The sequence below is a fragment of the Ovis canadensis genome, chromosome 13 (assembly GCF_042477335.2).
Source record: "Ovis canadensis isolate MfBH-ARS-UI-01 breed Bighorn chromosome 13, ARS-UI_OviCan_v2, whole genome shotgun sequence".
In the NCBI taxonomy this organism is placed as follows: domain Eukaryota; kingdom Metazoa; phylum Chordata; class Mammalia; order Artiodactyla; family Bovidae; genus Ovis; species Ovis canadensis.
In genome coordinates, this window is record NC_091257.1 from 58,909,700 (window position 1) to 59,053,878 (window position 144,179).

Here is a 144,179-nt window from a genome sequence, read left to right on the forward strand (position 1 = left end):
TATTTAAATTTGTTTTTTGCTTTTTAAATATTATCTTTAATGAAACTTTCAAAATGGATGAATCCTTTTTCCCTGAGAAATCACTTGAAAGAGAATTGTGGCAAATGACATTTGAAAATTTTGAATTATATCACACTGAAAGTCAGAATTTTTTTCCTAAATTACTTTAGGTAAAAGACAGACTTGTGGGATTTTAAGTAATTTACATCATTTAAATGTCATTTACATTTATAGACAGTGAAATCCACTCTTCTTTTGTGTATAGTTTTATACTGTCTGACAGATGTATAGAGTCGTGCAGTCATTATTGTAATCATGATACAAGAGTCCCCCTGGCCTCACTTAGATAAACCTCCTAGGAGTGACATTTGTAGTCAACCCTCTGCCCATGTGTCCCTATAACTGTATGTTTTCTAGAATGACACACAAGTAGAATCATGCAGAATGAAGCCTTTGGATATTTGGGGGGCGGGGTGTCACAATTTTCTTCAAGTTAATATCTTACTCCACAAAGTCAAACACAGAAGACTTAAAGTTAAAGAGAATTGTTTAGACACCCTTTGATATTATAGTTTCTATGTGTATTACATCTCTATCAATTGGACTCTCCCCAGACAAGGCTAGAATTTTTACTTTCCAAAGTCATACGTATTTTAAAGATTTAACCAGTAGAAAATACTCCTTTACTCTAACACAGATATTTACTATGTCTGTTGCTTTTCCTTCATTTCAAAACCATGAAGATTCCTCCTGAAGCTGTTTGCCTTCAGCCGATTTTCAGATTTTTTTAAAGAGCTCTTCTGCAGGAGATAAGCAGTGTTAGATATGTTCTACCTGAAACAGCATTCTGCCCAGGGGTCATCTGCATCGCATGCGTCACCTTTCCAATGTCTGACGCCACAGCAGGCTTTTCCCTTTGCATTCTCTTATGACAACATATCCAAACTTCCTCCTTGAGAGTCTTGTTCCATGGCTTTCTTTCCCTCATCTAAGTTCTAGTATCACACACATCAGTAATTCCTTTTGTTTTAACAATACATGTCTCTCAACCATAACTGTTCTTTTTCCTTCTAAATGACACTGCAAAATAAAAAAATCTAGAGGGTGTCTCTGCTTCCATTCTTGTGCCCTCTCAAATCTCTTAAACACACTAGCACCCCTATAATATTTAATTTGAAATTTACCTAAGCCTTCTCATTCTTAAAAACTTTCAAAGGCTCTGTCCTGACTACAGGATAAAATACAAAGCCTTAGCATGTATTTTATCACATCTTATAAATATATCATCATTCCATTGCCTTCACTAGGCAATATGTTTCTTGAAGTCATGGCTTGTATTTCATTTTACTTTTTGGGAATATCCTTCATCTAGTGGGCTTCCCAGATGGTGCAGGGGTAAACAATCTGCCTGCAAATGCAGAAGACACAGGAGATGTGAGTTTGATGCCTGGATCGGGAAGATCCCCTGTAGTAGGTAGTGGCAATCCACTCTGGTATTCTTGCCTAGAAAATCCCGTGGACAGAGGAGCAGGGCAAGGTATAGTCCATGGGGTCCCAAAGAGTTGGCCATGAATGAGGGACTGAACTCTGTACTGCATACTAACATCTAGCATAACGTAGATATTAGTATTTTCTGAGCTGAAAATCTTGTCTTTTTCCTAAGTTTTACCAATAATACAAGTACATCGCCTTACCGCAATCAATGCATCTTATTTTTTAACCCCACTGTTTTTGTCCACTTACATGTTTATATACCTTAATAAGCTCTAAGCTGTCTTAATACAGAAAGTTCCCCTTTATTTCACTGCACTTTGCCTAGTAGTTAGGGTCTTCCCTTGTAGCTAATTGATAACCAGTACATATCCTGTAATTGTATGATGAAATAAAAGGAAATATTCAATGGTAAATTTCTTTGGATATTATAAAGTTTCCTTCCTTATTTCATTCATGCTTATATTATTATATGAGATATTTCTACATGGAAAGTGTTTTCCTTGGTAGCATAATATGAGTGATTATCTTTTTCTTTTAAAATCACAATTAAAAAGGCCGCAATGGGACATATGTGACATATTCCGGACATATTCTCCAATCTGTTGGTTTTTCAAAGTCAAAAATCTATCTTTTAGATAACAAAGTGAAAAATCTTAAACTATACCTGTTGAAACATAACTAAGCAATCTCCAAGGCTATACATTCAACAGCTAACATCACAATCTTTAAATAAATAAATATGCCTTAACAGACATTCCCAGATTCTTTCTAATTATATTTTGTAAAAATAAAGTGATCTGAAAGTATATTTTTTGAAATATTATTAAATAAAGAAAAAGTCTGTAAGAACTTTAATTGTGCTTTGATTGAAGATTAATTTTCCTTTTTGATCTTTGATGTCTCTATTCATCTTGACACTCACTTTGTGTCAACATGTGGTTCGCCTCTGCCCAGGGACACAGTGCTTCCTGCCCTGAGGTCTTTCCTGGGTGCTCTGATTGCTGATGGAGCCTGGAGGGGAAGCAGAAGAAACAGAAAGCAAACAAGCACTTGGACCTCTGAGTGATCAAAGTACTCTCATTTCTCATTAGGCTCAAAGGAAGAGTTCAGCATCAGCCCAGTTTTGGCCAACAACTTAAAGATAAAGTAAAAGGGTGTGGCAGGAAGGGTTGACATTTCCAGGGGCCAGAGCAGGTGATTTACTATGAGAACCAAACATGAAAAAGCCAAGGGAACAAGAACTTCATTGAGCCAGAAATTGTTCTTTCCTTTTGTCCTTAATTTTCCCCAGATGTGTTGACTTGTCTTCTTTTTTCTCCTTTTGCGTCACGCTCTTACACTCACACACACACACACACACAATAAACACATTCATTTATTATCTTATTCTTGGCTGTGTTATTAGCGACAGCCCTGGAAGTATGTATTGGGTTGTCCAAAAAGTTTGTTCGGCAGTGAATACATAGCTCAATAATGTACTTGGTGAAAATGAAAAATATCTTTTATTTAAAATTGAATGAACTTCTTGGATAACCCAATGTATTAATTTTCTTCAACCCAAGGAAACAAAGTTAGATATTTTAGTTAAGTCATAAGCCAAAAAAACAGAATTGAGAAGTAGATATCCCAGCTCTTGTAAAGGATTTGAGTGTGTTATGCTATTTATTGTAGATATGAAATTATATAATCCCAGAGCGTCCTAAAGCTGCAGCTGTATAATTTCACACCTCCCGATGGTAGTCACTTCAGGGTCCCAGGGTGCTTCTTCAGAGAGGTGTCCCCAGAACTGACTCAAACAAAAGAGCTGGAAGGAGAGCAGCTTGACGCTCACCAAATGAGCTGGCAAACCGAGTCAATTAGCAGCCTCATTTAGGATCAGGTTTTCCACACTCCGTACAATGAGGAGCTCAGTTTTATAGGGCAGTCTGTGTGAACCATGGAATCGGTAGTCTGCTGAATTGATTGCACTCGTCCTGGGAAGCCAGAGGATAGGCATCTCATTTAGTGGACCTTGAACAGAGTCGGGGTGGCTCACATCCAGCTGGTACCGCTAATTGTGCTGACTGCCAAGGGACAGTGCCCTATCCTGTGTCAAGGGCCCCCACCCTCCAGGATCTAATGCCTGATGATCTGAGGTGGAGCTAATGTGATAATAACAGACATAAAGTGAACAATCAATGTACTGTTCTTGAATCGTCTCCAAACCGTCCCCCTATCACACTCTCCATGAATGGAAAAACTGTCTTCCACAATACCTGTCCCTGGTGCCAAAAAAGTTGGGGGCTGCTGCTGTATGTTCATCTTAACACCTTGGAATATTCATATTAAAATCTCCCTTCCACACTCTAACAACTTCAAGTATAAGCATATCCTTTAATTCTTTGGCTGTTTGTACTCTCACTTTCACACTCCTTCTTCCATTTTTAAGTTCTATTATAGAATGATGTTAAGAGAATTTTTGAAAAAATGATCGTATGATGATCAGAAAGAAGTACATTTATTTAAAGATACTGATGTCCCAGGCATTATGCGAACCCTGTGTATAATTTGGGACATTGTGTGAAGTGGGTGTTACTATTACCTGCATTTTAATAATGAGGAAATAGAGACATAAAATTATTCACTGGTCCAAGTTTTAAAAAACACAAAAGAGATAAACTGTTAACCAGGTCCTTTGTGATCTATCCCTGCTAAACTCTTCAGCCTTGTCTGGAATGGTCTCCCACCTACATTTTAACAGTATGACCTGCCATGATGCAAAAACAAATATATACTATGCAGGAAGGTCACTGAGATTATTCCATCAAGAGATGTCTAGGGGATATTAACTGTATGTCATTTAAAATGGGTCAAGGGCCTGCCCTGGTGGTCCAATGGTTAGGACTCCATGCTTCCAATGCCAGGAAGGAACTAAGATCCCTGGTCAAGGAACTAAGATCCCTCATGTCAGGCAGCTAGAAAGTTTAAAAAAATAAATAAATAAAATAAAAATTGGGTCTTTAAAAAAATTTTAAAAATTAAATGGGCCAAATGTCTTGGATATACTCTGATTTAGTCAATTATTTTATATTGATAAATGTAAGAGTATCACAAGAACTTTTGGTCTGTCACATGAGACCTTGGTCTTTTTGAGTCTCATTTGTATTTAAAGTCTCAAGCTCAGTAACTATCCACTGTCTTGTGTGTGTGTGTGTGTATACATGTGCTCAGTCGTGTCTGACTCTTTGTGACCCCATGGACTGTAGCCTGCCAGGCTCCACTGTCCATGGAGTTCTCCAGGCAAGGATACTGGAGTGGGTTGCCCTGCCTTTCTCCAGGGAAACTTCCTGATCCGGATATTGAACCCGTGTCTCTTATGTCTCCTGCATTGGCCGGTGGGTTCTTTATCACTAGCATCACCTGGGAAGCACTTACCAGGATTTTATTTGTTTTCCTGAGACTAATATCACTGTCTGTATGAACAACTATGCTTAGTATCTTTGCCTCCACTTTCCAATCCCACACCCTGTTCATTAAATGTTCACTTCGGATTCCAATTAGATTTGTCTTTTTTTTTTTTTTTAACAAATCTCTTTCACCACTAGAAAACACACAAGTGTAAAAACACATAACAAATTCAAAACAAAATAGAACAAAAGGAGTAGAATTGGAATTTGGACTCCTGTTATAGGATGTCAGATATCAAACTCACAATCCATAAACCATATAGCTAATTTTAAACCATATGGATTTGAAATAATTAAACTGCTAAAATGCCAGCAAGAAATAAGATTGTAGGCCTATGTTCAAGCCTCTATTAACAAAAGATCTAATTATTTAACAAATGCATGAAAATAAATAAGATAATAAATGAGATTTTTTCAGGATAATTAATGGACAAGTAATGACACATACATTATGTTCCCAAATTATGTAAAAAAATTTAAATGTGAAATATATGTTTTGTCTGCTTTAGACATTAATATATAGATAACTTCAGGACATATATCTTCAGGTCTTTCTGAATAGTGTAAAGCTACCTCCCGTGATAGAACAAAGTTGCTATTATGCATGTATATTTTATACACACACGCAACAAAATGTATAAATATGTATATTCAAAGCTGCTTGCTTTCTCTGGAGGATGCAGCAAAAGGCAACAAAGTCACGACGCCCTCCTGATTCTGAATTTCCCATCATTCCACAGTGCATCTGTCCATCTGACAATGAGCCAGCATTCCTGCTTCAGTGGCCAGGTGGGGCAGGGTTACCCGCAAAATTAGAGTACTAAACGGAAGGAAGTGACAGTAAGCATGATAGTAACTCAGATCCTTCTTAAGAGCATGAGGTTTCTCTCATCTTTGTTTCCTGTTAAATATGTGGTTTGGACATTTTGAGGAAGAGATCTAATTTCAAAGTTGTCTAAATATGTTTAGTGACAAATATTGTGTTGTTTGAAAGCTCATCACTCTGAGTGACATATGTCTTGTGCACTACTTACTGGTAAGCCCAGAGCTTTATTCTCTAACAATTTTCTTTCTGCAGGAAATATTTTGCTGTTTCTAAATAACTAAATAGCAAAGTTATATACTATGGAAGCTATGTACTAGAGAAATGGCATGTTCTAGAAACTATATCACAAGTTTTGGCTCTGAGAATTAATGCAAAGTTAATGACTGACATAAAACAGATAAGTAATAAGGATTAAAAAAATTTTTTTTTAATTTGTTTACTTAGTTTTGGTTCTGCTGTGTCTTGGAGAAGGCAATGGCAACCCACTCCAGTACTCTTGCCTGGAAAATTCCACGTGTGGAGGAGCCTGGTAGGCTGCAGTCCGTGGGGTTGTGAAGAGTCGGACACGACTGAGTGACTTCACTTTCACTTTTCACTTTCATGCATTGGAGAAGTAAATGGCAGCCCACTCCAGTGTTCTTGCCTGGAGAATCCCAGGGCCGGGGGAGCCTGGTAGCCTGCCATCTATGGGGTTGCACAGAGTCGGACACGACTGAAGCGATGCAGCAGCAGCAGCAGCTGCTGTGTCTTTGCTGTTGCAGATTCTCTCTAGTTGTAGCAAGTGGAGGCTACTCTCTAGTTGTGGTGCATGGGCTTCTCCTTGAGGTGGCTTCTCTTGTTGTGGAGCACGGGCTATGTGGGCTTCAGTAGATGCAGTATATGAGCTCAGTAGTTGCAGCTCGTGGGCTCTAAAATTTATGCTCAGTAGCTGAGGCATAAGTGCTTAGTTGCCCCTGGGGAATGTGGAATTTTCCTGGACCAGGGATTGAACCCGTGTCCCCTACATTGGCAGGCAGATTCTTAACCACTGGACTGCCAGGGAAGCCCAGTAACAAGGATTTACAGTGTAGCACAGGAAACTATATTCAATATCATGTAATAACCTATAATGAAAAATAATCTGAAAAAAGTATATCTAGTGAACTTCTATTGCCTTCTCCGAGTGAACCACTACATATAAGTAAATTATTTTCATGAATTTTGTAAGCATTTATAACCAAATCGGAGAAAGAATGGCAACCCACTCCAGTACTCTTGCCTGGAAAATCCCATGGACAGAGGAGCCTGGTGGGCTGCAGCCCATGGGGTCGCATAGAGTCAGACATGACTGAGTGACTTCACTTTCACTTTTCACTTTCATGCATTGGAGAAGGAAATGGCAACCCACTCCACTGTTCTTGCCTGGAGAATCCCAGGGACACGGGAGCCTGGTGGGCTGCTGTCTATGGAGTCACACAGAGCTGGACATGACTGAAGCGACTTAGCAACAGTAGCAGCATAACCAAATTACTGAATGTGAGGAAGGGGCTGTGGGGACCCATGGTCTGTAGCCAACTCAGAAGTGTGGGTACCTGGAGACCAGCATCTAAAGTGGGGACAACTTTATGGGCCCTTAATCAGTGAGGTCTGCACTGACTCTGGGTGGTCGGTGTCAGAAATGAATTAAAATGTAGGGACACACCACTGGTGTCTGCAGAGAATGGGAGCACTAGTTGAAGTGGAGAAGCCACACAATTGGTGACAGAAGTGTTGCAAGCAGAGAAAATTGTTCGTTATCAGAAAAGTGAATTTTCTAACCTTCGGTTGATACAGAGCTGCCCAGCAAGGCTGGTTAGACTCCTTAAGAGGAGCCGTTGTGGGACTTGACCCGGCAGCCTCACTGTGGCTCACAGGGGTCCCTACCTGGGCCTAGACTCTCTCTGCACCCCTAACTCAGCATCCTTCACACCCCACTGCCTTCTCTGCACCCCATCTAGACTGCCTGGACTCTCTGCTTTTCTTCCAAACCTACAGCCTTGGAGCCTCTGCCTGGAGTGCCCTCTGCCTGGAATTCTCCTCCCCTGGCCATGTCAGTGCTCATTCTATTGCTTCCTTCAGGGTTGGTGGAAACGCCACCTCCGTGGAGAACACTTGGCATCCATGGAGAACACTCTCCCTCCCTCTCGAACAGCTCCTCTGCCTCCCCTTTCAATTGCTGTCATCTTTCCCACTTCATTTTCCTCCACTGGACTTATGGAAACCTGAATGCACATTTTGTGTCTATTGTTTGCATAATTATTCCTCCTCTACCCCCCTCAACTTGCTACATGCATGATGCCTTGGAGGTCAGACATTCTGGGTTTGCAATGCTCTTTCTGTAGATCTCCTGCACATAGCCTGCCACCTTCTGGGCTCTCAAAACTATGTGTTAAAGGAGTAAACTGCAGGCAAGTAGAAAACTCAAAACACATCCATTGTGTGGTGTGTATTTTCCTAAAATATTTAAATGATCAACATCAGAAAACTTGGCAAACAGTGCTTCTGTCATTGCTTTTCTCATGGTGAGATGCTTATTTGAAGTCTGTGATGAGTACAGCAAGTCAACCCTTTGAGAACGTCAGTTGGTTTATTCTGGGTGTCTGTTGTCCTCAGTGATACTACGTTAAATTCAACCATGAATCTGAAAGAACATTAAGTCGTAGTCTATAACAGAGCATTCTGTTGTTGTTATATCTATTAAGATGATTTTTAAATTGAATCAGTCTATTATTGTTGTTCAGTAGCTAAGTCATGTCTGACTCTTTGCAACCCCATGGACTTCAGCACACCAGGCTTCCCTGTTCTTCAATATCTCCTGGAGTTTACTCAAACTCATGTCCACTGAGTTGGTGGTGCTATCCAACCATCTCATCTTCTTCTGCCTCCTTCTTCTTTTGCCTTCAATCTTCCCAAGCATCAGGGTCTTTTCCAGTGAGTCAGCTCTTGGCATCAGATGGCCAAAGTATTGCAGTTTCAGCTTCAGCATCAGTTCTTCCAATGAAGATTCAAGGTTTATTTCCTTTAGGATTGACTGGTTTGATCTCCTTGCAGTCCAAGTGACTCTAAAAAGAGTCTTCTCCCACACCACAATTCAAAAGCATCAATTCTTTGGCGCTTAGCCTTCCTTATTAGTATCAAAAATAAATTTTAATTCTTCCCCTGCTCTTCAAGACTGATTTTCCCTGTAATTTCAAAGTCTCTCAACCTGCTGTGTCATTTTTAGTCCTTCCCTCTAGTTGTCTTAACCATCAGAGGTTATTCTTCAATGGAAAACAGTCACTTGATAGAGATTTCTGTGAACTGTTTTTCAGCACACTATAAATAGTCACAGCTGACTGATTCTTTTGTTTTCCTACATTTTTTATGGAACTGTAAAAAAGATCTAACACACCTAGAGATGTTATTGCTTACATTAAAAGGATATAAAATGTCTTTATGGAATCCCAGGAAATCCTGAAACTAAAATTATACTATTGTATTCATTCATTTACTCAACAAATGTTTATTGTGTCTCTGACATGAGTCATGCACTGTGGTAAGTGATGATGCTTAAAGGTAGATGAGATGCAATCCAATCTATTACAAAGCAAACTATTGTCTTAATGTGGGTGGTGCTCTGTCCTAATTTTCCTTTTTTCCTGTAATGATGCAGGCAGAACAGGTTCAGAGACACAAGCCGACATTAAGTCTGCCCTTTCCTCTTTTTGAGAACCCCTCAAACAAGAGCTTACATCTCTCATATGGCCTTGCTGTAACTTTGGATTTTTTCTCTTTTTTTCCCCTGCTCATTACTGATATACACATTTTCAAAGCCCCCCAAGCCCTCATTTCAGCCATGTGTACTGAGTTGCACAAAGAAATCCAGTAACTCTTTCATGAGTTATTGGCCAAAGATGATTGTGTTGGATGGCTTTGACCATTAGGATAGACTTGCTACAGTACTGTGCTGAGCTCCAAGTGGTCCATTTTCATACTGGAAAATTGGAGGCTTCTAGAAGACTATCAAATAAAATAATTTCATATGAGAAGAGCGAGCCTCATCTTAAACACAGTTTGTCCCTCAACTCCATAGTTGTAATCTTTCTTTATGAACCAAAGAATTATATTCTCATTGAAAACCTGAGATAAATGGAAGGTATTGTCTTCCAAATAGTTATTCTTAAAGATACTGTCTAACAACCAACCTTCCCCCTACCCCATATCATATCCAAAATAGTGTCTTATCCTCTCTTCAAGTGAAAGTGAAGTCACTCAGTCATGTCTGACTCTTTGCTACCCCATGGACTGTAGCCTACCAGGCTCCTCCCTCCATGGGATTTTCCAGGCAAGAATACTGGAGTGGGTTGCCATTTCCTTCTCCAGGAGATCTTTCCCGACCCAGGGATTGAACCCTGGTGTTCCCTGGTGGCTCAGATGGCAAACAGTCTGCCTGCAATGTGGGCGACCCGGGTTTGATCCCTGGATCAGGAAGATATCGTGGAGAAGGAAATGGCAACCCACTCCAGTATTCTTGCTTGGAAAACCCATGGGTGGAGGAGCCTGGTAGGCTATAGTCCATGGGGTCGAAAAGAGTTGGACACAACTGAGCAACTTCACTAATGTCTTGTCTTCTCTTCAGAGCATCATATAAAGTCTCTTTTCAGTTTCCAAAAGGGAGAAAGGTTATGAGACTGAAGTGCAATAATAATAATAAGCAAAAACACAAAAGTACATAAGCAGTTTCCCATGCTAAGGCCAAATCCACATGGGGTAAATTAGAGATTAGAGCTTTCGGAAAGAATATTCATGGTTTCTTATTTTCAAAAGAAAGGTTGAATAGAAAGCTTAGTCTATAGGTGAGTGTATAGCTAGACTCTTAGAATAAGTGGGATGATCAGTCAAGGGCTGGGGTGGGTGGGGACACTAGAAAGCCCCACTGTGTTTCATCTTTACCATGTCCTCTGGTTGAGACGAAAATGTTTTTCTATACCCCCAGGAAGGCACGATGATGTAAGTACCCTTCATGCTTCAGTGTGAATTAAAGAGCTGATTAAAATTTTAACAAAGGAAGATTAGGTATAAGGACACAAGTTATTGTAGTCTAGCATATTCCTCATAAGAAAGGATTAAGACTATAACGATAAAGAAGGTCCAGGAAAAAACACTCTGGAAAGTTGCTTCAGATTCCTCTAGCATGTTTGAACAACAACTCAATGAATATATTAAACGGTGCATGATGCAATTCTAATGCCTTACTCAAACGGAAGCTAAGATGACCCACCTTTATATTCTCATATTGCATTATCAAAGCCAAAGAAATATTCTCCTTGTGTTGTCAAGATTTTAGTCCTTACGCTGAAAATGGGCTAATGCACAATGATTACTACCTTAACATAGATGATATACATTTTAGCATACATTATTCAGCTACAATGATTTTTAATCCTCAGGCACTCTGATGACTGTCTGATAAAAGTTTAATGGTACATTAGAGTAGATAGGTTAGATTTATTCCTGCAAATATCAAAGCGAGCCTTGGTTGAACCTGTCTGTCCATTATCTTTGGGGGACTTGTAAAGTTTTCCATTATTTATCTTATTATTTTTGTGGTGATCAGAGAAAAACAGTTTCTATTGGAATTTATTATTTTTGTTCTTGGCTTTAAAATGTTTTATTTATTCAAGAGGGTGTTGATGTTTAGTTGCTAAGTCTTGTCCACCTCTTCATGCCCCCATGCTCTGTCGCCTGCCCAGCTCCTCTGTCCATGGAGTTCTCCAGACAAGAAGAGTGGAGTGCATTGCTATTTCCTTCTCCAGGGGATCTTCCTGACACAGGGACTGAACCCATGTCTCCTGCATTGCACGCAGATTATTTACCGCTGAGCCACCAGGAAAGCCTTCACGTAGGGGACAGACAGATAAATGTTTGGCTGTTGAACTGTAATTGCTCACTAATTGTTCTAATAAAGGTTGACTGCTTGTATAAAAATGTCATTGCACTCACCATTGTTTAAACAAATGTAAAACAAACAATACTTTATACTCAGACATTTTCTTTCAGAAATCAGTCCAAAGCTGTATCTTTCTCAATACCTCATTATCCCCTTGACTGTTTTTACATCTTTCCTTTCCTAAAACAAATAATTTTAAATGTTTCCTAAAACAAATATTCTCAGATCTTCATTACAACGATGATCTAAATAACTGAAATAATGAAATTATCCCCTAATCACCATCTGACACTGAACAAGTCTAACTCACAGCAGCTATTATTTTATGACCTGCCCTGTGCTGACTTGGGAATTCCAACAATGTCAACATGGCCTGGCAGTGGGAGAAACTGCAGTCCATCTGGCAATTATGTTGGTTTTTTTAGTTGGGGTGGTTTCTGTGGATACACATGACAACAGGTTTTTTGAATCTTGAGTTTTTAAAAACCTTAATTCAAATAACCTATAAACCTTTCAACAGAGAGAATTAAATTTCTAAAGGAAAACCATACAAAAACCTAAGAGTTTTGAAATAGTTAGCAGCATATATTCACTTCACTTTAAAAAAATCCAACTTGGAAACAAAATAAGGAACTCCTAAATGTTTTAGGTGGATATTTTAGGGGAGAGATAGGTTCATAAATTAAGTGAAAATTCACATAGTAATTTTGATGCCTTCATGTCCTCATAAAAAACACTCTGGAGAACTGGTGTAGCTTAAGATATTTCTTCTTTTTCAAAGGTACAATGTTTTCTACAGGTAAATGTAAAACCCTTGGATCTGATTTTTACTTACACCTCTAGCATGTCCTCAAGACGCAATGAGCGATATGCTTTGACTTAAGAAGCAGCGGTAGTAACGGAGTGGGTGTGGGACTAAGGGGTGTTAGGAAGGAGGAGAGGGTGGGGGGTATTTAATACTTAATGAGGGCACATTTTCTCACAGTCCTTGTCATAAGTGCCAAGGCTGTACTAGCTAATTTAATCTTCTCTACAGTTGTGGGAGACAGGTATTTTTATTCCCAGTTCACAGATGAGGACACAATTTCATCAGGTCTTCCGCCTCGTTCACTGTGACCCAACCGGAACTCCAGTCTCTTAAAGGCTTTGTTTTCTTCTCTCTCTTTCTTTGCTGGTTGTTATATTGAAAAGATAAGGCAAATAATTTACCCTGAGGTAAATAGCTGATGGTGCTAATGGTAAAGAATCCACTTGCCAATGCAGGAGACACCAGAGATGTGGGTTTGATCCCTGGGTCAGGAAGATCCCCTGGGGGAGGAAATGGCTACCCACTCCAGTATTCTTGCCTAGAGTATCCCATGGACAGCGGAACCAAGTGGGCTCTAGTCCATGGGATTGCAAAGAATCAGACACATCTGAGTGGCTAAGCACACACACACAAACTATCTCAATCAGGTATGAGTTAAATTTGCTATGCCTCATTCTGGGTCAAATTTCTTTTCATCCCCAAAGCTATGAAACTAGAAAACAAATTATCTGTTTCCATAATACAATAATGGAGCAGGCACCAGACTGACATTCCTATTTCTAAAGGGATAAAATAGAGTTAATAAAGGGGTTACTGGTCTAGAGTAGGTTCTCAGGTCATCAGTACAAGTTCCATTAGGTTATAAGACTAATTGCCTGTGGCCTGATGCTCTGTCCTCTGAGTTCTCCAGAATAGTAGCTCTGCCTTCTCCGGACTTTGGGTCCACAGTTCTGCCTTTGGAGTGGTTTCATTTATTTCATCTCATTTCTGTCCCTCTCAGTCCAGGCTGGCTGTGTTTCTGCTCTTATAAAGTTCTCAAAAACATTGTGAGTTTCCCATGGAAGTCAAAGGGATCTTACAACTATGAACAAGGGCATTCTACACCAATTGTCCCTGGATCACTGATCTCTATTCCTGATGTCTGCTGAGAAGGTTGTTTGAATCCATGAGTCATGCATCTCGTCTCTTTAGCAAATGGTTTTCCAGTCACACCCTTGGCCCTAGTTCCAGAGCACATTATCTGCAAAGGCCGAGAATTTTCCAGATCATCAAATGCTGGTTCCTTTTTGCCTAACAGTTCATCGCTCAGTTGATGTCATTCTTCTAGCATTTTACTACAAGCAGCAAGGAGAAACAAGGTCACATCTTCCAGCCTCACTTGGAAATCTCAGCTAAATATCCAAGTGTATTCATTACAAGTTCTTCTTTTTCACCCATTGGTAGAAAACAATATGGCCAAGTTTTCTGCCACTTTTAAACAAGGTAGCCTTTCTTCCAGGGTCCAGTAATATATTCTCCATTTCCTCTGGAGACCTTTGTTTGCGTCTCTTGTTTCTATTTCCTCTTCCTTGGGGTGATTTGTTCCTATGCCGAACTTTTTAAAAATTCATCTTCAGTTACTCTTGTTCAATATATCCTGTGTTGTGGAATATCCAAACAATTTGATTTTTTAATTCTCATATCTGTTTAGTGCTTTATTTTATTATATTCCTCATTTTGCTTTTTTGCTGATTGTATACAATAATATAATTGATGTTGTATCTTTTTAAATTGAATTTTGAGTTTTAGTCATTGATTAGTAGATTCCCTAGAATACTTTGTGTAAACATTCATGTCATTTTCCCCACTGTCCTTCATTCCTCTCTGATGATTTAAATACCTCCCTTTTGTATCATTTTTCTTCAACCTGAGGAATTTACTTTAGCATTTTGTAAGTGCATGTCACTAATGAACATTGTCCTTATTTTCTTTTATCTGAGATTGTCTTTATTTCAGCTTTATTTTTGACACATATATTTGTTGGATGTAGAATTGTGGTTTGACAGTTTTTTTCTTTATCACTTTGTTATTTTGTTTATTTTCTTCTGACTTTCAAATTTTCTGATAAAAAATCAGAAGATATTTGAATCACTTTTGGCATATAGATAATGTGTCATATTCTCTGGTTTTAAAAAGATTTTTTTCCCTTTGGTTTTTAGCAGTTTGACTATGGCATGCTTACTCATTTTATGCACACCCACACTTGGGATTCACTGAGTCTTTTGATTCTGTAATTTGTATCTTTCAGCAAATTGAGAATTTATTATTCATTCTTTCATGTCTAGTTTTCTCTTTTCTCTGCTTCTGGGACCCCAGCTGTATATATGCTGGAAATTTAGATACTGTTTCACAAGTCCATAAGGCTTTGTTCACTTTAGCTTTTAAATTTTTTCTTGTTCTATTGATCTGTCTCCTTATTTAATGATTCCTTCCTTTGTCAATTCCATTCTGCTGTTAAACACATATGTGTTTCATATACTGAATTTTTCCTTCTTGAGTTACCATTTGAGACTTTTCATAGTTTCTGTTTTTTGATGAAATTTTTCGTATATTTATTTATTGAGAGCATATTTTTCTTTATGGCATTGAAAATAGTAAATAGAGTGAAAATAAAATCCTGTCTGCTTATTCCTATATACGTTCATTTAGGAATTGGTTTCCATTGATTGATTTTTTTCTTAAGAATGTGTTAAATTATCATCTTTATTACCTGTTGGGTGACTTTGTATTGTTTCCTGAATATTCTGAAGGTACAGAGACTCTAAATTCTATTGTATTCCTAAATAAAATGGTGATTTTCTAAATTTGGCAAGCAATTATCTTGGACTCAAAAAGATTATCTCTCTGGCACAATTCAAAGTTTGCTTTGAAATTTTGAGTTTGCCCTGTTTGTGCATGGCTCAAAATCAGCCAGTAAGTTGGCAAGTTCTTTACATAGGGATTCAAATCTGTACCTCTCTATCACTCTTTCTGAAATATATATGTATACATACACATATATATTTCATGCACAAGTCTTGATTTAGTGTGTAAAAACATTAAATTACACACACAATGATTTTTTTTTCTGTAAAGCTTAAATAGAATCTTAAAAAAAAAATCACTATACAAGGAACTGGAAAACAAGCTTTCAATAAAATATGGTGGCAATATTTACTCCATACGATGTCCTCTGGTTTTTTAGGTCAGAAAAATGAATTTTCCACCAATATTTTACTTACAGTGCTGATTTCAGCCTGTTCTTAGGCTTAAGTCATTAAAAAATAGGAAAATCACCGTCTACCATTTTGACTTCCAAATAGATTCTCTGCTTTAATCTTCCTTCTTTTGTTCACTCTGTGCTAATTCCAGGCAGTTAAAGAAAATCATTCAAGTTTATGACTTTTTTTGTGTGTGTGGGAAAATTGGTTTAGCAGGAGCTTCCCTGGCCACACCTAAAGTGGAACACATTCAAAGTGATTTTGCATTTTTCTTTTTTCCTTTTTTGCTGGAGCCACCAATAATTCATCTTTCCCAAATATATTTTCTCTTAATTTATCAGCATGAAATTTCCACAATGCTTTGATAATGTTAGTTTGGTCTCTATAATTGTGAAGTTCAAACTAGGATTTAATTTCTCACAAAAAGTATTTTTACTTTAAGTAAATGAGAGTCCCAAGCAGATGGCTTAGTTCCCTTGTAGTATTTCTGGTCATACGGGGGGCATGTTTCTAGCACTCTTATTATGAATAGTATTCTTTAAAGAGTCCCAACATTTGCAAGCATCTATTTGAAGTTTGCTTAAAATAAGACATTGACTATACTATCCTCTCCTCATATGGATGCTAAAATACCAACCACAATATACACTTTTGTTTTCATATCAAATAAACTATCTTACATACACTAGACATTCCCAATCTTTAAAAACTGAAAGTACTAGAAAACTGTTAATATAGTTATGCAGTTACCTTACACAAGAGACATCTTGATAACAAACAGAGAAAGATGGCCCCTGCCTGATGAAACCACTTAGAAAGTGATACAATGACCTATTTTCTGAGTATATCAGAACACACACGTTTCTGGATCCACTACAAAGACAAGCCTCAGTCACAAAGAGTTTATGGATCTTACAAAAATAGCAGGTCACGTACACTGCCAGAGTCACTACCCTGTGTACAAGTCACTTTCTGAGATAAGAGAAAGGGCCAGCCAGAATCATGGGAAAGTGATAATGTTACTTGTTACTTATTTTGATGTTGTTTAAAAAGAACTTAAATATAATTTTTGTGTAACAATGTAAAACATCAGTTGATATGAATTTGTTTGAAAAATCAAAATCCCTATAAGAAAGCACTGCAACATTAAGAAGAAAGTTATCCTAGGACAATGACTCATTTGAGTGCCATGTGCTTAAATGCTGAGAGCATTCCAAAGAAATCTTAGTGGTTTGGAACATTAGTTTTATTACAGGTTTAGCAATATTTTTGAAAATCCAAATATGTAATTAAAATGGCTAAAAGAAATATATTAAAATAAGCAGTTTGGGCCTTTGTTAGGAACAGGGTATATTTTGATAACAATGCCTAACAGTCTATTATCTGCCTACAAACTCTAGGCAATATTAACATTCATTTGTGATTCATGTTTTCCTGATAATAATGCATTCTTTATTGAGCTATACTCTGTGACCTGCAGAACAAAGATTTTACTCCTGGTTGTTATCTAAAAAATCAAGTAGGAAAATAAAATCTGTATACTCTAACTTGGAAAAATCCCTTAAACTATTTTAAATTTCATGGAAGTTCAAAAGATCAGATGACGTATTTATCATTAAAGTTATTTTCAAAACCAAAGCCTAATAAAAAGAAAAGTGAACTTTTTTTTTTTTTCTTTTGACTGCACTGAGAGGCTTGTGGAGTTTTAGCTCCCCAACTAAGAACTGAAGCCACGCCCTTGTTAGTGAAAGCATGGAGTCTTAACCACCTGGACCACCAGAGAATTCCCAACAGATATTTTTTTTTTTTTGAAGCCTGATTCTATTATTTGATAATTGTGTAACACTGGACATCTTGTTTAAGGTCTTCATTTTGTAATTTGTAAAATAAGATTTTTTTTCTATTCTTTGAAAGATTGTTGGAAGTAAAAAATTAAATGACATGTGAAAATTAATGCTAGGCACCATATCTAGAACATGGTAGTAGATGCTCTAGAGATGCTAGCTTTTTTTTTTTTTACCCTTTTCTTTTATATTCATACTTTACAAATTTAAATTTCATTGTGCTTTCCAAAGTAGACCATAGAATTTTGTAATACATCTGATTCTGCTTTAAATGGATTTTAACCACAAGGTTGTTTGAACTATGCAGTTTCTTCAGATCAATAATCATAATGAAGGATAACAAAATATGAGTTTGAAATATCATAGAAAAATGCACTAGCTAGGAATTCAAAGATACAAGGAGAATTTTACTGTGAGAAGTAACAAATTCAGCTCATTTGGTTTAAGTGATATCTGGAAGAAGAAGAGAATAGACTATACTTAGTTGCTCAGATTTATTCCGGAGGATAAATTATATGTTTACAATGAAACCAGGAGTGGTTTGCTTTGCCTGTAATCAATATAGAGATGACTACCAAACATGTAGCTTTCCCAAGGTTAAGAATGGAGCTTCTTGTTTTATTTCCAGAATAATGCATATGCTACTTAGTCAAATTAAGAGCTTAACATTTTAAGGCTATTTTCTCTAGGTTCTGATGAACTCAAGTAAGGGAATTATTTATTAATTTGAAAATATATGGCCACAGGATGTCAGGAGTGACAGAGTAAGAACTTCTGAAAATTCTCTATGTTATAAAATCAATGAGAATGTTAGCAGAAACGGTCAGAATAGACTTTCTCAGATCTCAGGAAATTAATCAAAGACAACAACCCAGGGTGTGTTAATTCAAGAAAAGCTACCTCATCTTGGGAAGAACAGCAAGTCTGTGGAGTCTTAACAGAACTTCTCTCATCTCTCTTCCTCCCCTCCCAGCTCCATGGTAACCTTGGAAACAACATACATCTTGGGGAAAACCAGCAGCCTGGCAGCCACTGATGGTCCAAGCCTAATTCCCAGGGAACTGTCATTATTTTAATTGTCTATGGTCCCCCTTCTCAGCTTTGTCTTTATTTGACCTGACGCAGAGTCCCTCAGAACAGCAGCCTTTTGGCAGGGTATTTGCTGAAAACAATCTGTAGCAATATTTTAATAATTCAGTGATGAGGAACAGGAGGGAAAACAACAGGCAAACCAAAAATGTGAAAAGGAAAAGTTGGGGGAAAAGATGCTTTGAGGGAGATTTCTAAAGCTATGACATATCTGAAAAAAAAGCTATGATATATCTGAGAGTCATGGAGCTGTGCAATGCCCAGGGCTGTGCTCATGCATAGAGGTAAGCCCTAAGCTATAAGCCATAAGCTCTCGCTTCTGGCTGACCTTGAAACTCTGCTCAAATAAAAGTAAGGGATAAGGCAGCATTTCCAAATGCCAGCTGAGTCTTGAACGAACACCTGCATACCAACACAGAACCCGACAATCAAGACGGGAACTCACTGCTTCCAGGCATTTAAGGAAATTTCTTTTGAATCACTAACTAACCAGTGAGCTAACAAAGAAGAGTCTTCAGTGCCATACATGACAAGGAAAGACCTCTAGTCTCATGGACTGGAAGACTCAATATTGATAACAAGATGCTTGGCTACCCAAATTGTTCTACATATTCAATACAATCTCTATCAATATGGCTTTCATTGCAAAAACTGGCATGCTGATACCAAAGTTCTGATGGACATGTAAGGAATGACGATAGCCAAAACAATCTTGAAAGGGAGAGCAAACTGCTTATCCTCAGTTTTAAAACTTTCCAAGCTATAATAATCAAGAATGTGTGGTACAGGCATAAGAGTAGACATAGAAATTAATAACAGAATTGGGGCTTTAGAAATAAACCTTGACGCACACACACACACACACATATATATAATGCCTAATACCTAGACAGCGTATTAAAAAGCAGAGACATCACTTCACTGAAAAAGGTCTGTGCAATCATATATGTATATATGAAGTGACAGTGAAAGCCACTCAGTTGTGTCCCCCTCTCTGTGACCCCAAGGAATTCTCCAGGCCAGAATACTGGAGTGGGTAGCCTTTCCCTTCTCCAGGGGATCCTCCCAACCCAGGGATTGAACCAAGGTGTCCTGCTTTGCAGGCTGATTCTTTACCAGCGGAGCCACCAAAAGCATGAGTAGTAAAAGAAAAATTAGATAAATTGGAATTTATCACAGTCAGAAATGATTGTGCACCAAAAGATACTATCAAGAGAGTGAAAGGACAGTCTACAGAATATGAGAAAATATTTGGAATATCCTAAAACATGGATGCATCTTGAAAACATTGTGCTAAGAAAAAGAAGCCAGAAATGTTAATATAAAATATTCAGAAAAGGAAAATCCATAGAGATAAAAACTATATTAGTGTTTTCCAGGGACTGAGGGGAAGGGGGAAGGAAAGTTAGGGCTAATGGGTATGCGATTTTTTTCTTTTTTTGGTTTGAAAATATTTGGGAAATACAGAGTGGTGATTGTGTATATGCTGAAAACTCCTAGAGTATACACTTTAAAAAATGTGAATTTCATGATATATTTTAATCTCATTTAAAAAAATGTATAAGAGAAAACATAGCCATGACAGGGCATCTGGTCCCATCACTTCATGGAAAATAGATGGAGAAAAAGTGGAAAAACAGTGACAGATTTTATTTTCTTGGGCTCTAAAATCACTGCTGACATTGACCAAAGCCATGGGATTAAAAGACACTTGCTCCTTGGAAGGAAAGCTATGACAAACCTAGATAGCATATTGAAAAGCAGAGACATCACTTTGCCAACAAAGGTCTGTACGGTCAAAGCTATAATTTTCCTGGTAGTCATGTATGGATGTGAGAGTTGGACCATAGGGAAGGCTGAGCACTGCAGAATCAATACTTTCAAACTGTGGTGCTGGAGAAGACTCTTGATAGTCCCTTGGACTGCAAGGAGATCAAACTAATCAATCCTAAAGGAAATCAACCCTGAATATTCATTATAAGGACTGATGCTGAAACTCCAATATTTTGGCCAGCTGATGCAAAGAGCCCACTCACTGGAAAAGACCCTGGTGCTGGGAAAGATTGAAGGCAAGAGGAGAAGAGGGCAGCAGAGAACAGATGGTTAGAGAGCATCACTGACTCAGTGGACATGAGTTTGAGCAAACTCCAGGAGACAGTGAAGTACAGGGAAACCTGGCATGCTGCTGTCCATGGGGTTACATAGAGTTGGACACAACTTAGTGACTGAACAAGAGCAACAATACAAACAGTGTTTATGGCTGGAAATGAACATATCTGGACATAGACTTTTTTTTAAATATACAGAAACACTACAAATACTCATTTCCTGTATTGTAAGCAACCTTAATTTTGTTACAAAACTCACAGTGACATTTATTATATAATCATTTAAAAGATACTGATTTAAATGAAGTCACTGTATCTTTAACACCCATTTATTTATGTGTTAGTCATGAAATCTCACCACAAAACTCTAAGCCTTATTCATAACAGGATTTGACATATTTGGGCATTTGTTAATATATGTTTCATATCACTTCATTTCAAACTTTTGGCATCCTTTTCATGTGGATTCAGGCTCTTTTGTTCTCCTCTTACATGTAAGGAACTCAAAAGAACACAGCAGTTAAAGGGCGTATTCAAGAATAAATAAATCATGGAGGCAGCACCAGCTTTCTGATTCCCATTCTTAAATTATTTCCAAAACACGTGGAAAGGAGAACTCACCCACAGAAAAGTCTCCACTAATTTAAACATTTGGTGAGAACATTTTTCCTACAGACTTTAAAAACAAAACAAAACTAAACAAGCCTCTGTATAGTTTCATCATTGTGAATGAGATATTCCTGCAGCTTTATCTTTAAAGCCATTCTTTTTTGAATGGCTTGAAGAACCTTTAGTAGTTATCAGTTCTACACCATGAAACAGAGTGTTCATAGCATCCTGTTACTCTTTAAAAAGACATTTCGAGTCTGGAGGGTTCACAGATTGAAATATGTTAACATGCAGGACATGAATCTGTGTACACAAAATACTAGGGCAGATGGTGAAGTCATTGTGAATAAAAATAGGTCTATTTCTCACACAAATTCCTTCGCAGAGGCATTCAGATATCAACAAGGAAGCTGAAAACACCCGGTGAAACCTGGCCCGGCACAGTGACACCCTGCCCTGCGGTGACACACAGGATAGTGACAGGCAAATCTGTTTCAGCCTGCAGCTCTATCTGCCGAGGACTCGCAATAATTTCTGTTATCTGTCATTTTTCTGTGCCACCTAGCTTACTTGGCTGTGTTGTTGGAATCTCTGAGTGGAGACTGAATGAAAGCAGCGTTTGTTTGCTGTGATTGGATCAGCTGTGATTGGATCAGTTACTCAGGGAGCCGAGCTATGCGAAGGGCCCGAAACCCACTCCACCCTGAGTCAGAGGTGGAGCATCCCTGGAGACCTGTTCTCATGACTCACCAGCTGCTATCTGCAAACAGCCTCTGGGGGAAATGCCAAGTAAGTGTTTACTCTCCACGGTTACTTCACCCTGCCACTCTTGCCTTGTTTTGGTTTGAACTGAAGAAACAACCACTAAAGTGAGAACAAAATGTGGTCAAGAATTTGTGCTTTCTCCTGATTATGAGGCTCTTTGGAGAGTCACATGTGACTTCCCTGGGCTGGTCTGGGGATTTGCCTTTAGAGGGAATATGACAATCCAGGAAACAAAGATACAAGTCATCAGTGTGAGGGAAGAGCTGGTTGGGATGGTGTGTGGGGTGGCTGATATACTTGTAGTATAAATCATGTTTATTGGTGCCATTCTTAAATAGAAGGCATTATAAATGAAGTCACATGATTTTATCTGTTTTTTTTTTTTTAATACTGCTTTTAGGTTAACTTTTCCTTAAAGATTTTTTTTTTCATAGCAGTTTTAGATTTGCAGAAAAATTGAGAGGAAGGTATAGAGATTTCCCATATTCCCTCTGTACTCCCCAAAGCCTCCCCATCAGTATCCCTACCAGATGGTCCCTGTGTTACAGCTAATGAACCTACATGGACACGTCATCATCACCCGGAGCCTATAGCTGACATGGATCACTCTTGGTGTTGTACGTTCTGTGGGTTTGGATAAAAATATAATGACATGTATCCACCATTACAGTGCTAAAAAGAGTAGTTTTACTTCCCTAAATATACTCTGTCTTCTTCCTTGTCCCCCCTTCCCCCCTCTCTAGCAATCCCTGATACTTTATATTCTCTACATAGTTCTGCCTTTTCCAGAATAGCATAGGGTTGGAATCGCATGTTTGTATAGTTTCACTCTACACACTCTTAGAGGGATGGACAGGTTAAATACCAGGCAAGTGTTAAATGAAAAACAAAAATGCTTAAGCTTGGAAATGACAAGTTCTTATTTATAAGTGTCACAAAATTTCATCCTATGTATTTTTGAATCGTATGTTCTACACATATATGGATTCATTTTAAAGCAATTATCCCAGGTTTTTAAAGCAGATTTAAGAATATGATATGGTATAAAAAAGTCTAGACTAAGTTTTAATAGTTGATGATGAAATCTCATAAAATAACACAACAACCGTTGAGGTTATTAATGCTTGATTTTCATGCCTCATGGTTCAGAATCTGCCATCAGGAAATACTGTGTAAGCCTGTTTGCTTTCAAATTAAATTTTTTCCCTTGTTTTCTTTTCAGTCTATTTGGTTCCCTAACTACCACTGTTGAGGCAGATATTTTAATTTGGTTATGGCCAAGGCAAGGCTGTGTTTATCACATTGCCCACATTTTTCCTTCAGACCAGCACATGTAACTGAATTCTATGGGTGCTATTGAAAGCATGTCTAAGAAAGGCATTGGGCCTCAGTGTCTTTTACTGACTGTAAATAAATTGGTTGTGAGACTGGAGATCTGAGGGCTTTATTATATCAAAGCTGGCTCTGGGAAAATGCTGAATTTCGTAAATAATAACAGCCAAAAGAAACTCAGATGTGCCAACTTCTGAAGCAAATTGGGACTTCGAATAACTTCCAAAGGAAGAAATGCTTTTACCAGCTGTAGAATTAAAATGCAGATGTTAGTCACACTTTGCGCTCTTCATTAAAATAAAACACTGACAAATGCAAAATCATTTGTAAAAGTATGTGTGTGTGTGAGTGCTGTGTCTATTCTGCATGTCCAGCTCTTTGTGACCGAATGGACTGTAGCCCACCAGGCTCCTCTGTCCATGGGGCTCTCCAGGCAAGAACAGTGAAGCGGGTAGCCATTCCCTTCTCCAGGGGATTTTCCCAACCTAGGGGTTGAACCCCCCCATCTCCTGCAGCTCCTGTATTGGCAGGTGGATTGTTTACAGTCTGAGCCACCACATACACACATATATATATACATACTGTGTACTCTTCATATAGAAAACTACATGTATATAAATATATACACAAACATAGACATGCATTTAAAAAGCATAGTACTAGGAAAAATAAGATATATACAAGTGTAGTAAGGTACATATGCAATATAAAAGTACACATGTAACATTAATATTATTAATACATATAGTGTTTTAACACATACAATGTAACATTGTTAATATTAATAGTGTACACTCAGTATATAGACTAATATATTTTAAAATATATTCTATATTAATGTATAATCTTCCAATGCACATTGTACTATATACTAGTATGTTTTTAAAAAACCGAAAGAAGCTTAGGTTCTCTGTGTGTCCCTACATGTGACATCCATATTTTTCCTGGTTTCTCTATCTGTGGTCACGGTATTCTTTATCTGAGAACACATTTCTCAGTGCAGTCTGAAGGTCACCAGGCTGGGGATCTCTGAGGAGAGGAAGGACCACAGGATTTTGTGATTTTGTAAACAATCTCCTTGGAGATTCCTACTAAGAGCGGATGAAGGATCACCAGGTACTTACTGAAGGTGAACAGTAGGGGGCAGAGGTGTCCACAATTCTGTTTTGCCGGCTCTGCTGCTCTGAGGCCAGGAACTTTGACTTCAGACTGCTTACCACACAGAGTTTTTAGGTGAAGATTTCTTGTCTGTTCTCTTTCCAGCCTTGAAACAAATAACTTTTTATCTTGGTGAAGGTAATACAAGTTCTCCAAACAAAATTTGAAAAATATCTAAGGTACAAAAATAGAAACAAAACCAAAAATGACCACTGAAATTTCCATCGTCAAAGAATAAATATTCTGATAATATTGTATTAGTTGCCTGTATACTTGTGTGTGTGTATATGTGCACATATGCAAAATTATAGTATGTACATAATGAAGTGAAAGAAAGTGAAATGAAAGTGTTAGTTGCTCAGTTGTGTCCAACTCTTTGCAACCCCGTGGACTGTATACCACCAGGCTCCTCTGTCCATGGAATTCTCCAGGCAAGAATACTGGAGTAGGTTGCCATTTCCTTCTCCAGGGAATCTTCCTGACCCAGGGATCGAACCTGGGTCTCCTTCATTGCAAGCAGATTCTTTACCGTCTAAGTCACCAGGGAAGCTTATGTACATAATACATACAATAACATATCAAATTACATTTTATATATCCTATTTATATCATATTATATATATCATATTCATTCACACACATACAGTTTTCAAAAATACAGATTGCTCTGAAATACTCAATTACATTTTGTTTCCTTTCTCATCTAATCTGTGTCTGGGTGGCCAACAGATAAAATTCCTTACAAAATATACCAGGCTAAGCACTCAACCAAAGGAGTTCAATACTGTAGTGGCCTCAGGTTACATGAAGGAAAAAGAAGATGTATTTCCCTTTTCTTTTTTTCAGCACGTCTGGGTCACAGAGACCCAGGCACCAGTTCATTACAAACTCACGTTCTATTATATTTGTTGCAAAAAGCCTCAAGTTGCTTGAGAATGTCAAAATCTTAACACACTCTATTGTCTGCGAGCTCTGGTGTGATGTTCACTACTCTTGTATGAATTTTGTGCCTTAGAAATGTCTGTCTTGGATATTCTACCCTCTTGAAGACATGTTTCCTTCAGGTTTTACTTGAAATATTTTTTATTTTTTTTTGTTCCCTATTGGGTAACTAGGAAAGCTTGACTAATATAATTGTTTAGACTGCCAGGAGTCAACAGTCAGAAATTAGATCAGCTAAACTGACTCTTTCCCTTAATAAATATTTAGTGAAATCCTACTACCATCTGACTCGTGGACGAATGTTAAACAAGGTGGACTCTGCCAATGTTCTAGCCTCTGCCCGAAATGCCAGTCATGGCAACAAAGTGGTGTTTTTCTCCATAACTTTTATGTACGCTAAGAAAAACCTTATTCTGAGTGTTACTGACTCAGGGACACAAGCCTTTGAGAATTTGCAGGTCTACAGGGAGGCTGGGAGTGTAGTTAGTCCCAGGGTTACACCTCAGAGTACCTGCCTTGTGCTCTTGGGGCCTACTGAAGTGTTGTAAGGCCTTCCCATAAACACTGAGCCAATTAATTTAATCAAATTAACTTAATTCAGTTAACATCAGATTCTGTGAGAGAATTTGTTAAATATTCTTGTGGATTAAAAAAGATCTTCTCATTCAAGACATGTTACTGGAAATCAGATATCCATGTGCAAAAAGTAAACAGCATTAGGAAATAAATCTTACTTTATGTGGCACTGCATGTAAAAAAGCAAAACTTTAAAAATGTAGAAGAAAAATATGCAAGTCTCTTTATGTCCAGAAGGGAAAAAACAATTACTTAAACCAACTGTAAAGGAAAAAAAAATGAATGCAGTCAATTTATCAATAAACAAAAATTAGTATATTAAATGGGCTTCCCTTGTGGCTCAGATGGTAAAGAACCCATCTGCCAATGCAGGAGATGGAAGAGATTCGGGTTCAATCCCTGGGTCAGGAAGATCCCCTGGAGAAGGAAATGGCAACCCACTCCAGTATTCTTGCCTGGGAAGTCCCATATGGATAGAGGAGCCTGGCAGGCTACAGTCCACAGGGTCACAAAGAGTCGGACACGACCGAGCAACTGAACAACAACAGCAATATATTAAATATTTGATTAAAAGTCCCCAAATAACAAGCCACAAATGGGAAGAATCAATAGATTGACAGTGCATGTAATCTCTAAATAAAACTAGCAGTCAAACTACTTGAAGTTCTCTAACACAGTTCTTAGAAAAAGAACAGGAAAGGGGGGAAAAAGTGAAGAATAAGAAGAGCAATTCACGGAAGAATTTTTATCAGTCAATAAAGTGATGCAGAAGTGTTAAAATAGTGAAAAAAGTGGAAATAAACTGAGTGTTGATTAGCAGAATAGATGAATATAGTTTTGTATTTGTAAACTATATTATTTCCTGAATTTTTGTGTTGCTGAAATTGTTTATTAAAATAGTCTTTCCTGGTCGCCATGAAATTTTTTCATCTTGTTTTATGTCCCTGGATATGTTCTAGTGTTTTTGAGTTTATAGTCTATGGGAACTTGAATAGAATTTGTATCCTACTGTGTTTGAAAATTGTATAAATCTCGATTATGTTGAATTGGTTCATAGTGCTTTTCAGGTCTACTATATCCTTCTCCTTTTCTGTATATTCATTCTAATAATTTTTGAGAGTTTGATATAGAAACTTCAACTAAAAATCTTAATTTATCTACTTAAAAAATAATTGTAGTAGAATTGAGTGGAACTATTTGTAACCTTGTTCTGTATTTTCCAAGTCTCCTGTAAATGTGTTATCATACTTTCATAATTTGAAAAATAAATAAAATATAAAGAAGCTAGTCTTTGTCCTTCTTCCAACAACTTATAAACAGAGCCGCTAAAAGGGTCTGGTGCTAGCCACTTAGGTTAAAATGTATGTGCCAATGGAGAGAAGTGGATTTAGTATCTTTGTTTACAATTTCTAGGGAATATGATTTTAAGAACAAAAGAACTGAACTAAACAAACTGAATTTATACAAAAGAAAATGTGTGCTTTTGATCAACAGCCTGATGCCCCTGAAATCTTAGGTATTTTCTGCCCAAGGAGGAGAGATCTAAATGGAAAGTTGCTTTCTAATCATGCATTTGTGTTTGAGTGAACTCTAATCTCAGGGAAGAGTGGTGAGTTCATGGAATATTAAGATCTGAAGAAAGGTAATTTCCAGGACAAAAATATGAGCCAGAAGGAAGGGACCAGATGATATTAATGTACCTGTTTGGAAGACAGGCAAGGTGGCCAAGTTTAAGGGCTGTGAGGAAGGTGATTAGGGAAAAAAGTCCAGACCACTGAGTGCCGAAGGGGGAAAAAAAAAAAAAAATCCGGTCACCATCTTCCAAAAATACGGATCTGATCTTACTCGCCTTCAACAGCTTTGCCCAGTTGCTTATATTTTTGGTTTCATACTCTTTCCAGAGCAAGTTTGGTAAGACTGAAAAGCTATTACTGTGATTCCAAAGCTTTGGCATAGATCATCTGTATGACTCTGCCCCTTGCCTCCTCTCTGGATATTTCTTGTGCTGTTCTAGCAGTCACTGAATATAGTGGGCAAAAAGATGATGTTGCTAATGGCTCTGAGATTCCATCTAAATTTAAAATAGCTCCTTGCAATTAACTCATAGGTAAATCTTTTTAATACCTTAAAATTCATAGAGGAGGTTCCAGTCCTGGATCCTGTGTATGACTCAGTGTTGTGCAGAGCCTAAAACCTCAGGGTGGGACCCAGGACATGCCAGACCAGTGACGACAGATGGAATTTCCTCATCTTTTAATTACTGCTTGTGAAGCAGATCAGTGGCCAAGGGGAACTGCATGTGATTTCACAATGCCATCGTGTCCTCGGGCTACCATCATGGCTGTACAGAATTTCAGGTGGTGGTAGTGATATTGCTGAGATTGCTTTTCAAGATTATTTTATTAAATTTATCTAGTCATTAGATTAGTTATTAGTCAATGTTATTAGTCAATAACATTGACTTCACGAAATGATTATTTGGTGCCATTTAGCAATAGGCTGTGTTGCACTGAAATGTTTTTATATTACAGGCAAAACAATGTAAAAATGGGACATCTTATCAATCTATGAACTTGTATTGAGTGAGATACAATCTTAACACTTTACAAAATTCAGGAGCAAAATCTATCGAATTTGTTTGAAAACATATATGAATGTTTAAGCAAGATGTGAGTTTATTTCTCCACTATGTAGCTGCAAATTTCTTTTTCATTTTCTTTATTTAATTTTTATTAATGAAGAACCCTTCACTTTAAATTTTAACTCCACATTTTTACATAGTTCCTAAGAGAAAATTAGTAAATAAAAACTGATGAGAGCAATAGGTGTTTTTCTCCCCAGCAACCTCTGATACATGGAGGATAGTCAGCGTCCCTTATGTCACAAAAACTGAGCTGAGAGCTTCATGCTTTACTGACTTGAGAGATCCTCAGTCTGTCAAGCCCCATAGACTGCTTTGTTTCCTAATTTGCATCATTATGGAAACAGAAGACTGTAGGATGAAAGTTTGGAGGATAGATTCTGGCTGTATAAGGTAGTGAAAGCTGGCTGACTATGGAGAGCAGTATGGAGTTTCTCTGAAAACTAAAAATAGAACTTTCATATGACCTGGTGATTCCACTCCTGCTGTGGCTGCTGCTGCTGCTAAGTCGCTTCAGTCATGTTCAACTCTGTGCGACCCCATAGACGGCAGCCCGCCAGGCTCCCCCATCCCTAGGATTCTCCAGGCAAGATCACTGGAGTGGGTTGCCATTTCCTTCTCCAATGCATGAAAGTGAAAAGTGAAAGTGAAGTCGCTCAGTCGTGTCTGACTTTTAGAGACCCCATGGACTGCAGCCTACCAGGCTCCTCCATCCATGGGATTTTCCAGGCAAGAGTGGGGTGCCATTGCCTTTTCCATCCACCCCTGAGTATATATCAAAACGAACAACCAAAACTGCCAACTTGAAAAGATACATGCACCCTTATGTTCATTGCAAAACTATTTACAACAGCAAAGACGTGGAATCAACCAAAGTGCCCATCAACAGAGGAACGGATAAAGAAGGTGTGGTACATACACACAATGGCATATACTACTCAGCCATAAAAGAATGAAGTAATACCATGTGCATCAGCATGGATGGACCCAGAGATTGTCAGACTATTGCTGGGGTCCTAAAGGACTGGAACCCAGTGGTCCAGAGTTGACCGATGAGAAAGTAAAGGAGAGGGAAAGAGGCTGATATTCCTTGGTTTACGCAGAAAGCCAATAAAGCCCCTGGCACGGGGCTTGCTCTGTTCACAGAGGCCTCAGGCGCCCTCTTGATGGGGTGAAGGCACAGAGCGCCTTCTCGAGAGGGTCTTAGAAGCCCGGGCAGGAAAGTGAACTCAGAGAGGCTCTGCGCTCCAAGGGATCAGCCTGAAAAAGAGAGAGTGGGAGAGAGAGACAAAGAGACAAAGAAAGTAAGACACGGTGACCAAAGCTCTGATGGAGCAGAGGTGTTTAACTCAACGTTGTGCAGGTGTTTATACTGCCTTACAAGATAGCTATTTTCAGCAGAGATATTACCATATGGTTCATAAAAAGGAAGAGGGTACTTATCACCAGATAGAAAAACTAATGAAGGAAATGCCTGGATTCCTCAGCCCCCAGGAGAGGCTTGCCTCTCCTCTTAATTCCTTATATTCAGGAATTAATAAGGAACAGAGAATTCTTGACAAATCCAAAACAGCACATAGGAAGCCTCCTGTTAAATGCTTCCTGACACTAAGTCAAGTAAGTCAGATAGAGAAAGACAAATATATGATATCACTTACCTGTGGAATCGAAAAAAAAAATGGTTTAAATGAGCTTATATACAAATCAGAAATAAACTCACAGACATGGAAACCAAACTTAGGGTAACCAAAAAGGAAGAGAGAGGAGGGATAAATTAGATGTTTGGAATGGACAGATACATACTACTATGTATAAAAGAGATAACCTGCAAGGACCTACTGCAGAGCACAGGGAACTATATTCAATATCTTGTAGTAAACTATAATGGAAAAGAATCTGAAAAAGAAATATTTGTATAACTGAATCATTTTGCTGTTCACATGAAATTAACATGAAAATTATACTGCGATTAAAGGAAGAAAAAAACCCCTCTCTGTCTAGAGGAGGCAGGTAAGCAAGGGAATATACAGCAGAGGTGCACATCCCAGTGGCCTGGACGATGTCAGACAGTCAAGATGCTGGGTTTAGGGAACACTAGCGACTTCACTTTCAATTTCACTTTCATGCGTTGGAGAAGGAAATGGCAACCCACTCCAGTGTTCTTGCCTGGAGAATCCCAGGGACGGGGGAGCCTAGTGGGCTGCCGTCTATGGGGTCACACAGAGTCGGACACGACTGAAGTGACTTAGCAGCAGCAGCAGCAGCAATCATGCCCAAGTTTTGCTCAGGTGGAAATACCTTCTTGCTCATAAACAAGCCCCCCCCTTCCTGAGGAAGGAGGAGGTCCTAGGAAATCAGAGAGGGGAAAATAAAATGAAAACGTAAGCTGAAATGGAGCTTTTGGATGGCGTAGTATATTGAGAACATGAGAAAGCAGAAGAGAATGGTGATCCAGGGAGCTGCTTACCCACGAAATGAATATTTATTGAGCAGGTTAATAGTCCCCTAGTCTATTGAGGCAGAATCCTGATTAGTCATACACTTCAGGTGACAGCCTTGCCAAAATACCCTCTAGATTAGCCAAGGGGGTGCACAGCCTTGCAAAGCAAATTCAAATATTACAGTGAACATCTTTCCAGAATGCACTGTCTTTCCTCTGACAAACCTTCTGCCTTCTGTTTTCACCTAGAGCATTATGCTTGAGATGGAAAGCGACAGTGTGTGTGCAGCCCTATTACTTTCACGTCAGGGGACTGATTACAGTGACAGACAGGTTTATAATGTGTCATGCTTCCCAACATAAAAGTCACATTTCTCCTAAAATCATTTAATATTTCATTCCTAGAATACTCAGTGATGTCAACAATCTGAGCCCTTTTACTTTGTGTTGTATAAAACAGAAAAAGAAAACATCAATATCCATCTAAATCCCACAGCTGTCACTTAAAATCAAGTAGCAGATAATAGCGCCTGGCAGCCACCAGAATGCTCAGTATTTTTATGATTCAGAAAACATCACAATAAGGTTAAACAAATAGTATTTTTTATTAAATGTCACTCAATCCTAGGGCTGCTTATTCATCTATTCATCTGTGTTTCACTCAAGTGACTCAAAGATGGTAGTTGCAATCAAAAGGCATCTTGAGCAGATACCTGCGAATTCTGTCAGTCTTACTTGGGAAGTAAAAGAATAATAAAATTAAAAAAAAAAACCCAGGGGCAGGTGCAGAAAAATGGCCTGATGAGATAGAAGGTAAAAACTTTGAGTCATGCATTGAATTTAAAGCAAATATTTTTTAAAGGTTAAGATTAGTTGGCAAAGAAACTTAGGAGTCCTACATGGCTCTTTCCTTTCTGAATCCATGCATTTTCTAACTATTATATATAGAATAAATAAACAACAAGGTCTTACTTTATAGCATGGGGAACTGTATTCAATATTTTGTGAAAAACCATAATGCACAAGGATATGAATATATATATATGTATTTATAACTGAGTCACTTTGCTATACAGCAGAAATTAGTGCAATATTGTAAATCAACTCTGCATCAATAATATTTAAAAAAAGAATCCATGCATTTTCTGCATAAAGAAGAACACAGGCAGTGTTCCTTTGACTGTGCTTTGCAGATATTGCCTTTTTTTTTTTTTTTTTTCACAAATTGAGGGTTGGTGACAACTCTGCATCCAGCAAGTAATCGGCACCATTTTCCCAAGAGCATCTGTTGCCTTTGTGTCTCTGTTGCATTTGTGAGAGTCGTTCAGTCGTGTCTGACTCTCTGTGACCACATGGACTCTACAGTCCATGGAATTCTCCAGGCCAGAATACTGGAGTGGTAGCTGTTCCCTTCTCCAGTGGATCTTCCCTACCCAGGAATCAAACCAGGGTCTCCTGCATTGCAGGCAGATTCTTTACCAACTGAGCTAACAGTGAAGCCTGGTATTTTGTAATTCCAGATATACTTCACACATTTTCATCTTTATCATATTTGCTATGATGACCTATGATCACTGATCTTTGCTCTTTTATGATTGTTTGAGGGGCCATGAAGTGAAGTGAAAGTCACTTGGTCGTGTCTGACTCTTTGTGACCCCATGGACTATACAGTCCATGGAATTCTCCAGGCCAGAATACTGGAGTGGGTAGCCTATCCTTTCTCCAGGGGATCTTCCCAACCCAAGAATCGAACTGGGGTCTCCTGCATTGCAGGCAGATTCTTTACCAACTGAGCTATCAGGGAAGCCCAAGGGGCCATGAACCCACCCTTAAATGATGGTTAACTTGCTGAATTGCTGAAATGATCACAAGTGACTTAGATCACCACATAAACTTTGTTGATAAAGCAGCAGTCCTCTGACAGTCCTTGAGTAAGCTGTACCTTTCCAATCTGGTGATCTACATTTTAAGCTTAGACATGATGCCCTTTGTGAAATCTTCCTTGATTCACAGACATGCCTCCTCCATCAACCATCAGGATCCAGTATTATAAGGATCAATTTGCTGATTTCCGCTGCTAGGCTTCCCAGGTGGCTCAGTTGTGAAGAATCCACCTGCAGTGCAGGAGACACGAAGTCTCAATCCCTGGGTCAGGAAGATCTGCTGGAGGAGAAGATGGCAACCCATTCCAGTACTCTTGGGGAAATCCCACAGACAGAGGACCCTGGCGGGCTACAATCTGTGGGGTCACAAAAGAGTCAGATACAACTTAGTGGCTAAACAACAACAACAACAGCAATAACAACAACTCTTAGACTGCACTCCTGGTTTGGGATTCAATGGCGTTTGATAAATATCCTTTCAGTGAGTGAATATGTCTACATGGTGCCTTGAAAGGAATTTGATTTTGTTGTTTTTAACCCTGAGGGCATAGTTGATACAGTTAAAACTACAGACAGCTCCCTGTAAGCCACGACTCATATGAGTCAGCATCACCATTCTTAAACATCCATTTGTGTTCCTAATTCCAAATTAGATAAAGACCAGCCTCTGGGGAAACCCCGTTCCTTAAAACAATGGCACAAGGACACATGTACATATCCATGTAAAGCTAGAGACTTCCAGGAGTAGAAATAAGTTGCGTATGTTTGGTTATGAAATCTGGGAAAAAGTCTGTGTACTAGGGTCTGAACTATAGTTTGAAAGTGTTTAATGGCAATCCACTCCAGTATTCTTGCCTGAAAAATTCCATGGGCAGAGGAGCCCCCAGTCCGTGGAGTGATGAAGAGTGGGACACGACAGAGCCCAGCACAGCACAGCAGAGCATTTACGGTTGGGATAGGTATCTTTAATTTGAATTTCTTTATTTGAAACACATGCAGTACCTCCACCACATTTCTTGTAAAGCATCCAGATTTGGAAAGTTCGTTATAAATTTTAAATGGTTGTCGAGAGTTTCCAGATCCTCCATAGAGCTGGCTTCTAGCTGACCCAGGGAGGGGCTGATTTTCTTAGGGCTCAGAGAGGAGGCGGGATGCTGGCATCACTTAGAATCCCCGCTACCATCTGTCCACTCATGTTCTGCCTTCCAGAACAGCAGCTGTGGTCAGTTCTTTAGACTAAGATATATTGGAATTGGAATGTTTGAAAATGGGCAGAAAATAATTATTCTACCAAATCTTAAGTGGTCATGACCCTAACCCTGAAGAAATTCCAGGAAACCAACTTTGGCTGAAACAAAATACCACGAGGTGTGTGATGAAAGTTGTGTGTTGGGATGCTGTTCCATTTTCAAATGTTCTCACTTTCAAGCAGCTCTTCACCTCTGCTGTGCTGCTTTCAAACATGTCGGCCAGTTCTTTGATCATCTTTCCATCAGGAGTTGGGATCTGATTCCCTTTTTCTTGAATATGATCTGGGCTTTGGATGAAAAGGATGAGGCTGGGATGGTGTTGAGTTATTTCTGACACCAGCTCCTAGTTTTCCTCCAGCAAACAGGGGGTGCAGCTGGGCAGCTCCCAGATGGTGGAGTTCCCACCTGTCTTGGTTCTTGAAAAGAAAGAAGCCAACACATTTTCAAGACCTTGACTCTGTAATCCTTAATTATTAGGCTTTCTAAAGGCAATGCAAGAAAAGGCAGAGGAATGTATGAAATAAGAAATGCAATCAGAATAAAAGTCTAGAGATTTTCTTCCTGCTGGAGTCATCTGGCCACTCCCTTCTTCTTCTCAGAGACAACAATCTTGTACGTTTGCTGGAAAAAAAAATGCTGGCACCAAAAGCCATCGAAGAAATTGATTTTTCTTCATGAGCAAATTTTTCTTTTTATATCTTATTTTCATTTTTAAGCCTCTATAGAAGATCCATTCTATGTTAGACAGGTTTTCCATCTTTTGGTTCATCTAAGCGGAGGATAAAATAATTGAAGAACTGGAATGACTTTCCATTGCCAGAAATGGAATGCATTAACATTTAAAATTCGCTAATTCCATTGATCCGCTGTGGGGGGACATTGTTTAAATTGTTCTGATTCTATCTCAGACTTGTGGGCAAGTGGGAAGCAAACCAGACCTGCAGGGGAATGAAACACTATGTTTAGGATGGAAGGAAAGGGCAGTGGGGAGAGCCAGTGTTGCCTTATTCCTTTCAAGTTCTTCTTTTCCTTTGTTCTTGCCTTTTTGTCTTTGCTAAGGAAGGGGTTATTCTGAATTCACCCTTGGCCCATCTTGCCTGTAGCGTAGATCAGCGGCAGAGACGGTTCGTTTGCCCTAAACTATGTTCCTGCCAGGAGAATCCAGACAGGCTTTGCATTGCTTCTCATTTCTATGGGGACTCGCTTTTTAGCTCCAGGAAGACTGATGACAAAGGAACTATTTTTGGCACCTCTAGGAAAGAAACACGCCGCAGCCTGTTATTTTCTGTAATCCTGCTGTTTGGAGAGAAAAGTGCCCACAAAGCCACACTTTATCAGATAGCACTAAATTCTCTCTGCGGGTTTGTTCACTCTTCTATCCACTTGGCCGCGGTGCATCATGTCAGGGTGAACCAGTCCCACTGGTCCTCTGGCCCAACAGAGGGACCCAGGGTGCGCTGCTCCTTTTGTCACACCCCAGGTTGTGCATCCTTCAGAAATCAATAAAAGGTTTTCAAGTGTTGAACAAGGATGTCTTTTCTCCTTTTTCTTTTTGTAGTTTTAAAACTACATTTAAACTTTTAAAAATACTCTATTTAGGGCTTCCCAGGTGGTGCAGTGGTAAAGCATTCTCTTGCCAATGCAGGAGACACAAGAGACACGGATTCGATCCCTGAGTCGGGAAGATCCCCTGCAGAAGGAAATGGCAACCCACGGCAGTCTCCTTGCCTGGAAAATTCCATGAACAGAGGAGCCTGGTGGGCTAGTCTGTGAGGTTGCAGTCAGACACAACTGAGTGACTGAGCACACAGACACAATATTTTATTTACATTTTAATATATCCCATGTTTCCATGTGAATTCAATTTCTTTTTCTTAAACTATGTTTAAATTTATTTTTCAGTTGGAGGATAATTGCTTTACAGTGTTGTGTTGGTTTCTGGCATGTAACCACCCAAATCAGGCATGGCTTAGTTCAGTTCAGTTCAGTCACTCAGTCGTGTCCGACTCTTTGCGGCTCCATGAACTGCAGCATGCCAGGCCTCCCTGTCCATCACCAACTCCCGGAGTTCATCTAAACTCACATCCATCGAGTCAGTGATGCCATCCAGCCATCTCATCCTCTGTCGTCCCCTTCTCCTCCTGCCCTCAATCCCTCCCAGCATCAGAGTCAGGCTATAACCACCCAAATCAGTCATGGCTGTATATATATATATACCCCCTCCCTCCTTAGCCTCACTCCCACCCAACCTCCTGCCATCCCACCCTACTAGATCATCACAGAGCCCCAGGCTGGGCCCCCTGCCCCCAGCAGCTTCCCACTGGCTATCTGCCTTATACATGGTAGTGCATGTATGTCGATGCTGCCTTCTCAGTTCATCCCACCCTCTCCTTCCCCTGCTGTGTCCACAAGTTTATTCTCTACACCTGCCTTTCCATTCCTTCCTTGCAAATAGGTTCATCAGCACCTTTTTTCTAGATCCCACATATGTGTTACTATACAGTATTTGTTTTCCTCTTTGGATGTCATTTTTGTATCTCATCATGGGAAGTCATTTGGGAATGTTATCCCTGTAGTCTTTTCAACCTCTGCTCCCACAAATATAATGCACCCTTGCATAGTCAAATTCAGGTTTGGCTAACGTCAGCAAGTGGAGAGATCCCCCTGTGATTCCGGAGTAGTACGGTTCTCATAATCTCTCCCTGCAGGGCCATAATTCAGCCATGTATACCTGATAATAGTCGTGGGCACCACTCGTGTCAGCTATTAATGAAGAGTATTCAGGAAAGAGGATGCTTCTGCATAGTAACCTGCCAAGAAAAAATAAACTTGATGAGAACAGCCAGTGAGAACAGAGTGGATTTACATGAAATCTCAAGCCCTGTACTACAGGATGGGAGCATGAGAGGCACATGGGGACATAATTAATATAGTTTGGAGAATAATATATGTCCATGCTGAGAACAGAAATTAAAATAATTGCAAGGCTTTAAACTTAGATGACTAATAGAATGTGGTGCCTTCAAATAATAATAATAAAAAAAGACTAATGAAAAGAGATTTAGAAAGGTACAGTATATGTAAAGAAAACTGGGATGTGTTAGATTCAGTTCAGTTCAGTCTCTCAATCGTGTCTGACTCTTTGCAACCCCATGGATTTTAGCAAGCCAAGCCTCCCTGTCCATCACCAACTCCCGCAGCCTACTCAAACTCATGTCTATCAAGTCAGTTATGCCATCCAGCCATCTCATCCTCTGTCATCCCCTTCTCCTCCCACCTTCAATCTTTCCCAGCATCGGGGTCTTTTCCAATGAGTCAGTTCTTTTTCTTAAGAAGAAAAAACTGGTGATAAGGGATAATTTGCTCTCAAAATATTTAACACTGTAATGGAAGAGAAGGCTTCCCTGGTGGCTTAGTGGTAAATAATCCACCTGTCAATGCAGGAGACATGGGTTGGATCCCTGGGTTGGAAAGATCCTCTGGAGAAGGAAATGGCAACTCACTCTGGTATTTTTGCCTGGAAAATACCCAGGACAGAGGAGACTGGAAGGCTACATATAGTCCATAAAGTTGCGAAAATCAGACATGACTGAGCACACATGCACATAAAGGAGGAGAGGGTGAAAGCAGATATTTCTGTGTATGTTTCTATAGGAGAATGACTTAAGAAGAATCGTAACAATGAAAGACAATGGATCAAAAAATTTAAGGAACATATCCGTTCTAGCCCAACAATGAATTAGGAAGCCTCAGTGAGTAGTGAGCACTTGTGATTTTCAAGTTTGAGGCTTAAGGTCCCTGAAGGTATGGGGAGAATTCTTGCCTAGGGTGGGAAGCTTGTGTCATTCTCAAATCCTCCCAGCCCCTCCTTCCTGCCGCTTGATGCCCACATCCAATCTATGACTATTTACCATTGATTCTACATGATTGTCTATTAAGCTGGTATTTATGATGTGCTGCACACAAAGTTAAGCTACTTGGATGAGGCTGGTGAAAAGCACAGAGATGCTTCCTGTTCATAGGGGCTTATGCTCGAGTGGTAATGAGGGAGTGACGTTTTGGTCAATATTAGATGTTACAGACCTGGGCAAAACTTTGTTTATTTGTCCCTCCAGAAATTAGTTTTCAGATTAACTTAATAATTATGACAGCTTGTGTACTTATTTGTTCTATCCACACTTTGAAAGCAGGATTGTATGTTATTTGCTCCTGAACATCCAAAGGTTAACTGCTAAGTTACTTCAGTCGTGTCCGACTCTGTGCGACCCCATAGACGGCAGCCACAAGGTTCCCCCGTCCTTGGGATTCTCCAGGCAATAATACTGGAGTGGGTTGCCATTTCCTTCTCCAATGCATGAAAGTGAAAAGTAAAAGTGAAGTCGCTCAGTTGTGTCCGACTCTTAGCGACCCCATTGACTGCAGTCTACCAGGCTCTTCCATCCATGGGATTTTCCAGGCAAGAGTACTGGAGTGGGCTGCCATTACCTTCCGCAAAAGGTTAACTAGGTTTCCCCAAACGATAGGTTCTCCTTTCTAATTCTGAGCCAATGTTTATTAAAATTAGAACACACTGATAAATTCTAAGTTTAATGTCATGTGTGTGAGTTTCTGTGGAGTTCTACTTAAATTGAACTTATTTGTGTTAGCTAAATAATTTCTCTTGCTTTAATGAAGATTCAATTTGTCAGTTTTGTCAAGGGGGCTTTGTCACAAACTGGGAAGCTCCTTCTGTAACAATATTCTGTTTGTCATTTAAGTAAGGCTTCCTTAATATCATATAATTAATTGCATTCCTCCAATATGGGTCTGGTCAGACTGTCTCATTCACTGTAAGAGAGTCAGATTACATGTGATGGGAAAAAAAAATTGGCGTAACGTTTTGAGTATTAGTTTTACAGAGCATGCAAAGCGTCTATTTTTGTAGGTTAAAAAATATTATTGAGCCAAATTTGATCTCAGAAATGTAAATGATACTAACAGAAATGTCCATAAACTTTAGGTAAATTTGAGTTTCACTGCATTACCAATTCTACTCTCATAACCATTTCAGCAACGATTGGTAGAAATGTCTAGAAATAGACTATACAAAAAATGAAAGCAAATTCATTTTTGTCATGTGGTGAACTCATAATCCAAGGTTCCTATCTATAATTTCATGTGCTGTTTGCACATTGATCTCAACAGGATTATTGTCAGTGAAACGATAGCAATGTAAAAAATAGAATTTCTCACCGAGACAAAGAAATATCATTGAATAACTGAAAGGTGATATCTACTCTGAAGTTTATTGTAAATATGTATGTCAGTTGGATTTTTTTCTCCCTTGCTCTGTGGCCCTGCTTTTCATGGGGTCATATATGTGAAGCCTGTAGGCTTTCAGTATTACCAGCACAGGTTCAAGTGTAGTAGAAACTTGGAAACTGCCACAGTATGTGCACACAGCAGGGACTTAACAAATAGGTACACACACATCCCAGTCTATATTTACACTCACATTGTTCCTTTGTGTCCCAATTGAATGATTTCATTCCTTTATAAACTGGTTTACCCAAGAAGAATCTGTGTTTGTTCTTTCAATTATTCTCTCCTTATGTTTATTTAAAAAAATACTTCAGCTTTTTCTACAGCAGTTTTAGACTCACAGTAAGAATTAAGAGGAAGGTATGGAGACTTCCCACTTACCCCACCCCCATCACAACATGCGCATCCTCCCCCATTATCAACATCCCCACCAGGTGGTTCATTTGTTACAACTGATGACCTTATACAGACATGTCATCATCACCTAAAGTCCACAGCTTATATCAGAGGTCACTCTTGGTGTTGTAGAGTCTATGAAGTGAAGTGAAGTGAAGTGAAGTGAAGTGAAGGTTGCTTAGTCGTGTCCCTCTCTTTGCGATGCCATGGACTGTCATGGAATTCTTCAGGCCAGAATATTGGAGTGGGTAGCCTTTCCCTTCTCCAGGGGATCTTCCCAACCCAGGAATCGAACCTAGGTCTCCTGCATTGCAGGCAGATTCTTTACCAGCTGAGCTACAAGGGAAGCCCATACATTCTATGGGTTGGACAAATGTATAATGACATATAGTCATCACAATGGTATTTTCTTTCATTTTTTAAATGATTTTTTTTTAATGCGGACCATTTTTAAAGTCTCTATTAAATTTGTTGTGATATAGCTTCTGTTTTATGTTTTGATTTTTTGGCCACAGACATGTGGGATAGCTCCTAAACAGGGATCGAATCCATATCCCCTGCATTGGAAGGTAAAGTCTTAACCTCTGGATAGCCAAGGAAGTTCCTACGGTATTTTCAGAGTATTTTCATTGTCCTGAAAATCCTCTGTGCTCTGCCTGGACATCCTTTACTACCTTAACCTTTGGCAACCACTAATCTTTTTGCTGTCTCCATAGTTTTGCCTTTTCCAAAATGGCATAGAATTGGAATCATGCAGAATGCAGTATGACTTTCCAAATTGGCTTCTTTCACTTAGTAACATGCATTTAAGTTTCCTCCATGTCTTTTCATGGCTTGATGGCTCATTTCTTTTTAGCACAAAGTAATTACCCATTGTCTGGATGGACCATGGTTTATTTACGCATTACCTACTAAAAGACATCTTGGTTGCTTTTAAGTTTTGGACATTTTGAATAAAACTGCTATAAATATTTGTGTGCAGATTGTTGTGTGGACATTAGTGCTCAAGGCCCTTGAGTCTAACAGTTGAAGAGCTGTCCCCCTTCCTTTCTGAAGTCAGTTTTGACTTTCTCATTTATTTAAGGTACACCAAGTGCTTGCAAAGCATTCCATGTTTTCTTGCTAGCCAAGTTTCTTCTTGTTTCCTGCCAGCAGAGAACTCTAATAGGACAGGCCCTATAGTTGGGTCAGAGCCAATCAACGTGATTTATAGAGTTTTGTAAACAAACTGATTTCAGTTGTGCAGTTCTAAGCTCAGAGCTTCGCTTGGACCGCATGCAGTATCAGCCTGGAGGCTGAGCATGATACATGAGAAAAGTCAGCTCTTACCTGCTTGTACATTATCAACTTTGTGCGCTATCTTTACTCCTGGTGCCATTCTCACGTTCTGTGACTGTATATTGATGACTGTCAGCTGGCCTTGGTATTGTGCTCCCTGGCATGTGCCATGCTACACACTTACATGAAGAACCAATGGCCTTAGACTTTATATATATATATATCATCATGTACAGATCTGAAGGGAGAAAGTTGATTTTCCATAAGATGCCATGTGTTATTTGTTTACTCAGACATGGTCATTATGGTACACGCATAACTGTGTAATTTCTGGTGGTGATTTGGGGGTTTGGAAGCTTGAACCTCTGTTCTTAGGTAAGTACTGGTTATTCTACCTGCTGTTGCTGCCAGCTGCTGACTTCTGTATGATTTCCATAGCTGGGTTTTAGTCAGTCTGGGCCAACTGTAACTTATCAATCCAGTAGCTGAGAGTTCATAAACTTGATGTTTATGTTGCTGTTCAGTCACTAAGTTGTGTCTGACTCTTTGTGACTCCGTGGACTGCAGCACACCAGGCCTCCCTGTCCTTCCCTATCTCCCAGACTTTGCTCAAACTCATGTCCATTGAGTCAATGATGTCATCCAGACATCTCATCCTCTGTCACCCAGTGTAATTCTAAGTAATCTTCTCATAATTTTGTTATGCAATATTTCCTATATTTGGACATAATTGTCTTGGAACAAGTAATCCAAGTGTTTAAGTGTGAAAAATGTGAAAAAGAAAATGCTCTTCCCATGTTTGTTATTATTGTTAATTTGATTATTTTTGTTTTCTAATAGAGCTGGTTTCCTAGAAAAACTGAATTCTAAATATAGCCTTTCCCATGACCTTGTGGCCCTTAATATTCAGACTCAGATAGTTATTGTTTAAATAGATACCAAAGAAAATTTGTTGTGTTAACTTTATGAGTTGTTTTAGAAATTGAATGATACAGAACCTATGACTTCTGTGCATAGAAGCAAATTTAGACTAGCAGAGTTCAAATCTTTTCACTATATAGATGTAAAATGGAGGTCCGAAGAGTGTGAATAAATTACCAGGATTGTGTGTGTGCTAGGTTGCTTCAGCCGTGTCTGACTCTTTGTGATCCTATGGACTGTAGCCTGCCAAGGTCTTCTGTCCATGGAACTCTTCAGGCAAGAATACTGGAGTAGGGTGCCATGCCTTCCTCTAGGGGATCTTCCTGATCCAGGAATCAAAACTGGGTCTCCTGCATTACAGGCAGATTCTTCACCGTCTGAGCCACAGTAGCCCTAATGGAAAACCTAACTAAAAACCTTGCAAAGAAAGTAACATATTTTCTAAATGTAATGTGCAAAATGAGCAAGCAAAAAAAAAAACCCTAGAAACTGTTATGTGATATAAAAAGGAGGATAATATTTTTATTTCCTGGAACTGTTTGTTCCCAATATGATGTACAGAGCAATTGAAGACTGAAAGTAAAATGGAAGATCGTCTCTGTTTGAGGTAAGATGACCAAACTGTGAATCCACTCTGACAGAGCTATACAAATGGGAAGAAAATCTTTCTGAATGCTGTTTATATCGGCACCATTTATTTTTTATTCTTCTCTATAAAATAATAAAATCTTCTGAAGTCAAAACAGTGATAAAGACAAAGGGACTTCTTGGTAAACTCTAGAGTTTTTGCATTTGTTTTTATCTTCATTCACTCCCAGGAGGGAAAATATAAAATAGATAGATTGTCTAATGTGTTTGACCTTATTAAGGGGTGTTTTGCATTTATATTGAAGAGTTTGAAAAGAGTTAGAGATCAATGCTTAGAAAAGTAAGGACATTTATTCATATTTTAGTTCTTCCCTTCAGCAGATATTGATCAAGCTCATGCCCAGGGCACTGTTCTTGATGCTGGAAATACGGTAGTGACCAAAGGACAAAGGTGAAGTGGGGACAAGGATGTGGCGGGTGTTCTGGGGAACAGCAAGGAAGCCAGAGAAGGCAGAAGGCCCAGAGGGGAAGCATGCAGGATGAAGTGGAAAGGAGGTCAGGTGGGTAACAGACGGGCAGGTGGGACTCAGACTTCAGTCATTGAAGGGCTTGGTATTTATGCTACTGGAGAAGGGAAGACTTTTTAAGGCTTTGGGCAGACACTTGCATGCCAACAGACTCCACTGGGGTTGTTCTGAGAATGGACTCTAGGGGATAAGAACAGATGCAGTGTGATTGCTTAGGAGGATTATTTGTGAAGTACAGGCATGGACTATCGTGTATTGAGTAAGGTGGGAGCATGGGGTGGAGTGAGATGAACCTGCAGGGGCCACATCTTGGTGTTGCATCTGGTAGGTTTTGAACTTGGCTTGGGTAATGGATAAAGGGTGAGTTGAAGGAGAATCCAAAGGTTTGGACCTGAGCAACAGAAAGGATGGAGTTCCCATTTACAAATACGGACAATTTTGTGCAAGGAAGCATTTTAGGGCTTGAGCTGGGTCTATGGAAGTGGTGTGTTGATATACCCCCATTCTAAGTAAAGGATTCTAAGTATTATTTCTTAAATTGCTGATAATTAACTATGTTTAAAAATGAATCATTAAACATCTAACAATTTACTTAAATTAAGTTTATTATTAGAGTGAGTTTTCTGGAATAGAAGGGGCAAGTGTTTTTCACTTTTGCTTTACAGAACAAGCACCGCTTACAATCATGTTTGTTGAACTGTTGCATTCTGTTTACTTACATTTTATTTAAGATTATTTCCCATCAATATTCACAAGTGAATTATCATGAGATTTCCTTCAATACAATTTTTGTGAAGTTTTCGGGTCAGTGTTTAACTTGATTTATAAAACAATTTGGGCATTTTCTTTCTTTTTCCATGATCTGGCATAGGTCCGCATTGGAGACGTTAATTAAGTCCAAAAACACAATGTGACTTTTAGGGGTCTGGGACTCAAACCATTGGGCAGGTCAACGTCAACTCCTTTTTCCTTCATCTTCCAGTTTAGAAGCCATAACCCCCAAAGTTGCTGTGGTCCACTTACAGATCCCATGTACAGTGGAATATGGCTGCAGGTGAAAAATAAGACTTAAGACTTATTAGTACTTACAGCAGACTGTCCCTCCTGGGGGAGTTGGAGGGGGTGGCCCTGGTCTTTGGAGATGACAGTGGGCAATATGAGGATGACAAATCCTTTTGTAGGAACTGCCTCCAGTGATGGGACTTGAGATTTGCTCTTTCAGTTGGTGATCACATTACTGGACTATTTACTCATATGAATAATTCTCATGAAATTGCTTCCATTATTAATAAAAATATTTGCAACTCTGCCCCCCCCCCAAAAAAAAAAAAAACCAAACAGGTGGCACAGTGGTAAAGAATCCACCTGCTATAGCAGGAGTTGCAGGAGACACAGGTTCGATCTGGGTCAAGAAGACCCCCTGGAGGAGAGCATGACAATCCACTCCAGTATACTTGCCTGAAAAATACCATTTGGGGGATCTCTCTTTAACAGGGATCCTTCAAAAATCTCTGTAGCCCACCAGACGAGCCTAGTGGGCTATATATAGTCCATGGGGTCACAGAGTAGGGTTACAATGGAACAGAGCAGACACACGCACCTCAAAACATTAAAATTTAAAACAATTTATATTCTTTACCTCAACTTCATTTAAGTCAAGACATATTTGAGGTGGGTTGGGAGATGAAAGAGGAAGAAAAATAACAGGTTTAACAATAAACCATGATGGTGTCTTAGCATGAAGCATATTGTCTGTGAGCACATTTGTGTTGTCACAATTATACAAAACACATTTTCACTGTCTAGGTTTATTAGACATTCCTGGATACCTACAGTGTCACTATGCGGCAAGTGAAATCTTAAATTCTATTTACTTATAAACCACATTTTTTTCTACATTTGTAAATGCAATTTGCGTAACAATAGAAACTTGTTAACTGAGCCTCTGTCTGTAGTCACTGGGAAGTAAACTGTGCATGGGAGGGGGTGGTTTAAATAATGAAGACAGAGTGGACTTCCATTTTTCTACTAATTTGCATTTTCACAAGGAAGATTAGACACAGCACAAATTATAGGCAAACGTTTGCCTAGACAGTTACTTTAGGTTTATAATTAGCATGTAATTGAAGTTTTCAGAAAACATGTTCTCTATGGCTTAAGGCTAGGTTTTTTTTTTTTTTTTAGTTACAGAGTTAAGAAATTGTAAAAGAGACATGAATAAGAATTAAAAATTTAATTGATCAGATATACTAAGAATTTGTTTATTCATCTGATAAAGCCCTTGAATCACGGGGGTCAATCCTTGTATTGCTTTTCATGTGAAATGGTGTTAAAACAACTCGATACCACAGTGTTCAAAAGGCCTTAACCAGGCATTCAGCATTAGAGTGGAACTGTTCATAAACTCAAAACCGCTGAAGAAGAGGAAGCTGTCTGTTGAATATAAACTGCCCTAAAGTCACAGTATCCAGGAAGCATGATCGCAGAATGAGGAGTGTCGCACTGTAAGACTGTCCTCTGACAGTGAGACACCACCGCCAGGCTCAGGGCCAGCACTGAGCCTCCCCCAGCCCACGCCTCACTCCCAGCAGGTGAACATCTTCAACAAATGTGCAGGAAGCTCCTCCTTTACAGTGACCTCAGACATGGGCTGTTAGAAACAGCGTGATGCTTTGGACAGATCCCTAATCAGAGTTTAAAACTGTCCGGTTGTCTTAGTGCTAAGATGGCCTGCTGCCGGTTCATAGAGTAACCTCACTGACTTAAAGCTAAAGGTCCAATTGCCAAATGCCAGGCTTGATGCTAGGTGCACAGTCGTGCATTTATCCATCTAGGAATGGCGATCACAGGAACTTTATATTTTACTGACATTATCTACATTTTACAGATAGGAAAGCTGAGGCTCAGAGAGGTTACAAACAGAAATGTGGAGATCTCAGCTAGGAAGTGAGGGAACTGGCCAGCAGAGTCTTTTCAGTACATCTGCTGATTTCATGAAAACTGTGTATTACCAACACGGGAATTTCAACAATTTGCTCCATTGGATAAGGAATCTGTAAAAATCTTCAACTGTCTCTTTGCTACCATGTTCCCAAACACACATAGCACTCTCCTCTGAGCTAGCCACATCCTCTAAGAGACCTGGAACCAACATTAGTTCTCAAAACCACGTGTGTTTCCGCTATCTCCTTCTATCCATCTTTTTAAAAGCCCTGTGTGGTGCTCCTGCTCCATATATATCAGCAGGCAGACCAGAATCACATTCAGCAGGAGCTCAGCTTGGATTACAGATGTGCTGACTCAATCAAAACTCTCAAACTCAACAGCTTCCTTTTAAAAGAAAGTGTATAACACTTCAAGGGAAGTGCAATTTCAGCCATCGCTTCATCTAGCACAATATGAAGCTGTAGTAATGTCCAGTTGGATTAAGAAAAGGGAATACTCTGTTTAATTTTCCAAGCAAGTGACCTGTGATCCTGCTTTAAATTAAAGTTTCTAGGAGGTATTTTCTTGTTTATCAGTGCTTAAGACTCACTTTTTTTTCCCCCTGGGAAATCTTCTACCAAATATAATTACTAACATTGTATGCTAGACTGAAATGGTGAAATAAAAATCAATTATGCAATTCAAAATGAATGTTCTGCTACTTTTACAAGAGGAATTTTTTTGTAGCAATGTTCCCTATTCAGTGAGGAGGAGAGAGAGAACAAATAAAAACCCATCCTTCAATTTACCAATTAGAAGGCACAGTCGTGACTATTTCCAACAGTAAAGCCCATTGCCTAGAAAACTATACTGTGCAAATAAGAGGAGCTAAGAAGGTCAATGGGAGGTACCTCTAAAGCTTATTTCAGTTCAGTCCAGTTCAGTTGCTCAGTCGTGTCCAACTCTTTGCGACCCCATGAATCACAGCACGCCAGGCCTTCCTGTCCATCACCAACTCCCGGAGTTCACTCAAACTCACATCCATCGAGTCAGTGATGCCATCCAGCCATCTCATCCTCTGTCATCCCCTTCTCCTCCTGCCCCCAATCCCTCCCAGCATCAGAGTCTTTCCAATGAGTCAACTCTTTGCATGAGGTGGCTAAAATATAGAGTTTCAGCTTTAGCATCAGTCCTCCCAATGAACATCCAGGACTGATCTCCTTTAGAATGGATCGGTTGGATTGCCTTGCAGTCCAAGGGACTCTCAAGAGTCTTCTCCAACACCACAGTTCAAAAGCATCAGTTCTTTGGCACTCAGCTTTCTTCACAGTTTAACTCTCACATCCATACAAGACCACTGGAAAAACTATAGCTTTGACTAGACAGACCTTTTTTAACAAAGCAATGTCTCTGCTTTTTAACATGCTATCTAGGTTGGTCATAACTTTCCTTCCAGGGAGTAAGCGTCTTTTAATTTCATGGCTGCAGTCACCATCTGCAGTGATTTTGGAGCCCAAAAGAATAAAGTCTGACTCTGTTTCCCCTGTTTCCCCATCTATTTCCCATGAAGTGATGGGACCGGATGCCATGATCTTAGTTTTCTGAATGTTGAGCTTTAAGCCAACTTTTTCACTCTCCTCTTTCACTTTCATTAAGAGGCTTTTTAGTTCTGCTTCACTTTCTGCCATAATGGTGGTGTCATCTGCATATCAGAGGTTATTGATACTTCTCCCGGCAATCTTGATTCCAGCTTGTGCTTCTTCCAGCCCAGCGTTTCTCATGATGTACTCTGCATAGAAGTTTAAGCAGGGGAACAATACAGCCCTGATGTACTCCTTTTCCCATTTGGAACCAGTCTGTTGTTCCATGTCCAGTTCTAATTCTTGCTTCCTGACCTGCATATAGGTTTCTCAAGAGGCAGGTCTGGTGGTCTGGTATTCCCATCTCTTTCAGAATTTTCCACAGTTTATTGTGATCTACACAGTCAAAGGCTTTGGCATAGTCAATAAAGCAGAAATAGATGTTTTTCTGGAACTCTCTTGCTTTTTACATGAGCCAGCGGATGTTGGCAATTTGATCTCTGGTTCCTGTGCCGTTTCTAAACCAGCTTGAACATCTGGAAGTTCATGGTTCACGTATTGCTGAAGCCTGGCTTGGAGAATTTTGAGCATTACTTTACTAGCATGTGAGAAAGCTTATTTAGAATATGCTATTGTTATTTTGGGGTTTCCCTAGTGGGTCAGTGGTAAAGAATTCGCCTGCAGTGCAGGATATGAGGGTTTGATCCCTGGGTTGGGAAGATCCCCTGGAAAAGGAAATGGCAACTCACTCCAGTATTCTTGCCTGGGGAATCCCATGGTCAGAGGCGCCTGGCATGCTACAGTCCATGGGATTGCAAAAGAGTTGGACATAACTTAGTGACTAAACAACAACACTGTTATTTTTACTACTCTATTGCCACCACTATCCCTAGTGAAACCTAAGGACAACTGTTACAATAATTGTTTTGCTTTGCTTCAGTATCTTCTGTATGAAAACCTTCCCCCAAATCTTTCCTATGGAGTTCTCCTGAACACCTTTGGTTTGGTGCTGCACAATTTGAACTGATGCAAGCTCAAACTCTTGAAAAAAAATTGTAATATGCCTTATTTCTTAATGCTATTAATCGACCACTTTCCAAAACAGTGATTTCACACTTTATGAATGGCAGCCCACTGAGAAGGAGCAAAACTTTCCATATTGCAAAATCCAGATTCTCTAATTTTCCCTAGAAAAAGACATCAGTGAAGCAAAAGAAAATATCAAGTCAAAGACATTTTAGATAGATAATGCTAAAATGGTTTTTTATAACAAGATAAGGAGGATGAATAATTTTTGCCTTACATGTGCATGTTAATAGGGCAGTTAATTAAAACTGATAAAACATGATCAAAATATGCAAGATGACACCCCCAATACGCATTAACCAAGTCACAACAATTAACTTGAAAATGATGAATGTACATTATTTAGCATAAAAAGAGAGCCGTCATTTCAAACTCTTACTCAAGATATTATTGATACAAACACAGCCACAGTGTATTTTCTCTTGATATTCTGCAGATGTATCTGTAGGTATTCCTCCATGCTCTTGAGAAAGAAACACTGAATTCTCTCCCAGTTGGTGAAGTAGCCAGATTTTCCAGTAGACCAGTTCATTGCAATCTTCTAAAATTCCAGAAATGTGCTAATTTTGGTTCAATAATAATACATTTTAACAAACTTTAATAACTTGGTGATTAAGTTCTGAATGAATAGACGTCATTCTATTCGTTTAGAATAGGAACACCCTTTAGAAGGATCATGAGTCGAATTAGGTTATTTGCTGACAATCATACAAGATGGGAGTGTTTGGCACAGCTATTTCACCATATGCTTTATAATTCTTAAAATGTCATCCAGGGAGGAAAGATATTGTGTAGACTGCCATGAGATGATAATTGCCTTTTTGGAGGAGCATGCATAGTCAAGAACCAGATCCATATCAAAAAATGAAACATGCTTTATATTATCCCCCTACATTGATCACATCTACCAAATTATTTTGTGAAGTCACAATCAGGAAATAAGTTTTTAATACAAAAGTCTTAGCCATCCAATTGCTTTAAAAAAATTTTTTTTTTTTTTTTTTTTGGACAGAGGAAGGAAATGGGTGACAGGCTTTCCCTTGCTTCTGCAGTACCTACTGGGACCCCTGGTGACTGGGCTTTTCTCTTGTCTTAGGTATTGTCTGCTTGTTCAAAGGCCTTGGAAGTTTGATTTACAGGAAGAGCTGTGCAGCAATCAGAAAAGAAGACAAAATAAGTTATGTCTCAGTGTTAGAGTAAGCCAGTCAAAGGCACAGGAAGAAAAGCGTAGGAGATTGGGAGTTGGAGAAGGTGTTTGCTCCCAGAACAGTTACAGAATAGCAACCTCCAGGAGCACCCAAAGAAATGTTGACTCAGGCCAGTTGGTCCCTAGGATTTCAGTAGCTTAGTGCCCAGGTTATAGGAAATGGAAAAGAAAAGGGCACAGAATTGACAGAATAGTCCCAATGATCACAAGTAGCATTGTCTTTTTTTGGTGCAAAAATTTCCAGCACAGATGTGCCCATGAGAAAATTCATCTAAGTAAGAAAATTAGACTGTTCCCAGACACCAGTGAGATAAGGTGTTACTTGTCAGAGCAGGAGCCCTTTGTGAGTGGTGTGGGGGCAGGAGTGTCAGGAAAGAACAAGAAAACATAAGCATTTTTAAAACAAAGAAACCAGAAGTAGGGGGAGAAAATTTAACAGCTGCTGTTAAATTTCACACTTAAGTGTGAAACGTGGGGGAGAGTGAGAGATGTCTGAAGAATAATTTTAGAAATTGTGGATGTGTGAATGACTATGTCACCCCCTGATTCACCACTTCAGGAAGATCTACAGTAAATAGATGATTTTTCAAGGATGTTGGTCTTAGAATATGATTTCTTTTGAATGTGATGTTGGGCTGAGGCTGATTTTGTCTGTGTTACATATATGTTTATTGGGAAAGTGTCTGTAAAGAAACATTTCCATGTATGGTAATGACCACAGTCCCCTAAACATAAACTCATCAAATCCTTGCCCCAGGTCAACCAATCATTTCATGTGCTCTTATTTTGTTAATGGTGACACTAATTTCCCAGCAACAGAACAATGTCAATAGCCTCCTTGTATTCTCCAGAGATTGCTAGTTTATTAGTATTATTATGAGCAGTGAATGGAGAGAGAACTGCTGATGGTTTAGCATTGAATAAGTATATATAATAAGTTCTATTATAACCAACATTAGCTGGTCAGCAATGATGTGTAGTATGCAAGTTCTTCCAGTAACTGCTTTCATGGAACATTACTATGGCATCATTTTCATACCCCTAGTATGTAGCAATATTAGTGAATTTAATTCACATCAAAGATCACTTATTACTTATGATATAATAAGTGAAATGTTAAATAAATGCTTCAAACCTTTTATGCCAAGGCTAAACAGATTGGTTCAAAATTGGGAAAGGAGTAAGTCAAGGCTGTATATTGTCACCCTGTTTAGAAATATGCTGTTAGATATTTCTAGATTCCACGGTTCCTAATCAATCAATTACTGCTTCATAATCTTGGCTATTGGTTCCTATTGGAACCTACCTAATGTAGAAGTAGAGAAGTGAGAAGTGATACAGGAGCTGCAGAGGAAATTAACTCAATTTATATCTGGCAAATTGGTCACAAACATCGTTTTCAGACATAAAAGCAATATATATAAAACATGAAAAAAAGAAGAAAGGTTAAAATCAATGGGTAGATAAGAGATAGACACTTTCCTACATGAAGATAAATAGAACTGTTTTAGTTAGAAAAGTTCATGATTGTAATAAAAGTGATGTAAATTGGTAGCCATTTCCTTCTCCATAGGATCTTCCTGACCCAGGGATTGAATCTGGGTCTCCCAGATTGCAGGCAAATTCTTTACAGACTGAGTCACCAGAGAAGCCAACTTTTATTAAAAAATATACAAGCAAGAAAATCAGTTGGTCTTCATATAAATAAGGAGCCAAAGACTTGTGTTTTTAAAAGACTAGTTTGATCCTAAAGCACGTGTATGTGTGTGTGTGTGTGTGTGTGTGTGTGTGTGTTGTTAGTTTCTCAGTCGTGTCTGACTCTTTGTGACCTCATGGACTGTAGCCCACCAGGCTCCTCTGTCCATGGAATCCTCCAGACAAGAATAGTAAAGTAGGTTGCCATTTCCTTCTCCAGGGGATCTTACCAACCAGGGATCAAACTTGGTTCTCTCACATTGCAGACAGATTCTTTACTATCTGAGCCACCAAAATATCCTAAAGCATATTCTACTTCAAAGCATATTTGCTTTTTTTCCAACCTATAAACTCACTGATCCAATGTAATCATTCTTACTGAATAGTGATGTGAAAATAGTTTTTATAAAAGAACAGGTATAAAATTATCAGGAATGGCAATTTCTTTTGAGGGATTAATACATTGATTTCATAATGGCACGCTATGGAGAAAGAAAGAGGGAAAGATAGAGATAGATAGGTTGAAGAATAGATAGACAAAGAGAGACCAACAGAAAGATGCGTGGTGGAGAGAGAGAGGAATAAAGAGAGAGAGAGAGAGACAGAGGCAGAGTCTTAATGGTTCTCATTAAATCAGAAATCAGAACAAAGACTGAAAAATTGACAATAATGCACGTTGGTTGGTTTCTGCTCTGAAATTAGCAGAACTGGCAGCTGACATGTCATCTATTTCAAAGTCATTGCAGGCAGAGAGGTTCCTAACTTCAGTGAAGGTAAGGCTTTTAGCAAATCTCTTGCATATGATCAATGATTGTTTAAGAATTACAGGCTGAAGATAATCACCCTGCACGATCCATTAGACTTGGGGCCTTTTTTCCCTAAATGCTTTTAGAAATAGGAAGGGCATCATATTAATTCTGCTTGATATTTCATTAGTTTCATGTCACTTGTTTCATTAGTTATATGCTATTTCACATTGGTGTCAATGACACAATGCTAATTTCTTGACATGTACTTTTTTATGGTCTTCATGAATTGTGCTCATTATGGAAAATGGGCTGAATTTTTTATTGGTTTATCCTGAATGAATGATTATAGTGAAATAATTCACTTTGGAATTGTTGCCAAGAAGATACTTTGCAAAAGCGTGTATATTGCTGCAGAAATTGTTTGTTGAGTACAAAAATTTATAGTATTTGAGAGACAATAAATACTAATGACATAGTTACCATCTTCACTGAAATTCACTTCTCTGACTACTATCTTAGAAAATAAAAGCAATTTTTACAATCTGATCTAATTCAAAAGACTCTTACTTTAAAAAATTGCCAACATCAGTGACATTTTAGAAAATGGAAGAAAGGCTTTGAAGAATTTAGTATGATAACTTTGCTTATAAAATATATGAACAAAATTTGGCATCAGTATTTAGAAGGATATAAAATTGTTGCAGTACATTAAAACCTTGGAATAGTAACTATACTGGAAAACATTTTGGCTGTTTAATAAAATATTAAAGAGTTGTTTTATGACTTAATCCATAGAATTGAAACTGTAAGCCCACACAATAGCTAACACATGCATGTGAATTGCAGCATTATTCTTAATCACCAAAGAGTAAAAACAACACTAGCAGTTATCAGTGAGTAAATGGAAAGTCAGAAAATGGTGTGTCAATATGATGAAATATTATGTAGCTATAAAAAGGAATGAAGTACTCATACATGGGACAACATGGATGGACCTTGAAAATGTTATGCTAAGTGAACACAGTCAAACACGGATAGCTATACATTGTTTGATTCCATTTTTATGAAATATCCAAAGCAGGCAAATCTATGAAGGTAGAAAGTATATTGGTGATTCCCAACTACTGGGAAGGGAGGTGAACAGGGCTTGACTAACTGCCAGTGGGCGTGTAGTTTCTGTTTGGGCGATAAAAATAATCTTACATTTGACAGTGGTGTTGACTGCAAAATCCACCTAATTTTATGCCTAAAAGGGTGAATTTTACAGTATATAAATTTGGCCTTAAAAGTATACGAACAAGTAAAAATGACTGGAGATTGATTAATATAAAATAGCTAGAGTTAGGATTCCACTAATATCTTGGTCTTGCATGTTTTCTATTAGATAGTGTTAAAACAAAACTAAGATTGGGATAGGAGGAGGATTTTTTTTTAGGTCCATACTTGGGTGTGGTTCTGTCCTTCTGGGTTTGTAGAAGTCTGGGAGACACAGAATGTACAGAAACAGAGGGAGTGAAAATGAAGCAGAACTAGATATTTGGCAGAATGAAATAGATTTTGTTCTTTAATGCTTGAAAAACACCCCAGGTTCCTATTTCTATTTTCCTTTTCTAGACTTCATACCTTTCTGGTAATTAATTAGAAAAGACACATTTCTCCATTTGAAAGAAAATACCCCCAAATCCCAGAGTCATTTCTATATTAAGGGTAAGTAAATAGATTGTCAAAGAATAGCCATTACATTGTTATGAGTTGCCAACTGAACTTAAAAGCTATTGGGTTTTGCATTTTGTTTGTGCTTGGCAGAGGCCAGCTCCTTTCTTCAAAGGAAAAAAAAAAAAAACCATCTATAAGCGGTTTATGAGGTTGTCTGAACATCAAAGAGCTCTCATAAAAGTATCTTTGGATGATTTAGATATAAACAAATAAAAAAGATTTTAGTTTTCTTCTAATTACTCATGAATTTAACATTTCAAAAGCTAAGGTTTGTGGAGAGGGTAAAGTGGAAAACTACTACATGAAGATTTATTTAGAATATTTTGCAAACCTTTGATGGGATAATGAAGAAAAACAATTTTCTTTAAAAGATAAGCATTGCAATGATCAATATGGCTACAATTTCTTTAAAGATAAGGGCCACTGGAAAGATAATTTACAATTTGACAGCTGAATAAATTTCAACTTGTTGAATCTGAGTTTGAATACTTGCTTTCTTGTTTTTATTTGGAGCAGGCATAATTAAACTTGAATCCACACAGTGGTCAAAGTTTTCATGCATGAGACAAAAATATGATACATCACTTTCCTCGTCCTAAATTTTCCTAATAGTTTAGGTAGGAAAATGTGATTTTTTTCTGAATACATTTGGAAAGCTCTATATGGAATTAGAGTTTTGTAAATAATACAGTGAACTTTAGTTTGCAATATTGTTGTTGTATTGTCACTAAGTCGTGCCTGACTCTTTTGTGACTCCATGGAATGTAGCTCTCCAGGCTCCTCTGTCCTTGGGATTTCCCAGGCAAGAATACTGGAGTGGGTTGCCATTTCCTTCACCAGGGGAATCTTCCTGACCCAGGGATCGAACCCTGGTCTCTTGCATTGGTAAGTGGATTCTTTACCATTGAGCCACCAGGGAAGCTCAGTTTGTAATATTATGCTACACCAAAAGAACACACTTATTAGATAAACCATATGTTTGATTCAATTACATGCTACTCAATATGACTTTTTTTTTTAATTAAGTGTGAAAGAAGGGAAAAGAATATATTAGTCCATTTAGAAAGAGAAAAACAAATACCATATATTAATGAATATATATATGGAATCTTGGAAAAGGGGACTGATAAGCCTGTTTACAGGGCAGGAATAGAGACACAGAAGCAGAGAACAAACTTGTGGACACAGCGGAGACAGGAGACGGTGGGAAAAGCTGAGAGAGTAGCACTCATCTATGTACACTGCCATGTGTAACGCAGAAGGCCAGTGGGAAGTTCCTTACAGCACAGGGAACTCAGCTTGGTGCCCTGTAACCGCCTAGAAGGGTGGGATCGGGGGTTGGGAGGGAGGTTTAAGGGGAAGGGGATATATGTATACTTATAGCTGATTCATGCTGTCATACAGCAGAAACTAACACAACCTTGTAAAAGCAATTGTCCTCCAATTAAAAATGAAAATAAAATAAAAAGAAATGCATCAGTTAGTTTAATGTATCGGCACATTATGCAAATTCTACATGTCGGCCTCAGAGGTCCTTCTACTTCTGAACCACCAGCTATCTGGCACAGTTTGTGTCTGCTGAATGCATCAAGCAAATAACCGACACATAATTAGTCATTAAAAGTGTGCTTGCATCAGATTGTAATTGCATTTGTTTTGAGTCAAATGTGCAAAGTGAGAAAATGTATGTGGAAAAGTCACTGAAAATTCCTGACAAGGTAGCAGGAATCTAAGTTGTCTACCATTTGGATAATTCATGGATACAAGCAGGATCAAAACCAATAGCAAAAATGTATTTTTGTTGAATATTGGTAAAAAACAAAGATTAGATGCAAAATCGCTAGAGTGCACTCTCTTTGTAATCTGAGGGTCTGTGATTAGCCTTGTGTATTTGCTGAGGGTCCTGCAGAACATTTAATGTATATAATGCATTCTTGCCTCAACCAGAAAGCACGTGTGTCAGACTTTGCTCCTCCTCAATATTCCCAAATCTTCTCCTGCACCGAATCAATGAGAGTAACAGAATTACGCAATACATGTGAAGGAATGCACGTGTCCAGGCTATTTCTGTTGACTTTACAGGACAGTACAATACTTCCTTAGAATTATTTTTGCTCAATTTTTCATTCTCACCAAATTCATAGGGAAAGAACACGTGGTTGATTAGAACATGTCCCTTAACATATACACATCACTATATATAAAATAAATAACCAACAAGTACCTGCTGTATAGCACAAGGAACTGCTCTCCTCAATATTTTGTAATAACCTATCATGGAAAGTAATCTGAAAAAGAATATATATATATATATATATATATATGTATGTATATATATATATATATATATCTGAATCACTTTGCTGTACACTTGAAACTACCACAACATTGTAAATCAGCTAAACTTGAATCAAAATTTAAAAAAAATATGCCTCTTGCCTCCACCTCCTCCAGCATCTTTGTCAAGATTCTGGGGATTTAGAACAATGGGAAACTAATTGCAATTGTCGAGAACATATAAAATATGTCTTTTGATATGAAGTGGAATTATATTTTTTATTTGTTTTTGGCTGTGTCTTAGTTGCCCCACACCCTGTGGGATTTTAGCTCCCAAACCAGAGATCAAACCTGTGTTCCCTGCATTTAAGACAGAATCTTAACCACTGGACCACCAGGGAAGTCCCAGGAATTGCATTTTTATGAAGAAAGGGAACATTGTGACTTTAAAATTTTATTGTTGTAATGACTATCTAAGTACATTTTTAACTTAGTGGACATAAATCCCAAATTATCAGTTCTCAAGAAAAGAAAAAAATATATGTATATGTATGTGTGTTTAATTTCCTTAATAATAAATAAAAGTGGTACAAAGAATTTTAAGCCAGGTAGAAATAAAGGGTGATTTTGCAACTGGGGAGCTTATGACCTTAATATGTCACTGTTAATTAACCAAAAAAAGTCTTATAAGTTTTAGTTAAGTGGTTTCTGCTTATTCTTTTCAAATTTTATCATGGAGCTAACAGTGTCATTAATCATGTAATTTTAAGTGAGCATAAACTCAGAAACTTTGAGAATGAAAAATGAAGAGAAAATATCCCCAAATCCAATGGCAACAGTGACGTCTACCAAAAAAATGTACTAGAAAGGAAGCCTTTACACATGCATATTGAAATTGACAATATGAGGCAATTTAGGGAGCTAAATTAAATCAACTTCATCAGTCTGCGAGAGTGAACCAACCGCTTTCTTTGACAAATCCAGCTATTATTAAACCAGGCAGTGTACTCAGCCAGTTACCAGCTCAACTCTCAGAATGCTGATGACATGAAGATAGAGAGAAAATGTATTCTGTGAGCATCAGAAATTCAAATTTAAATTCTTATGTATAATCGGGTAGCAACTCAAATATTCTAGTTACTTGATTATCAGAGGTGAAGGCAGTTCAAATGCCTTTTGGTATGTTTTATCAATTCACATAAATCTAATACCCGCTTCCATCAATAAAAAAGGTGAAATCTCGAACCTAAACTATTGTCTTATCCTTCCTGTTACTGTCACTAAAGGCATCAATTCAATAATGGGGAAAAACAGTAGGCTTGGACTTTGGTTAAATGTAAATTTGGGGGATTATTTGACTTATTCATTGTATTTGTTTCATTCAAAGGGGAAAGAGTTGAAGATGGTAAATCTTAATTTCATGAGCTAATGCCAAATTACATTATCCTAACAATGGTAATAGAGGCAACTGATTACAAAGATGTCTTTTTGGCTGTGACTAAAAGGAACATTTCAATTCTAATTGTAGACAAATTAAATATACCAGGGATTTGGCATGTGACATTTCAGCCTGAAGAAGAAACAAAGCATGTATAATTTTCTCTTGGCAGACTAATTCTGAAGGGGAGTGTGTGTGCGTGCGTGTGCGTGCGTGTGTGTATGTGTGTGTGTGTCTGTTAAACAGGAGCTAAATGCCTTTAGAACATGAGATAAACATATAGCACAAAACTTTCCACTAAAAAAAATAAAAAAAAAGTGAACTGCAAAGGAAAGCCACATATTTAACCTTAGATTTTCTATTAGCTACATGAATGAAAGGGAAAAAGATAAATGGGTGATACGAATTTTAATGATAACATTTATTTAACCCAATATATCCAAAATAGAACATTTCAACAAACAACCAAAAAACCTTATGAGAAAATCCAGTGTGTGTTTTATACTTATTATTCAGTTTGGTCCAGCCCGTGTTTCTAGAGTTCATCAGGTAGTGGATGCCTGATTAGACGGCACAGGGACACAGGTGAGAAACTCTAGGTTTATTTGTGGCCTTGAAACCATCTCATCCTAAACTCATCCCTGAACAAATCACCCAAATATTATCCCTTCTTTATTCCACCTGTCAAAAGCAGGATTACATTTCCAACTATATAAAGCTGATTATGACCTAGAGCAATAGTAACAATAAACCTTTGCAAGGTTTTCAAACCTGACCTATGATTATAATAGTTCTCCTAAGACCTGAGGATCATTACTCATTACCAAATGTCTTTAATATTGTGATTAAAGTTTGTTTTATAAGGCTGTGGGATATAAATGTTTTTTTAAGGCTGCGGGATATAACTTTGTCAGGAATAAACCCAATTAGCTTTTAGTTTTTGTTTTCTTTGTGACTATGCCATGTAGCATGTGGGATCTTAGGATCAAACTAGTGATCCCTGGAGTCTCAACCACTGGACCGCAAGGGAGTCCCACCAATTAGCTTTTAGAAAAATGTCAGATATTTGTTGTTTACCTCCAATTCATTTCTGCATTGTTCTTTGCTGACAGAACACTGCTTGAGAATCTGTCTGCTGTGGAAGTGACTTTATCTCCTTCTTAGGGGTAAATCCTGTGATCCCCTGTGAGATTGGGGTCCCCAGTGAAGAGGCTGAGAGGGGGAGCCCTGTCTCTGCAGGATTTATTGGGAAGGTCACTCTTGGTGAACCTCTCTCAGGCACTGATAAAGCAGGTGTGAGTCCCACAGGTGTAATTTGCTGAATGAGAGAGACAGATAGGCAGACAGAAACACACACACACAGAGGACAGAAGGTAAACAAACGAGGGTACATAGTACTGATAGCATGTTCCGAAGCCCTGAAAATATCTAATTACAAAGTGTTTTCAAAAGTGCCAGGTCTGTAAGAGACTAAAAAGGGATGAACAGTCAGGTGCTGGTGTAGCAAAGGCTTTTATTGTCATTTCCTTTGTTCTTATAAAAGTTGAACAATAGTCTTTAGCAACATACCTGTAAAGGCTGAGAATTTTAATCCCCTTTTAAGATGAGAAGAATGAATGAGAGGGAAATAGTTCAATCCTTTCAACAGATTAGTAGAGTAGATTAGAGAGCAGCTAAGTGAAACGGCTAGAATTACCTTGTAAGTCAGCGGCAGGACTTGAACTGTAGAGCCTGAGAGGGTATTTTTATCACTTGGGTACCAACCTCTGGGCTGGGAGCATCTACGTTAATTGACAGAGACTCTAGCACCGGGATCAGAACAGGCCTTGGGAATCAAACACATCATATTTGTTTCCCCGCTATTCCAAAAAGTTTAACTTTTATATTTCAGGAAGGGATAAATGGGGAAATAAGGTAAAATGTTGTCAACCTTTGTTTTTGTTTGTTTGGTTTTTTTTTAAAGGTAAATATGTGCTTTGTTTTGTTGCCATGATGCTGGTCTTGGGTTTAACTCCTACTTGTTTCAGCAAAGATGGATTCTCCTCACCAGGTTTATTACTTAAATAGTTATTCACTTGAGTAGCTGTGTTTCTGAAGCAATTTTGGTCATGTCACTGGACACGGTTCAAGTCAAACAGGCTGACAGGGGCCTTTCCATGTTCCTTACTTGGGTAATTGCTATTTCTACAAATGTCAAAAAGCACCATGTTTTCACAGAGCTGTGAACACTGTTGTCAATTCAAGGGCGGAGAATGTGCAAACTATTTCAACGCTTTATGGGTATTGATTTAGGAATAAACAATAGGAATCCATAGTTAATACTCAGGCCTCTCGCTTATAAATCCAGTGGCTATAAGCTGTAGACATCCATTAATCAGAAGGATCTAGAAAATGGCTAGGAGAGCATTGCCACTCTTCTTCCAGAGAAGAGTCATGATTTCTTTTAATCATTCATTATCAAGCCTGCCAAATCGTAAGCAAACAAGAAAATATCCTAAACAGAAGCCATATTTCTAGTGGGCTCCTGTGTTACTATTTTTTGCTTATAATGTGCTACTGTAATAAAGAAAGATTGAGTGGCAGTTATGTCCACAAGAGAATTATAATACAGGCTAGAAGCTGAGACTCAGTGGCTGTTGGTGGAGACGTGTATTTCTTTCTGTGGTTTAAGGCTCCAACCAGCCACTATTCAACCAGCAAAGACTTAAGCAAAATACTGCTATGTCCTCACAGGAATAGATTTCATTTCGCCTACTACTCAGGGGAAGATAAGAAACCCATCTTCCAGGCCAGAAGGGGAGGTGACCATTTCTGTGCACAGGCGTGGAGGGAGCTGGCTTGGAAGTTTTCACTCCTGGAAGGCAGGTGCTGGGCAGGCTCCATCATGGGCCACACTGGTTCCTGCTTCCTGAAGGCAGGCACTGTGGCCTCTGCGATCTCCAAGGACCACTGATGACACCTGGAGCAAGGGGATGCTGCCCAGGTCAGGGCCAAGCCTGCCCAAGGCCTCATATCTCAGAGGGAAACACGTCATGGCTCAAGACAGAACACTTCGAATTATAGTAAGCAGACCTTTTGGTCTGGAGGTGACCTCTGCCCAGACCTCCCCATTTAGGGGGAGCAAAGCCAGGCTCCACCTTCCTTGAGCCTGCAGGTTCCTCTTGTGAGGCTCATAACTTGGGATGTGCATCCTGAGGAGGTAGAAAAGCCCTGGAGAGCTGAATCCATTACCTCAGACTCTGATGGGTGTGTGTGCTTTGTGCCTCTCCTGGTTTTGACAACTGAAGTGCAAACAAAATGATACAGAGCCTGGATCATTATTCTCATCAATCATAAAACCCATACTGGATTCCATCGCCTGGTCTGGTTCAGACTTTGCATTAAAAATGAAGTAGGAGGAAATGAACTCTGCAGGAGAATCCACAAACCCCACTGTGTCTTTGGCTGTGGGAGGAAACGATTGAAAAAACAAAAAAGGTAGACAAAACTTCCTACTTTCTTCTATTGCTTGAAAGTCTTCACTGTCTTGCCCTATTGTTTCAAGCATAATGTACAGTCAAAATTTCATGATTTCCTGTAAAAGTAAATTTTACAGATTTTTTGTGACATCTTGATCATGTCCATGACCCATTTTTCTACTGGTTTAATCTTCTCCTTCTTTATCAATTTTAAATAAGAGCATTAGCTCTTCACCTAAAAATTATATTGCATTTATTATAATTTTTATTTCTCTTATGACTTTGTGATATTTTAAAGTTAAAATGTTTCTATAATTTAAGTTATGTATTTTGTCTATGGCATGTGTATTTAAGCCAAGCTGAGAAAGTGCTTCACTCCATCTTTTTATTTAGAGATAAATGATACTACATTTTCTTCTAAAACCTTTGTGGTTTTCTTTTTTAAAACTGTGCTACTTAATTTTCCTGAAATCTATTTTCATATAAAAAATAAATTAGAAATCCAATTATGTGTTTTTTTAAAGAAAAGGTGAGACTGTTTCTCAACCACATGTATTGAATATGGTATTCAACATAGGATAAATATGCACCTAAATAAATCCAACTGCTTGCACTAAACACAACAAAAACATACTGTCAAGTGAAACCATGGAATGGGGAAGGAGGAAAAATAATATAATTATGGGAACTTAAAGTTTTGCACTCAGAGAATATTATCATTACTATTATATATTATTAATTAGTATTGAATGTTAATTTTTTAATGGGGAGCTGATAAATAGGAGGATGAAGAGGTCATGGACTTTTTTTTGAAGAGGTCAAAACAAGAAGTGAGAAGTCAGCCTTAAACCTCTAACAATAATTTGGGGTTAAAAGCCGTATGTAAAAACTCCATCAAATCTGTTGAATAAAAATATACATGATCCTAGGGCTTCCCAGGTGACGCTAATGGTAAAGAACCCACCTGCTAAGGCAGGGCATGTAAGAGCATGGGTTAGATCCCTGGGTCAGGAAGATCTTCTGGAAAAGGGAATGGCAACCCACTCCACTATTCCTTCAGGGACAATCCCATGGACAGAGGAGCCTGATGGCCTAGAGTCCATAGAGTCACAAAGAGTCAGACACGACTGAAGCAACTCAGCACACATGTATACAGGATCCTGATAGTTTCAGCGTAGAAAAGAATGAAAATAATTTATTTCAAAAGAGTGAAAATAGAAAACTCAAATGGTTTTTAAAAGTTAAAACAACAGATAAGAAGATACATTGTATATCAGAGGAAAGTTCATTATCTATTGGAAATATGCTGAGTTTTTAGTGCAATGCCTGACTTGGATAAGTGTGCAAGAGGTAACTGACATTGTCATGGTTGCTGTTGTTACTGTTAAAAGTGTACACTTTTTAGCTTTATTTTTTAAATAAAATATTCACATTTGATTTATTAATTTATCACTTGACAAACACTTTAATTGTACTATTTTGCTGTAATGAATAAAGCTGTTTTGAATATTCATGTACAAATTTTCTCGTAGACATGTTTTCAGTTCTGTTGGGTATGTACCTATGGGTGGAACTACTGGGCCATATGGTGACTCCATGTTTAACTGTCTGAAGAACTGAAAAGCTGTCTTTCCAAAATGACAGGACCATTTTACATTCCCATCAGCAATGTATGAAGTTTCAATTTCTTCATGTCCCTGCTAACATTTGTTACTGTCTTTTTTACTTATTATCTACTGATTGTGAAGCTTCCCTGGTGGCTCAGTGATAAAGAATATGCCTGACAACGCAGGAAATGCAGGTTCGATACCCGGGTTGGGAAGATCCTCTGGAGAAGGTCATGGCAGCCCACTCCAGTATTCTTGCTGGAGAATCCCATGGTCAGAGGAGCCTGGTAGGTTACAGACCACAGGGTCGCAAAGAGTCAGACATGACTGAGCAACAAAGCAGAGTGAGTGTGAAGCAGTAGTTCACTGTGGCCTTGGCTTTCATTTCTCCAACAAATAATAATACTAAGTATGTTTTTTTCAGATGTTTATTGGTCGTTTATATATTGACTTTTAAGATTTTAAAATTTAAAAAATAAAAAACTAAAAATTAAAAATGTTTTCTCAAATCCTTTGTCCATTTAAAAAATTGGGTTGTCTTTTTTACTGATAAATTATAATAGTTGCAAATTCTAAGATTTACTAGTATTTCATCCCATTCTGTGAGTTGTCTTTTTGCTTTCTTGACAGTATTTTTGATGCACAAGCATTGTTAATTATTATGAAATCTAATTAATCTATTTTCCTTTTGTTGCTTGTACTGTTGGTGTTGTATCTAAGAAACCCTTGATCAATTCAAAGTCACAAAAATTTACATCTGTGCTTCCTTTTAAGAATTTCATAGTTTCAGCTCTTACATTTATGTCCTTGATTCATTTCAGGATATTTTTTTAATATGGTGTGAGGCAAGGGTCCAATTTCATTATTTTACATGTGGATATCCATTTATTCCAGCACTGTTTGTTGGAGAGGCTCTTGTTTCCCTATTGAATTGTCTTGGCTCCCTTTTTGAAATTAACCATGAATGTAAAGATTTATTCATAGACTTGTGAGTTCATTCCATTCATGTGTATGCATATCCTTTGGCCAGCTCCAACCTTCTTAATTGCTATAGTTTGTTTGAAATCAAGAAATGAGTTCTTCAACTTAGTTCTCCTTTTCCACCACGGTTTTGGTTATGTGGGGTTCCTTGTGTTTTCTTCACTTCGTATTAATAAATGTTTTATTTGGATTATCTTTACCACCAAAGAAATACATGTTCTCCAGCCGGAGGGATGTATGTAAGTGTCTCACATTGTTTGAGACAATCTGAACTGATGCTTGTTATCTCAAGAAAATTAGAGATACCAAGGGAACATTTTAGGCAAAGATGTGTACAATAAAGGACAGAAATGTTATGGACCTAACAGAAGCAGAAGATATAGAGAAGAGGTGGCAAGAATACACAGGAAAACTACACAAAAAAGATCACGACCCAGATAAACACGATGGTGTGATCACTCACCTAGAGCCAGACATCCTGGAATGTGAAATCAAGCGGGCCTTAGGAAGAATTACTACAAACAAAGCTAGTGGAGGTGATGGAATTTCAGTTGAGCTGTTTCAAATCCTAAGAGATGATGCTGTGAAAGTACTGCACTCAATATGCCAGCAAATTGAAAACTCAGCAGTGGCCATAGGACTGGAAAAGGTCAGTTTTCATTACAATCCCAAAGAAAGGCAATGCCAAAGAATGCTCAAACTACCGCACAATTTCACTCATCTCACAAACTAGTAAAGTAATGCTCAAAATTCTCAAAGCCAGGCTTCAGCAATACGTAAACCATGAACTTACAGATGTTCAAGCTGGATTTAGAAAAGGTAGAGGAACCAGAGATCAAATTGCTAACATCCACTGGAACATCAAAAAAGCAAAAGTGTTCCAGAAAAATATTTACTTCTGCTTTACTGATTATGCCAAAGCCTTTGACTGTGTGGATCACAATAAACTGTGGAAAATTCTGAAGTGAAGTGAAGTGAAGTCGCTCAGTCATGTCCGACTCTTTGCGACCCCATGGATTGTAGCCTACCAGGCTCCTTAGTCCACAGAATTTTCCAGGCAAGATTACTGGAATGGGTTACCATTTCTTTCTCCAGGGAATATTCCCAACCCAGGGGTCGAACCTGGGTCTCCCACAATGCAGGCAGACGCTTTACCATCTGAGCCACCAGGGTGCAGGAGATGGGAATACCAGACCACCTGACCTGCCTCTTGAGAAATCTGTATGCAGATCAGGAAGCAACAGTTAGAACTGGACATGGAACAACAGATTGGTTCCAAATAGGAAAAGGAGTACGTCAAGGTTGTATATCGTCACTCTGGTTATTTAACTTATATGCAAAGTACATCATGTGAAATGCTGGGATGGATGAGGCACAAGCTGATATCAAGATTGCCGGGAGAAATATCAATAACCTCATATATGCAGATGACACCACCCTTATGGCAGAAAGTGAAGAGGAACAAAGAGAAGAAGAAATAAACAGCCTCTTGATGAAAGTGAAAGAGAAGAGTGAAAAAGTTGGCTTAAAATTCAGCATTCAGAAAACTAAGATCATGGCATCTGGTCCCATCACTTCATGGTAAATAGATAGGGAAACAGTGACAGACTTTAGTTTTTTGGGCTCCCAAATCACTGTATATGGTGACTGCAGCCATGAAATTAAAAGACACTTGCTCCTTGGAAGAAAAGTTATGATTAACCTAGACAGTATATTAAAAAGCAGAGACATTACTTTGCCAACAAAGGTCAGTCTAGTCAAAGCTATGGTTTTTCCAGTAGTCATGTATGGATGTGAGAGTTGGACTATAAAGAAAGCTGAGCACCAAAGAATTGATGCTTTTGAACTGCGATGTTGAAGAAGACTCTTGAGAGTCCCTTGGACTGCAAGGAGATCCAACCAGTCCATCCTAAAGGAGATCAGTCCTGGGTGTTCATTGGAAGAACTGATTCTGAAGCTGAAACTCCGATACTTTGACCACCTGATGTGAATAACTGACTCATCTGAAAAGACCCTGATGCTGAGAAAGATTGAAGGCAGGAGGAAAAGGGGATGACAGAGGATGAGATGGTTGGATGGCATCACCGACTCAATGGACATGAGTTTGAGTAATCTCTGGGAGTTGGTGATGAATAGGGAGGCCTGGCATACCACAGTCCATGGGGTCACAAAGATTTGGACATGACTGAGCAACTGAATGGACTGACTGACTGATCCTCACATTGTCTAAGACAATCTGCACTGATGCTCAGTATCTTAGTATAATTAAGTGTCTTCCTTTTTATCGCCAAGGAGTTCTAGTTGGAAAAGCAAATACTTGGGCAACGTCATTTTAGGTCACATCGGAGCTAAGTTCTTTCAATATCCAAGTAGGGAATTGAGTACGCTAGAGAAGTAGGCACAATCCATTATCCACTCCAATTCCATGGCCTTTGAACCTATCTTTACTTCAGCTTTTTGAGATAAACTTATCAATCATTTATAATGTCAAGTCATCTCTCATAGGATATCCTCTGAGTTAAAGTAAAAATCGATCTTTTCACTGAGTCTCTCCTTTAGGACAAAGCATGGAGAAAATGTTTCTTTAATTTCTCATTTTTACCTCCCTAAGATTATTACATTTGGAAATGCTTTCGAATGTGTGTTAGTTACCTAGTCGTGTCCAACTCTTTGCAACCCCATAGACTGCAGCCCACCAGGCCTCTCTGTCCACGGCGTTCTCCAGGTAAGAACACTCGAGTGGGTTGCCATTTCCTCCTCCAAAAGGAACTATAAAAAGAAAGAAAGTGAAGTCACTCAGTTGTGTCTGACTCTTTGTGACCCCATGGACTGCAGCCCACCGGGCTCCTCCATCCATGGAATTTTCCAGGCAAGAGTACTGGAGTGGGTTGCCATTTCCTTCCCTGTGCTTTAGAATAGTATTTATATTTAAATATTTTCTTATTATGGCCATAAGAATTTACATAAAATATTTACACTTAGCAAATAAGCTTTTTAAAATCATACTCAACAATGTGCTATGCTGTGCTTGGTTGTTTGGTCGTGTCTGACTCTTTGCTACCCCATGGACTGTAGCCCGCCAGGCGCTTCCTCCAGGGGATTCTCCAGGCAAGAATATTGGAGTGGGATTTCATGCCCTCCTCCAGGGGATCTTCCCAACCCAGGGATCAAACCTAGGTTTCCCGCATTGCAGGTGGATTCTTTACCGACTGAGGCACCGGGGAGGCCCATACTCAACAATACCCAGCAATAAATAACACTCAGTTAAATTTTAGCATTGCATTCATCAAGTATGATACAGTAACATAGTCAATAAAGATAAATTTGGCAAAGACTTTAACCATGTAATCGACCTTTTAAAGTGAGTAAAGGGTGGAAAACACCCAAAGCAAAGTATAAGAAGAGCAGTTTAATACTCTAGAGCAAATAAGATGAGGAATTTATAGCTACAGGAATTTGTGTATAGGTTGTTTGGTTTTACTTTTTACTTGGAAAATTAAAAATTATGGAGGCCTGGAAAAATATATGAATACATAGTTTTCTAGTCCAATAACTGTGAGAAGAATGTTCATGAAATCGAAATCAAGGAAGAAATATTTGAAATTTTTATTAAATATTTTAATTGTATTGGGTTTTGGTTTCCTATCTGTTTTTGGACATTGACTTAGAGAAACATCCTTCAACATAAAAAAAAAAAAGCTAAATAAGAAGACATTATACAGCAACTTACCAGGGGCACTGGCATGTCCTGTGATATGAAGAAATAAAGTAAAAGTGAAAATTGCTCAGTTGTGTTGAACTCTGCAACCCCATGGACAAGATATTTTTACGAACTGAGCTATGAGGGAAGCTCTTAGGTTAAATAATATTGAACCTGTTTTTTTGGGTGTGGGGGGAGAGAATTTATGAAATAAACAACCACCAATGCTGAGTACCTGAGGCACATTCAGCAAGATTTTGGATGACTGTATTATTTTAAAACTCTAAAACTTATTTGCTTATTACAAAAGTCTTATTTTATTTAAGGTGACAAGTGTTTTTATATGAAAGAGAAAAGATGAAGAAGGAGAAGAGAGAACGAGGATGCATGGCTATTTTGTGTCTTTTCTTTTCTGTTGGGAATATTTTGCTTCTGTATTTCAGACAATTCACCGATGGATTCTCAACAAGGTCAAGAATGAAAGGAACATAGGTGCCCACTGTTAGAGAAACCTGGAAGAAGCCTCAGGATCAAGTCATGAACTTGGTAAACACTTACATTTGCTTTTGAAGACTGTGTTAGAGAAAGTGTGAATTGAATATGTATTGAGTTCCACAGTGTTTCAAGTTAAAGGTCACTTCTAAAGCAAGAGATTTCTCCCTGACTCTTCCCACTCTACACACATTCTCTCTCCCTCCTGTAAGGTGACACTTGTAGATAGACAAAAAGATTGTTTCCAGAATTTATGTCATGTACTGAATGTCTTAAAGAAATGCATTGCAGGTCATCTAATTTCACATCAGTGATGATATTAGGAAGAAATGGCAAAGACTGATAAGGATTGAAGGATGCTGTATAAATATCCTGACCTGAATTACCAAAGAGATATTATGAGGTCATTTATACAGTAGAATGAAAACTAGTGTCATATACTGGGTTGGATAGAGTGTCTTGCTCACAAAGAAATAAAATTCACTTTATTACTATATGTATTTTGAGAAGTATGGCATTTCTCTTAAGTAAAATCTACCTCGCTCTAAAATATATCATTGGCAAATTAATGATACTTTCAATTGGGTTAATAAATATTTCCCAACAGAAATATTTTGGGGAATGTGAAAAAAAATAAAATAAATAAAATAAAATATATCATTGGCAAATTATTATTATATAGCTATATATTTAGAATAAATGCCTATCTTGATCAAACTATAGAAACAACTCAACTAAAACAAAAATATTCTATTCAAGCAACCAAATGATCATTTATCCTATGTAAGCCAATGCATAGAGACACAGTCATGTTAAAAGTGTAGCCCTTATCCACCTGCAATTAGCTTTGTGGTAAAAATGACACCCTACTCAGTTATTCATTCATGATGGAAAATGCAGACAAAGAAATTTGGGAGCTAGAGATAGCTATTTCTTTTTATTACAGCACTTGAGTCTACTGTTTAATTGTTAGATATAATACCATTCACTGCCCCTGGAAACAATGACAACTTTCTTTTCCACCTCTGCAATTGCCTCATGAATCAAAGAGCTCTGGTAGGCTGCAAAAGTAATAATAATAAAAATGCACCATAAATCTCTCTAAGCAATTATCATATTTCATGCCTTATTATTAAATGGAACTTTGAATTTTTCAACTTAGGTAGAATGATGATTTTATGTTGCGTAAAATGTCTTTCATGCAAATGTATTGCAATATGATATTTGGGGGGAGAGCACAGGAATTCATAAGGGGACTCACCTCATTTGTGATAAAGAAGGCTGAAGGCAGGTGTATATACTGGTCCTTCAGTATACATTCCACCTACATTCCACCATGCCTGGGCAAGCAGTATTATCCCAAATGAGGCTAGTCCTTGACTTCCCCATTAGCTCATCTAAACCATTGTCTTGGAGAAATGGATTCAGGGTTGTTTTAGTATTCTGCATCAAGACTGAAAACAATATGAAAATATACTGCTCATTTCCTTTTATTTTTAGCAACCCTAAGGTGATCCTTAAGAATCACAACTTGTAGAGAGGGAAAAATTACCCTTTTATGAAGCAAAATAAAACTTTTGACTGTTGATTTTGAAACACATCTTTCTTATGGGAAATTAGAGTAGGGACATTGTGAGAGACAATAGACAGTGCTCTTAATAACATCATGAAGCAGCAGCAGGATGGGCATCTACAGTAATAGACTGGTTCTTGCATTTTGAATAATTTCCCATTGTATATATAATGCTTGCCAAAGTCTGAAAAGCACTGCAACAGATGTTAATACATGCTTTTGGGTTGACTAAATTTTAAAATTTTTTGCATGATTATTCACACATGACAAATTAGAAACTGTATGAGATAACACTATATATATGGTCCCTTTTCTCTTAAGCATTCAAATCTAAGACCAAATTCTGAAAACAAAATAACCAGCGGATGTCATATTTCAGTCTAGAGTAGATACATTTGAAGAATTCTAGACAAAGCTTTATACAAATAAAGATTCATAGTGTGTGAATCATGGTGTCTGCCAATATGCTACTTCATATTGATGACAAAAGTAATATCACAAAGTCTTTGGAATATCTTGAAGGGTGTTGTGGGTATTACTGCCCACTGAAATTATGTGTGTGCTTGTGTGTGTGAGAGAGACAGACAGAATTAGAGACAGAGAGATGGAGAGAAAGAGAGAGACCTCCACCCTTAATAAACATATGCAGTCATCGTTATTTAGTTTGTGGAAATCCATTCTTCTACTAGCATGGGAGAACTGAGACTCAAATTTTGCATGAGGATAATTCTCATTATATTTAATGGGCAATTTTAAAGATTGGAAAGTATCATTTAATGTTATAAAAGTCCAATTAAATGACTTCAAAAGAGTTGTTATTCTTGTAAAATTGCTTGAAGGATATTGTGCTATAACAGCTTTACATGAATGTGATTGTATTTAATTCCTACCACTGCTTTGTAATATATGCACAATTATCCTTACATAAGGAAATTAAGAGGTAATGAATTCTAATACCTATTACTTGCCAAAGAAAATACTGTCTAATTTTGTAAAGGTACACAATTTTCTTAAAAACATCAATAATATTTTGAATAGGCAACTTACATATTATATCTGTATATGTGACTTATAAATATATATGAAGTATTCAAATCACCCATAAATGCATGTTTGTTATTATTAGTCTCCTCTTTTATGTTCTTAATGATGTATCATGAAATTCAGTACCAAAGCAGGATAATACAAACTGTGACACACAGGAATACAGTTCTTTATCAGATTCTCGATGCCAGGAGGTTAATTTGGAGGGCACTGAAACTTTTAAAAGAACTAGACTGAACCGTTCCCTTATGAAGTGAATGCATACTGGTTTGTCATTTGTGCAGATGCTGTTTGTCTCTGAGTCTCTGCCTGGCCAGTGGAAGCTGTTGGTCAAATTAATGATCCAGGCTTCCCTGTTGACTCAGATGGTAAAGAATCTGCCTGCTATGCAGGACACCTGGGTTTGATTCCTTGGTTGAGAAGATCCCCTGGAGAAGGGAATGGCACCCCACTCCAGCATTCTTGCCTGGAGAATCCCATGGACAGAGGAGCCTTGTGGGCTACAGTCCAGGAGGTTGCAAAGAGTTGGACACGACTGAGCTACTAACACACAATTAATGAATCACTCCTGCAGGCTAGCAAAGCACCTTCTGTGTTTATTTTATATAGTGCTCGTCACTAGAGGGAAACTTTTTACTTACTCCAATTAGACTTTAGCTACAGGTATTGGTCTTCTTAAACATCTTCCCTAATAAGGAGTTATTGTAAGATGAACACTATAGAAATTAAAATAATTGTTATGCTTGAGACAGACTCCCTAAGCCTGCAAAATTCTTGCTATACTAACCCACTTCTTGAAAGAAATTTGTGTGCAAGTTCTACTCAGTTATTAAGATAATGTATGTTTATTATGAAATGCTAAACATGTGAGGAGAAAGGAAAGCAAACTGTAATTTCCCCACCCAGAGATAACATTAATAGAATGAACACCTATGTACAGACTTTAAAACTAGGATTCTACATTCCATTCTGTTATTACTTGAACATTTGTCCTTGCTAATACATGTTGTATAGTCCTCTAAATTCTCATTTTTCTGACTTTATCATCATTCATATGACAGTTTTCTGCTGTTAGACATTTAGGTTCTAGTTTATTTTCCACTCATATTATAAAATGTGATAAACATATTTTGCTGTAAATCATTACATTTATTTTTTATGTCTTTAGGGCATATTCCTAATGGTATTGCTGGGTCCAAAGATATAAATTTTTACTGTTTCGATCTATATTGACAATTGCCTTCCATAATGTTTGCAACACTTTGCAGCTTTGTCATCAGTATAAAGACGCCCATTTTCCAACATTCTTACTAACAAGGAATATTGCCCTTTTCAATCACATTGGTTTGGAAGCAAAACTCATGTTTTGCTGCTTTTTAAATTAGAATCTTTTATTGTTAAAATGATACACTATTTTCATGTGTTTGCTTGCTGTTTGCTTTTCCTTGTATGTATCTGTTCATACTTTGCCCCTTTTTCTATTGTAGTGTTGACACTTTTCTCATTGACTTATATGGAAGTTAAATAAAGGAAGAATAAGGACAATGGCATTGTGTGCATTTTAGACTTCGTATTGTGAGCATTCACTCAGGGGCAAGTTACACACACTAAGGATCAGGAAATAGCCGATTGGTAGAGTCTGTGCACAAGTAACTGGAATAAAAATTTAGATTCTTTCATTTAGGAAAAAAATCCCTATCCTTGAAATACACTTGAAAGGTGAAGGTACGGCCTGTTTTTAACCATCTTGTCCAGGGTATTTTAAAGGACAAAATAGTTTCATAATAATAATGATAATATTAATAACAGCTAACATTTACTCTGAGTGTATGTGTGAGGTACTTACCAAGTTCTTCACATTCTCAGAACCATCTGATAAGCAGGCAGTCTTTCTATTTAAATTTTATAAACAAAAAAGCTGACCCTTTTAAGGTTACATGAATCTTGTATTAAATTTAACTCATGTACTTTACGATTTTTATGCTACTCTAAGTCACACTTTTAAAAAATCCCTCTATATCTGCATTCATTTTTCCACATTTTTGCTGCTATAGTACAGAAACTCAATTGCTTTGTGTTTTGATCAGGCATCATACTATTACGATTTATTAGTTCTAATAGCCATTTCATTGGAAAAGACTCTGACGCTGGGAGGGATTGGGGGCAGGAGGAGAAGGGGACGACAGAGGATGAGATGGCTGGATGGCATCACTGACTTGATGGATGCGAGTCTGAGTGAACTCCGGGAGTTGGTGATGGACAGGGAGGCCTGGCGTGCTGTGATTCATGGGGTCGCAAAGAGTCAGACACGACTGAGCGACTGAACTGAACGGAACTGAATAGCCATTTCGTAGGTTTCTAAGGATTGTGCTTGTTAATATAAAGGGTAGTGATTACCGAGAATAAGCCCAGTTGCGCCTCCATGTCTGGAGCCCATTTCTCTCATGTGGCCTGTGGATGAGTTCTGAGGTATAGGTCAGGTCTGCGTGCTGATTCATTCAGTCTGACTGGGAAGAAAAGCATTTTGCCCAGCTCTCTATTTAGGACAAAAGTTGGAGTTAGTCCTCTGTCCCAACAAGGTATTACTAAGTACTGCAGATTTTCACGGGAGTTTTAGACTCTCTAAGGACATGCCTGAAATTCTCAGGTGACGGACATTTGTGGTGAGGTTGGTTGAGGTGTTTGGGGTGTTAACCCACCCAAGTAAGGTTTTCTTGGGTTCAAATTTTATGTTTTGGGCAACTCCATCAAACACACAAGGGTAGTACACTGTAGACTGTGCAAGTTTTCCATAAAGGAACCGTTAATTAAGAATAACAAAATGAAAAAATAACAGACTGTCTCACTTCTTCTTCTTTTTTTTCTTGTTTCTTTTTCTGTTTTGGAAACAGTACTCCAAAACTCTCTCAGCAGTTGAGTTAAACAAGGGCAGAATTGCACTAGAAGTGAAGCTTGCCTAAATTGGCCTTCTGGAAGCCTCCCAGAACAGAGTAAAGCATGCTTGGCATTTCAGGTCCATTAAGGGGTGAAATGTGACCAGCTCCAAATGTTTTCTGCTCTTTCAACACCAGGTCTCTCTATGAAGTGGCAGTTGACCATAAAATAGGCTTTAGCCTGAAATGGAATCTTACTATTTCTCCACCTCTTTTCATGCAAATACTGTTTTAAAAATACCATCAGTGGATGAATATAATTCTTCAACTATTTTACCTTGACTAGTATACATTTTATGGTAAAATTGTAAGTTATGCAATACAATTCATACTGTCATATAGAATTTTTTCTGTTATTTGAAAGCAGAATAATAACAAAGACCTATGAAAAGATGGAAATACATTAATCTCATTTTCTCCATGTTATAGAATTAATTAGTTTTGAATTTATTATATTTCTTTCCAGTTTGGATAAGTATTATTTTTCAATCTATGTGCCTATGTGTGGATACACATATAGGTACTTATATTTATTTTACATCTAAGCATAAATATTTACATCTTTAGGTTTTTGGTGGCTCAGAGGTTAAAGCCTCAGCATAAAATGCGGGAGACCTGGGTTCAATCCCTGGGTCAGGAAGATCCCCTGGAGAAGAAAATGGCAACCCACTCCAGTATTCTTGCCTGGAGAATCCTATGGACGGAGGAGCCTGGTGAGCTACAGTCCACGGGGTCGCAAAGAGTTGGACACGACTGAGTGACTTCACTTCACTTGACTTAGGTTTTACATATTTTACTTTTTATGCTACATATTTTAGATTTTAATATTTATATATATGTGCATAAATATTTATATGCTTATTTTTATGTTACATCTAAGCATAAATATTTATATGCCTATATCTGTGAATATCTGGATTAAAAAATAAGAATCACCTACTGTGTTTATATTTGCTCATCTAGGGCTTTTATGCATCCCAGATATAATAAATGTTTATTGAGCATATACTGTATCAAATCACTCCTCTAGATTTTGGGGATCTTTCAGTGAAAATTTAGACCAAAGTTCTTCCCTCATGAGTTTTATTTTCTGTTAGTTGCAGCATTCTTGACTTATGATTTAGGGTAAAGAGAGTACATTTGTGGTTTTATACAGTATCAAAAATATTATTGTATAGGAAGAAGAAATAATTGAGACTATTTTTCCTGAGTTCTTGCTTCCTTTGTTCTTGTATAAATTACTAAGTGTAAGATATTGTATCCTGATCAACTCCATTTTAGTACATTATATAAGTGCAATCTTTATTAAGAAGTACCTGATGGCATTTTGTATTCTTGTTTTAGATTTTTTTTCAAATTATGTAATTTTTTATTATGACAATTGACATATATTAAGTGAAAGAAATAACAAAAGTATTATAATAAAACATTTTGAAAGAAAAAAGTTACACAATTAGGCCAGTAGCCATAAAATAGCTTTTAGGCCTATCTTATAACACCAAGAGTTCTGATCAGACTGTAGTGAGACATTGAACATTTCATTAACAAAAATATTGGCACGAGCCACAACATATTTTGGTTGTCACTTACAAGGAATATTGTATTCAAACAACTATGCACTGCAATTCTAACACACTAGGTGTTCATACACTGCAGTTAACCCCTGAAGCTTTAAGCTACCAGGAATTCCCGTATTTTCTATGCACAAAATTTACTTTGTGCGTTATTGGAATCACACTTCCAGTTTTCATGTCTTTCCCCCCCTTATACATGCAGTATGTCTAAAACTCTTGAGGTAATAAGGAATGTGGTATTAGCTAAACAGAAGCTGGCATGCTCTCTGCTACTTAAGACATACTGCTTGTTTTAGATTTTAATAAATATTATGCAGCACAAAAAATAACAACATAAAACTGAAATAAATATGCAATTATTTATTTTCTACATTAATTTACTGACAGATAAAGTAGCATAGAGATTTTTGTGTCGTGTATTCCAAGTTCAAGATCCAAAGCTGAGTTTCTTCTTAAGCATAATCTTCTCTGTTCAAATTGATCATGCAGTGTTGTTTATTTGATTATGGAAATTATGTAAGAGCTTATAAGAATGTATGGGCTTCCCTGATGGCGTAGCTGGTAAAGAATCTGCCTGCAATGCGAGAGATGCGGGTTCAATCCCTGGGTTGAGAAGATCCCCTGGAGAAGGGCACGTCTACCCATTCCAGTATTCTGGCCTAGAGAATTCCAAGAGGGGTCGCAAAGAATCACATGATTGAGCGACTTTCACATTGTAAGAATGTATAAACTATGGCAAGATAGCATGTGAAAACTGATGATAAAATTACAGATTTGACACTAGATTTTTAAACCCTGCTGAATTGAGGTTTTCTTTTGCTTTTAATGTCATTTATTATTTTCTTTCTAATTTTACAAGCAATGCATGTTAATTGTAGGTAGGTAAAAATACATGAAAGCACAAAGTAAAATTTAATAATAATCACCCAGAATCCTCACCCCACCCCTAAAAAATCAGCATTAGCATTTAAATGCATTTCCTCCCAGTATCTACTTAAAAAGAAAAAAAAAAAGGATGTAATTAGTCTACATCACTGTATTAGTTCTGATGGTACAACACAGTAAACTCACTACAGTTCTTACTGGTGACACCACATTTGTGTCATTGTTATTATTCAATATATTTTCTCAGTTAATTTATATATACTTTGTACAATATTCTGTATAAAATAGAAGCAAAAGAAAATTTAGAAAAAATTCAGGCCTGTGGCAATGTATTGCTCTAGAATTTACAGCAGTATTACTTCTAGCTTATTTCTAGTAGACATTGGTTAGAGACTATTTCTCACTGCATTGACTCATCTGTATTAAACAAAAGGACTTCCTTCATTAAATTAACAAGGGAAGCAACCTATATAAGTAATTAGTTAGGAAAGAATGGTAAAATTAATCCCAATAAATGGTAAGAGAAGGGTTTATTTTAGTAAGACTTGGACATTTCACAATAGTGAGCATAATGTTTTGTAAGTATCATTAATCTTGGTAAAGGGCTAATACCAGTAGAAATGGAAAACAGTGAAACACCAAACCCTGATCTATGTTTTAGCTGTAGTCTTAGAATTAGGGTTTGTGAATCTAAAGAACTTTCTAGTTTTTTCTTCATCTTTTGATGTGTCAGAGAAAAGATTCCCATCAAAACTGATCAAAAAGCAAGCATTCTTTGGAAGCATGAAATGCTTAATGTTAAAATCACACACATACATGCACAAAATACAGGTTGTAAAAGTTTAATATTGTGACCTTCAAAAGAGCTTATTATACAAAACAGAAATCAACATCCTTTTTCAACGATGGCCAGGGGATCAATTATCAGTGGCATTAAGCCTGAAGGCAGGTCATTGATCATCTCTATTGCCATGGCTATGATGGCTGTTGCTGCAGTTAGTGAACGCTATTGCACCTGCACTCAACCCTAATCATGAGCAGTAGCTACCCTCTGCTCCCCAGTTCCCAATATTTCAGGAGAACAGGGTTAGAAACCCAGGCTTGAAAGGTCACCAAACCCTCCCGGATTTTTTTTAATGTAATGTTTATCATAAAAGATACTGGGAAACAGTTCAATAAATATCTTCATGTTTATTAAGGTGCCTCAAATTCTAGGCTAAACATTATTTTTTATTTCATGTACAGCAAAAGTCTGCTGTAAAATCCTGTTGGTCCATCCTAAAAATTTTGGACAATCAGAGATGGCCACTGCATATTTATGTAGTCAGCATCTTTAGTCTCTTGAGAGAAATGGTGAGCTGAACTCTTGGTCCTGCTACTAAGGACTGACAGTATCAGTACTGACATTTTCAGGAGGAAGAGACAAGCCTGCTCTCCTCTCTAAGGTGAAGACATAAGTTGTGAGGGACAATTCCTGAAAATTGAAAAGTAGAAACAAACAAATAAATTAAAAAATCCAATTTCTTTTTGGCTATCATATTTAATTCACTTTTACATTAAGTAATATAGAATGGTTTTATGTGTGAGAGTGTCTAGGGACTCTAATAAGCTTGAGCCCACTTTTGCATGAGGGGTCAGAAGAATTGAAAGATCCAGACTATTGGCAACCTGATGAAGAACTATATGCATAACAATAAAACAAAAACCAGTGCAGGGCAAGGAGCAGCACCAAGAAACATATAAGTCATGAGTAAAGACAGATAGAGAAAGCAAGAGGGACCTATGTGATGGCAAAAAATCTGACTTAGGACCTTAATACCCTAACAAAAATGAAGCCCAGGGAAAATGGTATGAAAATTTAAAAAATCAATTAAAATGTGTTCTTTTCCTTTTTCAGGAAAGATAAGGGGGTCTGGAGATACTTGATGCTCCAGGGTGTTGATGTTTAGGTCTCAGATTTCAAAAGAACTCCCCGGCTATCAGCTCTCATGGCCCTGGTCCTTCCTTGGTGTGGATTCTGGCTCATCTGATGGAGAATAGTATCATATAGGATATGATCAAGCATCAGCTGTAACTGTGGTATCACCTGAGGCTGGTGGGGGAAGATCTGCTTCCATACTTGGTCTTTGTTGTCACATTCAGTTCCTTGAAGGTGTCAGGGTGAGGCCCTCCCTTACTCTTGCACCTCTGCCACGACTGAAGACCACGGACACAGACACCCCCCTACCCCAGAGCCTGCCAACTGCCCAACACATATATAGTGAGCCCAGCTAAGAAAACAGGTCTGCCAAAGCCAGTATAAACCAAAAAGCCACAAAGCCTTGAGCTAAATAAAAGCTTATATGTTCAGCCACTGGTTTTGAGGTGACAATGCAACATCATTCTGTAGCAGTTAACTGATGCACTTACTAATAATCTATCTCAAAATTTTACCTCAAAGGAATTCTCATTTATTTTGAGGATTTATTAGTGTTATCAAAGGCTGTGTGTATGTGTGTGTTTCCTGGGTTGCAAAGCTTAGTAATTCATCTTATCAGTTTTAATTTTTTTCTTTTGGTTAGCTCAGTGGTTAATTTTTCTAGTAATAAAGTCAGTGCTGCTTTAAGATCCCAAATGTCAGATGTGACTTGCAGAGGATATTATATATAAATGGTTGGATCCCAGGAAAAGTTCCTAGATATTAGTATGATTTTTTTTCCCTCGAAATTTCAGATTTTAAAAATTAAGTTGTCTCTAACTTGTACTTCTTATTTAACTTATATTGAGTGTACATCATGAGAAACCCTGGGCTGGAAGAAACACAAGCTGGAATCAAGATTTCTGGGAGAAATATCAATAACCTCAGATATGCAGATGACACCACCCTTATGGCAGAAGGTGAAGAGGAACTAAAGAGCCTCTTGATGAAAGTGAAAGAGGAGAGTGAAAAAGTTGGCTTAAAGCTCAATATTCAGAAAACGAAGATCATGGCATCCGGTCCCATCACTTCATGGGAAATAGATGGGGAAACAGTGGAAACAGTGTGAGACTTTATTTTGAGGGGCTCCAAAATTACTGCATATGGTGATTTCAGCCCCTTATTCCTTGGAAGGAAAGTTATGACCAACCTAGATAGTATATTGAAAAGCAAAGATATTACTTTGCCAACAAAGGTCCGTCTAGTCAAGGCTATGGTTTTTCCAGTAGTCATGTATGGAAGTGAGAGTTGGACTGTGAAGAAAGCTGAGCACCAAAGAATTGATGCTTTTGAACTGTGGTGTTGGAGAAGACTCTTGAGAGTCCCTTGGACTACAAGGAGATCCAACCAGTCCATTCTAAAGGAAATCAGTCCTGGGTGTTCACTGGGAGGACTGATGCTGAAGCTGAAACTCCAATACTTTGGACACTTCCTGTGAAGAGATGACTCATTGGAAAAGACCCTGATGCTGGGAGGGATTAGGGGCAGGAGGAGAAGGGGTCGACAGAGGATGAGATGGCTGGATGGTATTACCGACTCGATGGACGTGAGTTTGAGTGAACTCCGGGAGTTGGTGATGGACAGGGAGGCCTGGCATGCTGTGATTCGTGGGGTCGCAAAGAGTCGGACACGACTGAGCGACTGAACTGAACTGAACTGAACTTGTGCAAATAAATGGTATTTGCCCTACAGAAGAGTTTTAATGAGATGGCACTTGACACTTGCCTTCATCAGGGTCAAGACATTTGTTTTGAAATATGGAATCGATCTACCTGTTGTCTCTCAAGTTTTTGTGGAAAAAAAAAAAAAGACTCTAAGAGTTAATTTCCACTTTTTCCGTTCATGTTCAACAAATGTTACCATACTTAAAAAATATAGGTTTCTTCTTTCACTTTCGTATCAATAGATTCAACCAATATCTTCCAGGTGTAAATCATCTTTGGCCCTTAGACAAGGCTCTTAATGCACAAGTAAAGAACAATGCCAAAGATTAAATTGCAATCAATTAATTTCTAGTCGCGTGTGTGTTCAGTTACTCAGTCATGTCTGCTTTGCGACCCCATGGACTGTAGCCCGCCAAGCTCCTCTGTCCATGGGATTTCCCAGGCAAGAATACTGAAGTGGGTTGCCATATCCTGCTGCAGGGGATCTTCCCAACCCAGGGATGGAACCCATATCTCTTGTGTCTCCTGCATTGGCAGACTGCTTCTTTACCATTGCACCATCTGGGAAGAATCTATTCTTTCTGAAATTTTTTTAACTGAAAATGTGCCTATTTTAAAATGTTTCCATCAGCATTTGTTTTTAAAGCCTGCTAGTGACATTCCAAATGATATTTTTCTAACCAGATACGTTTATTACAGAAAGTGTGATAGGAATTTTGAGAAAATACATGACCTCTCTGAGCAGCCATTGACTTTGCTAGATAACATGAATGGTACTACATAATGGGAAAGAATTCCACAAGTAACCCCAAGGAATGTGTGGCACTCAGCGATAATCTTATACTTGAGCTAATTTCATGATCTGAGCTTTGTTCAAATATTGAAAATAAAGCCGTGGGCTAAAACTATAATTTGCTTCAGTGGATTAAATTGTACATGAATTTAATTTTTTTTTTTTTTTGTACTATGTGTGTGTGCCGTCTGTCCCCTCTGGAGAGCTGATCTCAGGCTACGACCCTCATGGCAGATGTCAACAATCCAACATCTCAGGAAGACATGTTTAGCAGCTGGGAGCCTACTCACAGTTTGGCGGAAGATACCTTCTCTGGGGCTGAGATTGCAGCAGTCCCTTGCCTTCCGGTTCTGGCTGTTGCTAGCCTGCCTCTCTGCCTCCAGGTAGGAGGGGCCGGTGTGCAGCCGGCTAGCTCTCCTTCTAAAAGCTGAACTGACTGAACTGGTGTGTGTGTGTGTGCTCAGTCGTGGCAAACACTTTGTGACCCTATGGACTGTAGCCCGCCAGGCTTCTCTGTCCATGGGATTCTCCAGGTAAGAATACTGGAGTGGGTTGCCATTTCCTCCTCCAGGGGATCTTTGTGACCCAGGGATCAAACTCACGTCTCCTGCCTTGCAGATAGATTCTTTACCACATGAGCCACCTAGGAAGCCCTTTTTTTCTTCTATATTGATATATTATTATTTTTCAGTAAGCCACACATATTTAAATTCCACAATTTGGAGAATTTTGACCCACGTATGCACTGTGAAACCATCATCATAATCAAGATATCAAACATTTTCATCTCAAAACTTTTTTTTATGCCCCTGGCCTATTCTACCTCCCACCCCCACTTCCATCCCAGCTGATCTGTTCTTGGATTAGATTGCATTTCTGAGAATCTCATATGAATGGAATTGTAGAGCAGCCATGAGATTTTGCCTGTATTCTTGTGCCCAGTGTAATTATTCTGAGGTGCACCCAAGCTATTGCATGTATTAGAAGGTTGTTGCTTTTCATTGCTGAGCAGTTTTCAGTGGAACAGATATACTATGCTTTATTTACCTATCATCTGATCTGGGATGTCTTCAGTGCTTGGCTGTTAAAATAAGGCTGCTGAGAGCACTCATGTATAAGTCTTTTTTTCTGGACATGTATTAATATTTCCTTCTCTTTTGTGTAAATATTAGTAGAAGGGCTGCTTCCCGTGGTTACTGTGTGTTTAATGTGTTTAAAAACATGTCAATCTGTTTGCAAGGCAAACCCACCTGCCAATGCAAGAGACGTGGGTTTGATAGTCTGGGAAATCCCTTAGACAGAGGAGCCTGGTGGGCTACAGTCCATGGGGGTCTCCAGGAGCTGGACACGACTGAGCATGTGCACACCTATATCATTCTCACTTGCAGGCTATGAGACGCCTAGAGATTTTCTACCCTCAGGCAGATCTTTTCAACCGCTCAGGAATTTAACACAACATTAAAAATCAACCTTGATTCAAAGAGTCCACATTGCAGGTGGGACTCTTTATGAGCTGAGCCACCAGGGAAGCCTTTGATTCAGTAAAACATGTTAAAAATAAAAAATTCAATAAAATCACAGTTTTGTTTGAACAAGAAGAGTTTGAGTTGCATGGGATAGACGTGCAGGCATTTGGATGGGCATCCATGGCTCAGCACTGAGACTGGCAGGGAATGAGGATTAGGGGTACTTGATTTGGAAGCCAGAATACACCAGAGATGAGTGGTAAGAAGAGAAGGACACAGAAGAGCCCTGAAAATTAGAAGTTCAGGGGAGGAAGAAACTGCGAAAGAGATTGTGATGTGACTTTCAGACAAATACAGCAGGCGGCCCATGCAGGAAGCCAAAACAGACCACAGTTATAGGGCACAGTATAGGTGGACCACTTTGGTCCTTTCACTTTCGATGGACTGGTGATGATAGAAGTTGTGTATAAAACCAAACAAAGCCAAGGGAGTGTAGACAGGTCTCTGGTCTTTGATCCAAATGGAAATTCATTCTGGGGAGGCAAAACCGCCAGCTTCCAGTGAAGCAGACTTCCTCCCTAAGTGGTACATTGCCCTTAGTCAGCATAGTTGGAGAGAAAAGCTAAAGGGCTTTCCTCAGAGAGGAACAGGACCATCAACATCTGGCTGCTTGGAGATGAAGTCCTTGTCTCTTAATCATCATGCTTTGATTCTTTAAAGTTTTGCCAAAGCCTCATAGTGCCTTGAAACAAGGGTAAGTTCTTTGATATCTCAAATAAGATGAAATAAATGCATGATGCCTGTATTCATCAACAAATAAATAAATCAGAAAAAAATTTCCGCAAAATTTCTTTCAAAGAGAATAAGTTTAGTTGTGTTGATGGAAATAATCCATTAAAATAATCTATAATAGGAATAGAAAAGGATTTTACTCTTGCCAAGCTGAGGAAGATAACCCAGGAGACACAGATTCAACAAGCACATGAACTGTGTTCCCCAAATAACAAAATAGGCGAGTCTTATAAAGGCAAAAACCACAGAGTTGCCTAAATTGTTTTTCAAGAGTCATATTGGGGCTGGCAAGAAGTAAGTGTGCTTCTCAAGCCAGGATTGGTTGGGGTCTAAAATGGTTGCACGCTTACAGGGAGAGTCTGTGAGGGTACAGCTGGCAGCTGCTCATAAGACAGCTGGTGGTGTCCTTCAGTTTGACACAGTTCAGGAAACTCAAGTGCTCAGGCAGGCGGGGACATGTCTGATGCCACGTCCACAATGGCCACCCAGCTCCATCCTGTGCTTCCAAACCACAGTTACTCCACTTTGATTTTAAAACGCATTCTTTTCCTTAATGGTGAAAGCAGAGGCACAATGCATGTTTGACAAGCCATAAGACAGGCTGTTCCGGTTAGCATAAAGTAAGCATTAGTCACTCAATCGTGTCCGACTCTGCAACCCTATAGACTGTAGCCCATCAGGCTCCTCTGTCCATGGAATTCTCAATGCAAGAATACTGGAGTGGATAGCCATTCCCTTCTGTAGGGGATCTTCCCGACCCAGGGATTGAGCCCGGGTCTCCTGCATTGCAGGCAGACTCTTACTGTCTGAGCCACCGTGGAAGTCTGGTTAGCATAAAGTTCAAGGCCAATAGTGTATAAGCCAGGATAACTTTCCCATACCTCAATATGTGAAAATTTCTTCCATCAAGCAATAATAATGTTGAGTTATCACATTAAATAACAAAGAAATGATAATTTACTGATCACAATCTAAGGAACTAATACTGAGCAACTGTTGAAATACATAGCTTAAAATTGCCCACATTGTGGACACAGGAGGGGGAGTTTGAGGGGTTGGGAAGAATTGAGAGAGCAGCATTGATATATATGCCCTACCAAGTGTAAACTACATAGCTAGTGGGAGCATAGCACAGGGAGGTCTGCTCAGTGCTCTGTGATGACCTAGAGAGGTGGGATGAGGATGGGAGGGAGGCTAGAGAGGGAGAGGATATATGTATGCATATGGCTAGTTCATGTTGTTGTGCAGAAGAAACTAACACAATGTTGTAAAGCAATTATCCTCCCTCAAAAAAAAAAAATTAAAATTGCTCACAGATCACTTTATCAGGAATGTTTCAATAATTTTTAGATACTCCTTTCATTTACATTGACTTTTATTTCTTTACTTGAATTATCTGGGTTCATTAAAACAATGTTTATGATCTATATAATGGCATCCCCTTAATTCTGAAAGGATTCTATGGGATTTTTACAGAATGTTTTATAAAATAAATGGCAAGATAATTGTTTGATTAACACATGGATGGTAATGATGGGAAAATGAAGTTGACATTAGCAAACATTAAAATATGTTTGGCAGTGGGATCTAGAAAACAAGTTATAACAGCAAAAGATAGTATCTAATTAACCCTAAAAACAAGAGAAAGACTGGCTTTTCCCCCAGACTATAAACTAAAAAATGACTTGCTTTTAAAACCATCAGAAAGCTCTTCCCTCCCCAACTTGATAATAAGCCTCTGTCTATCCCAAATCTTGATACTTACAAGGCTTTTACAGCAAATGAGAAAATAGTAAAGTTAATGCCCCTTAACAGAAATTTCATTTGCACCAGTTTTATTCTGAGTATGACAAATCCATTCAATACACCCGATCTTTACACAAAAATGATTTAAAATGGACGATTACATGGGTATAATAATTGAACTTTCCCCCTTGGCTATGAGAAAATCATGTCTTGAGTAATAAAGACTCCTTGAAACAACTGAATTTCGATACAAAGAATGACCTCAGAGGCTGGGGTTAATTTCTCACTTAATTTCTCCATTTTCTCCTGCTTGTTCCTCTCTTTTGGAGTTTCTTTCATTTCTTTCCTAATGGCTCTAAACTGTTCCACTTTCCCACTGGAAGACGGGCTGTCCTTTCTGTCCTAAAGGACACATTACTCCACTTCTAAATGGGTTAGCTTTGCCACATACATTTTTTTCAGTTAGTGTGTACCATATGCGCTGGATTCTAAAATATCCAAAGTGTGGGGTTTCTGACTTCACTCTTTGATCTTTATAAAGCCATATGGTTTTTCTGACCTTGGGTAATGTAATTGAGGGTGTGCCAAGGCTGTTGGATATCCATCAGAGGTAACAGAAGGCTCTAACAGAGGATGTAACACCACCTTCACCACCGGAAGCATCCTCATCTTTGTTCTTTTTGAAGGATCAGACAAGAGACTTGAATTGTTACCAACATAGTTGAATATAAAATTCCATGCTTATGAGACTAAAATATTCTTCCTATTGTTAGAATTTTCCCCTGGAAGATTATCCAATGTATATGTCAAATGTACAACCAAACCAGTATAATTGAGCAAATCTGGCATTCTAAAACCTCCTTCTCTGACTAGGCAAATAGGATTCAGTTCAGTACTTTGACATTTCTCTGTCTAATTAAAATGTTAAGGTACTTGATTTCAAGGAGGCTGGGAAAACCAATCCAAGCTTTTGAGTTTTTATCTAATTCTAAATTCTATTTTACTTTAGTCACAGCTTCGGTAATATCTAGTGCAGGGAACTGCAAAGAAAAATTTTAACACTGTGAGAAAGTAAGTAGCTTTACTAAAATATCAAGTATGGAAAAATCAGTTTGTATAAGTTGCCTGAGAAAAGTGAAAGTGTTAGTTGCTCAGTCACTATGTATTAATAATTTGACCAAAGATGCTGGCAGGCATCCAAGTTTGAGTATATTATGCTTTGTTTTTTCTATTTTCTGGATAGATAACAACTCTATCTTTTCCAGCCAGTGAAATTGAGATATTCACATGAAAAATTATAGCATATTCCATGCATTTTATTCTGTCCATGTTTATGCCTTAATACATCCCAATAGCTAGGCTGTTTGACAACAAATCATAGTGCATTCTTTTGGGTAAAATTCAATTCAATTCAGTTGCTCAGTCGTGTCTGACTCTTTGTGACCCTGTGGACTGCAGCACACCAGGCTTCCCTGTCCATCACCAACTTCCGGGGCTTGCTCAAACTCATGTCCGTTGAGCTGGTGATGCCATCCAACCATCTCATCCTCTGAGTTCCCTTCTCTTCTTGCTTTCAATCTTTCCCAGCATCAGGGTCTTTTCCAATGAGTCAGTTCTTCACATCAGGTGGCCAAAGTATTGGAGTTTCAGCTTCAGCATCAGTCCTTCCAATGAATATTCAGGGCTGATTTCCTTCAGGATGGACTGGCTTGATAGCCTTGCAGACCAAGGGACTCTCAAGAGTTTTCTCCAACACCACAGTTCAAAGGCATCAGTTCTTCGGTGCTCAGCTTACTTTGTAGTCCAACTCTCACATCCATACATGACTACTGGAAAAGCCATAGCTTTGATTAGATGGACCTTTGTTGGCAAAGTAATGTCTCTGCTTTTTAATATGCTGTCTAGGTTGGTCATAGCTTTTCTTCCAAGGAGCAAGCATCTTTTAATTTCATGGCTCCAGTCACCATCTGCAGTGATTTTGGAGCCCAAGAAATTTAAAGTCTCTTACTGTTTCCATTCCTTCCCCATCTGTTTGTCATGCAGTGATAGGACCGGATACCATGATCTTACTTAGTTTTCTGAATGTTGAGTTTTAAGCCAACTTTTTCATTCTCCTCTTTTACTTTCATCAGGAGGCTCTTTAGTTCTTTGTTTTCTGCCATAAAATTACATAAAATGTAAAATTACATAAAATGTTATATGAATTAAAATTACATAAATGTTATCTGAATTTGAGAGTCATTTCACTTGTAGAAATATAAGAAATTTCTTAATTTCCAGGGTATACAATAAGCTTATTAGATAGAGAAAATTATTAAAGATGTGCTTGTCTCTTCATTTACAGTTGATTCTCAGAGGGGCAAAGACAGGTGGAAGGGCCACAACCCCACATTCATATATTCATTGAGGGACAGTTTTTCAGAGCACAATAAATAAAATATTTTGAGAATGTGATTCCATCCGTGAACTGTAAGTCTCAGGTCAAAAATAGATGCCATGCAATTTTACTAAAGCTTGCTATATAATCATTCATCAATAATATAACCTTAATTTTTCCTCCAGTAGTCATGTATGAATGTGAGAGTTGGACCATAAACAAGGTTGAGACCAAAAAAATTGAGCTTTCGAACTGTGGTGCTGGAGAAGACTCTTGAGAGTCCCTTGGACTGCAAGGAGATCCAACCAGTCAATCCTAAAGGAAATCAATCCTGAATATTCATTGGAAGGACTAATGCTGAAGATGAAGCTCCAGTACTTTGGCCACCTCATGCGAATAACTGTTACTCATTGGAAAAGTCCCTGATGTTGGGAAAGATTGAGGGCTGGAGGAGGAAGGGGGACAGAGGATGAGATAGTTGGATAGCATCACTGACTCAATAGACATAAATTTGAGCAAACTCTAGGAGAAAGTGAAGGACAGGGAGTCCTGGCAAACTGAAGTCCATGTGGTGGCAAAGAGCTGGACATGACTTAGCAACTGAACAATCTTTCCTCTATGCCTTCATGACATTTGAGAATGAATATGTTGTTGATATGAATTTTAAGGCTCACACTGGTATCATGAATGCCTTGTAGTGATCACATAAATTGTGATTTTGTGTTTTTTTTTTTTTTTTCCATCACACAATAACCAACAATGACCATTTGGTAATTGGTAACCAAACTTCCATTTTGATAAATAAAGGAGCCAGTGGGTTGAAAGCATTTTGCCTTTAGAAGATAGCTATGTAACTTTAAGAAATTGTTTTTAATATTATTGTGACATATTAGTTCTAAATAATGTAGAAGCAATTTGGATTTTAAGCATGTGGTCTAGGAAGGCTCAAGGGACAGTGTACTTTAAAGAACTCAGTATGCTAAACTAACATCAGTAACCAGTTTAGGGAATATCTGCTCTAAGGGCTCTAAGGGCTCTAAGGCTCTGTGTGTATTTCTCAAGGGAATACCTATGGGAACATGCACATCGATGGCTAAATAAATCCATGGCCTCTGACTTTGGTTAGAGTGAAAATACTCCACTGTCACGTCTTTGGTTCTGTTAGACAGAGGCTACTGGCCCATTTCAGCAGAGAATGGCTCAGCAGTAAACCTCTCTCCATGGGCTAACACACCTGTGAAGAAAGCTGTTTCAGGAAGTGACAGCAGGAAGCTGAGTGGAAAGAACCAGAAACTCCAGAAACAATCAGGTAGAGACAACAATTCCTGCCCCAACTGCACCCACTGGGAGGCTTTAAACCCTGCAGGGGAGGTGGTCAGAAAGATGGTAGAATTTTCCATCACTGTGGAATCTGCTGGGAATTCAATATGACTTTTAAGATTTCTAGGTCTCATCGCCAGATCAGATTTAAAAACTGTTATCCCAACCACCAGAATCCTCCTACTGAAAAAAAAGTCATAATATGGATACCCTCAACCAACTGATTTGCGATTTTGCCAATTCAGCAAAAGAAGTGTGTTTGATTTTATCAAATTGCAAGAATCCTCTGAAGCCCTAATTTTTAAATCCTTTCCACATCTTTAATTTCTTTATACTCAAAAGAATGTTCTTATCAATAGATTAAATTAGGAAGTTGCATCTTAATATCCCAGCTGCTCTGTATAATAAAGTTAATATATGATGTTCATTTTTTTTTCTTTCCCCACAGGAAAAACAATGGCCAACAATTTGCCTTGAACCGCAAATCTGTTCTTTTGGCCAAGTGAGGCTATTCTGGAAATTTCATTGTAAAAAAATGAGCAAGTCAAGGATGGAAGATACAGTTTTCTAGTAAGTCACTGCTTCCAATCCATGAGTTACTTATTCTCATGAATAATCCTCCAAACCAGTATGACACAGTTGTTTGTAGTCTGTGTTAACTTTGGCATAGGAAAAAAAGTTTTTAATCAGCAGCCATAGATTCTGTTCCTCCAGTAACAGAATTGACAAGAAATTTCTAACATTTACTTAGGCAAATCTTTTTCTTGTATCACATACATAAAGTAGAAGACATCATTGTAATATGCTTCATACTGCTATGAAGACTGACTAGTCAAACACCTTTTGTTGTCATTGGAATGTCAGCATGTTATAATGTCACTTTAAAAAAATTCAAATCAGGATAAATTGGTATTGAGCCTTGCCTTGAGTAAATTATCCCAAGGTCTGTATACCTCTCTCACACAGGTTTTCTGTAAAAAGAAAGAAAGAAATTAAAAATCTGTAACATCTCTTTGTTAGGAGATTGTATAAGTTTCTGTCCTATGTTTTTATCAGAAAACATTGAAAAATCTCTTGGTGCCTCATTTAGTTAAGAGAGTTTTAGTTGGGTGTCTCCTTTGCTCTTTCCTCAAATTAACTAAAAGGGTTGTGAATGAAGAATTGTTAATAATCAGTGTGATTAGCAGGGTCCCCTGGCCCTTTCCCAGCACCCACCTTTTATGAGCAATTGTCTGGTCTTCTTCATAAAACTGAGTTGTGGGTTGTGGATAATGCCTTGGCCCGCCTGTTTGACAGATGGACAGGCTAGTTTTGTGGTGGGGCCAAGGGGCTCACTCGTGAGCTGGGGAGAGAACAAAGTGGGAATAACACCTGAAAGTCCCTAAAACTGCCTTGTAAAGGCACCATCAATCATACCATTGAAGTGCATGTCCACTTTTTGGTGTCTTGAAATGTCCTTCTCAAAGAAACTCTCTTTTAATTGGTGAGGAAGAACCCTCATTTTGCTAAATCCTGAAAGAGTAGACCTATGGATCCCTTTAAAGTCTTATTACTAGTAAAGGCTTAAGCAATTTATCTTATTATAATGAATGACTAATTGACTAAGCAGATAAAGAACATTCTAATGTGATGTCAAGAATACCTCCTAGGTAGGTAGGTAGGTAGGTAGGTAGGTAGGTAGATAAAGCAAATACTGCTTTATCATCACCTCCTTTCCTATTTCTTTTGCTTTTATCTCATTAAGTAGATTTTATTCCCTTTTAAGGAAATCAAACACCAAATATCATTATCATCTTTGAGTTGCACATATTATTAAAAGGGCAAAAATACTGATACTGGGGATAATTTAGGAGATATGGCTTATTCAGAAAGAATGATTTGAGATATGAATTGCCTTCTAAAGTCTACATTTATAAACAATTGGTAATCATATTTCTAGCTAATTTCACCCAGGCACAACTGGAGTCACTCATATTACCATTTGGGGCTTGTAAAGTGAGTGGGTTTATTTTATTTCTATCAATAATCACTATGGATGCATTTATTCATCATGAAATTCATTCTAATTGGATTCACTAGTTTATGTAGGATGTTCTCAACTCTTCAGGTAAGAACTTAGCAATCATTTCATTTTCTACTTTTAAAAATGAAATTTTCTTGCAGTTAATAACATAGTACAATATCTGAAAGAGATGAGAGATTTTTTGTTTCTTTGAAAGATAGGAAATCACTTTTAAAGAATGGGTTAGTGCATGGGAAAAAAAAAAAAAAACTCATCCAGTTTTAAATTCTACTTGAAACCCGCAAAGCCTGGAGCTACAACATGAGATAATGATTTTGTTGCTTTCCTTAAATAATTTTTCCCCTTTCGCCAACGATTTTTTTTTAATTCACTGATTCATAGAATACAACTCCAGATCTGTAAGCCTTAGGTGATCATCTTAAAACTAGTTGAAGGGAGAACTTGAATCACTCATCTTCTTTTTCACTTGATTTTGCTCTTTGAGGAACAAAGGTAGTACAGGGATGTTTGAGGTGGTCCAGTCCTATGACTTTGGAAGTGAGCACATCTGCGCCCTGAGAGATGAAGCCAGTCACCCAGAACACACCAGACACTTCACAAAGTCCAGTGGACAGTCAGGCCTCAAGTCTGGAGGACAGAGGGCCTGCATCTGACACTGACCTTATATTTTCCCAAATGTAATGTGGTAACTTATTGTTGGGTGTCCCTCGTGGCTCAGTGGTAAGAATCTGCCTGCAATGCAGGAGACACAGTTTCAATCCCTGGGTCAAGCAGATCCCCTGGAAGAGGGCATGGTAACCCACTCCAGTATTCTTACCTGGAGAATCTCATGAACAGAGGAGTGAGGCAGGCTATAGTCCATGGGATCGCAGAGAGTTGGACATGATTTAGTGACTGAACAACAACTTATCCTTATGCTTCTTTATTTTTTTTAATTTATTTTAATTGGAGGCTAATTACTTTACAATATTGTGGTGGTTTTTGCCATCCATTCACGTGAATCAGCCATGGGTGTACATGTGTTCCCCATCCTGACCCTTCCTCCTACCTCCCTCCCCATCCCATTCCTCAGGGTCATCCCAGTGTACCAGTCCTGAGCACCCTGTCTCATGCATTGAGCCTGGGCTGGCAATCTATTTCACATATGATAATATACATGTTTCAATGCTATTCTCTCAAATCATTCCACCTTTGCTTTCTCCCACAGAGTCCAAAAGTCTGTTCTTTACATCCGTGTCTCTTTTGCTGTCTTGCATACAGGGTCATCATTACCATCTTCCTAAATTCCATATATATGCATTAATACACTGTATTGTGTTTTTCTTTCTGACTTACTTTGCTCTGTATAATAGGCTCCAGTTTCACCCACCTCATTAGAACTAATTCAAATGCATTCTTTTTAATAGCTGAGTAATATTCCATTGTGTATATATACCACAGCTTTCTTATCCATTTGTCTGCCAATGGACATCTAGGTTGCTTCCATGTCCTGGCTATTGTAAACAGTGCTGCAATGAACATTGGCGTACACGTGTCTCTTTCAATTCTGGCTTCCTCACTGGGGTTGCTGGGTAGGATGGGGGTTCTAATTTCCAGTTTTTTAAGGAATCTCCACACTGTTCTCCATAGTGGCTGTACTAGTTTGCATTCCCACCAACAATGTAAGAGGGTTTCTTTTTCTCTACACCTTCCCCAGCATTTATTGTTTGTAGACTTTTTGATAACAGCCAGTCTGACTGGCATGAGATGGTAACTTATTGTGGTTTTGATTTGCATTTCTCTGATAATGAGTGATGTTGAGGATCTTATCATGTGTTTGTTAGCCATCTGTATGTCTTATTTGGAAAAATGTCTGTTTAGTTCTTTAGCTCATTTTTTGATTGGGTCGCTTATTTTTCTGGAATTGAGCTGCAGAAGTTGCTTGTATTTTAAGATTAATTCTTTGTCAGTTGCTTAATTTACTATTATTTTCTCCCATTCTGATTGCTGTCTTTTCACCTTGCTTATAGTTTCCTTGATTGTGCAAAAGCTTTTAATTTTAATTAGGTCCCATTTGTTTATTTTTGCTTTTATTTCCATTACTCTGGGAGGTGGGTCATAGAGGATCCTACTATGATTTACGTCAGAGAGTGTTTTGCCTATGTCTTCCTCTAGGAGTTTTATAGTTTCTGGTCTTAAATTTAGATCTTTAATCCATTTTGAGTTTATTTTTGTGGATTGTGTTAGAAAGTGTTCTAGTTTCATTCTTTTACAAGTTGTTGACCAGTTTTCCCAGCACCACTTGTTAAAGAGATTTGTCTTTTCTCCATTGTATATTCTTGCCTCCTTTGTAAAAGAAAAGCTGTCCATAGGTGCGTGGATTTATCTCTGGCTTTCTATTTTGTTCCGTTGATCTATGTTTCTGTCTTTGTGCCAGTACCATGCTGTCTTGATGACTATGGCTTTGTAGTATAGCCTGAAGTCAGGTAGGTTGATTCCTCCAGTTTCATTCTTCTTTCTCAAGATTGCTTTGGCTATTCGAGGTTTTTTGAATTTCCACACAAATTGTGAAATTATTTGTTCTAGTTCTCTGGAAAATACTGTTGGTAGCTTGATAGGGATTGCATCGAGTCTGTAGATTGCTTTGGGTAGTATACTCATTTTCACTATATTGATTCTTCTGATCCATGAACATGGTATATTTCTCCATCTATTTGTGTTATCTTTGATTTCTTTCATTAGTGTTTTATAGTTTTCTATATATAGGTCTTTTGTTTCTTTAGGTAGATTTATTCCCAAGTATTTTACTCTTTTCATTGCAATGAAATTGTTTCCTTAATTTCTCTTTCTGTTTTCTCATTGTTAGTGTATAGGAATGCAAGGGACTTCTGTGTGTTAATTTTATATCTTGCAACTTTAGTATATTCATTGATGATCTCTAGTAATTTTCTGGTGGAGTCCTTAGGGTTTTCTATGTAGAGGATCATGTCATCTGCAAACAGTGAGAGTTTTACTTCTTCTTTTCTGATCTGGATTCCTTTTATTTCTTTTTCTTCTTTGATTCCTGTGACTAAAACTTCCCAAACTATTTTGAATAGTAGTGGTGAGAGTGGGCATGCTTGTCTTGTTCCTCATTTTAGGGGAAATCCTTTCAATTTTTCACCATTGAGGATAATGTTTGCTGTGGCTTTATCATATACGGCTTTTATTATGTTGAGGTATGTTCCTTCTATGCCTGCTTTCTGGAGGGTTTTTACCATAAATGGATGTTTAATTGTGTCAAAGACTTTCTCTGCATTTATTGGTTAACCATATGTATAATCATATGGTTTTTATCTTTCAATTTGTTATTGTGGTGTATCACATTGATTGATTTGCAAACAATGAAGAATCCTTGCACCTCTGGGATAAAGCCCACTTGGTCATGATGCTATGATCTTTTTAATATGTTGTTTATTCTGTTTGCTAGAATTTTGTTAAGGATTTTTGCAGCTATATTAATCAGTGACATTGGCCTGTAGTTTTCTTTTCTTTTTTTTGGCATCTTTGTCTGGCTTTGGTATTACAGAAATGGTGGCCTCATAGAATGAGTTTGGAAGTTTACCTTCCTAGGCAATTTTCTGGAAGAGTTTGAGTAGGGTAGGTGTTAGCTCTTCTCTAAATTTTTGCTAGAATTCAGCTGTGAAGCCATCTGGTCCTGGGCTTATGTTTGTTGGAAGATTACTGATTACAGTTTTGATTACAGTGCTTGTGATGGATCCACTAAGATTTTCTCTTTCTTCTGGGTTCAGTTTTGGAATGTTATACTTTTCTAAGAATTTGTCCATTTCTTCCAAGTTGTCCATTTTATTGGCATATAGTTGCTGATAGTAGTCTCTTATGATCCTTTGTATTTCTGTGTTATCTGTTGTGATTTTTTTCCATTTTCATTTCTAATTTGATTTTGATTCTTCCCCCTTTTTTCCTTGATGAGTCTGACTAATGGTTTGTCTATTTTATCTATCTTCTCAAAGAACCAGCTTTCAGCTTTGTTGATTTTGGCTATGGTCTTCTTTGATTCTTTTGCATTTATTTCTGCCCTAATTTATATGATTTCTTTCCTTCTATTAGCCCTGGGATTTCTTTGGAAGGAATGATGCTAAAGCTGAAACTCCAGTACTTTGGCCCCCTCATACGAAGACTTGACTCATTGGAAAAGACTCTGATGCTGGGAGGGATTGGGGTCAGGAGGAGAGGGGATGACAGAGGATGAGATGGCTGGATGGCATCACGGACTCGATGGACGTGAGGCTGAGTAAACTCTGGGAGTTGATGATGGACAGGGAGGCCTGGCGTGCTGCAATTCATGGAGTCGCAAAGAGTCAGACACGACTGAGCAACTGAACTGAACTGAACTGAACTGATTGACTCTGGGGTGCTTCATTTCTTCTTTTTCTAGTTGCTTTAGGTGTAGAGTTATGTTATTTATTTGATTTCTGTCTTGTTTCTTGAGGTGGGCTTGTGTTGTTATGAACCTTCCCCTTAGCACTGCTTTTACTGAATCCCATAGGTTTTGGGTTGCTGTGTTTTCATTTTCATTTGTTTCTATGCATATTTTGATTTCTTCTGTGATTTGTTGGTTATTCAGAAGTGTGGTGTTTAGCCTCCATACGTTTGCATTTTTGATAGTTTTTTTTTTTTTTCCCTGTTCAGTTCAGTTCAGTTGCTCAGTTTTGTCTGACTCTTTGCGACCCCATGAATCACAGCACGCCAGGCCTCCCCGTCCATCACCAACTCCTGGAGTTCACTCAAACTCACGTCCATTGAGTTGGTGATGCCATCCAGCCATCTCATCCTCTGTCATCCCCTTCTCCTTCTGGCCTCAATCCCTCCCAGTATCAGAGTCTTTTCCAATGAGTCAACCCTTCGCATGAGGTGGCCAAAGTACTGGAGTTTCGGCTTTAGCATCATTCCTCCCAAAGAACACTCAGGACTGATCTCCATCAGAATGGACTGGTTGGATCTCCTTGTAGTCCAAGGGACTCTCAAGAGTCTTCTCCAACACCACAGTTCAAAAGCATCAATTCTTCAGCACTCAGATTTCTTCACAGTCCAACTCTCACATCCATATATGACCACTGGAAAAACCATAGCCTTGACTAGACGGACCTTTGTTGGCAAAGTAAATCTTACTGCATTGTGATCAGAAGAGATGCTTGACATGATTTAATTTTTTTGAATTTACCAAGGCTAGATTTATGGTATCTAGATATATATCATATCTAGATATATATCATATTTAGATATATAGATAGATGTGTTCTATCCTGGAGAAGATTCCATGTGCACTTGAGAAACAGGAGAAATTCATTGTTTTAGGGTGAAATGTCCTATAAATATTAATTAGGTCTAACTGGTCCATTATATCATTTAAAGTTTGCGTTCCCTTGCTAATTTTCTATTTAGTTGATCTATCCATAGGTGTGAGTGGGGTACTAAAGTCTCTCACTATTATCGTGTTACTGTTAATTTCCCCTTTCATACTTCTTAATATTTGCCTTACATATTGCAGTGCTCCTGTGTTGGGTGCATCAGCTCAGTTCAGTCGTTCAGTCGTGTATGACTCTTTGCGACCCCATGAATTGCAGCATGCCAGGCCTCCCTGTCCATTACCATCTCCCAGAGTTCACTCAAACTCACATTCATTGAGTCCGTGATGCCATCCAGCCATCTCATCCTGGGTCGTCCCCTTCTCCTGCCCCCAATCTATCCCAGCATCAGAGTCTTTTCCAATGAGTCAACTCTTTGCATGAGGTGTCCAAAGTACTGGAGCTTCAGCTTTAGCATCATTCCTTCCAAAGAAATCCCAGGGTTGATCTTCAGAATGGAATGGTTGGATCTCCTTGCAGTCCAAAGGACTCTCAAGAGTCTTCTCCAACACCACAGTTCAAAAGCATCAATTCTTTGGCACTCAGCTTTCTTCACAGTCCAACTCTCACATCCATACATGACCACTGGAAAAACCACAGCCTTTACTAGACAGACCTTAGTTGGCAAAGTAATGTCTCTGCTTTTGAATATACTATCTAGGTTGGTCATAACTCTTCTTCCAAGGAGTAAGTGTCTTAATTTCATGTCTGCAGTCACCATCTGCAGTGATTTTGGAGCCCCCCAAAATAATCTGACACTGTTTCTACTGTTTCCCCATCTATTTCCCATGAAGTGATGGGACCAGATGCCATGATCTTCGTTTTCTGAATGTTGAGCTTTAAGCCAACTTTTTCACTCTCCTCTTTCACTTTCATCAAGAGGCTTTTTAGTTCCTCTTCACTTTCCGCCATAAGGGTGGTGTCATCTGCATATCTGAGGTGATTGATATTTCTCCTGGCAATCTTGATTCCAGCTTGTGTTTCTTCCAGCCCAGCGTTTCTCATGATGTACTCTGCATATAAGTTAAATAAGCAGGATGACAATAGTCAGCCTTGGCGTACTCTTTTCCTATTTGGAACCAGTCTGTTGTTCCATGTCCAGTTCTAACTGTTGCTTCCTGACCTGCATACAGATTTCTCAAGAGGCAGGTTAGGTGTTGGGTGCATATATATTTATAATTGTTATATCTTCTTTTTGGATTGATCCATTGATCATTATGTAGTGCCCTTCTTTGTCTCTTTTCATGGCCTTTATTTCAAAGTCTATTTTATCTGATACGAGTATTGCTACTCCTGCTTTCTTTTAGTCTCCATTTGCATGAAATATATTTTTCCAGCCCTTCACTTTCAGTCTGTACGTGTCCCGAGGTTGGAGGTGAGTCTCTTGTAGACAACTTATATAGGGGTCTTGTTTTTGTATCTATTCAGCCAGTTTCTGTCTTTTCAACCCATTTACATTTAAGGTAATTATTGATAAGTATGATTCTGTTGCCATTTACTTTGTTGTTTTGAGTTTGAGTTTATAAACCTTTTCTGTGTTTCCTGTCTAGTTAAGATCCTTTAACATTTGTTGAAGAGATGGTTTGGTGGTGCTGAATTCTCTGAGCTTTTGCTTGTCTGTAAAGCTTTTGATTTCTCCTTCATATTTGAATGAGCTCCTTGCTGGGTACAGTAATCTGGGCTGTAGGTTTTTCTCTTTCATCACTTTAAGTATGTCCTGCCATTCCCTTCTGGCTTGAAGAGTTTCTATTGAAAGATCAGCTGTTATCCTTCGGTGGATCCCCTTGTGAGTTATTTTTTGTTTTTCCCTTGCTGCCTTTAATATTTGTTCTTTGTGTTTGATCTTCATTAATTTGATTAATATGTGTCTTGGAGTGTTTTGCCTTGGGTTTATCTGGTTTGGGACTCTCTGGGTTTCTTGGTCTTGGGTGGCTATTTCCTTCCCCATTTTAGGGAATTTTTCAACTATTATCTACCCAAGTATTTTCTCATGGCCTTTCTTTTTGTCTTCTTCTTTCGAGACTCCTATGATTCAAATGTTGGGGTGTTTAACATTGTCCCAGAGGTCTCTGAGATTGTCTTCATTTCTTTCCATTCTTTTTTTCTTTTTCCCTCTCTGCTTCATTTATTTCCACAATTCTATCTTTCACCTCTCCTATCCTATCTTCTGCCTCAGTTATTCTACTGTTAGTTCCCTCCAGAGTGCTTTTGATCTCAGTTATTGCATTATTCATTATTGACTGACTTTTTTAATTTCTTCTATGTCCTTGTTAAACTTTTCTTGCATCTTCTCAATCCTGCCTTAGGTTAGAGCTTTTCGTGGGGAAGTTCTCTCTCTCTCTCTCCTTCCTCTTTTTTTTTCTCTCTCTCTGGCTATCCCATGGTTTGTTTTGCTATCTCACATTAGCTCCCTCAGATTGCCCTCAGGGCATTCAGGCTGGGTCCTTAGCCTAAGCAATGCAGTCTGTGCCTCACTGTTCAGCCCCTGCTGGTGGTGGAGGCAAGCATCTGGGCTGCTTCTCCACTGGGAGTTGCAGTTAGGCAGGTAATCTGTGGGTTTTATTTATTTATTTTTCCCTTCTGGTTATGTTGCCCTCTGAGATTCCAAAACTCCCCAAAGACCCCGGTGAGAGGGTTTCTTGGTGTTTGGAAACTTCTTCTCTTTTACAACTCCCTCCCCGGAATGGGTCTCCATCCCTAACTCTTTGTCTCGCTTTTTATCTTTTATATTTTGTCCTACCTCCTTTTGAAGATAATAGGCTGCCTTTCTGGGTGCCTGGTGTCCTCTGCCAGTGTTCAGAAGTTGTTTTGTGGTATTTGCTCAGCGTTCAAATGATATTCTGATGAATTTGTGGGGGAGAAAGTGGTCTCCCCGTTCTATTTCTCCACCATCTTAGGACTGCCCACCTACCCTTATTCTTCTTTAATCTGAAAACAAACAACCTTGCAGGGTTTTTTTCTCTATGTAAAAGAAAATTTTAAAAAATCAAATTTCTCTGTTAATAAAACACCTTTATTTGTCTCTAAAATCTCTGAGTTGGAAAATTTAGCAAACAGGTAGAATTTGCATTTGTCAGGCCCGGGGTCCCTGGTCTGGTTGCTGACCCTTCCGAGTAGTACTTATTTTGACATGCTGAAGTTCGAGGACGATCGCTCAGAAGGTTGGAGGTAAGGTGTATACTTTTCAAGGGCTACAGGGTTCTGAAGATGGAGCCTCTTGAAGGAATGCCTCTATATGATGGGGCATCAGATGGTCATGTGTATAATTTTAGATGAAGATTCTGCCTGTAGCTTCTTCCATCAAGCCACATCTATTTGTGCAAGCATTTATTCATATCCCATCTTGTTTCCTGAGGGATGTGTGGCCACACCACACTCCACACAAGGCCAGCGTTTCTGCCCAAGTTTAGACACGCCTTCTGCAGTATTTAGAGACTCTAAGTGTATCATTAATTCTAAGGCATCTAGGTATTTTTAGTCATTAAGTACTACCCCAACCTGCAGGGCAATCCCTAAGGCATAAATGCAGAGAAAAAAATGAATAAGTTATGAAAGTCATAAGCAAAAAAAAATATAGTTTTAAAAAATACAAAAGCAGAAAATAAGAAAAGTGGCTAAATATCCAAATAGCCATATTTTTTTTAAAAAAAGCAATATTTCACTTATACAAAAATCAATCCAAATCCACGTCATCAAGTCTAATAATCTCCTTTATACTAGTAAATATCAATATCTTGTCTCTCTTAGCAAAATGTTAATGCAATGCAAATGGTATTTCTCCATCTTAAATAAATGTACTCCACTTGACTATAAATTAATATAAATAGATTCAATTATAAGACTTTAAAATATTCCCTCTTTTAAAACCAACTTCTAAATTATATAATGTCGAAATGTAGAAAGAAGTCAGAATACATCATTGGGTCAATATCTGCTGTAAACATCTCAAATTAATTATTAACTTCCTGCAATCAACTAATTTATTTTGGTCTGCTAAGACATAAAGGATGCCACATGAATTGTTGTTAATTACATCAATAGCATCTGTAATGCTGTATATTTTCCAGTGAGCTTTCATTAGCTCTATTTATACATGTACTACTTTAAACATAGTATGTATTGGCTTTTTCTAGAACCGTAGTCAGCAAGGAAAGAACTATCAGAAGTGAAGAAGTACGGTAAGAATGGTATAGTTCAACAGAGGGTTAGTGATGACATAGGAAATAGTTGTTTGGAAATCAGTTCACCTTTCCTTTGGCCAGTGTTTCCTCGCAGTCTTGGGCTCTCTTGTTCTCAGGATTTGCCTGCAACATCGTGTCTCAGATGTTAATACACGTAGAAAATACCTGAGGATCTTGCTAGAATGAAGATTTGGATTCTGAAGGTCTTTCATGGGACTCTTGAATCTGAGTTTTTGACAGTCTCCTAGATGATGATGCCAAGAAACCAACTGTTTGTACACCAGTGTTGTAGGGTGATAAATCTCAAATGTGGTCTCTTATCCACCTGCTACAGATTCATTAGATGGCTTAGTTTTAAAAAACTGCAGAATTCTAGAGATGACCCCCAGATCCAGTGAATCTAAATTCCAAGGCTAGGACAGAATTCAGGAAGCCCTCCGCATGGCAGTCTCTGCCCTGCAAAGCTTGAGGAATTGGGGAATTCTCAGGTCTGTGCATTTAACCCTAAATATGTGACCTGAGAGTCAAGGGTAACTTTTCAGAAAATAATTAGATGAGTACAGGCTGCTAAGAAGAGAGAATTGGTGCTGATAATTACTACCTGAAAAGTGAAATTCCAGATCATTAATTTTTTAAGATATCTGTCATCTTTCTTGTTTGATGCTTTTATTCCTAGAGCAGGAGTCCTCTGGAAGTAAAACTCACCCAGTGATTAAGTAGGTCTGGGCTGGGGGGTCCAGGAATTTGTGTTTCTAAGTTCGTGAAGGATGCCGATGCTGCCGGTCTGGGGACCACACGTGGTCCTGCACGAATACATGATCTTGATAATTCACAAAACATAGAATGTTGCTGTCCTGTTGGATTTATTTATTCAATCCAAGTATCATTTAAAGATGAATACAAACTGAGACTGTCCATTGGGCTAAAGAAAGAATTATGAAATAGAATCTCTGCAATTAAAAGAGATAGGTTATAGCTAACATATAACATCATTTGATGATACCTCAAGGCAGCACACAACAAACTGCTAAAATGAATGTTATGCCCACTTTAGGAATTCTGAGAATTCAGTATGGCCTAGATTAGCTTGTATTGTTTTAATTAACAATATGGTACTGCAATGTTTGCATTGATCTCTGAGGAAGGCTTTCTTATCTCTTCTTGCTATTCTTTGGAATTCTGCGTTCAGATGCTTATATCTTTCCTTTTCTCCTTTGCTTTTCACTTCTCTTCTTTTCACAGCTATTTGTAAGGCCTCCCCAGACAGCCATTTTGCTTTTTTGCATTTCTTTTCCATGGGGATGGTCTTGATCCCTGTCTCCTGTACAATACATGAATCTCAGTCCATAGTTCATCAGGCACTCTATCTATCAGATCTAGTCCCTTAAATCTATTTCTCACTTCCACTGTATAATCATAAGGGATTTGATTTAGGTCATACCTGAATGGTCTAGTGGTTTTCCCTACTTTCTTCAATTTAAGTCTGAATTTGGCAATAAGGAGCTCATGATCTGAGCCACAGTCAGCTCCCGGTTTTGTTTTTGCTGACTGTATAGAGCTTCTCCATCTTTGGCTGCAAAGAATGTAATCAATCTGATTTCAGTGTTGACCATCTGGTGATGTCCATGTGTAGAGTCTTCTCTTGTGTTGTTGGAAGATGATGTTTGCTATGACCAGTGCATTCTCTTGATCTCCATTCTAAAGAAGATCAGCCCTGGGTGTTCTTTGGAAGGAATGATGCTAAAGCTGAAACTCCAGTACTCTGGCCACCTCATGTGAAGAGTTGACTCATTGGAAAAGACTCTGATGCTGGGAGGGATTGGGGGCAGGAGGAAAAGGGGACGTTAGAGGATGAGATGGCTGGATGACATCACCGACTTGATGGACATGAGTTTGAGTGAACTCTGGGAGTTGGTGATGGACCAGGAGGTCTGGCGTGCTGCGATTCATGGGGTTGCAAAGAGTAGGACATGACTGAGCAACTGAACTGAACTGCAATGTTCCTGTTTGCAGTGATAGCAGATTGAAAGAACTTTTGTTCAATATTTGCTGACTTTTGGTCTTCCTCTGTGGAGGAAGTTTTAGCTTACAAATACATGATGACTTTGTTCCTTTATTTTCAATTCTTTAATTTTTAATGCATTTCATTTTGTTTCTGATGTGATTTTTAAGAAATGATGTAACATATCACATGGTTCTAAAACAGGCTGCTGTAGTGCTTGATCTGAGTGTGCCCTTTCATATCCATTCATGGGGAGGTTTAGGGAATGCCCTTCTCTCAGGTCTTATGCACTTAGCCTGTGATATGAAGGGTGTTGAAATTATGTAATGAGCAACCTTTTTCAAAAATGAATACACAGGCTTACTTCTATCATGGCTTTTATGTTTCTGTTTAAAGATGCACTGGAAAAAGTTTTATGGCTAATCTGTCCCCAAGCCATCTGATTTTCGCTTTCAATCCCCACAAGATTTAACCCCTGACCTTTGTATATTTCCAGAAATTTTATTTGCTTATTAAAACAGATATGAATAATATATAATGCTATTTTAGATCTTTTCTCATAAGTTTCATAAAATGTATATTTCCTATACCTTTATTTTATTCACCTCACACATATATGTGTGTATATATATATGTATCTCAGATGGTAAAGAATATGCCTACAACGCAGAGTTCAAACCCTGAGTGGGGAAGATCCCCTGAAGAAGGGAATGATGGCTACTCACTCCAGTATTCTTGCCTGGAGAATTCCATGACAGAGGAGCTTGGTGGGCTATAGCCCATGGGGTCCCAAAGAGTCAAACATGACTGAGTGACTAACACACACACATATATAATATATATGTATGTAGATAGATATAGATATTAGAGATTTTCCATACAATATTCAGCTATTTAATTCTTTCAAATTTGTACTCTGTAGATTCATACCTCTGCACAGATTCAGCATAATTTATTTGACCAGTTTCCTGTTAGTGGACATTAAGGCTGTGTGCTGTCATAAGCCAGACTCCAACAAATGACCTAGACCATATGCCACTTTTACTGTTGTTCAGTTGCTAAGTCACGTCAAACTCTTTGAGATCCCATGGACTGCAGTAAGCCAGGCTCCTCTGTCTTCCATTATCTCCTGGAGTTTGTTCAGATACATGTCCATTTAGTCAGTGATGCTATCTAACCATCTCATCCTTCTCCTTTTGCCTTCAATCTTTTCCAGCATCAGGGTCTTTTCCAGTGAGTCCGTTTTTCACATCAGGTGACTACAGTATTGGAGATTCAGCTTCAGCATCCATCATTCCAATGAATATTCAGGGTTGATTTTCTTTGGGATTGACTGGCTTGATCTCCTTCTAGTCCAAAGGGACTTGCAAGAGTCTTCTCCAGCACCATAATTTGAAAGCACCATTTCTTCACTGCTAAGCCTTCTTCATGGGCTTTGTGCTGAGTAAAAACTGTCAGTCTGAAAGGTCATATATCATATGTTTCCATTTACACAACATTCTCAAAATGGCAAAATTATATAGATGGAGAGCAAATTAGTATTTGCTGGGGCTGAGGAAGGTAGGGCCGGGTGGGAGGGTGTGACTATAAAAGCACAGCACAAGGAGGCATTTGGGGTGATGGCACAGTGTGTAATTTGATTGCAGTCATGGTTATACAAACTACACTTGTTATAAAACGTCACAGGACTACACTAGATGTTGTGCCCGGAAAACATCCACATTTTGCTATTACACTATAATTGTGTGCACTGTAACCTCAGAGGGGGACTGGGTGAAACCACAGGGACCCCTTCTGTCTCATCTATGTGACTTCCTGTGAATCTGTAATTATCTAACAATGAAAAGTCTGTTAATTAAATCAAAAGCCAAGATAATTTTTACTGCTAATGACTGTACCACAACCCAAATCCGGCATTATAACATATAATTAACATACTGAATAAACAGCTTTTATTTATATAAACACCCAATAATAATGGGAAAATATTCCTTTTCCAGTAACATCAGGAAGACAAACCACATAAGATTAGCATTAGAAAAGTGACAATATCTGTATGAAGAAAACTTTTAAAACTTTTGAACAATGGAAAATTATGAACATGTCAATTAACAAGATCTAATATCTAATATCTAATAGATCTAATATCTAACAAGATCTGATATCTCTAATATCAGAGATGCTTTGCCTTCATTTAATATGTAAATTTAAGATTATCCCCCACCAATAGCAACATATTTTTAGCAAGGATTAGTTAACCTTGTTCTAAAGTTCATGAGAAGAAAACCACCAACACATAAAAACTGGGGTACTGAATACTAATTTAAAAATCATTGGATGGTGAAGAGGAGTCATTCTAACAAATATTAGAACATTTAAAAGTGTCAATAAGTAAAACAGTTGGTTACGGCCATGTGTATAGGCAGAAAAAAATTATAGAACAGAAAGGAAAATCTAAAAATTGAGTTAAACTTATGCAATATTTTATATGCACTTTTTAAAAGTCAAATCAGTAGAGAAGTGAGTTCTACATATGGTGATGGTGGGTTCATATATTAAACGCTTCTAATGACGAGGACAATAAAAGTTAGGGAAAAAATGTTAAAAATCACATTGGTTTTATCAGTTATCAGAGATCTAACAACACAATGAAAAATTATGATGCCAAGATATGAGATAAAAAGGAAGCACTGGAGGTGAGCTGGAAGCTCAGGCAGCTTTACAGCTAGAAGTATCTTCAAGTAAGCAGGTATTGTGTCCTAGAGGCTGAGAGCATGACAGCAGACACCACAGAACAGTAGGGCTAGGCCATGGGGTTCAGGGGAAAAGCACGTTCAGAAATGTGGACACGGTTGTCATTCTAAGGGAAGCAGTTTTCTTTGGTGACCTTGTTCATTGTTCCTTCCTAGTCCACCTAATCATGCCCTTCTAATGAGCTGTGGACAGCTGGTACCTGCTGGGCACTAGCACTCTTACATACTGCATCCCTGGGCATGAATGATGGACATTCCTCCTTTCAGTCATTGTTATACTTTGGAAGGAGATGCAAAGGCTGAATGTTGCTGCTTTCAAGGCTAATAATGAGATTCCCAAGTCCCGGCACTTAAGCATGAGATAAAAATTGAATGAGAGTGAGAAGTTTTAGAGTCTGCTCACATACCCCATCTATCTGACAGCAACTGCAATTAAATACTGGAAATCCTAACACCAAAAGAAGAAAATGAAAAAAAAGAGTGAAATGAGAGAGGGAGAGAGGGACAGAGCAAGAATCAGGAAGAGGGAGAAAGGATGCTGAATGCTGTCTCTCAAGGGCAGCAGAGTCCAGGGGCCCCAAGAACAATGGAAGATGATCTGCAAAAATGCTGTCACCACACTGGACACCTGGAACAAATGTAATGTTGTTAATCAACTACGCTTCAACAAAAACAAAATCAAATCCATTAAACTAGAAAAAGTCTGTGCTCCTTTTTATAGCTCAGCAGCATTCCATGGAACAAATGGGCCAGTATTTTTTTGGCTAAAATTCATGTATTAAAAGGCACTTTTAGTTTTTTCCAGTTTCCTGTTATTTCAAAGGGAGCTGCTGTGAAGATCTATGTACAGGTTTCTGTGCGAACAAATGTTTTCATTTCTCTGGCTTCAGTGCCCAGAGGTGTGATGAGTGGGTAGCATGCAAAGTATATGTTCAGTTTGGGAAAAAAAAAAAAAATTCCACAACTGTTTTCCAGAGTGGCTGAATCAGTTAGAAGGGAGGGTCCAAAATATGCTTTCACCCTCTCTGGTTTATAATATAATCGTCTTCAGTATTTCCTCTGCATACATGGAAAGGCGTATCAGAATGTCATTAATTTGTGCTTCACTTGTCAAACAGGACTGAAAACACCACGGGAGAAGGAAAGGTTATTGTGTTCAACCATATTTTTGCTTACTGTGTGCTTTCTTTCTTCCTGATAGTCTAAGGCCCCTTCTTTCACCATTTCTCTTCTTTTGAGAGAATTTCCTTTGAGTGTAGGTATGACACATCCTTTTAGTTTTTTTTCACTTAGGAAAAGATGTCTTCCTTTGTCTTTAGTTTTTAGAAGTTTAGATAAGATGTATCCTGTTTGGGTTGATGGGTCTTTGGCTGAACCTGGGAAATTTCCAGCCATTCTTTCTTTGAATACTTTTCAGTCCCACATTCTTCCTCTTCTGGTGTTCAGTGAGGCAAATGTTAAACCTTTTGTCTAAGTTCCACTTGTCCCAGAGGCTAAGTTCATTTTTTTTTTCCAGTCTATTTTCTTTCTGTTGTGCCAATTTCTGTTGTTCTTTCTTCAAGTGTACTAATTCTTCCCTCTGCTCTCTCTGATCTATTGTTGAGTTCATTCATTGAATTTTTTCTTTGTTACTATACTTTTCAGGGTTAAAATCTGTTTCTTCTTTATATCTTCTGTTTCCATGTTGAGACAGTCTACTTTCTCATTGGTTTTAAGTGTGCTTCATTGAATCAGTTTTCTGTTGGCCAGTGGAGCATCTTTTTCAGAGAATTCTACCATCTGTGTTGTCTTAGTTTTGGCCTCTGCTGATCATCTTTCCTCATTCACATTCAGATTTTCCTGGTTCTTGATGAGACTGACTTTTGGGTGAATCTTGAGGCTCTGGGTGTGGTGTCATGAGGCCGTGGCTCTTAAATATTCTATCAGCAATGATCCCACAGTCTTGGGTAAGGGTGTGCCCAACTTGTTACTTCTAGTGAACAGGGTGTCTCAGTTTCCCGCTTGGCCAGGGTGAACGGGTCCTTGTTACTGTGGGGTGTAGGGGGGGTGAGGTTCCCTAGGACTGACCCCACCCTGGCTGACAAGCAAAGGTGCCCCATTCCTCCCCCTCCACCACCGTGTGACTTCAAGGGTAGTATATAAGGAGGGGCCCTGTGTACAAGGGACAGCGATAGGAGTCCCTGGGATGGGAGGCAGGGGGCACAGGCAATATGAATAAATCTGTCTGCCCTTGTGATGATTGATTTTCTTTTCTTTTCTTTTAATTTCAGTGTTTCATTCTTAAGTTGTTTTCAGTATTTAAGCAATTGTGTTTGTTTCAGTGCTGGTATCTATGTACCTGAAAGACGCTTACTGTCTTTTACTGATTACAAGCTCCTTAAGTTCATCTGAATTCTATTACCATTTTTAAGTATTTGTTTTATTCCTGCATAAGCCCCAATGTTTATTAAACTCTGTAGCTACTGGCTAATATAGTCAGATAATGGGTTGTACATAATTAAGCTGATTTTACATCATCACCAGAAGCAGGCGCAACTCCAGAAACAGGCACTCAGAATGTACATGGGGAAGACTCTGCACGATAATTTAAGGGCCCCATATATGTTGCACTCAGCTCATCCAAGTGTGCAGCTTCTGTCATGCCCTTGGTTCATTGATAAAAATGTTGGGGAATGACATTCACAATCTTTTTGGAAACTGCTTTGTTTGTTGTAGCTCCAGGAGTGAACCATTCATATATTTTGCATTCTAAGACTTGGGTTAGACAAATCAAATAGAACTGAAAATAATTTTATAAGATACAGCTGTGACTATCTAAAAGCATGGCTATTAAAATCCTTTCAGTCCTTTCATTCCACATGAATGTAATCATGCTTTATTTATGCGGCGGAATTGATTAGCAGTCTATTGAAGGTACAATCAGAGTTCCTTTAATTCAGAAAATAATCACCATCTCCTCACACCACACAAACCTAAGTTCCTCCAATCTTCTCGGTTTATAAAAGGTAATGAAATTATCCATTTTTTCCCCAAGAAATAATCTATTGAGGGGAATGGATAAAATTAATTAAATTACGACACATGTAAATGCTTATCTCAAAGTGGCATTCTTTTCCCCATAGCCTCCACAAAGTTTCCATTTTTAAAAATTTTTTAGAATTTATTTTTAATTGGAGGATAATTGCTTATAGTGTTGTGTTGGTTTCTGCTGCATAAAATGTGAGTTAACCATTAGTATACATATATCCCCTCCCTCTCATCCTGCCTCCCACCCACCCCCACATCCCAGAGCACCTGGCTGAGTTCCCTGTGCTACATAGTAGCTTCCCACTGTGTGTGTGTGTGTGTGTGTGTGTGTGTGTGCACGTGCATGTGTAATAGTTGCTCAGTCATGTACTATTCTCATAGGCTTCCATATTTTCTCTAAGACTCTTACTCCAGGACAAAAGTTTCCTCTGGCATTCTATTTGCTGCAAGGATAAACTCAGATTTCTCCTGACATTCAGAAGCCCAGCAAGCCCATCACACAGAATTCTACTTTGCCCCAAGGTCAATTTCCTGTTCCAGCCCACGTGATCCAGTCATGAGAGGAAAATCTGACTCATTTATTTTCTTTTTTGAGTAAGACTGCATTTTATGGATATACAGTTTACTTATGTATTAACCCATCAATGGCCATTTGGGTTGTTTACAATTTGTCTGTCACAAATAAAGCTGCTATGAACATCCCTGGATCTAAATGTAAGAGCCAAAGGAATGAAAACTCTAAAATAAAATATATTTTCTTTGGTTTTGCAAATATTTTTTAATTATGAAGTGAAAAGCAAGGACTACAAGAGAAAACAAATCATTGATGTATACTTACTGAAATTAAGACCCTCTTCAGATGACATGGTTAAGAAAATGAAAAAATGAGCTACACACTGGAAGAAAATACGTGTGAAATGTATGCTCAAGAAAAAATCTGTTTTTAAAATATATGAAGATCTCTTACAACTGACTAACCACAGGATAAAATAATTTGAAGAAATAAACAAAGATTTGAATAGATTTTTCACCAAAGATGATATATGGATAACTACCACATGAAAAAAATGTTCAACATATTTCTTCATTATGGAAATAGAATTAAAACTGCAATAAGATACCCCTACATGTCCACTTGAATGGCTAAGATCAAGAGTGAACACAGCACCTGTGTGAGCATTTGGAGCTTGGATGTGAGCAATTGGAGCTTGCTTTTGCTTCTGGGCACATGTAAGAGGGTACATCTTGCATCTGCCTTGGAAAATACTTGGCAGTTTCTTAGAAGTTAGACATAAAGCTACCCCATGACCCGTGCACTCTGTTCTTAGACATTTACCCATGTCTATACGAAGATTTCTAGATTTCCTTTCTTGGTGAAAGAAAATATACCAAGCTTGATGTATAGAAACCACCATCTCAAAGAGTGATTGCAGCTTTGTACCATAGACTAGTCCCATAAAGTTCATTTAAAGTCTGCAAGGAGAGAACACCAGGTGCTCTTCATTTTCATTGGTTATTTCCTACAATGTGGTGGAAGTCAAGGGCAGGAAAAATTACAGTGCAAGGGGAAGAATTGATACATAAATACAGAGAGGGAAAAAGACACTATCTACCACTAAGAAATAAATTTGAGGAAGCTATATGATAAAAATACATCTCAACAAATAAAATAATTTTAAGACAAATATACTAAACGCATAGAATGATTCCACTCTGTAGTCGTAAAATATTCAAGGTTGTTCTCAGATACATTTCATGGGGACAATGTGCAATGGCAGAGTAAGAATTAGACAGCAAATATAGGCCCAGGTTCATCACCTGACCTCCCTGGAGTTCAGTTTGATGTTAGGCTTATATGAGCCCTGGAGAGTCTTCTAATCTAAAGGGTCAATTTCCCAAAGAACTGCTGCTGCTGCTGCTAAGTCACTTCAGTCATGTCCGACTCTGTGTGACCCCATAGACGGCAGCCCACCAGGCTCCCCCATCCCTGGGATTCTCCAGGCAAGAAACTGGAGTGGTTTGCCATTTCCTTCTCCAGTGCATGAAACTGAAAAGTGAAAGTGAAGTCGATCAGTCCTGTCCAACTCTTAGTGACCCCATGGACTGCAGCCTACCAGGCTCCTCCGCCCATGGGATTTTCCAGGCAAGAATACTAGAGCGGGCTGCCATTGCTAACTAGCTCTCTCATTTGTAAAAACCTACCATTTTGGATATTATGTTTCTAGGGAATGAAATGTTTTTGTCGGTGTTATTTCTATATCATTATAACATCTCTACTCCTACCAAACTGAGGAAAACAAGAGTGGACACTGATGTATGAAATGACCATTTAAAAGACAAACTCCTTGAAGACAGTCTTAAGTATATAAATGCTTTATCAAGTAGCCCTGCACGACAAACAAAGATAAACAGTCTCTAATGTAATATACAGGGCTTCCCAGGTGGCTCAGTGGTAAAGAATCTGCCTGCCAAGCAGGAGACCTGGGTTTGATTCCTGGGTCTGGAAGATGCCCTGGAGAAGGAAATGGCAACCCACTCCAGTATTCTTGCCTGGAGAATCTCTTGGCAGAGGAACCTGTTGGGCTACAGTCCATGGGGTCACAAGAGAGTCCGACACAACTTAAAGGACTAAACAAAAACAGCAACATTATATACTCTTTAAGACATTAGATAATGCATGTTAATTCACATCAATAGTGAATATTATGTAAAATGAACAAATTCAGCAAAACCCTGGATTTTCCTGGTAGCTTAGCTGGTAAAGAATCTGCTTGCAATGCAGGAGACTAGGGTTTGATTGCTGGGTTGGGAAGATCCCCCGGAGGAGGGCATGGCAACCCACTCCAGTGTTCTTGCCTGGAGAATCCCCATGAACAGAGGAGCCAGATGGGCTACAGTCCATGGAGTTGCAAAGAGTCAGACACGACTGAGCAACTAAGCACAGCACAACACAGTAAATCCCTCTTCTTACTTCACTTTCTCATGTACTAAATTAAGCTGTCTAATTCACACCCAATTGACAGCTACAAAATAAACCCTTCCAGAAATATGAAATCTTTGTCTAATAATTCTCCTCATGTTTCTGGTAAATAAATAATTGAGGTTTAAGAGAAATGCTATCTCTGCTCTCGTTTTGAAAGAACAAAGACCGAGCGTCCTTTTTTAGTTTTTTAAAAATTCTTCACAACATAGATCGTCACTTCTATTTGAAGGAAGCGAACATTAATATTTCCTTTTTATCTAAGTATGCTTATAAAGTAGTTCAAACGATTTCCACACATCTGCTTCTTAGATGGTGATGTATCATGTCCTCGAAAGATGTAATTTTAACATTTTCACACTTTAAAGATTCTCCAAAGGACTGTCAGCCTTTTGGCCTAAATTGTCAGGCTAGCCAGCTGATGACCTCAGCTCAAGTCAAGGTAAAGAAAAGTAAAGAATAAGACTTTGCTGTTTACTAACAAGTAGAGTAGAAATGACGCTTCCTATCATGTTCTCAGTCATAACTTTAAGAATTTGCCTAAGCAGTCAGAGATGTAGACAAAGAATCTCAAGTAGAGTTTCTCTTTATTAAAAAAAAAATGTGTCTGGACACCTGACAAGGAATCTCAAGTAAACCGAGGTAAATCAGTAAGGTAGGTAGATTTTCTTTCTTTTTGTAGAAAAGATATTTTGTATTTCTTCAGTTTTAAAATAATTTTATTTATTTATTTATCTTTATTTTCACCTGAGCTCAGTCAGTAAAGAATCTGCCTGCAATGCAGGAGACCTGGGTTCGATTCCTGTGTCAGGAAGATCTCCTGGAGAAGGAAATGGCAACCCACTCCAGTATTCTTGCCTTTAATCCCATGGACAGAGGAGCCTGGCGGGCTGCAGTCCATGGGGTCGCAAGAGTCAGACACGACTGAGCGACTAAACCACCGCCGTTTTCACCTGTGCTGGGTCTTCACTGCTGCGTGCACTTTTCTCTAATTGTGGTGCAGGGGCTCCTCACCGCGCTGCCTTCTCCTGTTGCAGAGCGTGGGCTCTGGGCACACAGGTTTCAGTAGCTGTGGCTCCCAGGCTTAGTTGCTCCAGGGGATGTGGGATCTTCCCAGATCAGGGATAGAACCTGTGTTTCCTGCATTGGCAGGTGGATTCTTTACCACTGAGCCTCCAGGGAAGCATAAGGTAGGTAATCATTCTATCCCTCTCTGTCATAACTTATTTTTTAACCCCTTCTTTCACTTTCCTGCCTTGGAGAAGGAAAGGGCAACCCACTCCAGTGTTCTTGCCTGGAGAATCCCATGGACAGAGGAGCCTGGTGGGCTACAGTCCATGGGGTCCGCAAAAAGTCAGACACGACTGAGCGACTTCACTTTCACTTTTCACTTTCATGCATTGGAGAAGGAAATGGCAACCCACTCCAGTGTTCTTTTTTTTTTTTTTCCTAATTTTATTTATTTATTTATTTATTTATTTTAAAATCTTTAATTCTTACATGCGTTCACTCCAGTGTTCTTGCCTGGAGAATTCCAGGGATGGGGGAGCCTGGTGGGCTGCCGTCTATGGGGTCGCACAGAGTCGGACACGACTGAAGCGACTTAGCAGCAGCAGCAGCAGCAGCAGCAACCCCCTATTTGTATCCAGCAACTCAGTTATATCCTAAACTGTCCTCCCTGATAGGAAAACAATAAAACAAAACCCAAACATGCATTTATCTGTTTCAGATCTGCTGATATAAACAGGAAAATTAAGCGTATATTAAACACACATAGGTATATAGAGAAGAATTTTCTTCACCTACAAGGAATATATGCTTGAATCACATGAGCTAGCCTGGCAAGCATTATAAACATTTGTTCTGTTTCTTTAAAGGAGGGACAAACCTCCGTGTTCTCTCCAGATACCTCCCTGAGCACCATTTGTCAGCATTTAGTAGTTCTTATTTGGCAGTAATAATCTTTCTAAGTTTGACAGATTTACATAATTTCAAATTGTTTTCAAGGCTCACTTTCAATTCATGTTTTAAATTGCGGTATATGAAGCATGTAAAACACTTGTTTCAATGAGAACATGATGCTTGCACTTAGTATTTACACAATATGAAATAAATCATGTCAGAATTAATAAGGTCTAATTCTATTAATGTCAGAAAAGATTAACGTAGGTTCTCTCTCCTAAGCAGACTTACTCGATACTCTTTGAATTATTCTTGACAGTGTTAAAATTAGACTAAGCCTGCAAATAAAATAGGCCAGCAAATAAATTGAAGTAATAAATTAAGACACTGTGTAAACAAAGGTGTCTGTGCTAGAAGAAGCCGATTTGATTGAAAACCCTTAGCAGATTTGTCATCAACAACACACTTATTAGTATATCTATCTTGATGGTTCTAGTTGCCTCGGAATGGAATTTGTCTCCTTTATGTGTTTGTTATGAAATTTGAGTTTCTTACTTGGGATGTAAAGAAAGTTAATGATAATTAAGAGAGGCCATATCAAAGCAAGTACACATGATTTAAAGATATAACAGAAGAGGTTTTGTCTGTCAGTTTGATTAGCTTGATCAGAGGCAGCTAGAATTTGTATCAAAACCTCACAAGATTGCACAGTTAGAGAAAATGTAAGTGAGTGGCTTAATTTGATTATCTCTTTTAGTTCTACATTTATTTCCATTTTTTTTCTCTTGTGCAAGTTAGTCCTCATGGGGATGTATTTTTCCAAGAAGTGGAAAAAATGTCTTTAATTTAACCTTTCACTCAGTTTCTTCTATCCAGCCAGAGAAAAGCATTGCTTTCATTAAAAATTATTTTTATTTTAAAATATGGTTAGAATTCCACTGTCAGTAAATGATATTATTCTTCTATTTCATTAAGAGAAATATAGATCAGATTGGGGCTGCTAGGAAAGAAAGAGAAGCAGTAAAGTTACCTAAAATAAAGTACGACAATGTAGGAACTGTATACATCACCAGTTTCTTAATGGGCAAATACTTGACCAAGGGTATTGTGGGTATGTACATTTTTTTTAATCATGCATTTATATTATTAAGGATATAGGCTATTTGAAGCTGAGTGTGTATGGTATTTATTTGGCTCTTTAAAGTATTTTGTGTAAAGTTTATTATAATTCAAAGAACAGAACTTAGTCAACTCAAAGAAGAAAAATGTACTGTGAAATAAGCCATGCTTTTATTTCCCCCCAAAGAATGTGGTTTGGAGACCATGTGCTTAATATTTACATGGCTTTGCATATTCAGTTGAAAAGAATAAAATAGTAGATCATCATTGCCACTGGGAGAGGCATTGGAGGTGCTATGCATGGAGGTTTCCGGGACCCTGCCCCACGCCTCTCTCCCTGGGCTGATTGTAACCTCTCTCCTGTAATAAACCAGGACTGTGGGCACTACAGCTTTCACTGTGAGTTCTGTGGGTTCCAGCAAATTATAAAACCTTACAGTGGTCACAAGAATCCTGAACTCACAGCTTGTGTCAGAAGTGAGGATTGTCTCAGAGACTCCCTACCTCTGCAGAAATCACTGATCAAGTATGGAGTATTCTCGCCCCAAATACATTAAACCTGACTATTCATGAGACAACTCCAGAATGTAGAACAGTTAATAAACTGAATTCTCTAAGTATGTCAATAATAGGAAATCAGATAAACAAAAACTGTAGACAGGTTTCTCCTTACCACAGAATAAAAGTCTTTTGTTCAGACATTTTAGGCCAAAGCAAGTCCTGCGCCTGAACCACTAGGTTGTGTCAAGGGTTTCCTGTGCTTCATCTGGTGTAAGCCTGGGGCTGGGAACCAGGCTTGCCAGGTCTCATGAAGTCGCTAAGCCTTAGCTGGTTTGCTCAGCCTACTCAGACACCACCCCCAAAACTGAGGAGGGAGCCCGGCTTCCTAATCACTTATATTATATGGGGGGAAAATTAAGTACATTTGGGATCGCATGTAAACCCGTGGTGGATTCATGTCAATGTATGGCAAAACCAATACAGTATTGTAAAGTAAAATAAAGTAAAAATGAAGGTCAGAAAAACAAAACAAAACAAAGTGTCCATTACACACACATAATTTGTCCAGATTTGGGGTTCAAACAACCCAAGAAATAAAAGTCTGCCTTCTTCTGAGACTCGTCTTGTATTACAAGCATGGAGATGTGGATAACACAAATGCAATACAAGATTTGGATTCCAACCACAGAGACCTATTTTTTAAAACATATTTTTGTGTTTAATTTTTAAAAGAAAAATGATTTTATATTAGAGTATATAGTTCATTTACAATGCTGTGTTAGTTTCAAGTGTACAAGCTACATGATTCAGTTATATATACACATATATTTATTAATGTTCAATTTTTTTCACATATAGGTTATTACAGAGTGTTGAGTTCCAGGTGCTATATAGTAGGTCCTTATTAGTTATCTATTTTACATATAGTTAGTGCATATATGTTAATCTCAAACTCCTAATTTATCCCTCCTACCCACCTCTTCCCTTGGGTAAACATAAGCTTGTTTTCTAAGTCTGTGAATCTGTTTCTATATTTTCAATAAGTTTATGGTATCTTTTTTTAGGGGGGAGCGGGGCTTCTGAGGTGACTCAGTGGTAAAGTATCCACCTGCCAATGCAGGAGACCTGGGTTCAATCCCTGAGTCAGGAAGATCCCCTGGAGGAGGAAATGGCAACCCATCCCAGTATTTTTGCCTGGGACATCTCATGGACAGAGGAACCTGGCAGGCTACTCTCCAGGGGCTCACAAAGAGTTAGACACAACTTAGTGACTAGACAACAAAAAGACACCACTGATACTGATGACAAATACCTGTAGCTACTGCTACCATAATCTTTACATGAAGGATGAACTCCCATCTGACTGTATTCTTCCCTCTAACATGGCCAGGTGAGAGCAAGAGTCAGATGGCCTTGAAGCTTAAATCCCATGATTCTAAAAATAGTAGAGGAAAATAGAAGTGATTCCAAAGAGGAGAAGTTAAAAAACTGAGTGTGTTAATAAATTAGATGTCTTTAATAAATTACATTGGACCGAGAAATTAAAAACACATCTGAAACAAAAATAACACTAAAAACAAAAGTAAAACTGGGAAATAAAGAAATGCACAATTAAAAACAACCCAGGGATGTCTCAATGTAAATGAGTTGACTAGATGATGAAACAACCACCACAGAAGAATCTGCAGATGATAGCAAATGAACATAAAGCTTCAAATTACATGAATCTAGGACTCTAGTTAAGAGTGCTGTGATAGCCACATAGAGTGAGATACTGGAATCAGAAATGGTAGGTTTGTTGTTATCACAGACAAGTTGAAATAGTTTTTTTAAAAAGCTATAATATTTGCTTAGTAACATAAAATTAAAATTAAATGGCCATTATTTTGAAACGTTTTGTAAGGAAAGAAATTCTAATCAGTCATAGCAGTTTGGGTGATTATGTTTCTGATTAGTCTAGAAGAAAACACACATAACAAACTGGTTTTATTTTTAAGTATAGAAAATAAGCCTATTTTTCTTCGTTATGATTAAGAAAAAATTACAATTATCAGCCTTTAAATGGTGTCTGAAATTCAAATATGAAGACTAAACACACGGACTAAAATCATAAAAGTGACTCATTATCTTTTATTGGGAGATTATGCATTCTCTACAAATCCTCAAAATACAAGTAAATACTAATTTGTAATAGTTTGTAGCTACCAAATGGAAAACTGGTTATAAAGAGAATGAAGCATACGTGGCATTTCCATGGGGACTCTTGGGTAGTCCAATGAATAATGTGGGCAAAATCCATTCTGGCAAAGGTTTCCTAACCTGATTATCTCCGTAAACATAGAACATTGACTTCTGCATCTGACAATCCCCCATATCAATGGATTAAGTGCACGATGGACTGCCAATCATTTTCCTGCTAACATGACACAAAATACAAAATATGAGAGCTGTTTCGATCTTGATGGGAAAAGATCAATTTTATTTTTTAACCTGTTCAATCCTGTCACTCATGTCCAATAACAATTTACCCTTTAAATGCTACTTAATTTAGCCTTAATTTATTTTCTAGCAAATGACTCGAGGTGAAATTGAATTCAATAAGGACTTATTTTCCCTTTTTAACCTTCATCCTTTCAAAAATGCTGAGGCACAAATCACTGTTAGCATTTTCAACTTTATTTTTCATGTAATTTATTTAAAGAAGACTATGAGAAAATTAAACAAAAAATCGATATTGTCTATTTGTTTAGACCACATCAGGCTTCTGCTTACAAGTGAAGAGTGAAGTGATCATGTGAACAATTACTAAATTATTCAATTAAAATATATTTGAAGATGTCGGAAAGCACCCAAAATCAAAGAGAAACAGAGGGAGAGATGAAACTCCTAAAATGAAATCAGAAGAACTTTAAGTTGTGACTTCTCAGGTCAGCGACTGCGTCAATTAATCTCCTTGGCTAAAACAACAAAAGAAAAACTACAAAAAGCAGGAAACACTGCAGCCTCATTAGTTAAAGGTGCCAGATATCAGCGTTCAGGACTGCAAACCAAGTTGGAAAATGGGAAGGGAAAATCCAGGGCAGCTTGATGATATCTGGGAGTAATGTACTCCCAGGAGATGGAGAGGAAAGACTGCCTTCACCAAATACAGACAGGAGAGAAGAGAGAGGGGGAATCATGATACATGGAAGATGCCCTGGGAACTTAACTTAGAGTAAGGAAGCAAGGTTGACGCTCCAAATCGAGGGTGAGATGGGCAAGGTGGGAAAATTTCTCTGAATTAGTATAAAAATAAAGAGAAGAAAAATAGTTTATATATATACATATGCATGTGTATGTTTTATATAATAAAATAAGAATGGTGGTGGTGGTGGTTTAGTCAATGAGTCCTGACTCTGTGAGATCCTGCAGACTGTAACCCACAAGGCTCCTCTATCCATGGGGTTTCCCAGGCAAGAATACTGAAGTGGGTTGCCGTTTCCTTCTCCAGGGGAATCTTCCTGACCTAGGGATTGAACCTGCGTCTCCTCCATTGCAGGTAGATTCTTTACTGCTGAGCCACCAGGGAAGCCTAAAACAAGAATATCAAACAATTATGTTCACAGTCCTACTTATATCTGTTTGTGTGTGTAAAATGGTAGAGACAAATGTATTAAGAAAATCATAGAGGAAACATTTACAATAGAAGAACTCAAAACTGCCTTATTGAAGCTGCACCCTGTACCCCATGAATGAATGTGACTATCTGAGTAAAGCCATGTTTTGTGAAATCTGAAAATCCTAAGGATGAAGAAAAAATTATAATACCTTACAGAAATAAAAGATGAGTTTCCTATGGAGCCACAGAAATCAAAACAAATTCATACTTCCCCATGGCTTCACAATGGAAGAGAAACTAAAATCGAGTGGTCTCATGCCTCCCAGACATCAGAAGCCAGGACAATGAAATGTGCCCTTCAAGTTCTGAAAGAAAATAATTTTCCTCCTAGAAGTTATGCTCATCAGATGTATCCAGTGAGCAGAGAACAGACAGGCAGTGGCTGGAAGTACTCACCCCTTGGGGGTCATTTCTGTCAAAGTTGTTTAGGTTTTCATGGTTGGACATCTTCTTCCTGACTGTCTGCCTTATTCACTTCTCCATATTAATCTCCACAATGTATTTCTTCTCGGCATCTCTGTCTCCCCTCCCCGACCCCTTCCTCTCTGTGGGCACCGTATCCATGTCTACCTCTTCCCCACAGGACACTCTAATTCATCCCTCACATAGACCTCACCTCTTTCTGAAATATATTCATCTCACTAGATGAGCTTCTCACAGACCTTGGGATAGAGTTTCATTACGTTAGTGTGGCTGTGATGCTCTGGTCTTGCAGCTGGAATATCCAGAAGGGGAACTGAGTTCCCAAAGCCACTCGAATCAGTTACACCATGGTTCCAACACTATGTTTTTAAGGATGACGTTTTCTGGATCTCCCTCTTTATTTGCAGGATCTTATCCCACCTTCTTCAGTCTGCCTGAGTGATTCTCTCCCAACTCTCATCCTAACTCTTACTCATTCTCATTCCCTATCTTTCACTTCTCTGGACTTTTGGTTAATGCAAGGACCATGTTAATTTTTGACATCAACATACACTATCAAAATGCAAGTAAAATTCACCATCATAGTAGTTAATGAGAACTTTAGGTTAAATTAGCTGAGTATAGGGTCATTCCAACATTACAGGGTCTGAAATTAAAGTGTTATAATAAAATATTATTATAAGTTTTGTATTCCAACTCCCAAGCAGTGCAGATTTAATAATGACAATCTTCTCTTCTTTTTCATTTCCAGGAATACTTTCTTCTAGGGAGAGAGTGGCAACAGTAGCGTGGCACAGAGGGAACAGAAATAATCCAGATGGTACTACTGTGCATTGTAGTATGGATAGAAACTTCCAATGTTCATGATAATCATGAAAATATTGTTATATTTTTTATTGAAGAAATTACAAACCTAGATAGTAATTGCAAAAATTGTACAGTACACAACCATGTACCCTTCATCCAGACTCACTCATTGTTAATTCCTCCCTCTCTCTGAGGGTATGTATGTGTGGTCGTCATCATTTCCCTCCTGCCCCTTCATGACATCATTCTGGTTATTACTATGGCTGACTCACGAAGAGCATGTTGCAGCTACGCCAGTCCTTCCATCCTAAATACATCCTCGTCTATCTCCTAAGAGCAAAGAGGTCACCTTACACATCTACTGTGTAATCAGCAAATTCAGAAAATGTCTCATGGCACAAAAGCAGTCTGCCTTATAGACAATACTCACATTTCACTAATTATTCTGTTACAGTTCTATTTCAGCACTGCTTTTTCAAGTCAGCATGTACTCTGATGTCAGTTGCTTTGCTTAGCCACCTCATTTCCCTCTGAAACAGCTCCTCAGTCTTGTAATTTATGACATTCACTTTTTTGAGGAATGTTTTCAAACTGGCCCTTTGTTTATGGGTTTCTGACAGCTTCCTGTGTGAGACTCAGGGGGCTGTGGCTGGTTTGTTGGCAGAGATGCACCCTGAGTTGTGTGGAAGCCTCAGCTCACCACACTGGGAGACGCAGAACTGTCCCCGCTAGTGGGCGTGGACTCTAGGCACGGTGCTGCGATGGCCCCTGTCAGCTTTCTCCACTGCCAAGTTACCTTTTCCCGTTGTCACGAATAAGTTACCTTTGGGGAGATACTTTGAGGCTGTTCAAACATCTTGATCCCAACAAACTTTTGCTTCATGATTTTAACATTTATTGATGGCTCTTGCCAGGAACAGTTATTACTGTTGCAGTTGCTAACTGGTGATTTTAGTACCTCCATCATTTATTAGTTGGCATTCCACCATAAATTAGGCTTTCATTCCTCCACCTCCACTTTGTAAAGCTAGAAGGGGACGACAGAGGATGAGATGGCTGGATGGCATCACTGACTCGATGGACGTTGAGTCTGAGTGAACTCCGGGAGTTCGTGATGGATAGGGAGGCCTGGCGTGCTGCAATTCATGGGGTTGCGAAGAGTCGGACACGACTGAGTGACTGAACTGAACTGAACTGAACTGAACTGAACTTAATCATGTTCACTGAAATGAGCCTTGTAAATGTTAAGCTATAGCTAAAACAGCACAGAGGTGTAATTTTGATATGTAGTATTTCAGTGGACCACTGCATGGACAACTCAATCTGAATTCAGTCCTGATGTTACTGATAGCGTGCATGGCTGTTAGGAAAATCACTTCACGTCTCAAAGTTTTAGGATTTGCATCTATCCAGGGAGGGTTTTCACTACTTTGTATCAACGTTTTCTTTCAGTTTTGATAGTCTACAACTCAAAATGTCTCAGTTGGTGTTTGTGTGACCCTAAAGGTTTGTAAGAGAGGAAATTCCCCCTTCTCTGTCTCAAAGCCAGCTTGATTAATTGCAACTGGCCAAAAACTGGCAATGAATCCCTAACACCATCAACTTATTTTGGTTCTCATTAAACTTTTAAATTCACTTACTTTCCCTTGACCTTGTCTATTCCAAGCTTATTCTCAGCATTTTTTCTTTGGCAACCATATTTGGAAAACGCACAGATTGAGCACCAGTGTGGGAGGAATTCATACAGCTAAAAAACATTCCCTGAAATGATCACGGGTATTTCAGTTTGTTTCAGGATTAATTATAGTCCTGCAGTTCCCACACTGAGGCCGTCTGTGGGTTAGATACCTGGACTGAGAGAGTTGTCATCCCAATCATGACCTTCAAGGGGAGTGATTGACTAAAACAAAATCTATACCAATTTTGCCATAAACTTTAAAAAAGCCATACAATGGTTTAAAAAATGACCATAGATGTGTTCAGAGCAAATTCTACCTTATAAATTCTAAAACTATGAGAAAATCTGCTTGAAAGCTAAAGATTAACAAAATATATAACTCCAGGAGCCATTAGAAAAAAACACAGTATAGAAATGACAATTTTAACATCATTGCTAATACTTAATATGAATCGAGTGCAGAATGAAAAATCATCCTGAATATAATATATGGAATGTAAAATAGTTGAGCATATATTAAAGGTTTAAAGTGTCCATTCCATAAGCATCAATATATTTGCTTGCTTCTCTTGACATTGTTCAGAGAATAAATTGTATGTATGTGAAACAATTTGTTACTTTCAGGCCTGTCACTTTAAAATTGTAAATTTTAAGTTGAAAAGTATTAAGGAAGGTTTAGAATTCCACTGTGATTTTTCTAGAAATAAAATATTTGAAAAAATGCATGATTAAGGGTCACTCTATCTATATCTATCATCTGTGTTTGATATGTATATGCATATCTGTGCATAAATATATCTCTCTAAATATATGATCATAATAGATCATTTTTATTGAGAACTACTTTAGAAAGAGATGCTAAGCACTTCACCTGAATTATGACTTTATATATATTATGTCATTCAGTCTCCTTAATAACCCTATGAGATAACTACTACCACTGTCCCATTTAGCAGTCAAGGAAATCAAGTCAAAAGCAATTAAGTGAATTGTGTATAGCCAGATTATTAATAAATGGTTGAACTCATTGGGGAAACATAACAGCTAAGCACTAAATCTTTTGCTCTTAAGATTTATTTAAACTAATAATCTATGTATGGATGCATTTCTTTATTTTTTCTAAAACATATTTATAATATAACATCTATAATATACAATGCGTATAATATAAGATATATTTGTGTGTGTGTATGTGTGTGAAGTTGCTTCAGTTGTGTCTAAGTCTTTGTGATCCCATGGACTGCACCTGCCAGGCTTCTCTGTCTACGAGATTTCCCAGGCAAGAATACTGGAGTTGGTTGGCATGTCCTGCTCTGGGGGATCTTCCCAACCCAGGGATAGAACGTGAATCTCCTGTGGCTATTGCTCTGCAGGCAGATTCTTTACTGCTGAGCCACTAGGGAAGCCCATATTATATATATATATACATATACACTTATAGCTCTTTTGCATACTAATTTGCATCTTATTTAATATTTACATAGGAGAAGGCAATGGCACCCCACTCCAGTACTCTACATATACCCATATGTATTATGTGATCACAAAAATGTTATGTACATAGAAAATTCCCATCCGTTTTTCAACAGATGAGTCCAGAATGTCATGTAGGCTGTCCTGGTTACAATTTGACTGAATTGTGCCTGTGTTCTCTTGGTCAGCGTTCACTTTTAAACTTTCTAAGACCCCACATTGTGGGAATGGAAAGCAAACACATTCTTTAGAAGTATACAGTGAGGGGTTTGCTCTTACCCTTGTCCCTTGCTTCTTGGTTCTTAACTATGGTGTCCAAACACAATGCCTTGGCTGTGGATTTAAGAGTCAAACAGAATATTTTAGGACCACAACCCAAACTCGAAGGGTGCTACCCCCTGGCCGAGACTTCAACAGTTCGGTCTACATTCTGTCACCTGCTTAAGGATAAGAGGCACCTGGCAGTACCAGTCGGTGTCTTGGGTGAGAGCCCTCTGTCTGTTCCTTTGCTGTAAAATGAGGTGTTTGTTGGTCATGATTAACAGGTTTTCAGAAAGTCCACAAATGGTGATTCTGACAGAAGGACTGCAGCAAGTGAAGGAAAATCATATATCAATATTTTTTTAAAAAGAGTTCCCCTCTTCATTATAAACTCTAGTGCAATCAGCCTGCTGTTGGGTAGAGTGTGAGTACTTTCTGGAAGAGTGCAATCCAAGGATGTTTAGAATTTGTCTCTCCTATAGAACAGGAAGCAAACAACCCATCAGTCTTGGTGAGTGGAACTGAATAAATTGATGGTCAATAATGATTTTAGAAAAGTATGTTGTTGCTGCTCAGTTGCTAAGTTGTGTCTGACTCCTTGCAACTCCATGGACTGCAGCATACCAGGCTTCCCTGTCCTTCACCATCTCCTGGAGCTTGCTCAAACTCATGTCCATTGAGTCAGTGATGTCATCCAACCATCTCATCCTCTGTCACTCCCTTCTCCTCCTGCCCTCAATCTTTCCCAGCATCAGGGTCTTTTCCAGTGAGTCAGCTCTTTGCATCAGGTGGTCAAAGTATTGGAGCTTCAGCTTCAGCATCTGTCCTTCCAGTGAATATTCAGGTTTGATTTCCTTTATGATTGACTGGTTTGATCTCCTTGCAGCCCAAGGGACTCTCTAGAGTCTTCTCCAGCACCACAATTTGAAAAGCAGAGATACCATTTTGCCAACAAAGGTCCATATATGCAAAGTTATGGACTTTCTGATAGTATGTATGGATGTGAGAGTGGGACCATAAAGAAGGCTGAGCAACAAAGGGACTCTCAAGAGTCTTTTCCAGCCACACAGTTCAAAAGCATCAGTTCTTTGGTGTTCAGCATGCTTTGTTGGCAAGTGTCTCTGCTTTTTAATATGCTGTCAGGTTTGTCATAGCTTTTCTTCCAAGGAAGAAATTAATTAATTTAATTAATTTTAATTTCTGGATGTAGTTGCCATCTGCAGTGATTTTGGAGCTCAAGAAAATAAAGTCTGTCACTGTCTCTGTTTTTTCCCCATCTATTTGCCATGAAGTGATTGGACTGGATGCCATGGTCTTAGGTTTTTGAATGTTGAGTTTTAAGCCAGCTTTTTCACTCTCCTTTACACCTTCATCAAGAGGCTCTTTAGTTCCTCTTCATTTTCTGCTACTAGGGTGGTATCATCTACATATCTGATGTTTTGATATTTCTCCCAATAATCTTGATTCCAGTTTGTGCTTCATCCAGCCTGGCATTTCCCATGATGTACTCTGCATTTAAGTTAAATTAGCAAAGTGACAATATGCAGCCTTGACATACTCCTTTCCTAATCTGGAGCCAGTCTGTTGTTCTATGTCCAGTTGCTTCCTGACCAGCATACAGATTTCTTCAGGAGGAAGGTAAGGTGGTCTGGTATTCCCATCTCTTTAAGAATTTTCCACAGTGTGTTATGATCCACACAGTCAAAAGCTTTAACCTAGTCAATGAAACAGAAGTAGATACTTCTTTGGAATTCTCTTGCTTTCTCTTGATCCAACAAATGGTGGCAATTTGATCTCTGGTTTGAACCTTTACCTAACATTCCAGGTTCCCAAGCAATATTTTTCTTTATAGCACAGGACTTTAATTTTACCACCAGACATATCCACAGCTGAGCAATGTTTCTTTCTGGAGCTATTAGTAATTACCCTCTGATCTCCCCAGTAGCATACTGGACACCTTCTGACTTGGGGGCTTATCTTCCAGTGTCATGACTTTTTCCATTTCATACTGCTCATGGGGTTTTTGTGGCAAGAATTCTGGAGTGGTTTGCCATTCCCTCCTCCAGTGGGCCACGTTTGGTCAGAACTCTTCACTATGACCTGACCATCTTGGGTGGCCTTGCACGGCGTGGCGCTCATGGCTTTGTTCAGTTACACAAGCCCCTTCGCCATGACAAGGCTTGATCCACGAAGGTGTAGACGTGTATATGAGTAACTGAACTGCTTCTCTGTTTTGTATGCTTTCCAGCACCTCCCCCACCCTGCTATCTCTCGCTCATTCAGTTGTTAAGGCACATCTCTGGAACCTGTCTAACCTTGTATTGGCCAAATTGAAGAGCCAGGAAAGTTTCCATCACAAGTTAAGGTTTAGTAGGAAAATCAAGGCTCCTGGATTGCTGATTCCAGTGATAGTGGCACCAGCCTTTCCTTAGTCCAGCATGCTCCCAGGAGTTAAGATCTGTTTCAAGGTTAGGAGGCAAAAATTCAGGGAGAAAGGTTTGAGGACTACCAAGATGGGTGATCTTTTCCCACCTCTTAAATGGCTTTTGTTCACCAGAGGCTGCATTTTATGTGACAATTCTAAAAACTTGAAAAGCACCTCATTAAGCAAGCATGCAAAAATGAAAGCAGTGTGGAGCCAATTGGGTGCAGTTAATTTTTAATTATTCTCTTTCTCCACTCTGACTTTGCTTATTGCTAAGCAGCTAGAAGGCTAGAACCCCCCCTAGGGAAAGTCACCAGTTCTGTCTGAATGGGAATGTCATTACAGTCCCCAGTTCAAAAATAGGTTATGAGTGAGACTGACACTTTTCAGAACAGCTTGTTTTTTCCTCTTTAAATGTCATCGTGACATAGCCTAGTCTCCACAAAGCCAAGGTGCACAGAAATGTACAAAAGAGGTTGTGCTTACAGTCCCCTGGCTCCCGCTCAAGGGAAAGTCCTGTCCCAACTACAAGGAAAACACCGGGGCCTGAATTAAGAAGGAAATATTAACATCAATTAGAAAAACACACTGATCTTTTCACAGTCAGTGGAATAACTGGCCTTTATTATTTGGAGATTTAAACAATAAAAGAAAAATTTGGGCTGCTATGAAAGATTAGATTGATTTTAAATCATCCACATATTCAAAGTTTCACTGCTTTTCACCAAAACATCCTAATCTTTCCCTGGAACCATACCAGTCTGTGACGGCTGACAAAATCCACCAGGCTGGCTACATCCCTTCTGAAATGATGAGAAAAAAACCCAGAGTTTATCAAAAGTGCTGTAATGCAATTGGGGTGCCTATGTCAGAAGATTCGGAGTGAGAAGTGGGACATAATATTAAGGGTTGCACAACTTATTTAACTTTTTTTCCAGATACTGTAAAAATTGCACACTAAAATCAAGCGAATGATAGTTATTGTCACTCTAAATCTTCTGATAGTACAGATTTTAAGGTAAACCTTTTGGGAGTGCATGCATTCTCAGGAATGAGAACAATTAAAGTCAGCTCCCAGTAACAAATAAATCCGAGTGTGAACTTCTTGTTGATGGATTGATAAGTGTTGATGTTTAAATACAACAGTGTTGTAAGTTGTTACTGTATGTGTATCACGTCACATCCTACTTATCAAGTATAAATCAATTTCAGTTTCTCTAAGATAAACATGAAAGTCTGATAGCTGTTTCTAATATAAAAGGTATCTTAGTCTATCTCACCTTGGAGATAAGCCTAAATGGAAGTGCCCATATTAAAAGTAAGATTTCTTAATATTTTTGAGTTGTTCTGTTTTTCTCTTTTTGCAATGGTTTTGCTGCTTGAAAGAACTGCCGCAATGGAATGTTTTATCTGGAATTATACTGACTTGATTTTACAAAAATCAGTAATATGAGTACTAAGGATTTTAATTGGGCTCCCCAGGTGGTGCAGTAGTAAAGAATCTGCCTGCCAGTGCAGGAGATGCGGGAGACACGGGTTGAATCCCTGGGTTGGGAAGATCCCCTGGAGCAGGAAATAGCAACCCATTCCAGTATCCTTGCCTGGGAAATTCCATGGACAGAGGAGCCTTGTGGGCTGCAGTCCGTGGGGTCACAAAGAGTCAGACACGACTGAGTAGCTGAGCATATGCAAGTATTTTAATTGGTGGACACAAGTACGGTACATTCCATAAAGCTGTTAAATTAGTTATCAGCCCACTTTATGTGTCCTCAAATCCCCAGACTGGTGCATTTATCTTGAGAGCATTTGGGTGTTTCCTCTGTAACCCATAGATCCAGGGACATAACGTGTTTCTAATTGACTTGAACTTAGCTCATCGAAGTCTGGTTTTGTAGAGGAAATGTGATGTCCAAGAAGCTGATGGGAGGCACTTTTCTTGGAAAAAGGAAGTAATGTTCTTTGATTTTGTAGTTCACCAGCTGACGTCTAAAGATTGGAATTTAGTTCCAATGTATGAAATCACCAAGTTCAAGTGCATTCTAAATTGGGCCTGGCACTGTGCCATCACTGACTAGAATGATGTCGTAGTACGAGGTTAAAAGCCAAGAAACAACACCTCTCGACCAAAGACGCAGAAATTGCACTTCCAGGATTTCTTTCTCTTGAAATTCCCTTTGGTTGAGGCCAAGACGCTTGTGTACAGACATGGTCAATCTGTGAGGTCATATTTCCCAGTAATTCTACAACAAATTTATAGCTCCTTGAGGAAATTTATTTAACATCTTAAAAATTCCCTTTAGTGTTTTCTAAAGATTTTATTGCTCCATAGAATCCTTCCAGTCTGCAATAAATACTATGTTTATACTTTGATAGCTCCATTTCAGAAAGTAAACCATGCATTCCTTTCAGCATTTTTGGAGAAAGCAACCCCTGCAGTGGGGAGTTCAAGATTTCAGAGCCATAAACCTTGGAATATTTCTGCTTTCTTGGTGACATGATCATGTACAAAATTCTCTGCGTATCTGCTTTTTCATGTATATAATGGATAGTAATGTTCACCTGCAATTATGGCAAAAAATGTAAATGATATCATACCTGAAAAACAAGTAATCGTGGTTAACATTCCTAGCCACTCAGCAAATGCTAATTTCCTTCCTTCTTCCTGCCTTGAACAGGAAACCTCCCTGCCATTATTGACAACTAGCTCGTATAAAGAGTTTTGTTAGATAACAAAAACTTCCTTTTAATCACATTTCAGGGAGTGAAATTCCTATGGCAACTGAGATTTATTATCTTCTTGGAGACCTCAAAGAGTTCAGTGGAACTACATTTTGAATTTGAATTTAAACATATTTAATTAAAATTTTCATCATGCCTGGTAGACTTTTTGACCTCCCTACAAAGAAGAGAAATATTGGAGAGCTTCTGGCCACATTCCTCTCTCTCTCTTTCTCTCTCTCTCACCTACAGCCTTTCTTTGTTCACTGCTCTGTCGAGCATCTTATCGGCTCTGACAATATCCATCACGTCTGTGAGCTGATCCACCGGCACACTGCTGGGAAGAAATGCCATTGTGAGGATTCTTGTTCCATCATAAAGCTGTGTGTTTTTTTTTTTTTAAACAAAGTGACAATAAAAATATATGTGTGTGGCTGTAAGTTAAAATAATTGTTAAAGTCATTCTCTAATGCTTGCATTTAGAAAATACTCACAATGAACTATTTCACCAAAGCATGTCTATGGTCTGTGTGAATGGGGTGGGTAATCTTAACCCGTGGACCCTAGGTAACCCATCCTGCATACAGGTTGTTATCTGTTCCCTCACCTGCTCTCTGAGAGAGATCTCACTGGCATCCACCACCACGAGCATCAGCTTTTAGAAATGATTTAAGGTTGTTTTTCATTCAAGTGTCTCTGTTCTCTTGGTTCTTAAACATTTATCATCTCCAAATTCGTGAGCAGTATTCATTAAAAGTGCTTTTTGTTTGTAGCTAATAACATTCAAACTCAAATAAGTCAACTGTAAAGGAAATCAACCCTCAATATTCATTGGAAGGACTGATGCTGAAGCTGAAGTTCCAATACTTTGACCACCTGATGCAAAGAACCAATTCATTAGAAAAGAACCTGATCCTGGGAAAGATTGAAGGCAGGAGAAGACGGCAACAGAGGATGAGATGGTTGAATGGCATCACCAAATCAATGGACATGAGTCTGAGCAAACTCCAGGAGATAGTGAAGACAGGGAAACCTGGCATGCTGTAGTCCATGGGGTTGCAAAGAATCAGATATGACTTAGCTACTGAACAATAGCAATAACACTCTGCTTTATAAATGAATGTGAAAGATCTAGCTAAGAGAGTTGTCTGTACACACAGCCAGGAGCAGACCTGGCAAATGTAGCCTTCTCTTGAGAGTGCTTTTTCTAGCATGTTTCTAATTATGTTGGTTGACAAAACTGTCATGCGGTACCCACATGGCTGAGAATTATCTCTAATTCGGATCTGAGTTTGTTGACAGAACAGAAAAAATGGAGGGTTATTGAACACTCAATGAGCAAATGTACACTCCAGGATAAAGTAATTTTATAAATAATAACATACAAAAGTGTTCTGGGATTTAGCTTCTGTTTTTTCTTCATTGTGACATTGATTATGGTGCATGCTATGGGCTGAATGTAGTGTCTCCCCAGATTTGTGTTATTGAGACCTAATCCCCAGTGTGATGGTGTTAGGAGGTGGGGCCTCCAGAGAGTGATGAGGTCATGAGAGTAGAGCCCCATGCCAGGATTAGTGCCCTCACAAGAGGTGTGAGAGACACGAGCTCTTTCCACCAGGGAGGACACAAGAGGCATCCTCTGCAATCCAAGTGCAAGTCCTCACCAGACCCTGGATCTGCAGACACTTCGATCTTGAACTTCCAGCCTCTAGAAGAGTGAGAAATCAATGTCTTGTTGTTGTGGTGTTTTGTAGTAACAGACTGAGCTGACTAAGCCAGTACCTGTAGGAAGCAGTAATTCAAAAATAATCACTCATATTTTTTAAAAAACTAGGAATAAAACTGCCACATGACATAGCAATCCCATCACTGAGCGTATACCCTGAGAAAGGCATAATTGAAAATGACCCATGTACCCCAGTGTTCACTGGGGCACGATTTGCGATACATTACAGCTACTCACAGTAGCTAGGACATGGAAGCAACCCAGATGTCCACTGACGAATGGGTAAGGAAAACGTGGTACATACGTACAGTCGACTACTGTTGTTGTTCAGTCACTAATATTACTCAGCCATCAAAAAGAACTGATTTGAGTCAGTTCTAGTGAAGTGGATGAGACTGTTATACAAAGTGACGTATGTCAGAAAGAGAAAGACAAATATCGCATATTAAGGCATGTATATGGAATCTAGAAAAGTGGTCCAGATGAACCTCTCTTCAGGGAAGGAATGGGGACACACACGTAGAAAACAGACTTGTGAACACAGTGGGGGAAGGAGGGACTGGGACAAACGGAGGAATCAGCGTCGACACACATACACTACCATGGGTAAGAGCGCTGGTGGGAAGTTGCTGTTCAACACAGGAAACCCAGACTGGTGCTCTGTGATGACCTGGAGGAGTGGGGGAGGGGAGGGGAGGGGAGGGTGGCTCAGAAAGGAAGGGATGTGTGTGTACTTAGGGGTGATTTGCACTGCTGTACAGAAGAAACCAACACAACTTGTAAAGCAATTTCCCCCAAATACAACATAGATTAAAGAGAACAAAAACAATTGCCTCTGTGGTTCAATCTGAATTTTAATTTGTGTGTTTTATAGATTACATGTGTACATTTCTGTGTGTTCCATACTCTCATGGATCTTCCTGGCTAATGTTGGGGTACCATATCTTTGTGAATCGAGATTAGATTTCTGGATTTGGGCTTTCTAAATATTTATGTTCTCTTTTAGCCCATTGCCTTACAATGGTAGTTTGCAGGAAGAGCCATGAATCAAATGTTCTTGGCAAATCAACTCATTTGTCCATTTACTTCTCTCTTCTCCTCTTAAAGTAGTTTCTCTTTTATTACACCCTCTGACTCAGCTTTCCTGTAGTGTTGATGAGGGGATGGAATGAAAACTGAAATGGTATTCTCCACTTTTCATTATGACTTTTCCCAGTTTTCACAGCAGCTAAGGAAAGAGGAGAAATCATACACAGTGTTTAGAGCCCGGTCTCTCAGTCTCAGTTTGACTGATGTGTTAGGTTGGGTCATCTTTGGTGCTGGGCTGCCCTGGGCACTGTAGGATATTTTGTAGCATCCACCCATTAGATTCTTGGGACAACTTCCTCCCTCACCAAGATAATTTAAAAAAATGTGTCCAGATATTGTCAAATATCCTGTAGAGACAAAAATCACCCTCTGCTGAGGACAACTGGTTTAAACCAGTAACTTAAAAAAATTTTTTTTTATTTATCTTTAAACATTTTTTAAAGATTTTTTTATGTGGACTACTTTTAAAGTCCTTTTTATTGAATTTGTTACAATATTGCTTCTGTTTTATGCTTTGTTTTCTTGGCTGCAAGGCAGGTGGGGTCTTAGCTCCCTGACCAGGGATCAAACCTGTATTCCTTGAATTGGAAGACAAAGTCTAGTCTACTGGACCACCGGAGAAGTCCCAAGCCACTACATTATATTCAGAAAGGATACTTTCATGTGCAGTTACTTAAACTGCTTGGCATTAAGTTATATGCAAAGTAGTTTATTAGTAGTAAACTATGCTGTGCTGTGCTTAGTCGCTCAATCATGCCTGACTCTTTTTAATCCAATGGACTATAGCCCACAAGGCTCCTCTGTCCATGAGGATTCTCCAGGCAAGAATACTGGAGAGGGTTGCCATGGTCTCCTCCAGGGAATATTCCCGACCCTGGGGTTAAACCCAGGTCTCCTGCATTGCAGGCAGATTCTTTACCGTCTCAGCCACCAGGGAAGCCCAAGAATACTGGAGTGGGTACCCTATCCCTTCTTCAGGGGAACTTCCCAATCTAGGAGTTGAACTGGGGTCTCCTGCATTGCAGGCGGATTCTTCACCAGTTGAGCTACCAGGGAAGCCTCTTTAGTAGTAACTACAATACAATAATATTTTATTTACCTTGATCAGTCACTATAGACAAAACACCATGTTAAATTCTGCACATGCATAATCTAATCTTACCCTTAACACAGACTCTCGAGGTGTATATAGACCTGGACAGGATGTACAAGCAAACTGAGAGCTTCAAATTCTAATGCCTTAAAGGCTGTTCAAGGTGTCCATTGGCATAACCTAACGCACCTTCCTTACTTCATTCAGCATCAGCTGATCTGTTTTACTTTTTAAATATTGTAAAATATTTTCAGCCATTGATTTTGATCAGAATGAGGAATCATTAAAAGATACTTACCTTAGATTTCTCCTTTGTAATAAATCCCACCATTCTATTTTATTTTTCTGGGTTCTCATCAGTGTCAGACAATATATTTAATTGATTTTCCTTTCTGTTCTATAGCAATTGCATCAAATTGTGTATTTAAATGCATTCTTGCCTTTTGAACTGTCACTTTGGGAAGTAAACTGGCGATGGAGTCTGCCTTTGGCCCTAGAGAATTATTAGTAGAACAATATTACTTTGTTCCACAGATTTTCTTCTCCACTGATGAAAATTGATTTTTAGTATGCAGGGCAAGATTTTTTCAACAGAGAGAAATGCACAATGAATACAATTCTCTTGATGTCATATGACTTGTTTTACATACACAATTTTCACATAGGACAGAAGAGAGATTCTTATTTTTATTAAAACACCCACATTCATTGATGATAATTTCCCAGAATATGGTCCTGTTATCAGAAAAATCTGTGGGTAGCTTGTCCAAAGGAGGGAGTAGAAATTCATAACTCACTGTCAAGTCACTGACGCACTGGTTGAGGCTGAAATTAAAACTGTGTCTCAAGACAGATTGACATTCAAGGCCAAGTTTCTTCCATCTCCTACAATTGATGATAGAATTTCACTGGATGGGCTCATCTGGACAACTTGAAAAATTATTTCATATCCTGAACTCCAATGATTAATAAGTATTTTATTCCTCTCAATAAATCACAGACTTATGGAAGATAAATGAACAACCTTTTCTATGTCCAGAGTGCATCAATAAAGAATTCTGTATGTTAAAGAAAAAGTGACTCCCAAGTTAGAAATGTTAAACATACTATTGAATTCCAGAAAGAAAGTACAAGAATGACCTGCTCCATTACAGCTATTGGGCTTCCTTGTCCTATAACCACTGAGCACAGTCAGGACCTATTTCCAACATGTTCTGTTTCTCTGGCTCCTCTGTTCCTGCCTAGAAAGAAATAAAACTTTTGAAGAAACAAGAATTGTCAGATATGAGTTTCACGGATCATTTCAATCTATGTGCGGGGGCCAGGAGGGTGCCTGGCAGTTTGGGCCTTTACATCATCCAAGGGAGAAGAAAGGGTGCCGTGGACACAGTTCAGCTTTGAATCTGACAAATGTCAGAGAGAGTTGCATCATTTAAAAGCAAATGAAGTAACAGCAAATAAAGGGCTGGAGAATGTGACAAGCAATATTAAACAAGAAAGTTGCTCATCAGAACAAACTTCATGAGCTATTACAGGGAAGTTTCTAAAAACCCCTGGTTGTTCTTCTGAAAAAATCCAGTTTGAAGTGATTGTTGGTCATGACTTCCATATTAAATTGAAAATATAATGTTTAGACTTGTGGTTGCCAAGGAGGAGAGGGATGGGGAAAGATGGATTGGGACTTTGGGGTGAGCAGATGCAAACTATTATACATGGAACGGATAACCAGCAAGGTCCTACTGTATAGCACATGGAACTATATTCAATATCTTGTGATAAACCATAGTGGAAAAGAATAAGAAAAAGGATATATACATATGTATGTATAACTGAGTCAGTGAGCTATACAGCAGAAATTAACACATCATAAATCAACCATACTTCAACAAAATAAAAAGTGAAGGTTAATAATTTATAATTTATCCCATATTTATTCACATGATATTTCCATCATCTTCTGTATTCCAGATATTGTGCAAAGCACTTCAGTTAAGTTCAGTCACTCAGTCGTGTCCAACTCTTTGTGACCCCATGGGCTGCAGCACACCAGGCCTACCTGTCCATCACCAACTCCAGGAGCTTGCTGAAATTCATATCCATTGAGCTGGTGATGCCATCCAACCATCTCATTCTCTGTTGTCCCCTTCTCCTCCCACCTTCAATCTTTCCCAGCATCAGGCTCTTCTCAAATGAGTCAGCTCTTTACATCAGGCGGCCAAAGTATTGGAGTTTCAGCTTCAACATCAGTCCTTCCAATGAATATTCAGGATTGATTTCCTTTAGGATGGACTGGTTGGATCTCCTTGCAGTACAAGGGACGCTCAAGAGTCTTCTCCAACACCACAGTTCAAAAGCATCAATTCTTCGGTGCTCAGCTTTCTTTATGGTCCAACTCTTACATCCATACATGACTACTGGAAGCACTTAGGGATAAACCACTACATAAAATAGTTAAATATTTCATTACTTACCAGCTCATCATTACTTAGCTTAATAGTACCCCCAATATTAATATTTTTGCCGTTCTAGAAAATAAGATCAATAATATGAAGAATAAAACCTGGTCATCATAAATATATTGAAAAGATGGTAGAAAAAAAAAACACAACTAATTAAGTATTGGTGATAACCAACAGCAAGGTCTGACATAAGACCTTGGTCTTATATCAACACACACAAGGTCTATTGTGTGTATGGGCTGCAGGGAACAGGGTGTTACATTTGTGGCCTGGACACAGTGGTGGAAAGACAAATGACAGGAGAAGAAAATCTGCTCTTACTTGTCTCCAGTTCACAGGCAGACCAGCTGCCCTTGAGGGTTCACTCCTGAAGAACACCCCCTCCAGATGTAAGAAAGCTGGAGGAACACACAGTAAAGACATTCACCTACTGATTCTACAGCCCCTGAAGAGTTTAAAAATGAAACCGTGGCTGGACTGGTCCACTATAAGTGAGCCACATTACCAGCAGCGGTTCTGCACACCCTGCTTTGGCCCATCCTCTCCACTCTAGCTGACCTCACCTGGAGGTTCACAGCCCAGAACCTGCCTCTGGTCTGCTTCTGACACACCCAACATGTCTCATGTGGTGGTGAGAGAGTGAGGTCAAAGGCCAATGGCTAAAATCCTGAGGATTGCACCTATGACTGGAGTGACAACAGATGAGCCAGTATAGACCACGGAGCCTGGATGGTTGTACTACATAAAAATAAATAAAAATAAAACGCAAGGAATTTAAGATAAAAAAAAATTCTTAAGAAGATGACGGGTGTTTTTCATCTGAAACAGAAACAAAAATTTACAAAATATTGGACGGAAGTAGTAGATACAACTGGAGAAGCCCATGGCAACCCACTCCAGTACGCTTGCCTGGAAACTCCCATGGATGGAAGAGCCTGGTGGGCTGCAGTCTATGGGGTCGCTGAAAGTTGGACATGACTGAGCGACTTCACTTTTACTTTTCACTTGCATGCACTGGAGACGGAAGTTGCAAGCCACAGTGTTCTTGCCTGGAGAATCCCAGGAAGGGGGAGCCTGGTGGGTTGCCATCTATGGGGTTGCACAGAGTCGGACATGACTGAAGCATCTTAGCAGCAGCAGCAGCAGTAGATACAACACTGTAGGAGGTGAAATCAAGGAAGCAAGCAGCCGGGGCAGAAGTAAGATGGCAGACGCTGCAGAATGATTGGTGCAAAAGATGCAGGTGAGGAAGCCTAGGGAAAACAGAAACAGACTTTCACAAATGGAAACATCAACCTCTGAATTACAGGAGTCCTGTAAGAAAAGAACAACCGAAAGAGATGGGGAATTTTAGGATCCCCTCGTGGCAGGCTTCCAGGACCCAATACAGTATTGTTAACTATAGCCACCATAATGAACATTTGATCCCCAGATCATTTTATATCTGGAAGTTTATGTCTTTAAACCATAAATTCTATGGGTAATAATTGTGTTTTTAAATAAACATTTGAAATGAATATTTAGATCTCTTGGGTTATCTTTAATTGATATTTAATATTATTTATTATTAATTGGGGGCTTCCCAGGTGGCACTAGTGGTAAATAACCCACCTGTCAATGCAGGAGACATAATAGATGCTGGTTGAATCCCTGGGTTGAGATGATTATTAATTAAAATGCATAAAACTTTTAGCAAATTATTTTTATAGTTTATTCTGATATTAATGAAAAGGAATATATGAAAAGTAGTAGTTTAAATTGTACTGTTTTATTTAAGATTATTTAATGCTTTTAAGCATTGTAGTTTAGAGAATTTTGAATTATCCATGCAGTTGTTTTTTAGAGGATTGGGAGAACTGATAAATAACAAGAGGCTTTTTGAGCAGCAATAGTGACATGTCTGTTTACTTATTGTAGTGTGTCTCTTGGTCAAGACTAACTTTCTTGAGCAGAAATTTAGCTTCAGCATCCTGTTCATCTTTGTTTACTTCTGCTTGAACCTAGTAGGTGCTCAAGAAAACTTTGTTGAAACGAAATGACATCTTGTCATTGACCACTGCCTCACTTCTAGAGAGTTTGCCAAGGGGAAACATATAGCAGTTGATTTCAATCAAGATTCTCTGAGGATCTGCTAACTGGTTCACCTCTGCCAACTCTGGAGGAGGGCATGGCAACCCAAGCCAGTATTCTTGCCTGGAGATTCCATAGACAGAGGAGCCTGGCGGGCTACAGCCCATAGGGTTGCACAAAGTTGGACACAACTGAACGACTTAGCACTCACTCACCTCTGCCAAATAAGAACTATTTTATAAGGTAAAATCGTCAGTTACATACCTACTGTATACTTAGCATCATTAAATTGCACACCTACTCGATAATTGTGACCAGATGGAATGAGTTGATAGAAAAGAGCATGTTTTTCCCCTCTCTACCCACAAATACAAAGTAAAAAAATAAAAATAAAAAAATAGAATTTTCCATCATTTATTTTCTCTAACAAGAACATCTTCAGATGTATTAGCCAAACTTGGAGCCACTCCAACTCTAACACTTATGTCTAAATTTAGAACTAATGAAGTGTCTGAATGTACCAAACTAGAAAGCCCACATTCTCTCCTTTAGAATTGAGACACTTATTCAGCTTACATTCATTGCCAAAGAGGCTATTCACGTTTCTTACTTTGAGTTTCTGGCTCACAAACTCGGACTTCCTTCAAGTGCTTGGGAAAAGCACAAACATATTCATCAGGAAAAATCAAGTTTGGGGAGAAAACTGACTTAAGAGAATCACAGATCTCTCCATCTAAATGGGTCTTTAAAATTCCTCCAGTGTTTAAAAGACACTCCCTGACTGCTCATTTCCTTTCAAATCAACTTTTCTGGTGATTACCCAGCCCTCTAAATACCTTCCCTGCTAAGGAAATCCATCCACCTTTGACCAACTCTGACTGGCAGGGCCCTGGGACAAAAATCTAAACCCTTTTTGCTATCCCCTCCAAGTACTTCAGATGTGTTCCTCTGGATGCCCAGGTTGATAGCTTATTCAGAAGACCCCCTTTTTATGCGTAAGGACAACCATCACATCCCCTCCCTCTCCAGTCTCCCATGCCCATGCATCCCAGCCCTCTCCCCTTCTCCAGGCTAAAACACTAACTCACGTGTCCTTCCTCATCTGCTTGTCTTCCTCATCTTTCAAGTTGCTTTGTCATCATGGCTAAAGGAATATTTGCTTTAAAGTCTTAAAATGAGAATGTATGAGAAACTCTGCAGGGAGGACAAGGCATTCGTGTTACTTTACACACTAGAGATTGAAAACCATGCTCCTATAGATCAGAATAATAGCCAGTCTCTCTCGTACGAGACACAATTGTCCTTCATTATCCAACTCTATCATCTTAACTACCTTCAAAATTCCATTTCCAGCCATATCCATCCTACATTTTTTGAAACATTGAGTTTCTCAATTTGTTTACTGCTCTGTAATATCCGGGTATATGAGGTGTTTTACTGTTTTCATAAAGTCTCATATTTGTGTAAGAGGCTTTTCTCTGTACTACTGCAAAATGTTAGTTCCTCAATCATGTCCGATTTTTTGTGACCCCATGGACTGAAGCCCTGTCCATGGGGTTCTCCAGGCAAGAATCCTGGAGTGGGTTGCCATTTCCTTCTCCAAGGGATCTTCCTGATAGGGAATGAACCCAAGTCTCTGGCATTGTAGGCATGTTCTTTATCATCTGAACCACCAGGGAAGCCCACCACTGCAAAATGTGGTTTGCAAATATCTGCCCTCAGACAAAAACAGCTAACACATACTGAGTGCTTTCAGTATGTTGCAAAGTCCTTCCAAGTATATCATTCAATCATTCCTGCATTTCAAAGAGGAGGCTGTGAGAGAACAAATGTGCAGCCCAGACCCATCTAGTCAACTGTGTAAGTTTATACAGAACCAAATCCAGCCCTGGGGAACCAAGAGGTGGATACATAGCCTCTATTACTCTCCATTGTTTTGTGCTGATTTAGTTTCCTTATGGCAATCTTCGAATTCTAAAATGATCTTTCTCATGTATTTATTATGTTCTACTTTTACATATTAGAAGCTGTGGTTCACTACAATATGGACTTTGATACCTGGGTCCAGAAGAGTCTTTTGTACATGGAAGATGCTTAATAAATATTTCTTGGATGGATGAATGAATGTGTGGGTGGATGAAAGGAAGGAGGGATGGTAAATAAGTGGGTAAATGGTAGGTGAATGATGGCCCTCTTATCTGGGTCTTTACTTTCGGTGGGTGAAGGGAAACGAACTAGACTGAACAGATACATACGCTTTCTCCTATTTTCTCTCCAGAGGGTCACTAGTTTGAGGTCATATTATACTTTCTAATGTGTGTTATACTTTCTAATGTGTGGTCTGTAGAACAAGCATTGAAATAAAATGGCAACTTATTAGAAATTCAGAACCCTAGGCTCCACCCCAGACCCACTAAATCAGAATCTTCATTTTAACAAATTTCTGGTTAATCCCACATACACTAAAATTTGAGCGTTTTGGACTATCACTTTTCTTTTTTCCTTCTAATGACAGGTAAACAGGAAAGAGTTCAGACTTACAATAAGCTTGTTATACACCTGAGAACACTTTGAAATTAATAAGCTAAAAGTTCTTTTGGTTTCAACTTAGAAAAGAGATGATAATTTTCCGTATGTCCTGAATGTAACAATAATAAAAAATTAAATACCATGTAACACAGAAAAATTATAAGAAAGTCATATAAAACTAAGCTAAATTAAATCCTTTCTAAGGTTCTAAAAAGATGATTAAAAAAGAATACAGTTCATTGGTAAGTCTGACTAAATATTATTTAAAAATTAAAATTACTTTTGAAAATTTCCTTAAATACTAAAAACATTATTTACTAAAATTTGAAAAATAATTTTCAAATCCAATAGAAAAATATGAAAAGTAATGGGATAGCGTTATTTCATACAATTTCTACATTTATTATCCTTGAAAGCGAATGTTTTAGGTTGCTCAGTCACCTTCAACTGTTTGCAACTTAATGCCGTGGACTGTAGCCCACCAGGCTCCTCCATCCATGGAACTTCCCAGGCAAGAATATTGGAGTGGGTTGCCATTTAATTCTTGAGGGGATCTTCTGGACCCACGTATCAAAACTGTGTCTCCTGCTTTGGCAGGTAGAGTCTTTATCATTGGGCCACCTGGTAAGCCAGAAATACTGAAGAATTAAAAGCAAATAATTCAGGGATGGTTCTAGGAAGATGGTGGAGTGGAAAGTGTCAGGAACCTATTTCCCCATTCAGACAAGAACTGCACTGGCAGAATCTGTCTGATGTAACTGATTGGAAGTCTGGAGTCTATTGAAAGCTTGCAACTTCCAGGGGAAGAACTGGACAGTGAGTTGCAGTGCATTTTAGCCAGTTTTCAGCTTTTGGTATAGTAGCAGCTACCCACCCCCACCCCTAGATCCTTGGTAGAGACACCTGTGCAGGTGTTCCTGGGGGAAAACTGCACTCAGCAAGCAGAAGCCAGGTGGGCATCAAAGGACCCTGTCCTCTAAATATCAGGGGTCTTTTTGTGACTGCTGTTTCTGATCACAGACATGCAAAGAGGCAGCCCTGCTGTTGCCTCTGTCCTCGCCCAGACAACCTAACCTGACTTTCAGAGGATTTAAAGTACCAGCACCCTGTTTTTCCATCCTTCATTTTCCTCTGTTGTCTCTTTTGGAGGCAGACATTAAACACCAGGACATTTAAAAGAACTCAGGGAGTTAATCCTCACTAGACACACATCCTGGGCTTCCCTTGTGGCTCAGCTGGTAAAGAATCCCCCACAATGTGGGAGACCTGTGTTTGCTCCCTGGGTTGGGAAGATCCCCTGGAGAAGGGAAAGGCTACCCACTCCAGTATTCTGGCCTGGAGAATTCCATGGACTATATAGTCTATGGGGTTGCAAAGAGTTGGACACCACTAAGCGACTTTCATTTTCACTTTTCAGACACTCATCCTATCTTGTTAACAGTATCTTTTTCTTTCTTCTTCTTTTTTTAATAGCAACAGCTTTATTTCTTGAGGTTTACTCCGTGCCAGGCACGTTTCTAAGTGTTTCACATGAATTAACTCAATCTTTTCTTTTCAAAATTAATTTTTACTTGAGTATGGTTGCTTTACAATGTTGTTAGTTTCTTCTGTAGCAGTTTCTTATCCCTGTGTCTTTACTGGGCCATTTGTTCTTGGAGAAGAGAGTCACAAAATGCCTTTCTTCTGCTAATTTCTATAGTGCATGGTTATTTTATTCATGATTATGAAATATTAATACAAATATGAAGCACAGTTTTATTGAGTAATTACTCTATATGCTTATCTCATTTAATCCTGTCCATAACTTGAGAGATGGGTTATGCAGTTCAGTTATTTGTATGGATGAGGTTCCTGATGCTTAAAAGAGTATGAAATTCACTCAAGGTCACAATTAATTAGGACCAGAGTTAGATTGGAACCCATCTGACTGGCTCCAAAATTCTTTGTCACAAACTCCAAAATCTGATTAAGGAGAAAGAAGGGTTTCGAAGAACAGATTTTCACCAAAAGGACCATTTTAATACTGAGAAATCTGAAGTTTTGGCAAGTCAATGAATGCACAAAATGTGGACAGTCACTTATTCTATTTCTGTGAATTAAACACCTGAGGTATGTATTTTTTTAAAGGAAGGGCAGTTGTGGAATGGGTACAAATAAGGGAGGGGGAGTTTATTATTTTTGAGCATTGAAATTAATTGGAATTTTCAGGAGTAGATTGCATTAAGAAAGTCCCTCATTACATATCCACTCTGAGTTAGCACATATGCCTAGAATGACATGCTTGTTAATAAGAAATAGATAGTTTAAAATAGGTATTTATCATAATTCTTCTCTTGGTAATGTTCTTTCATTTATAAAAATAAATAATTTTCAAAGTAATAATTCTTTTCATTGTTTCCTTGAATTTTTAGGAACTATTGCCATATTGTTTTATCATTAGTAAAAATGTCATAAAATCATGCATAACTCAGTACTTAAATCACTTTTTGCCTGGACTTTGTATGTTCTTCAGTGCTGTCATTTAAAAATGACTTTATGTTTAAACACAAAAATTTGCAAGTGATTAGTTCTTTTAGCAGACTAATTGCTATTGCTATTTAAAGCTAAAATTAGACAATACAGCTATGTCAGTTTGTAGAGAAAGACTTCTGCTCTAATATAAATGAATTCATAGAAAGTTTTTAGGATGTTTCTAGCTGTTTTTCCCTAGGTACATATTACTTTGGTTAGCTCCCATTCAGGGCTATTGGGCTAATGATCAATAATCTGAAATTTCTCTAATACAGCTTCAGTGCAATTGTTGTAGGAGACACAGTGCTGTCGATTGGGTCATTGATTTTTAAACTTCACATCCCCTTTGTGTACTGAGTTATTAATCAGTTCCAATGGCTCCACTGGAGATGGGCTGATTAATAAACGGTTCTGATTAACTCCTTGATATATCCTTGACCCAATTACCATTACTGCAAAATTGTTAAGGTCTTTCATCATACTGTACAAGTAATCTATAAGGAGTTCGCCAGTCATCAAGACACATGCAACACCATTATTTTTCAGACATAATGGGGATGACCTCCGTTTGGATAATACTCAGGTTCATCCTGGATGTTAGTAAAATGAACAGGGGAAAGTCGCTTCAGACTATGCATCTACATAAGTCCAGAAGCAGGACAGAAGGGAGGGGGCCAAGAGTGGAATGTTCCAGCTTGAAGACTAGAAGTTGTGGCTGCTTTTACTGAGCCCAGGAGCACTCATACAAATGCCAAGAAGCCATCCTTCCCAAAGACTTGTTTCTTCATGGGAAAAGTAAGTGCAGCAGACAATATGATTTCTAAAATACCAGTAATGTTGTCCCAGTCTTAGGGCAGCTCTTGTTCCTGCATTCCCTGGGAACTTTCCCACAAAGGGCAGGTCATCACAGCAACTGCTCAGTGTTTGTGTTCTTGGTGAGGAGCAGAGACCGCAGCTCTGATGGCCAGAGACACAGCAGCTGGGTCCTCAGGCTCTGGGGAGTACATCTGTTCCAGCCCATCATCTGTCAGCACCCTACTCTTACTCTGCCAAGGCCTTGCTAGCATCTCCTCCAAAATGCATGTAGCACTGAGGTTTAATTGACAAAAGCTGTATGTATTTAAGGTGTACAAGGTTTTAATATATGTATATACTGTGAAATGATTATATTATCAAGCTAATTAACATATTGACCACCTCCCAGTTAGTGTTTTCTTTCTGCAGTGAGAACACTTAGGGTCTTTAGCGAATTTCAAGAACACAAAACAATATTGTTAACTATCGTCACCACGCTGTATCTAGATCCCCAGAGCTTATTCATCTTATCCCTAAAACTTGGTATCCTTTGACCAGCATTTCCCCATTTCCTCCACCCTGTAGCAACCGCCATTCTGTGTGGTGTGTGTGTGTGTGTATACACACATGTGCACCCACCAGATAGAATATTCAGTTCAGTTCAGTTCAGTCGCTCAGTCGTGTCCGACTCTTTGCAACCCCATGAATCGCAGCATGCCAGGCCTCCCTGTCCATCACCAACTCCCAGAGTTCACTCAGACTCACGTCCATCCAGTCAGTGATGCCATTCAGCCATCTCATCCTCTGTTGTCTCCTTCTCCTGCCCCCAATCCCTCCCAGCATCAGAGTCTTTTCCAATGAGTCAACTCTTCACATGAGGTGGCCAAAGTACTGGAGTTTCAGCTTTAGCATCAGTCCTTCCAAAGAAATCCCAGGGCTAATCTCCTTCAGAATGAACTGGTTGGATCTCCTTGCAGTCCAAGGGGCTCTCAAGAGGCTTCTCCAACACCACAGTTCAAACGCATCAATGCTTCGGCGCTCAGCCTTCTTCACAGTCCAACTCTCACATCCATACATGACTACAGGAAAAACCATAGCCTTGACTAGAGGGACCTTAGTCGGCAAAGTAATGTCTCTGCTTTTCAATATGCTTTCTATGTTAGTCATAACTTTTCTTCCAAGGAGTAAGCGTCTTTTAATTTCATGGCTGCAGTCACCATCTGCAGTGATTTTGGAGCCCCCCAAAATAAAGTCTGACACTGTTTCCACTGTTTCCCCATCCATTTCCCATGAAGTGATGGGACTGGATGCCATGATGTTCGTTTTCTGAATGTTGAGCTTTAAGCCAACTTTTTCACTCTCCACTTTCACTTTCATCAAGAGAATATTAATCAGCCTTAATAAAGAAGGAAATCCTGCCATTTGGACAACACGATGAACCTGGAGGACCTGATGCTGAGTGAATTAAATCAGACACAGTGAGATAAATATGGGATGATCTCACATATACGTGGAATCTGAAGAATTCAAACTCCTAGAAGTCACTGTTTTTTCAAGGAGACCGGAGGTGGCATACTAGCTCTTTATCCCTGTAGTGCACATGTCCAAATGAAATCTTCCTTGCAAAGCTGAGTTTTGGCTTAGAAGAGACACTGTATTTAATAATGTACATTGGTTGTTGTTACCATCATGATTTTAATAATTTGATGTCCTTTTAATGCTTCCCCCTTTTCCCCCTTTAACTCTGTGTTCCAAACAGTGACTCATATAATTACTATAGTACCTATTTCCAAATGAGTCACACACACACACACACGCACACACACACCCCAAAACAGGTTTGCTTAGAATTTCCATCTGAGTTGACACAATGAGTTGAGAAGTGATTCCATAAATATAGTCACTACACTCTCCATTAGGTCCCAGAATTGACTTCTTCCTACAGAAGGCAGCCAAGTGACCTCTACAGTTACCTGATCAATAGGGACAGAGGGTAACCTATTTTTCTTTGCTCTCAAGGAAGCCAGCCTCCTCTATGTCCCAGCTCCTTGCTTTTAGAGAGGACTTTTCACTATTCAGTTCCCAGGAGCTATTACTGCAGAAGTAAATACAGAAGGGGGAAATAAGTTATTGTTGAAATGTCACT

At 38.6% G+C, this 144,179-nt stretch overlaps 1 long non-coding RNA gene across 2 annotated transcripts; it reads left to right on the plus strand.

The window, feature by feature from the left end:
• The first annotated feature begins 21,873 nt into the window (after nucleotides 1-21,873).
• On the plus strand, nucleotides 21,874-108,588 carry LOC138416997 (uncharacterized). Of its 2 annotated transcripts, XR_011247929.1 has the most exons (7): nucleotides 21,995-22,199; nucleotides 68,271-68,373; nucleotides 74,437-74,582; nucleotides 80,946-81,125; nucleotides 88,289-88,432; nucleotides 88,892-89,013; nucleotides 108,218-108,588. It is a non-coding gene; the product is annotated as an uncharacterized lncRNA (long non-coding RNA). The 2 variants fall into 2 exon arrangements; XR_011247930.1 differs by lacking the exons at nucleotides 88,289-88,432; nucleotides 88,892-89,013 and having other exon boundaries at nucleotides 21,874-22,199.
• The last annotated feature ends 35,591 nt before the right edge of the window (nucleotides 108,589-144,179 follow it).